Here is a 142,407-nt window from a genome sequence, read left to right as displayed (position 1 = left end):
AACTGGAAGGAGCAATAAATACCATTATCATTTACAATTGCAATATAAACATTATCCACCACCAGCCTGGCAGTTCAAAAGCGAGCTAAGAACTCCATCAGCAGCCTGTTTTGCTTTGAATAATTAGTTTTATAAGAGAACATTGATCAAAGGCATTGGTAGCAACTTTAGTGAAGTGTTCATCATGTACAAAGTCACTGGAAAATTACTCAGCCCTGAACTCAGCTCAGCCAAAATCAGGTAAACCATAAATAACGAGGGTTAAAGATGAACAGTCAGCTCTGAACAAAGGAATTCCAGGGACAGCAAAGCATGGCTGCAGTCTGAGCAGCAATGGGTGGTTTTTGGAGCAATGGAGGAGAGCAGCTCACCTCTGTGCAAGCTGTTCAGGCCACCAGAAATCTGTGATGACAAAAATGTAAAGATTCTTGGTGACATCTAATTAATTGCAAAGACAGAGAAACACTGGAGATACAGGGAAAAGTTCTTAATATGTGGTTGTAAACAGAGAAAATAACTCAGGCTTTCTGGAAGGAGCTCACCCAGCTGAAACCTGAGCCAAAGTCTCACCTTTTGCTCAGGGCTGCTCAGTTTTCTGCAGAAACTGGGGTTTAGTGAATGGTTGTCTATAATTTCCTGCACATTTTCAGCTAGTTAATAGCTGAAACACTTCCCTAGTGTGAGGGAAAACATTTTTCCCCAGTATGGAAGTAAATTCAAAATTTCAAGCAATTCAGTGTGCACCTGCTGAACCCACAAGTAAGTATATTCACTCCTTATTCCTTTTTCGGGGGGTCAGGGAGGGAACCACATTAAATTTTTTCTCTACCAAATGTTCTATCCCAATTGTAGGGAGATAGTCAATGAAAGAAAATTTGAGAGGGCAAACCAGATGGTGCTTGAATTAATTTCCAGTCTTTCCAAGCAGTTAAGGCTCTTTCCAGCAATGAAGCACATGCCAGCATGAGCCCTTTTGCTCTTTTAATACCACCACCAACGTACTGGCTAGCATTTATCACTGAGAAAAAGTTACATTTTCTCATTTCTTGTTGAAGTTCACATTCAAGACAAAACTCCAAGGAACTGAATTTGACCTTGAACCGATTCCAAAAATTTAGCTTGTGCACTTCCAGTTGAAAGAAAAATCAGGGATCCTGGCTCAAGGGTGAAATGGAGGCCTTGTTTGAACTACAAAATTAGTGCAGTTTGAGAAAAATGACTGTATAGTACGGGAACATAAATTAAAGGTAAATCATGAAAACAATGAAGTTTTTTTAAAAATAAAATCACTTTCCGTTAAAAGTCAATTATTTCTCTAGAAGGTCAAACTTATTTTCAGTAATAACACTGTTCACTAGTAGACCATGAAGACCTGTACACGTCTGAAATATGCAGGACTTTTAATATGCACAACAGAAACTGGATGTTGGAACAGTGTCAAAGAGTCTCTGCAAAATTACAATGCAAGTCGGACTGCATGAAGTAATCAAAGTCTCAGTTTATTAAAATGTGTTATTTATGACTTACAGAAAATATTTCTTGTCTGTGAAAGAGAAATGAGTTAAAAATTAACCCTTTTAATATTAAGAGGTTCCTTTTTTTCATTAAACACCCAAATACTGAATTTTATTCATGAAGCAGGCAAAACAGAGATGCCAAGTCTCCCACATTATCATCTACTGGATGCAATTCTCTAGCTAATAAATCTTCTGATTCCCATTTTCTCCTGCAGAGTGCTGATACCTTCCCTGCTGGCTGCGCTGCTGCTGGGTGTCTGTTAGGATTGCCCTGGCTGCTGGCACGGGGTGGCACAGCCCCATGAGCTCTGCTGGGCAGGCAGGGAGATGCAGAATGGGCAATGCTGCTGCACAATGGGTCATGGCTGTCTCAGAGCACTGGGTGCCAAGATATGCTGTCAAAAGAGATTAAATAGGTTGGGTGTCCTCCTGGACCAAGCTCATCAGCATGAGCGCTTTTTTTGCTTGTAAAGTAAAAGCTTTTTTCTTTTCTTTGGGGGGGTTGTTCGTTTGTTTGTTTTGGGGTTTTTTTTTTGCTCATCCTTAACCCTTGTCTCTGTATTCACCTTTATGCTTTAGACAAAAAAGCTGAAGGACCAGCACAACATTCTCCACCAGTGCTGTTCCCTGTATTTGGTCAGATGCAAAACCAGCTGTTATGAACTTGGAAAGTGTGGGTTCAGCTCATCTGACTTGAAATGTGTGCCCAAAAGGTGCCCAGGCAGTACCAGGAGGGATGGCAGCCTGTGACCATTCCAGCCTGGAGCCAAACCTGGGCTTCTCTCATCCACCTTTTGGTCCTGCAGGGCTGCAGGATCAGCACAGCCAGGAGAAATTGGGCAGGAAGTCATCCAAGGCTGGATGGGGGTCTGCTGACAGGGCCTCCAGTCCCAGGGAGAGCTCCAGGCCCAGCCCTGCTGCAGGGCAATAACCCTGACTCAGGGAAGATGCTCACACCCCTAACACATGGACACACTCCCCCCTTCTCTATTGAGTCTGGATGTATAACATTTTCAGGTAGAATGTTAATATTTTACGTGTACGAATTTTTTGCTCATTTCAGGAAATTTCATGTTTTGCCTCTTATTCCAAATTTTCAGCTGACGTTGAAAAATACATTTTTACGTATAAAGAAAAGTAAAAATTAATGTTTTGACAAACATAGTTCATACTGCAATTCACCACAGGTGATGATTTCCTAGAGTTCCCTAATTAGGGTTCCTTGGCTCAGTGTCTCCTGACTAACTCAGATGACAACAGCTGACAATTGCATTAATAGGAACAGCAAGTCCTAAATCAGTCCAGAACAAAAGTGGAAGATGCAGGAGATACATGATGCTCTCTGCAGCTCTGTGCTAAATAATAAACTGATAATAACCCTAAATATCAACATCTTGAAGTATTAACTTGTTATCAGAGGATCCTGGAATGCTTTGAGACGGGAGGGACATTAAAACTCAACCCATTCCACCCCCTGCCAAGGGCAGGCACACCTCCCACTGTCCTAGGCTGCTCCAAGCCCTGTCCAGCCTGGCCTTGGACACTGCCAGGGATGGGGAATACATCCAGTAGGATGGAAAAGTTAAACACTTTTCCTGCTTTTGCCCAGGAAAAGGAATGGCTGGGAAAAAGCAAGGCAGAGACAAACAGCACAGCAGTGCCAAATGTGGCAGCCCTGGTGCTGTGGCAAACAAAGCTTTCAGCACCTGACCACAGCTGCACATAATTTCAAATAGTGCACAAAATCCAAGTCCTTATTCAGCTGCCGTGGATATATGAAAGGTTTACATAAAACACACAACAGTCATGCTCTGCTCCTGGTTTTGTTAGAATTCAGGAAAATGCCTTTAACACACAACAGTTCCTTGCACTGCATCTGTTCTGTGAGGATCTGCTGTGCTTTTTAAGTCACAATATTGAAATGATAGTGGGTTTCACACTTTCTAAAAGCTTTCAAGTCTAAATAGTTCAGACCTGAAGTAAGTCTTCCCTTAGGGATTTAATGTATTTAATTATCTCTGAAGTTTTATCCATCATAATAGCTAAGTGAAATCATTGCTCTTGTTTAGAACAAAGAGAAGCCAAACATATAAATCAATATTTGATTTTTTAAAGTTATTTACTGGAGTAACACATGACAGACATTGAAACAGTAAAAGAATTCCCAATAATTGGTTTTTTTACAAAATAAAAACTTAACAAAAGGGTATTTTAAAACAACAAAATTCAAGACTAATTAGCTGAGAGAGATGGAAATGTCAGCAGCATGGTGGGAGAAGCAGAATGATGAACAGCAGAGACTTGTAATTACTTCTGCATTACTTTTGTGGGGTTAGTTAAGACTTGACTGGTCAGTGCTTATATAAAAGTGATCTTGAACTTGCCTCAAGACGCAAAAGACCTTCACAAAAGCCCAGGGTAGTGAAACCATTTTGTGAGTGTTGTTCCACTGGGAACTTCATACTAGTTTCCTTTGTAGTCACATCCTTGTGCAATCTCTGGAGTTCAGAAAGGGCTTGGGGACATCAATTGTTTTCCAATTCTATCTTTCAGCCAATTATAGCATTCCTCCCCCAAGATGCACAAAACTATGGCTCCAATGCAGTCATGTGAATTGTGAAGTGTAAATCCAGGTGGTATTTAGGGGATTGCATCAAAGTTGCAGAACACGTCGATTTACTTATTATTATATCCCCAAAGTTTGTTTTACATTGCATGTATTTCCTATCACCCTATTAAACACACAATCTACAAGGGATACGATTTGAATCACTTCCCTACCAGGCATAAAAAAAAAATGGATTCATTCTCAAGCCCATTAATCAATGCTTTGTTTCTTGGCATGGATCCCTCGTTCCCCCCTTGGAGTGGTGGTGCTTGAAGTTGCTGCCACTGCAGCTGGAGCTGGGAAAGGCTCTGCCAGGCTGGCAGCGCTCACAGTCCTTTAGGGGAGTCACACTGGCACAGGAGCGAGGGAACAAACCAGAGGATTCCTGCCCACCTCTCCCGCAGTACCTGCGATTCGTGTGTCCTCCCTCTGGGCTCTGAGACACTCCGACATCAGCAGGGCCCCACCCTGCTCAGACAGACAAAGGCAATGCCACTCCTCTGATAAGGAAATTCGAAGCATTTCCTTGGATTTATCAGCTCCCAGTGTTTCCTGGCCCAAGGAGTTTTTGCCGATGTAGGGTGAAATCTGACTCTCATCTCCTGTGCTATTGCAAAGGATACAAGGACAAAGCATTAACCCACAAATACAACGTGAAGACGTTTGATAGACATTAGCAATCAGCATTTTATTCTGCTGGACGTGACTGTTGCTGACAACAGTGGAATAATAGCTTTGAGGAGATTCATGTGGAATCCCAATTTACAAACACTAAAGTTAAAGCATAGAGAGGAAAACCACTTGCACATCTTCCTAAGGGGAACCAGGACTCCTTGGGGAACAGAATCCAAGAGGCCACAGCACAAAATCCCTGTTAGAGATCATTAATTTAGTAAACATCATGGTAAGTAACAAATAGTAACCAGAATCTCTTCCAGTTGTGCTTTGGGTATCAGGTACAGCCAGGTGTGACTCCATACTGGCATTTTCCTGTTTACTGTGGAGAGGATGCAGTGAAGGACCGTAGAACTGAGCCACATATTGCAGAACTAATTCCAGATGAAAACTGGAAGAAAAACCACAAGCACAAACTGATCAAGGAACAGGATGTTCTATACATTTACCAACACCTGGAGAGCTGTTCAATCGAAGGAAAATAAATTATCCCAACCAGACTGTTAGAAAGTGAGTCCCTGGCCATTTTGGTGTTCTGTTTAAATGTAACCTTGCAGTTAGATACCAATCACATCACCACCACAGATATTAAAAAGAACTTACAGGAAAGGAGCTGCAGTCCAACACATCCACCCAAGTTTCTTTAATCCTTTTTCCTTTCAGGCAAATTCCAGACTATTCCCACCTGCCTGCTGTACCCTTGCTGATCAATTATCTTGTTGAACTGGAAGTGAACCTGCTGTGAAGGGTTAAGGTGGCTGCACTGAGCCAACTGCATTGACACAAGATGTATAAACGTCTCCCCAGAGGAGAGAAGAGTAGCAATGGCACTGATGTCCAGCTTAGGAGCTGTCTGATGGGAACTTTGTGTGTTCTTTCATTCAATAAAAGCTGTTGCTTTCAGAGACTACTCCTTTTACCAAGCCCTAAAATGATCAAGAAGGATGTCGTGGGCACAACACCTGTCTGAGGCATCAATCATCATTTATGGATTTAGGTCATTTACTGCAAAACAATGCAGTCTCACAAAAATGATGCTCATTCTTTGGTTTAATGAGAGCCTTCAAATGTGAAACTCTTTGGCTTATACTCTCAGAGGGTACCAGGGATACCAGAAGAGGTAAGGTTTACAAAGAGCAACACTCCTTGGGCACCATTCTCTATTAGGCTGCTTTGCTAAGAGTATCAGTAGAAAAACCATTCAGTGACACAGTAATGGTTAAATTGGTATACCTGTGCTCTACAAAAAGCATCTAGAATGACCTGCCTTAGAGAAGTCACTAAACTTCCTTTAAAAATTGATTGTCACTACCAATCTGGAGTAATTTTGGATGGCTGTCTGCTTTTAGAGATGCCCCATTTGTCTGCCTGGATGTGCAGATTAGGAGGTTGCATAACTGACATTGCTCAAAATTTTGCATGTTGTACTTTGCAGGCAGATTCTCTCCTCTGATTTAAACTTCCAGAAAATGATTAAGTTAACATTTTGCCCCAGCACTCAGTTTTCAAGAATTCTTTCCCTGGAATTTGTGAGGATTATCTTGATCTGGAAAAGATTCCCCCTTCCCTCATTCCAGCCTTGGGCACGTCCTGACAAGCCGTGGCATTCTGTGAATGTCAGAGAGCAAAGGCAGCACAGGGCACTAATGTGGGGACTGTTCCCTCTAGGCCAGGACCAGCTCCAGCTCACCAGCTCATCTGGGATTCCACCATTTCTTTAATTTTCTTTACAAAGTTAGGATGACCAGTTTGTTCCTGTGAAGAATTTGCTTGGTGTGGAGCCTGTGAAGGCTCTTCTAATGAATAGGCACCTGATCATCTTCCCTATTCAATTAGTAAGTTAAGAGCATCCCCAAGCCTCAGAGAATGATTTGGGATTCATCATCATAATTTGTTCAAGAACATTCTACCCTCACCAAAGCAGCAATCAGACTGGGAACTTCCTAGAGCCAGACACTCTAAAGAGGTGGAATATTTCCTCATTTTTGTCTACAACCAAGTATAGTACTGGAATGATTTTCTAAAGAGATGTGCTGGTTTTTAAAAAGTTTTCCATTAAACATATCAATAACCAAAAGAGCAAATGTAATCTTAAATCTCAATATAAATAGCCCCAAGGTCAAGGGAAGCCTTTGCTGATATAATCCCATCCCAAGAGCTGTTGGAGCACTCAGAGTGGGCATGCACTGGTTCTGAATTGCTGATACACACAGACCTGTCACCTCATGCACTTGATTCAAATTGAGTTTTTTCTCCGAAAAAAGACATTATAATTTTTCACTTGGCCATTGCATCATGCATCAGAGACACTTTTATTTGCAGGTATCAGGGACTACATCTCTAACCTGTGAAGTGGACAAAATTACTGTTCCTTCAATGCTGAAAGTGGGACCTTGAGGTCAGTGGTAGTCTGGCAGACCTGAGCCATCCTCTAAGCCCTGCAGAACTGGAGCTTGGCATCTTCATTTCACAGAACTTTAGAGCCCTTCCCAGTGGGACTGAGCTCCCAGAGACCAAACAGGCAAGTAAGTTGCATTGTATGGAATTAGTGGCTTTGGACACACCTTTTACTCCTGTTAAAGTGCAATAAATTGAGTCTCTGTCTCACTAGTTTAAAAGTGCTAGTTCTGTACAGGTGGCAGTTCTGATCACAGGATTTGTACTTTGCTCATGACCTAACCCTGAATGTATCAGTTTGAACAAACCACCCAATAACTGGGGATGTTTAAGGTATTGAGAGCTTATCTCTGCCTGATTTGATGCAGTCTCCCTTTCCAATGAGCACTGGGGGCACTCAGCATCCTCTCCAGATTCATCTGGTGTCTTACAAGCCCACGAGGATGTTCTGATTCCTCAGAGCAGGCAGCTGCTACTGTCCTGTAACAGGTGAAAGGCAGCAAAGTCATCCAGGTGCTGTTTTTAGGTTTGCTTTTCCTTTCCTTGTGTGTCCTTACCACGTTTCATTTTCCTTGGAGCCCAAGAGCTTTCATTTGCATGGGACACACAGGGATTTCCTGCACCAGTGTGCACAAGAGAGGTGCTGGCAGCAGAACCTGCAGCTCCCACACCAGGACTGCATTTGTCTGAAACAAGGACAGGCAGAGCTCAGAGGCACACTGTGATAACAGAACGTTATCAATGTGCAATGCAGCTTCCCAGTATTTGGAAATGCTCTCCTACAGCTTCTGACACTGTGTCAGAAACCACAGTTTTGTGAACTCATGGCAGTGGTTCCCCAAGTCACACTCTGCAGTGTCATGCACACCTGAATAAAGGGGGACAAAGAAAATTAAACAAGCGACTCAGAAAAATCATTATTACTAACAGGGAGCAGCACAGAGAGACTCAAAGAGAAACAGGATGGGACTCTGCAGCTTAGATATACCAGAGAAAGGACCTTCCATAAAGAGACAAGACAGCAGTTAGGCACATGAGTATTCCTCCAGACCATTAATTCCAGATGCATGATTTCCCTTTTTTATTACAAAAACTAATGAAATAAAGTCACAAAGCTGCCATCATTCTCTAATGACTTCTGTTCATCACTGTGTAGTGAACAGAAACAAGCCTAGGATAATGGGCTCTGTGACTGCAAAGAGCTGGTTATTGTTTTACTTTGTCTTTGGTCAGAATAGAATGATGTTACAGATTTGCTGTTGCACTTTGGTGTTCCATGGATTTGTCTATTAAGAAGAAACACAAGAGATGAATATTTTGCTCTGACTTACCAGAAGAGATGAAATGACCAATGCCACCAGCAGCAGAGCTGCTGCAGTTTGACTGGCCTCGATTGCTGGTTCATGGTTGGTGTCTCTAAGGTCTCAAAATACACAATTTTCCTGCAGCTGGGGCACTCAGAACATTTCTCACCTGTTTCTATAATAAGAATTCATCCTCTGCTACTGCCGTTTTTTCATTGCTAAGGAGGTCCCTTACCTTTGACCAGGTATTTTTGTGAACTCTGATGGAACTTAGAAAGCATTGCCCCTTGCCCCAGTCCAGCTGGAAATAAGCTCTGTATCAGAGACTGGTGGGAGAATCCCACCAGTTCCTTAGACAAGAAGATAAAAAGATAGAGGTTGAAGAAATTAGGAAAATGACAACAAAAAGTCTTTCTCAGCTATGAAACTTAACAGTCTACATGCAGTTTAATTGCCTACTCTGTTTTCAGTTTTGAGCATATGCTGTTGTAATCATCAAGTAAAAACAGGGTTTAGGTATGCAAGATAAGTTTGTGGATAATGTGAAGGCAAAAATGTTGAGGCATACTCTATCTTGACTATTTACATTCCTGTTTTTATAATTATCTTAATTAAAGAATAATTATTGCACTTACAGATAGGCTTATCTCTAACATGAAACTACCTGTCTACCATAATAAAAATTGGAAAACATCAAAATTGCATTTTTTACTGTCTTTAATAGCTGTTCTGTACTTAAAATGCTGTCTTCACCACAAAGAAAACACATTGTTATATTCCCTTGGTATTCTTAATTTATCAAAAGCACACAGGTTGCTAAGAATGGAAGCAGGATTTCCAGAAGCACAGAATTAGCTGGCTAAGGAAAATATGCTTTCATTGTACGTGAAATGAAAGACAAAAATATAAGCTGCTAACACAGGGCTAGGTAAGAGCAGCAGGAAAATGAGACAGAAATCTGTGCAGGTCCGTGTGCTCCCTGTCTGTGCCTGGGGACAGCTCCCAGGGCCCTGGGACAGGCAGAGTGAGCCAGGAGCAGCTGGGGTGTCCCTGCAGCTGATGTGGTTATCAAACATTTTATCAGCTTCTCTTTTTGGCTGCCTCAGGAGTGCCCTGCCAGGCAGAGGCAGAGCTCCTCAGCCCCTCTCTCAGAACTGTCCTGGACATAAAGGAGCGCTGCTGTTTGGAGATAAACACCAGCAGGCAGGAACTCACAGGGATCTGTTTTCATTGGGACTGACCTCTCTTGCAGCCACTTGACACCTCACCTGCACTAAGCCTAGATCAAAGTGGGACCAAAGAGTGCAAGGTCTCAGGGAAGACACTGGGTTACTGAGCTGCACAGAGACCTGGCAGTGAAGAAGGTGGGACTTCAAAACAGTTCACAACCCTTAACCAGCATGTATTAAACATGGCCAAGAAATAAATTAGGCAAGGTCTTATAAAGCTGCCAGAAGTCAGAATGGGCCTTGCTCTCCCTGAGACCAAGGGAAGCACTCAGAAAAGGGACCAACTCTGTCCCTGGTGTACGTGCTGGTTAAATAGAGGTTACTGCACTCAGCACCTGAGGCACCTTCTAACCCCATTTATCTTCCCAATCTAGACATTTTTTCCCTTTTATTTAAAATTTTATAGAGGAAAATGATGCACTCATTACCCAAAGCCTTAGTGCTCAGCTGAGCCTGAGCTTCCTTCTACATCACTCGAAACAAGCCCCCCATCACCACCACCAAACAAAAAATAGACCAGGAAACCAACCAAAACCCCCCCAAAAACCTGCCCCCCCAACAATTCCACTATAGCACCTTAGTCTTTTAACTGATAAATAACTGGAGCAAGACAAAGAAACCACCAACTACATTGAGACCAGAGAGTTCCTGGAATGATTGCAAAGAAGGTTTATATTTATGGCAATATACAAATTTTATTTGTGCAACTAGAGAAATTATTAATCTGTTTAGTTTATGTGGTTTCAAAAAAAAAGGTGACTTTCCAAAATGCACGCCCCAAAGGCTGTCTGTGATGCCAGCATTCAGCTGAAGCCTGTGCTTACACTGCTGTCCAAGGGATGCATCTGGGTTTTAAACATGGGGGTGTTTCCTCTGCTGCATGGTTTGCAAAATACCTGAGCTGCATCCCTGCCCAGGCTGGAGGGCTGGAGTGAAATCATCTTTAAGGTCCCTTCCAACCCAAACTGTTTCAGGACTCTGTGATATATCCTGCGACCTGAGTGCTCAAGGAGGCTTATTAATCAGACTTTAAAAAAAATTTGCTAAATAAAAACTTTTTACTCTTATTCAGAACAAATGGACTTCCCCTCTAATTTTCTGTGCCAAGATTTCACTGTAATAATGAGTAGAAGTGGGGCTGCAGAACACAGAAGATAAATGTCCTGCATACACAAATCTGTGAACCAGGTGCAGTCCCGTTTTGGAAAGAGCTTTCCTTTGTTTCCATCCTGCCCTCCAGTGGTTTAACTGCGGGTTAACTGGAAGACAGGTCAAGACAGAGCTAAAGAAAACCACCAACCCAAACATTTTAGCCCATTTTTGTGACTGGCTACAGTACAAAACCAAGACAGGTTACAGGCTAAAATTACTCTATTTGCAAAAATCAAACAAGATATTTTCTTTTTTTATCTGATGAAGTATTTCACCTGCTGAGATCAGGCTTAAAAAACCTGCATAATTCTCTCATCCACACTACATACATGAATAGTTTTCTAGTTGTACAGGACCTTCGTTTCACTCTGACAAAGCCTAAGAGAATACTGATTTTATTCTGCAGAATAATGGGAATGGAAAGGAGATTCTTTCATAGGGAGCTAATGAGATTATTGTTCACAGCACCCAGAGCTGTGAACAAAAATCTGCTAGCGCAGCATTCAGCCCACACCAACACTCAGGATGTGTATGGGAACTGTTCCTCAGTGTTTGACACCCTCCACACCCAAATGTTCTGTCCTAGCACCCAAACCAGACCCAGTCAATGCCCAAACCAAATAGATCCAATGCTCAAACCAAACCCATTCAGTGCCCAAACTGAACTGGTTCCTTGTGAAGAGTCCACATCCAGGTGTAAAGACATAAGCATAAGACAGAGAGACAGGACTGTGCTCCTCGCCAAATAAGCATCAAGTTACTCCAAGTTCTGCTAAGCACTAGTGAATATTGTTTTTACAGCAGCCTTTTATAGTAGTAGGGTTTTTGCACAGCCAGTGCATACTTGATATGAGACTGATTTCAGAATCAAATACCAAAATGGAAGCACACACATGAGGCATGGCAAGAGATGTCCCAAAAAGAGTCAGACTGCTCTTACAGTCCAGAGTAGAACTGTTCAAAGGTGGAGGCCCCTCCAACACCACAGCAATGGTCAGTATTAAAATATATGAAAAAAATACTATAAGAGGTCAAAATCTACTCGTTTCACCTCCTATTTCTGAATATTTCACCTTCTATCAACTGAATTATTCAGTATTTCCCATAAGAGCACACTGGACTGGTACAGGTGAAGCCTTGGCTGGGCACAAATTCTAATCCATGAGCTCAGTTTTCCTCTCAGTGTCACCAGAATGGCCAAAACACTAAAGGGAGTTTCTGTGACCCCACACAGCTCCCTGTAAAGGGAGGGCAGCATTTGACTCTTGCTGGGAACATTAAAACCTTTGATTGATCCTTGCGAGCCATTAGGAAATGCCACCAGAACCTGCACACCAACACAACTGTGGTTTTGTATAAACTTCTGTTGTGCCCAGAAGCAGGATTGTATAAAGTAGAATAAGAAATGGAGGGCTTCCATTCCTGTCCCATCACATGACACAGTTTTTTCCAAAGGGAATGTTTAAACATCCTCTATTTAATGTTTAATCGCAGGGATGCAGAGAAGGGGAAGGAAAAAAGAGAATTAATAATCATATTAATAAAATTAGTTATTACCACCCCTAAAATTATTCCCTTCATTTACCATAAGTGGACATGGAAAGGGAGATTAGAGGCATCTTGAATAAGTTTTAATAATTGATAATAATAATAATCTTCATTATTGTTTTTATTATGGCAAACTTCCAAAAAGCTGTGTTGATCTTTAACACTAGTTCCTCCAGACAATTAGAACACTGAATTTTTAAATATAATGTTAAAAAACCTAGAATCAATGCATTTTTCACAAACCATAAGCATTCTGTGGGTGCCAGTTCCTGCACTGATTATTGTCTCCTAGTTCATTAGTGAATCTCCTCACCCATTCAATCAGAATGTCTCTGGTCCATTTCCCATCACTTGGGATTACGAAAAACAGCTTGGCACTCAGTCAAACTGGGACAGCTTTACTGATAAAGCCAGCGGGGGAAGCAAATAATTTGTCAACTCTCACAACTGCTAACCATGAGGAGCCCTGGAAATCAATCCCCGGAAGGGCTCTGGGTCTGATTCTGCCGGAGGGAGAAAAGGGCAGCAATGAGCTCAGTCACAGCTGGCTGAGGAGACCCCTCCCCAGCAGATCTGCTGCTCACAGAGAGGAAACCTGGGAGATACGGGCTCACACTGGGGCGGGTCAAGAGGAGAAGTGAGAAGAGATTCCTTGAACTGCACCTTCATTAGGTGAACAATGCCCCATCCCTTCTTTGTGCCCACAGATCTGCCTGCCTGTCATCCGACGGTGAAGGAGAATTCAACAGGTTTTCATCAGTGAATCTCAGTTTTCAAGTCAAAGCGCTTATGAAGAGCCTAGGAAGTAGCCAGCGTGCCACCTTAGGCTGCATTGATCTGTTCCATGTTACCATTAGACATGACTGTTGGTTGTGCCATCTGTAATTTTGAAAACAAAAATTCCAACCCTGCATGCAATCTATTTGCCAAATTAGTGTTAAAATTTCCACGTTTTTGCTGATGGCACTGATCAAAAAGTTTATTTCATTTTTGTGGAAAAATATTTGTACGTGTTAAGTAAAAAGCCAGACCCACCTGAACTTGCCCAATGCATGTGCTGACAGTGCTGCCCACAATGTCTGCCCACATCCCCACGCCAAGGCAGTCAATTCAAACATGCCCAAAGCCTGTGCCTGAGCCCTCATCTTTCTGCAAAGACACTGGGGGAGCCGAGTTGGTGGCAGCACAGTCAGTATTGTCACAACTTGCTTATTGGCAAGGCAGGAGTTATCCCCAAGAGCTCAGTTTATGTTTCCCCAGAATACTCATTGCAATGTTCTGATCTTTGTAGCTACATTTCTTTTCATCTAGAACTATGCAGTGAAGAAAGGTGAACAAGAATTTCATGGGCTTTTGCTTCCCCTCAGGGTCTCAGGGCTGACTATCAGAAAGGAAGGTAAATTCTTTTGTGTGATGATGGCCTACAGAGAAAAACAGCCTTGTTTTGCTCAACCCCTTGGTATCTCTAACATGGATTTCATGCTTCCCAGGTCAGTGCAGATCCTGTGCTCAGGGCAGGACCTCTGTCTGGCTAAAGATTTAAGATGCTCCTGTCTCCTCTTTTGACCAGTTAATCTTTATCCCACAGGCTTGTTTCTCAGCTGCTCCAGATACTTTGCCTCCTTACCCTCGAGCTACTCAGTTGTCCCTCCTGTTTCTTTTCATGTGGGGCTGGCTCCTGAGTCTGAGGAAGCAGCAGCCAGCCCCTCAGGGTGGCCCTGGGCTGGCAGAGGGCATCCCTTCATTCCCAGCAGAGCACAGGGGCTCATATCCCCAGAGTGAAGGACAGAGCTGGGCTTGGGTGTGTTCCTGTTCCCCTGGCATTGCTCCCCAGGCTGCAGCCGGGTCTGTAACTGCACATGGGCATCCTGCCCAAACCAGACACTGCTTACCTACCAAAGGCAGGACCCACACAGCCTTTCAGCACTGAGAGCCAGCCAAATTAACTTCATCCTTTAACCTGGTGTTGTGGGCTCTCCTGGACGCCACAGCTTCAGCAATGACAGCGCTATCCCAGATTGTTCAGTACATTGGAAACACTCACACTAGCCAGGAGAGCAGTGCCTGCACAAAGCCATTCACTGCTTCACATGTTACAATCACTGTACAAGGCACAGCTCCTTTGCCCCAAATCTTTTGTTGCAGCCTGTGCAATATTTCAGAACTTATCGCCTTCGACATGACAAAGAATCTCCTCTGCCAGCATTCTCAGCTTACAGGCAGCCAATTAATTCCCATTCCTCCACCAGGGCAAGCACTCCAGAGTTATAACACACTAAGGAACATCTTCTTAGGAAAATAGTTCCTTTCTGGGATGTTTAATCAGGTATTCTGAGAGGGGAGAAAACCTGAACCCGTTTTTCTCTAGAAGAAAGCACATGAAATAATTAGAATAATCACAGACATACAGTTTTGTTCCTTTAAATTGAACACTGGGGATGTGAATTACAGCAATTCTTTAGCAATCTTGCTTCTTTGGAGCTGGCTGAATGTGAGCTTCTGTCTGGAAGGTATTTAAGTGTATTAGCATGGCATGATGACTGAGTAGACCCAAGACAGCTAATCCTCAGTGTGTTTGGAGAGCAGAAAAAGAGCTCGCTGCAGTTTCTTATACATATTGGGAAAATTAAATGCCCAATCAGGTGTGAAATTGTTTTTTACTAGCTCCTATGAGTACAAGAGACTGCAGAGGAGCCTCTCTGAGGAATAACTCAGCTGGATGTAGAGCAGCACCTGTGCTTTATTTCAGAGCAGACGAGCCCACAGCACCACGAGGGATGCAAGATCCCAGAAGGATGCAGAAAGTTAGACCCTGCAGTGAAAACTAAAACCTTAAACTCGGGTCATGGATTCCCTGTGTGGTACAGGACCTTAATAACTCCCTGTCCAAACTCAGCCAGCAGCTGATTTAAACAACATTTAACAGCAGAGTACAATATGGCATCAAGACACCATACTTGAAAAAACGTCTCTTTTTGAAGAGATAGATTATAATATAGGATCAGATTATATAATTATCAGATCATAATACAGGATCCCAAGCAGAGACTCTGTAAAGAAAAATTATGGCCATTTACCTCATGTCAGTAGAATTATTACCCATTTATATTTAGCTAACAACAAAAACGTTACAGGGCGTGAGCAGACTTTTGCAGGAACATCCTCTGGCAGCTGAATCACGGAGAGACATTGACTGTGGCCTTGGGAGGAGAAGGCTGAGGGGAGATTAGCATTTTCCTGTGGGTGGGAGGCACCCCAGAGCCTGCCTGGCTGCTACAGCGACGTGTCCAGAGGCTAGGGGTATTAATAAATGCCAGGAGGTATCACCCAGATGAGGACTGGGACAGAGTCATGGATGGCTCATCAGAACCATAGATCACCTCTTTCCTGCCCATCTGCCCTCCTCTGCCCTTGCTCACGTTCAGGAAGCACCAACACACTCAGTGCCCCCGTGCCCAGGGTGGGAAGGGCACACAGAAAATCAATTGCTCCTTCCCCTGGAAGGGGCAGTGCAGGCTCAGCCAGCCCTCAGTGGGATAGCCATCCTTGTCTGTGGTGCACATGCACAGCCAGGCTGACCTGTACTGTGCTGAAGAGAGGGGGTATGTGAGATAGAAACAAATGTCAATAGGTTCAGCAGTCCTAATTACACAACTGAAAGATGCAATTCTTTCATATTCAGTTGCAATCAAGGAGAAGCCATTCTTAGGGGTGGGATGGAACTAGTTCTGGCCTTCTCCTTCTCACTTTTTTTTTTTTTAATAAGGAATTTTAAAGTGTTTCTTATGCTTTCAAATATTTGGTTATTCCTGGCTGAGCATCACACCAATAACTGCATTCCTGTCTCACAGAGTGAGATGATGTATCTGCATCTCCAGCCACTGTGTCCCTTCCTGGAGCCTTGGTGTGAACTGAGAGGTCTCAGGACACAGCAGAACTCCCGAGAGACACCAGGTGACCCCGGGTGTGCATTCAGGACAGGGCACAGCCCAGCGTGCCGAGCTCAGGGCTGTGCACAGGCTGATTGTGGCTCTCAGGAGCTCTGCAGCACAACCCTGCTCAGCTCCTGCCACAGAAGAGAAGCAACCACTCAAACTCCCTCCTTAGAGCAGCGTTCCTACTGTGTGTGACTGGAGTAACACCAGTGGGGATGTACACACACACTCCGAGGGAGGGGAACAGAGCTGCTGCTAAAACAAAGAAAAGCAGCCTGTGTCAGAGTCCCACATGTGCAAGAAAACTCCCTTCCTGTCCTCTGCAATCAGCTGAGAGAGCTGGTGCTGCTATTCCAGCTCGTGAAGCCGCTCACAGCAGCACACCAGCCCGGGTCCTTTCTACAGGAATGTTTTCTCAGCAACAGAAGGAAATGTGTACCTTGGTCTTCAGCAAAAGGAGAAACTGCTCTCAGCTGAGATTGGCCCTGCACACGGAGGGGATCCGCCTTGGCTGCCAGATGGAATGGTGCACTGTAGAGCCCTCTAAGGAACCGGCTCCTCCAGGCAGGGCTCTGGAGCCTGGAAATGGCTCAGGGTTAAGTGAAGGCTTGGGCAAGATCCCAGTGACAACACCCAGCTTCCCCAGGAGCAACTGGCTCCCATTGTTTCCTAGTGGCATTTTCCACTTGCTTCCCAAGTGTTTATATGTCTTGTAGCCTCGGGCTCTTCAGGATGGCCCAGCCATAGAGAAGGCTCCCCAGGAAGCCCCAGAGCCTGGAGGGAGACAGACACAATGGCTCTGGAGCCAAGATACGCAGGGCCCGACCAGCTCACAGTCTGCCTGCAATTAAGATAATTCCTAAGCAAATAAATACATCCAGTCTGGCCGTGCCTGCCTGAGAAGAGCTGTCAGGACGGGGAACCTCAAAGAAAGATTTGGGGAACCTCAAATAAAGATCTGGGGTGCAGCTGGTGCAGATGGACAGATGGAAAAGGCTCCTTTGGCTCCCTGGATTCATGAACACCCTTTTCTCTGGCAGAAATTTACATCCCAGGGCCATGGGCAGAGACACCTTCCACTGTCCCAGGCTGCTCCAAGCCCCAGTGTCCAACCTGGCCTTGGACACTGCCAGGGATCCAGGGGCAGCCACAGCTGCTCTGGGCACCCTGTGCCAGGACCTCCCACAGGGAACAATTTCTTCCTAATATCCAACCTAAACCTACCTTCTGTCAGTTTGAAGCTGTTCCACCTTGTCCTGTCGCTCCAGGCCCCTAGGAAAAGTCTCTGTCCCTCTTTCTTACAGGCTCCCTTCAGGTACCAGAAGTTCACAATTAGATCACCCCGAAGATTTCTCCTCTCCAGGCATCCACACACCCAGAGGCAGCTTCCAGGAACTCCTGACTCCTCATAACCAGCTCTAACTGTGGAGCACACACATTATCACAGCTGGGCGCATGATTTGTGGAGGTGAGGCTAAATTATCATCACCTGAAAGGTTCTGAAGCACTTTAACACTGCTATAGGAACCAAACTCCACTGTCCGTGCTGCTCTGGGTTACTCAAAGTCGTTTTAAGCTGCATGATTGGCTACTCTGTTTTCATCTCTCAGCCTCATACAAAGGCTTTAAAAACTCTGACAGTCTGTTTTCATTTTACCTCTTGGATACTGAATCTTTCACCTGCGTGAAGAGTTGTGTTTGCTGCTCTTAATGCATGATGGATTTTGTGAACTACTTAAAGCCTTCTTGAGCTTTTCTGAATGAGAGCTCACCCCCTGGGAGAAGGTTGATTCCCCCCCAAAATGAGTGGCTTTAATTTTCTAACTCAGCATCACCTTGGGAAACATGACAAAAGCAAATTGTCCTGGATGGTGTACATTCCTCACCTTCCCTTTTTCATAGACAGCTGGAAGGACCCACTCACTTTGTTCTCCAGGCTCCAAGCTCTGCCTTTCTCCTGCAAACACAAATTAAATTATGGTACTATATACCACAGGATGCGTATGGTATCTGTATGATAGGGTATCTGTGGTTTCTATGTATCATATACATACTTGGTTTCATATTTCTCTAGAATTTTGTTCATTGTGTACTCAGCTTGCATTTATCCATTGAGATAACCATTTCCCTTATGTAATAGGTCCTGGAACTCTCACTGTGGTCAAAGGCAAGAAGACAATAATATTTTCACAAACTGAGGTTTTCCAACTGTAAGAGCTTCTGCTGGGAACAGGTGAGCCAGAGCTTCCCTCTGGTTTCTCACCCACATTGCAAGGCACTTGTGACCAGTCCAGCCTGAAACAGCCCAGGACTGACCCACCTGAGTTATTGCTTTTCATTTTGTGCCTTCTAGCCAGAGCTGCTGAACCCTCTGATTACAGAAAGGGCAAGAAATGGGTGTTCTTTGGGTGGACCCCACAATGCTGGAAGTGGTTCTTTGTCTTGGCCCACACAACTGAAATTGTTGCGCTGCTGTGCATAGTGGGAATAAGAAGGTTTGAAGCAGGTCCAGTTCTGCTTCCCCCAAAAATCCAGAGCAAAAAGACCTGAAGAGCCTTTGAGCTGTCATCATTCACCCATTCCAGCCAGGCTGGACAGTGGCACTGTGTGAGATCAGGTCTGGGACGGCAGGGAGGCCCTGGTAGGGTGGGTTTGTGCAGGGGGGCACTGGCAGAACAGAGTCCAGACTCTCTCCCAGGTCAGTTTGCTGCTCCCAAGCCTGAGACAGCATTAACGACCCAACCAGCAGCAGCAAGGATCTGTTGTGTTGTTACTGCCAAGCACTCTGCACTGGCAGCCTGGAATAGCTTTGAACTTGTATCACTTTAAACACACACGTTTTTTACTTGGCATGGAGCTGGGCTAGTTGCACAAATGCTAAAGCCTAGGGTACCTCCAGGGCTTAGCTTGGCTCTGAGTGACTCCTGAGGCCTCTAGCGTGCCCAGATGTAATCTGCCTTGTCCTGGAGGTGCCTGCTCACAGGTCACATCTCGTGCGTAACACGAGGTGACAGCTTGAAGGAAGCAGGACATATCACTTATCCCGAATCAGCAGATTTAGTTTTTAAAGTTTATAGTGAAAGTTTCCTTTAGAAATACCTCCTTTTTCCCCTCACTATTTTCATTTGTTATTGAAAAAAATTTATGTGCTAGGGTCAACAGTGTACTTGGCACATGTCTGTCCCAAGGAAAAGGATGAAGCAATCACACACGTGGCCTCTCAGCCTGGAAAATACCAGATTACAGCCCAATTCTGACAAGACCTTTGTGTCATGTGGCCACGTTCCTTTGAGTATTCCATCTCTGTGGAATACTCGCTTATCCTAAATGCACACTGCCTGGAGTCAGCACTAAAGCACTGAAACATGGCTGAGGTTGAGGGGCACTCCAGGGGCACCAAAGGCCTCAGTCTAAGGCAGGGCGTTGTGCAAGCCCTGGGGACACCCCACACTGAGGGAATGCGCCCCTTCCACTGAGGGGACCCAGCACACCATGCTGAGGAGGGGCAGCACTGCCCTGGACTGAGGGGACACCCCACACTGCGGAGGGGACACTCTCCACACTGAGGGGGACACAGGGCCCTGCACTGTGGGGACACTCCATGCTGAGGAGGGGACACCCCATGCTGAGAAGGGGACACTCTTCATGCCACACTGAGGGGGACACAGGCCCCTGCACTGTGGGGACACTCCATGCCACACAGGGTACAGCCCTGATGCCAAACTGGGGGCACACAGTGCCCTGCGCTGCGGGACGCTCCATGCGGAGGAGGGGACCCATCACCGCCCGCTCCACACCCGACAAACACCCGATATTCTCGATGCCTTCTCCTTAAAAACCCGCAGAGGGTGGCAGTGGCGGCGGCAGAAGGGTCTCGCGCCCAATCCCGGGCGGGAATTCCCGGGAATTCCCAGGAATTCGGGAATTTGCGGGAGATGCGGGGCAGCAGCTCCCTCGGCATGCATTAACCCGAGCAGCCACGAGGTGCCGCTGTTGATGCAAAAAAAAGATCCGAATTCGCCTTTTCCCGGGAATTTCCTGCCCGCGGGTCCAAGTTTTTTGCTTTTTCCCGGGAATTTCCTGCTCGCGAGTCCGATTTCTTTGCCGTATCCCGGGAATTTCCTGCCCGGGTTGGAATTCCAGGCTCCCAAGAGCAGGCTGTCTCCTTCAGCTAGCCTGTGCCACCTCCTGCTGTACACAGAAACCATTTATTCCATTTGTTTAAATGGGGTTAAGCAGATTTTCCCCCACGGATATACTTTACATCAGGGATGCTGATGAAATTCTTTTTGATTTCTTCTTTTCTAGAGTATTTCTGAGGAAGGTGACACATGCAGAAACAGGCTCACAAAAAGATGCCAAGAATAAATAGCACATGTATGCCCTGAAGAGCAAAGGAGAATCAAAGGGAAAAGAAGGTGGCAAAGAGTTTCAGGGAAAAAATAAAGATAGATACTACTAAGCAGAGGAGACAGGAGAAGGAGTGAAAGCAAGGTAATATATACTGACAAATCCTGGGATGTTTTGAGGTTGGAAACAAGGATAAGTGGCACTTGATATACCTTATGGCAGTAAATGACCCAAGTCCTAAAGGCATCATGTGGAAGAGATTTTGTGAGTGGTTACAGCAATGTTCAACTAATAAGAACTAAAAGCAGAATATTCCTAATAATTGGAGAAAATACATTAAAATTCATGCTGCGGAAAGGGAGCAAAGGCCTTTTCTATATTTGTTTGCACCAATAATTTACATAAGTAGAACTATGCTGAAATAAAACTTTTAAAGAAGAACTGGCCTTGTATTTGGCAGCTTTTTTAAAGTTAGATTTTTATGGCTTGGCTAATTGTTCTCCTTCCTATAGTCCCTGAAGAATCCTGATTGGCTGCAAGTTAATTTGCTGAAAGCCAGAAATCTAGTAAAAATGTAATTTTACCCTTGCTAACAGCTGGAGAACCAAAATCAATTTCAGCAGCTTGCTGAGTAATGAAATTAGAGGGCTCGTAAGTGACAGGAGCCTCCTCATACAGAGTTGAAGGGCAGTGGCATCACTCTGGTTTAACCCCTGCTGCAGACACCCCTCAGACAGCGCTCAGCAGGCAGCACCAGGCTGATCTCCCTGAGCTCAGAGGATGCTTCTAGTAAAGGTAGATCTCAGAAAGCCTGGTTGAAATCAAACTCTGAGCCAAAGCACAAGGCAAGGTGCTCAATGAGCTCTAATCCCTGTCCCTGTACATCAGCCCTCTGCACAGCTCACACTTCTCCAGGAGCTGGGAATGGGAAAGATCCATGGGAGAGTTTGTTGTGCTCACCAGTGCTCCCCTGGGAAGCTGCCAGAGCTGAGTTAGCTGTTTTAAGGCTAATTTCTGCATTTCATTTTCACCCAAATTACTGTAGAAGGTGTTGGACAAGCTGCACCATTGTTACTCAGAGTTCAGTTCTGTTCTTCCCAGAGGAGATCTGAAAGGATGCTGTAAGAGAGCTGGCTCGAGTGAAACAACCCTCACAGTCCCCTTCCAGCTGTTCCTGAGCGTCCCCAGGCTGCTGACTGACCACCCTCCACAGAGCTCATGAGAAAAAGAGGTTGAACTCGTGACCAGCAGCCTGCACAGGCTGAAGTTGTGGGTTTGTCTGCAGCAACCTGAGGTTTTGAATCGGCAGAGGGTGAAAATAACCCACTGAGCACAGACAGAGCTGTCTCCATCACTGCTTAGGGGGTCATTTCTCTAAAACAGACCTAGATTCCTGATATTCTTGCTACCAGGTACACACATAACTCCTCTGACAATGGGGAAGGTAGATATTTAAAACTCAAATCTCCATTTTGCAAAACTGTAAGCTGAGCCAAGGGCTGGAGAGTTAACAAATGCCCTTGGACTGTTATTGCTGCTGTTGTACCACTTGTCTGGCACCCCCACCTTAATCCAGAGGATCCTAAAGCCTTCAGAAGGATGAGCTGAATGAACTCTCAGCTGCTTGTGGTGGGCAGATGGGTGACAGACCTGGAGAGACCTGCAGGGCTGCAGAGGAGCCTGCAGTGCCTCCAGGGCACAGGGAAACAGCTCTGCTACATGCTCCTCCTTTGCTGGGTGGTTCAGTCATTGGGAAAGACAGGAGAATGCAAATTCATTATGTGACCATAATGAAACCCCCAGACTTTCTCTCCTGCTACCCAGCTCCTCCTGCTCTCTTGGCACAGGCTGCAGGACTCCTGTTTCTCAGGGCACATAGTGTCAGAACAAGAGGGAATGGTTTTAAAATAAAACACGACAAATTTAGATTAAATAGTAGGAAGGAATTCTTCCCTGGGAGGAGGTGAGGCCCTGGCACAGGGTGCCCAGAGCAGCTGTGGCTGCCCCTGGATCCCTGGCAGTGTCCAAGGCCAGGCTGGACACTGGGGCTTAGAGCACGTGAGACAGTGGAAGGTGTCCTTGACATGGCAGGGGTGGCATGCACGGGCTGTAAGGTCCCTCCAACCCAAACCAGTCTGGGACTCTGTGATTCCCCTTCACAACCGCCACAGCTCAGGCAGATGACAAAACACATCGCTCTGCCATCAGTAGGGGCTGGGTTTATTTTATTCCCCTGAACATAATCTATCACAAACTTGGTAGTATTGTTTTTACAGATGATTTATTTTGCACTTATGAAAACTGACTGCAGACTCCTGAGAAATAAGGAGGAAGAAACTGATGCTTTGCAAAAAAATTTAAAATGAAGTGATTTAAAGGCAGAAAGGAAGACTGGAAGATGATTACTTCATGCAATCACAGGAAGAATAAAATCAATTAGAGTGAAAGGTTTAAGGACTGGTTTAGGAATTAGAAAATCTGATATTGGAAAGTGGTTGATGAACTTATTTATTCTTTTGCAAGCAGGTTCTCAGTTTGAGCCAGCCTACTTTATATGGCATATGATCTATTTACCACCAACATACAGGAACCTGCTTTCACATCACCAATTACTGATGTTGGCAAAGTGAGTACTAGAGAATGATCCTTGCAGGATAAGGAGATTTGTGGATTGGAATCTCCTCTGAACCGATGGGCAGCAGCAGCAATGTTGCTTCCAGACAGCTGATTTATGTGGGCATGGAACTCCTCGTTAAAATCCATAATGTTTATTTGCAATATGCAGCTGGCAGGGGTTCTCTGAGACCCAGTTCTGCCAGCAGGTGAAACTGCTGGGTAAGAACTGTCAGCAGCAGAATAAAACTGGTGGTTTTCCATGCAGCTGAAAGACAGGTGAGCAGTGTCATTACAGGGAGAAAACAAAACCTTAAAATCATTTATGTAGCTGTAAAGACCACAGCACCTTTTCTTCACCCTTTTCCTCAGTATTTAATCAAAACCAGAGCTGGGTTAGAAACAAACTCCTGACTGGGTGTGCAAACTTCAATTTAACGTGAGCTGGAAGCCTTCATAGCATTCATTGCATTTCCAGGGTGAGCACCCAAAGGCATTTCTAGCAAAAAAGAAACCTAATTCTTTTTACATGCTGGCCACACCAGTTCCATCCTGCTTTTACTCCTCAGACATAAGAAATAGAGACAAAGGTAACACCCAGACAGAGAGAAATTACCTTAATTTCATCTCTATATTTCAATTCCATTCGGGTCTTTCCTCAACTGTGCATTATCTTCCTCCCTCTTTTATTATTTAAACTAATTTTTTTTCCTGAAGAAAAAATAGGAGTGAAACATAATAAACCACAAAATAAACCACAAAACCCCCACAACAACAGAAGAAATAAAAAAAAAATCCACTCACAAAAAAAACCAAACCCCAAAACAAGCACATAAAACCAAACATATCACACACACATTAAAAAAACCCAAAACAAAACAAAGAAAACTCAACCCAATAATACAAAATACACCCCCAAAATAAAACCAACCCAGAAAACTATTACAGCAGGCAGTGGGATTAATTGCACAGATGAGCCTCTTGAGGCTAAGGATAAAACTGAGTGGAAGGGGGCAGAAGCAACCAATCAAATCAGGAGAAACTTGGAGGTGTTTGTTATTTCTAAAGGGCACAAGGCACTCACATATCTCTGTAAGACAAACAACCATGCCCTTTATTTACATAACATTTTTCATTTTTTGCAGGCAAGAACATTCTGAGAAAATGGGGGACATTTTCCCAGGCTAATCCGAGCCACCTCAGCATTTATGTTCTGGGTTTTTTCAGCATTGATGCAGGTGTATTGATTTATTTTTAACACTAAAAAAATAATTAAGGTAGAAGCTTGACATCCTGGCTTACAGCACAGAGGTCTTAAAAAAGTTGAGAAACAAGAACCCTTTGAGACTGTGGCCTATAAGAATGGACAAATAAGAAGTTTACAAACAAAAATTAAAATCTAAGACGCCATTCTTCAGAAATTTTTCTTCCCTTTTTTTTTTTTCTCTTGGGCAGGGTCGCCATCCTGTGACATCCTGTGTCATTCTCCTGGAGAATTCCTTTTAGCAAAACATCCTGCAGAGAAGTATGAAGTAGCTTCTGGCATACAACAAATTCTCCTCCTTTTGATTTACTGTGGAGGTGGGACTCTGTAGGATTTACATGCCTTGTAAACTCTGGATTTACAGGGAACACGGGTTGTAAATGGGCACTGTGTTTTGCTGAACATTTACTTTTTATATTCATTGTGATTCAAGCATGATTTAATATGCATATTTGCAAAGCTTCCAAGAGGAAGTTGGATTAATTTTGCTCCATTTATGATTCTCTGCATCACTCACTCCAGCAGCCTAGCATTTGCCAAATTTTAATCTGCCTGGGATTTTTAGAAATAAGTGTTGAATAAATAAGTAACTCACTAATCAGATGGGTTGGCCAACATCCCAAGGAACAATTAACCTGCCTCAACCAGAGCTGAGAGTGCTGAGCTGTGCTCTGCACTGCTCAGGATGAAGGAAACCAAACTCCCCCCAGTAGCATCTTCCAGCAATGAGATTATTTAGGTGGCTCCAGTTTATTATAAATTCCTTCTGATCTATGCAGAAAAATAAGTGTGCCTCATGTCTCAGGAGAGCATGGATCTAAGCCCAGCCTTGCTCTTTACAACGTTTGTTCAGTTTGACTTTTCTTTTGTTCAGGGAATCGTGTCTGTAGTTAACCCACTCCCAGTCCAAACCTCTGTGGGGTGACTGACCCCTCTGGAGGTCCCCACTCCACCTGGAGCACAGCATCCAGCTCTGAGCCCCAGCACAAGAGAGTCATGAATCCAGGGGAGTTCACTAAGTTTATGCCAGGGCTGGAGCCTCTCTGCTCAGGAGCCAGACTGGGAGAGCTGTGGGTGCTCACCTGGAGAGGAGAAGGCTCCAGGGAGAGCTCAGAGCCCCTGGCAGGGCCTAAAGGGGCTCCAGGAGAGCTGGAGAGGGACTGGGGACAAGGGATGGAGGGATAGGACACAGAGAATGGATTCCCACTACCAGAGGGCAGGGATGGATGGGATATTGGGAAGGAATCCTTGTGGGAGGGTGGGGATGGAATTCCCACGGTGGGAATTTTGGAAAGCCCCACAGCAGAGTGCCCACCTGAGCGAGGCTGTGTACACCCAGAGCACACCTTGGTGCCTGCAGCAGGAGAGCAGAGCTGTGCACTAGGTGGTGGTCATGAACCACCTCCGAGCAGCAGCCTCAGCCTGGGCACTGCTGAGCTCCAGAGCACAGAAATGAAAAGCGTTTAAAGCAACAGCATCTGGCTGGTCTGTGCAGAGCTGGATTTCAGCCTTCAGTGGGCACACTGAGGAGTTCACCCTGCCCAGGGCTGTGCAGGCAGCACACTCCCACCTCTCCTGTGCAGGAGGGAGCCCCTGGGGCTGCTCAGTCAGGAGGGTCTCCAGGAGGGACCGAGGCACAGCCCGTAGTCACTGCCTGCAGGAAAGGCAGGAATCTGCTCAGAACATCTTCAACCCCTCTCTGACCATCGCAGCAACGCTGAGGGTGGGGCCTGAAGGGAAGAAGGCAGGCCCTCCCTACTGCCTCGTGTGTCTGTGTCTGCTGGACGTGATGGGGGAAGAGGTGCTGGGACACAAACAAGGTTATTCAGAGTGAAACCCTCCATCTCCCAGCCAACCTCACAAAAACTGCAGGCGAACCTTTGCCTAGAGACTGGTTTAGCAGGCAGCAGACTGAGATTTTCACAGCATCCCTCAGGGTTTTGTTCAGAGTAGAGAACTAGGCTTCTTTGTCAGGTAGAAAATGATTTTTCCACCATTTATTTTTTCTCACTGCAACTGTGTTTTTTTAAAGACTTACATGTCATTCTTCAGAGGAAAAAAATCTAGACCACACATAAGAGCAAGCCCTTGAAAGAGCCCTGTATTTTTTTCCTGTTCCTAGAAGCAGCGTGTCTTTAAAACAATGCTTCTCCCTAACTCCTTTGGGCAATCAGTCCCAGATGAGGAAGGTGAGGGTAGGGATGGCAGCAAGGCAGTGAGGCTGCAGCATGGTGTTAAATGACAAAAGCAATCTGTTTGGCTTCATTTAAACTTCAGTCCTCACATTAGAGACTGCAATAAAGCTGAAGGTCATGAGCTGCTCAGCCCTGCTGAAGGACAGCCCGAGCCCTGTCCGTGACACTTCAGCAGGGTTCCAGCAGCAGAGTGCCACCCATCCCCATCCTGGCCTTCTTGGGTAATTCCAGCAATAGACAGCAGCAGCAGACTGAGAGAGTCACCCACAATGCTGTATTTCAGACTAGTCAATTTTCTTTTCTTCCCTTCCCTTCGTGTAATTAATATGTTGTCTTTCAGCCCCATTGGCTGTACCCCTGCTGCAGAAGCTTTCCCATTCCAGCCACATGCGCACTGGAGCCAGCTGAGAATCTGGATGTCTCAAAGCCCAGCAAGTCTTTGCAGCAAAGTGTGTTTTCACCCGTTCCGAGCCATCTCCTGATGGAAGTTTTGCAGCAGAGCCCGTTCAGCAGCAGGAACAGTAATGAGAGTAATAGGGTAGTGCAGAGCTAACTGTGGTGCTTAGGGACTGTGACAGTGGCTGACACTGATTGATTAAGAGGTTGAAACTCTGACTGTGGCACTTGGCTGTTAAGAATAAAAGGAACTTTCACTTCTCACTCATACACATCCATCATGAGCAGACAGGCGTTGGCTTCTCCTGTAATGACTGCGGTTCCTTCTGCGAGAGGGAGGCATGAGATGGAAATTCAGTTCCTTCTGTGATCTGAAAAGCATTTTAATTCATCAGCTTTTCTGAAAGGATCTTCAAAGAAGAAATAACACTTTTTGGTAACACAGCTGGGTTTCAGCATGTTCAGCATCTCAGCTATCAAAGACTTCCTCGTTGGGCTGAGAACTTGGCTGGGGATTTTGAAGAGAATGGCTGGGTGTTGTTCCCATGAACAGCAAGGACAGGACAGCCACCAGCACCTACCAAAATGCAGCATCTGGAACGTGTGTGCCAAGTAAAGAATATTCCAAAGCCCGGCCTTGAACAGACAGTGAGTATGGATGCTATGAAGGGCATCACTATGGGATTGGCTTGTGCATTACAGGGTGCTCTCATGTTTCTCTACTGTCCTGTGTGTCCACACATACTTGGGTATTTTGGTTTCAGGACTGACCTTGATGGTAGTTGTGTGATCTCACTAATGCAAGTGAGAAAGGCCCATGATCACAGAATCCCAGACTGGTTTGGGCTGGAAGAGTCTTTAAAGCTCATCCAGTGCCACCCATGGCAGGGACACCTTCCACTAGCCCAGGTAGCTCCAAGCCCTGTCGGATCTCACCTTGGACACTTCCAGGGATCCAGGGGCATCTTAAAAAAGGTACGAGTGGGCTCCCCCTGCTTTTGTCTTCTGCCTTTAGCCTTAGAGCACCCTTATGCCCTCCTGGGACACTCCTGTGGCCATGGGCTGTTGTGGGAAGTTGCCTGATGTCCTGAGTTACAATGTAAAGATGTGCCCAAGGTATGTATTCTATCACCATCTGTTGAAACCAGGTGGGGCAGTGATCCTTATCTCTGTGGGAGATATCCTTTGCTAATGGGCCATCCCTTAAGAACCAAGTGAGGCAGTGTTCTTTATCTTTTCCAAGACCCATCCTTCCTCCAGGAGATATCTCCTGTTAATGGGCCATTGAGTCGCTCTGCATGACTAATAAAATTTGTCATTCCATTGTGAGATGTTCCACCCAGGGAGAGGAGCCAAACATTTCCTACCTAGATAAAAACTGAGATTTAGAACACCAAAGCAGCCCTTACCCACTGGTTTCCAGAGGACAAGAGATACCAGACCTTTCTGCAAGATGACTGCTTCAACAAGACCACTTCATCTGGACCGCTACCACCACCCTAACTAGTAGGGTGTCAGGTTTTATTCTGACTCTGTCAGTGGTTTTCTTTTGTCCTATTGCATGTATTTTATCTTTTCTCTTTTTTCCTATAAAATTGTATTTCTGACTTAGACTCTCATTGGTTTTGCTTTCAAACTAACACACTTGAAAACTTCATCAAGTCACAACCCTGAATCAACAGGAACAGGCCTGTCCAATCTGCTAGAAAATAAGGATTATCTTTTGGAATAATGACAATACCACGAATCTCTGAAGAGGTAATTGTCCTTAGGAAGACAATATTACAAAGTAATTTCAAACTGCAATTTGAAAGTGTCACCAAATAGAGATAGTAAGTATGAATCCACAAAGGCCAACTCAGCTCCACATTTAAAGCAGCAGATTATCAGATGAACCATTTACTGCCTGGACTGGCTCATATGCAAGTGATTTGCTGAACCATTTCGCTTGGTGCTCTTGGCTTTGCCATGTAGGAACTGGGTTAGTTTCCAGCACTGATCTCTCTTGGGCAGATCATAAAGTGACTTGGGGTTTTGTAAATTAGTTTCACATTTCTCTCAGCTGCATTTAGCTCCATTTTACTTTGATCTCTCTTTCTCAATCCCAACTTTGGCCTACCTTCAAAAATAGAAGAGTAATTTGCATTTACTTCTAGGGGTGGGGTCTCCCCCATTGCCCTGGCAACCTGGTCCTGTAGGAGTATGCTGGGCTTTGCACCACTAATTAGTGGTTTGTCATCAATATCATCTGTTTCTGTTCGGAGCCAAGATTATTAGAAAGGCGATAGAGATGGTTTCTCGTGTTCAGACTTGGATGTTTATTATATCTTATTAAAAATTACAGAAAATACAACAGTACCTATACCTGCTAGCTCGAATTAGGAAAAATGGCTCCAGCTGAGATTGTTGAAGGCCTTTTAAAGCTAAACACACCAATAAAACACCTATATTATTTATACTTTTGGCCCAATAATAGATTCCCATGACGCTTAGAGTGACTTTCAACTGACCAATCCAAAGGTAACTACCTAAGTTCTGTGAAGAAGGAAGAGAAGAAGATGAACAAGAAGAAAAGACACCACCCAAAATTCTCAATCTTGTCCCTTAAAGACCACTATACTGTAAAAACCTCAAATTTAAAACCCATCACCCAGTGAAAATGTAAACATCTAATCCACATCACATTTGTGATTTCTGACTTATTATTCATATTTACAAGTCTTCTCCAAGGTTTCAGGTCCAGTGCAGTGTTTTCAAGGGAGTCTGTGCAGGAAGCACAGAAAGCTCAAAAACTACAGATTCTCGAGATCCAACAGGTCCTATGCTAGACCATGTTCTCCATGAAGAAATTTTGATAAGCACATCCATGTAAAGAATTTGCACAAGTCTTAGTGCTCTGAGTAAGTGTACTGGAATAAGAGGGGGTCTGCTGGCTTCCCTGCTGCTGTGGAAGGGAAAGGATGTTCTCCAGCTTTCAATGCCATCCCAGTTTCGTTTTTCTAAAATTCAATTTTCTTCAATACCATTCCATATCCTTATTCAGAAAAAATGAATAAAAATCCTAAAAATAACCCACGCTCTACTCCTCCTTTCCCAAACCAAAAAACACTCCCTCAGCACAAACTCCTGTGCAGGACGTGATGCTCAGATACCTGCCTACGTACATGTTTGATGCAAGTGGAACACAACAAGCACATATTTCACAAATAACCACTCTGGAGGATGTTAAAAAAATAATAATTCCTCATATTGGCTGTTTATTCCTTTTACAGTAAGTTGAATATTTATAGTAGCTGAAATACGTTCATCACAATTGCCATTACTCAGTCCAGCATGTTCCCTTTCTCTCCTAACTCTTGTTGTACTGCACAGTTCTCAGAGATGCTAAAAAATACCTTTCTGGTGGAAGAAATCTCATTCTGAATTTCGTTGGACTTTGATTAGGTCACTGTCCTGGTTTTGGGCAAATTTGGGGGAAAACCTCCAGAAGGAGCCCCCAGACAGCAAACCCCACGACTCCTCCCCCCCCACTCCCGGGTTCGGGAAGAATTTCCTCAGAGAAGAGCGGGAGAAAAAACCTGTTTATTTAACAAGCAAGACACTCCCCAGCACAGGGGAAAAAACCAACACCAGCTGACAAAAAACCTCTTTCACCGTTCTGAAGGGATGACAAACTCAGTCTCTCCGGCGAGTGGTCGCCCAGTTATCAGTCTCCGGCGCTGGGGAATGACTGCTGCAGGTGACAGAGTGTAGACTCCCGGTGTTTCTTGGGGTTTCCCAGGTCCCCGTCCAGAACAGGTTCAGATGGTATCCAGGAGAGGAAGGGGACGGGGTGGGAAAAAAAAAACAGTCCAGGGAAAAAGTTGGACTGCCTAGCTGAACTAACTAATAAGCAAAAAGCAAGGGCAAAGCGAAGGAAAGAAAAAGAGGCAGAAGCGAGCAAGCAGGCAAGCAAGCAGGCAAGCAAGCCGAGCTAAAACCTCTCCTAAACATAGACCATGGAGGAGGTGAGCCGGCTGATAACAAGACAAAACAAAGCTTCACTTTCAGAGTCAGTCCTGAAAGCACAGGACATAATACCAAACATAATCAGAATACAGGATAGGAGATACAAACACTGTAACATCACCCTAGGACAGTCACTCACACAAATAAATGAGTTTTAGAGCAGCAGTTTGGATGGAAGGCTTCCAGCAAACTGGTTTCTTGTTTGGATCACGCGTCTCAAGGGGGCACTGAGTCTGACACAGGAGAGACCACCCTGTAACCCTGCTGCTCCCAAAGGGGTGTATGGCTCAGCCCCAGTCTGACAGCCTCTGGAGTAGCTGTGCTGTGTCTGGAAAGCAAGATCACAACAGAAATGAATCCCTGGCTGGAAAATTGCTGGAAGTTTGCTTAGCTCAAAAGAACCATGAAGCTGTGAGGTCTGATTCTGTCTGTACCTTTTTCCTGTGTGAGATAGTGGTACCCAGCATCTTTCTGATTCTTTGTGCTGATGAATCAGCCTAGTGCTGTGAATTTTACCTGGGTCTAGATCAGATGATGCTCCTCTTCAAAAAGAGACCTTGATCCTCTGAAGCTGAGGAACACTTCTTGCAAGGATTCATCAGGAATGACAAAGGCTTTAACGATGCTGCTGTCATTCTGGCCTATCTGTAACTCTTAGATGTTGTTTCCCCTCAGCACAATGTTATCTGAGAAGTGCGGGATGGATTGGCTGCAGACTGAACCTCACAGCCCCTCTGCTCCCTGCCTGCTCCTGTCTCTTAGCCTGACGTGGGCACAGGGAAGGGACGCAGGTCCAGAGGGAAGAACCGTAGGAATGAAGGGAACATATGGAACTGAGAGGCTACCAGTAACTCCAGAGTTAAATAAATCACAGAATCCCAGAGTGGTTTACTTGGATGCCCATCCCAGTCCCATCTCCATGGGCAAGGACACCTTCCACTGTCCCAGCTCGCTCCAAGCTCCAAGTGTCCAACCTGGTCTTGGACACTTCCAGGGATCCAGGGGCAGCCACAGCTGCTCTGGGCACACTGTCCTGAGACCCATTCCCCTCCTCTGCCTCAGTCAGAGCCCTCCAGATTCCCACTGCAGGGAGCAGAAATTCATTTCCCTTCACACATCTGTGTGGTAGAGAGCACACGTATCACTGCCCCTGGGGAACGTAAAATAAATTGAGGGGCACTGGCGTGCTCAAAGCCTTGGAACAGCTGCATCAGTTTTATATAACAGGTTGCGGTTGTCTATGACAGCTTGACCTTGACTATCAAGGCAAAGTCATCTTTTCCCTGGAGGCTCCTTTCCCTTCCCTGCTCCTTCTTTCCCCCTCATCCTGCTCCGTCTCCCTCCCAGTTTATTTCTTCCCAGTTACCAAGTCCAGCCTTGTCCTGGACAAGACTGGGAACACACTGCTGCACCATCACCCCTCCAAGAGCTCACACAAAGCAGAGAAAGTGGATCCTTCCCAAGTCAGCTCTTCTTTCCCTGTGCTGCTGCAGAAGCACAGGCAATGTTCTTATGGGCTGTTATTCCTTCCATTTCAGACAGGGAGGGAGGAAATTGGAGCAGTGATGGTGCTCTGGGGTCCTGGTGATCCAGGGAAGTTCATCCAAGCTGCACAGCACCACAGGATGGAGATGACACAGGATCAACTCAAAGTGCTGAAACCAGGAAACATGGAAATCTTTTGCCACTTTACTGCGGACAGAAAGGAGAACTGGGAGGCCTTTTGGCCAGCTATGACACAGCATACAGCTGGACTGCATGTGTCATAAAAGGATGAGGGGATTGGCTACAGGGAGGCAATTTCTGGTGAGAACGGAAGCAGGCAGCTCTCGTGATTTCCCTGGGTGGTGGACAACGGTCAGCACAATGTCAGAGGCCAAGCCTGTTCCCTCTCCCTCTGTCTCTGTTCCTGCTCCCTCTCTCTTTGTTCCTGGCGCCAAGGCCACTGCCATGAAGCCAAAGGAGGTGGCGAGTGGCTCCAAAGCCCGCAAGCCTGTGGGGCCCAGAGTCACCAAGCTGATCATCCAGGCCGTGTCCACCTCCCAGGGGCACAAGGGGCTCTCCTTCACTGCACTCAAGAAGGTGCTGGCCGCGGGCCACTACGATGTCAAGAAGAACATCAGGCGTATCAAACTGGGGCTGAAGAACCTCACCAGCAAGGGCATCCTGGTGCGGATCAAGGGCACCGGCGCCTCCAGCTCTTTCCAGTTGAAGAAGAAGCTGGGTAAGAGAAAAGAAAAGCTAACCAAGAAAAAGCCAGCTGCCAAGCCCAAGAAGCTGGCGGCCAACAATCCCACCAGCGCTGCCAAGAAGCCCAAGAAAGTGGTGGCAGTGAAGAGCCCCAAAAAGGTGAAGAAGCCAGCGGCTGCAGCAGCTAAGAAAGTGACCAAGAGTCCCAAGAAAGCTGAGAAGGCAGGCCACCCCAAAAAGGGTGGCCACCCCAAAAAGGCAGGCTGCCCCAAGAAGGCAGCCAAGAGCCCTAAAAAGTTGAAGAAGCCGGTGGCTGCAGCAGCTAAGAAAGTGGCCAAGAGTCCCAAGAAAGCTGAAAAGGCAGGTCACCCTAAAAAGGCAGCCAAGAGACTGGCTATGGCAAAAGTGGTGAAGCCCAAAGCAGGAAAGCCTAAGGCAGCCAAACCCGAAGCAGCCAAGGGAAAGAAGGTGGCACCAAAAAAGAAGTAAGATGACTAAGAGAAGTTGAGAGTCTACTCATTTAAATAAATCCTGTCATCTTAAGTAATTTTTTGTCATTACATTCTTCTAGTGGCATCCAGGTACCTAAAACTAAGGTTCCCTCTGCAGCTCTCAGCAGAAAGCCTTTTTGGAGTAGTCGATCAGCATAGGCAGCTCCAATGCTTTCCTCTTCAAAGCTTGCCAGCCTTTCATGTAGGCTGGCTTTGTGCACAAGGAAAATATTTTTAGCAATGCACTGAATGGTTTGACATTGAGAGAACTGAGGGACGTTGTCTTGCTGTGAAAATTTGGATTGGTAATTCTTGCACCGAGAACTTTCTGAACCCAGAGAACAGCCTGGAAGCATTCATAGACACTGTAATTATTCTAATTTCTACATCATTCATTCAAAAGAAACTGTTGTACTCTCATATCATTGTCCAGTCTTCCCAGAGATTGCTGAAATATTTCTGTGTGGACATCTCTCCTCTTATTTCAGACTCAGGATTTAGGTAGACACAAGGTCAAGGACATTGGACAGATGTTAAGGAGTCTTCCCTGGGACCAGTGCTTTGGTAAATACAAAATACAAATAGAAGCAAATTTATTTGCAAATGTAACACTCTTTCCCAGGGAATACAGAGCCAGGGCAGCAGCTGCATCTTTATGGCACTTACAGTCTCAGGAAAGTAAAGTTTCATGATTAAAGGGTGTTTGCACAGAAAATCTCTCTCTTGGTCATTCCTGTTGCAGGAAACAAACCTTTGGTGCCATAGCATCAAAGTGGGCAAGAATTTAATTAATTAAATTTAATTTGGGCAAGAAGCTGCCTGAGATGTGGAACACAGAAAGGTGTGGGTGGATGGTGTCACTGTCCCTGCTGAGCAAAACTTCCCTGTGCCACAGGCTCTTCAGCAGGGAAAAGGACCAAGCAAGTACCCCAGATAAAGCTGCAAACTGATGTTAGTACAGACTAGGAAGGAGAGACCAGGTAGATATGAACACCTACAACCATAAAACTGTATTTTCACATGTACTACTAAAGTTTTTAGTCGTCACATGGACATTCTTCTCTTGCAAGTGCTGAATCCTGTGCTTAGTTAATTATGAGACAAGAATTATCTATATCATATAAAATAGATCTGTGCCATTGCTTGCTATTGCATGATGAAAACCTGCAGTTCTTAAACTATTCAAAGCACAACATTCTTTATGTCTAACTGAAAAGTAGGATAATTAGTCAATATGCACAGCCTTTCATCAACCAGAAGTCTTAAATTATGACTGGTATTAATTGCACATAATTGAAATGATAAATTCCCCAAGATAAATCATATCTCACTTGTAAATCCTACAAATATTTTTTCCCGACAATTATAATAAGTTCTCATTCATAAGCATTTACAGATTAATGCAGAGCTATGGATATAATTTCTTTGCAAATGAAGCTATGTCAATGTCACTGCTATTCATAAATCTCTAGGCTCCATATTTTTTTAATGAAGTGTAACAAGTTATGAATCAAGGCAAATTTTTTCTTGTTTGGTGTATAAGCCTTAAGAATCAGAAACAGGTTCTGTAATCTAATTTCCCCAAAGATTATGTAGCAAAAGTGATAAACTTACAGTTAGTACAGCAATGGTCTTGACAGCTATGACTTTTTCCCCAGAAGAAAGTAATTTGAATTTAGATTAAGACACATCACTGTATCTTTCCTTATAAACTGTTGGATTAAGTTTCCTGATTGCTCTGTGTGCACATTTGACTGAGTGAACCAAAATGTGGAAATTAAAAATGTAGGAAGGGAGCAGCTTCTGCATTCCATTGACCTTTATATTAGTTAAGCATTTGAATTTTAATATACAGATGATACATACTTTAATTAAAGTGTAAATCAGAACGCTGATTTCCTCAGATTTATGAGCCGTGTATCACCAAAGCTCCATTCAAACTTTTCAACAGCAGCTCCTTCATGGCAACACCACTGCTGCTGTATGACACACCAGAGCTGATAGCAGAAGCATCTGCAGGTTAAAGGTGAGAACTTATGGCCAGTTATCTTTGGCTTTAATTAAAATTTGAATATGAAGGCAAACAGAGGAAAATACTAGAGAGAGAAAAAAAATCAAGCTGGCTGTGCAAATTAATACAGACAGGGAAGTAAAAGTCTCTTTTTACTTGTACCTGAAAATTTTATAGGACAGACTGTGTCATCCCCCAGCCAAACACAGAATCACAGAATCATCAAGGTCAGAAAGGACTTTTAAGATCATTAAATCCAATCATCAGCCCAGCACCAGCACCCTGTTCATCACTGAACTGTGTTGCCAAGTGCAACAGCAGCATGTGTTTTGGGACACTTCTAGGGGTGGGGACTGCCCCACTGCAATGGCAGCCTGGTTCTATGCTAGACCATGTTCTCCATGAAGAAATTTTGATAAGCACATCCATGTAAAGAATTTGCACAAGTCTTAGTGCTCTGAGTAAGTGTACTGGAATAAGAGGGGGTCTGCTGGCTTCCCTGCTGCTGTGGAAGGGAAAGGATGTTCTCCAGCTTTCAATGCCATCCCAGTTTCGTTTTTCTAAAATTCAATTTTCTTCAATACCATTCCATATCCTTATTCAGAAAAAATGAATAAAAATCCTAAAAATAACCCACGCTCTATCAAGCTCTAGCTTGATCCAGGGGCAGCCACAGCTGCTCTGGGCACCCTGTGCCAGGGCCTGCCCACCCTCAGGGAAGTTCTTCCTACAGGGAAAAACGTCTTCCTAAAATCTAATCTAAATCTACTCTCCTTCAGGTTGAAGCCATTCCCTGCGTCCTATCCCTCCATCCTTTGTCCCCAGTCCCTCTCCAGCTCTCCTGGAGCTCCTTTAGGCCCTGGCAGGGGCTCTGAGCTCTCCCTGGAGCCTTCTCCTCTCCAGGTGAGCACCCACAGCCCTCCCAGTCTGGCTCCAGAGCAGAGGAGCTCGACCTGGTGGCTCTAGGGAAATCTGGTGACCTGCACTGCCCACTGTGCGTGAAAGGTGTTTGATCCCCCTTGTGCATCCTGCAATTTTTGCCTGCCTGTTTCACAAAATAGCATGGGCTCAGCACGCCCCTGCAGCACGGTGCTCACCTCAGCAGTCCTCACAGCTTCTTTTGCAGACAGGCTCCATCAGTTATATCAATTCGATACTGAAGGCAGCGCCCATCAGCCTCTCTTCTATTTTGACTTGTAAAACTCAAAACATCTGCCCAGCCAGAGAGAACACTAAAAGCAGGCAGGGAATGGGCGCTGTGATGTCCTCCTTGTCCCACTGCACAGCATGAGAGCACCCTATGAGCACCCCCAGCTTGCAAACCCAGCCTGTCCCCAGGGCCAGAGCAGCCCCAGCAGCTTTGCAGAGGCTGATTGAGCAGCAGGTTCTGCAGTGAGATCATGAAGCAAGGTCATTGTGGGGAGAACTCTGCAAAGGCAGTGCATTACAGCAGGCAGGACTTGGGCTCAGGGCAAGTGGTGCTGGCACCCTCCTAGCCTGGCTGAGAAAATGGCTGGGGCTACAGCCAGGAAAGGTGAAGGGGTGCAGGTGTGGGATGCAGCTCCTATGAAAGTGCTGTGGTAAGAGAACTGCTAATTAATTCAATACCAAAATACTTGCTTAGGTAGAAGGCTGCTTCTGAAACTCATGAAGATTGAAACAGCCAAACTGCAGCTTCCAAACTGCTCTGAGGATTGCAGTCCTCTCCTGAGAGCCTCCAAAGATGTGAATCATAGCAAGGGAGTGAGAGAACTGCAAACCAGTTCCCTCTCAACCATATGTGGTGCAATCCCCATTCAGCCCATGCAGCAGAGATCCCAGCCCTGTCCTCACAGTAAACTCACCTCTAACACTGTCCTGAGACCCATTCCCCTCCTCTGCCTCAGTCAGAGCCCTCCAGATTCCCACTGCAGGGAGCAGAAATTCATTTCCCTTCACACATCTGCGTGGTAGAGAGCACACGTATCACTGCCCCTGGGGAACGTAAAATAAATTGAGGGGCACTGGTGTGCTCAAAGCCTTGGAACAGCTGCATCAGTTTTATATAACAGGTTGCGGTTGTCTATGACAGCTTGACCTTGACTATCAAGGCAAAGTCATCTTTTCCCTGGAGGCTCCTTTCCCTTCCCTGCTCCTTCTTTCCCCCTCATCCTGCTCCGTCTCCCTCCCAGTTTATTTCTTCCCAGTTACCAAGTCCAGCCTTGTCCTGGACAAGACTGGGAACACACTGCTGCACCATCACCCCTCCAAGAGCTCACACAAAGCAGAGAAAGTGGATCCTTCCCAAGTCAGCTCTTCTTTCCCTGTGCTGCTGCAGAAGCACAGGCAATGTTCTTATGGGCTGTTATTCCTTCCATTTCAGACAGGGAGGGAGGAAATTGGAGCAGTGATGGTGCTCTGGGGTCCTGGTGATCCAGGGAAGTTCATCCAAGCTGCACAGCACCACAGGATGGAGATGACACAGGATCAACTCAAAGTGCTGAAACCAGGAAACATGGAAATCTTTTGCCACTTTACTGCGGACAGAAAGGAGAACTGGGAGGCCTTTTGGCCAGCTATGACACAGCATACAGCTGGACTGCATGTGTCATAAAAGGATGAGGGGATTGGCTACAGGGAGGCAATTTCTGGTAAGAATGCAAGGTAGGGGCACATATTGAGAAAGTAAGAAAATTATAGCCTGAAAAATATTCCAGGCTGGAGCTTTTCAGCTCTGTTCCCAGCTGATAAGCTGGTGCAGCTCAAGGCTAGGGAGAATTTCTCCCAGGGTGATAATTTGGCCAAAATAAAAAGGAATTAATAATAAAGATAGAACACCTGTTGTGGTGTATGACCAGCCCCTGGGAATGGGGTGTCTTCTCTCTGAACCAATCACCTTTTCTCTACTCTTGGAATTGCGAGTCATGCTATAAAACCAAGTGTGTTTCTGAATAAACTTGTCTATTTCTTTCTATCATGAAAGATGACCGTGTAGCTGTGCATCTTATTTCCGCTGCACTTAAAGGGTTAAAACCCCTTTCCACGGCTTAACGCAAGCAGGCAGCTCTTGTGGTTTCCCTGGGTCGTTGACGACGGTCAGCACACTGTCAGAGGCCGAGCCTGTTCCCTCTCCCTCTGTTCCCTCTCCCTCTGTCTCTGTTCCTGCTCCCTCTGTCTCTGTTCCCTCTCCTTCTGTCTCTGTTCCTGCTCCCTCTCTCTCTGTTCCTGGCGCCAAGGCCACCGCCATGAAGCCAAAGGAGGTGGCGAGTGGCTCCAAAGCCCGCAAGCCTGTGGGGCCCAGAGTCACCAAGCTGATCATCCAGGCCGTGTCCACCTCCCAGGGGCACAAGGGGCTCTCCTTCACTGCACTCAAGAAGGTGCTGGCCGCGGGCCACTACGATGTCAAGAAGAACATCAGGCGTATCAAACTGGGGCTGAAGAACCTCACCAGCAAGGGCATCCTGGTGTCCCCTTTTCCCTGTGCACTCAAAGCCACATGTCAGCCACGTTGGTGCATGCAGCACCAGCACAATCCACCCACTCTGCTGGCTCCTTCCCTCAGCATTATGCCAGGCTATCCTACACCACCAGAGCCAGCTTGCTTCCTCATCAGAGCCCTGCACTCAGAAACTCAAAAATATCCCTCCCTTCTGTTTCCACCAGCCTCCAGCCACGTGGTGTTCTGCTTGGCTCTGTTTGCAAGCCACTCTCATGCCACACTGCCACGACTTCATGTCAGTCCACAGACTCCTCTCACTGGTCTCAACTCTCTGGGCTCTCATCTCTAGAGCCCAGACCTGAGCTGCATCCCCTGGTCCACAGCACTTATGGACAGCAGGACGTGATTCCTGGCAGGCAGCTCCTAAAATTGTGCCTTTCATCCCTTCCTGGGCAGGCTCCAAAGCCGGGTCTGTCGTGGTGTCCGCACTGGGCTGCTCGTGCGTGGGGGATGGCTCAGCCTGCTGGGCATGTGCCCTGCTCCTTAAGGTGCCTGCAGAACATGGGCATGGCATGAGGAGTGGGAATGCCTGGAGCTGTGCTACTTCCCTGACAGGCACGAATTGAAAGCACGAATTGAAACCAATTGAAAGTACAATGAACCATTCTGTTTATTGGTGTAGAGTCCTTAAAATTTTGTACCGCTAAGGCCAGTTTAAACGTTTATTAGGCCTGCCAGCATTAGCTGACAGCAGGGCTGGGATCACTGCAGCTTGTTCAATTGTCGCTTTTACCAACTCTAATTAAAAGAAATCCTTAATTTTTCCATCTGTGACCCTCCCCTCCATTTTCCCCTTCTCCCCACTTTGTTTCCATTTTTATGTGGTTCCTACATTATGGTGGTTGTCTCTGGCAAACTAATAATAATTAGGTGAACAATCTCAGGGAGCAATTTTTCTTCCTCTGCCATCCTTCCACACACCAAGGAAAGCCAAGATTATCTAACCTGTTCCCATGTGTTTCTGCTTTTCACCTTTCTAAAGTAGAAATTCTGCATTACTTTCAACCATTGTTATGAGATTATTGGTGTCAGAAGTAACATCAGATGTGATTTTGCCCTGTGCTTTCCCAGGATATCCATATGGAATATTGTTCATATACACAAAAGCATGTCACAGGCATACTAAACCCAACTGAAACTGAGTCAGGTCTTCAAAACAAACTTCCTCCATGCTCAAAGTAAAATATTGAGCTATCTTGAATCATTAAGGCTATTTAATGCCACCTTCTCTTCCAATAAATACATACTAACAATTTCAGACACTTTTCCTCTTTTGTTCCAAGTCAAGGATTTTTTTCTTGTTTCCAAGATCGGCATTCAGGACAAGAATGCAGGACAGTAGTAATTTCCCCGGGAAGCTCATAAAAATCCTTGTTCAGTATAGTCCATAAAATTATTCCAAGAAATAAAAAGCAAATTAGAGCACCCACCTCCCATATTTCTCCAAGTATTTACATGTATTATGGATCTTAAGATGACTAAATGCCACTGAGTAAGCAAGGAGACTTTTATTTTGCTTAAAATAATAAGTTATCTTTAACCTCAACATCCAGTTATAAAGTGAGGATTACCAAAGACACCAGTGTTTCTGTGAAGATGGTGTTTATGACACGACACACAGCCTATCCAACCCCTTCCCTCCTGTGACACAGCTCATGCCAGTCCATTTTCCCTGGGAATTCCAGCCCTCCGAGCAATTGCAGTGAGCTCCTGGCCCTTTGCCTCTCAGCTTGGGATATTCTTGGCAGCAATGATAAGGGCACTTGTTCCAAATAAGGAGAAATCTAGAAACTAGTTTGTCTCGGCACTTTTGGAGCCAAGCAAATCCGCCAAAGCTCATGGGGCCGGACACAGGCGGGGGGAAAAAACACCCACAAAAAACCCAAAAGAAGCAAAAGTGAACTTCTGACTGTCTGTCTCGCCAGCACCAGCCAAATCTCATTAAAGAGCCACGATGATGAAATACATTGACAGTAAGTGCAACAGACTTGATGAAAAACCTTAAAATGTTTGTGCTAATCCAAAGTTTCAGTTTCATGTTCCATACAAGCTTTCCAAACAAGAACAGTGCCAGAAAGCATGGAAGAATGATCTTAATTTTTACCTTTCTAAAAAAATTCCGAACAAAATATCAAGCAAAAAACCCAAGCACCAAACCCTCAGGTTTCCATTTTTTCCCTCACCACCTGCATATTTTGCTGGACAGGTAAAAAACAAACAAAAAACCAACTTTCCTCAGTTTGCTCAGTTTGCCTGTGAGACAAATCTGTGTTGGAGCTGTGAGCTGCTTCAGAGTCTGGAGGAACAACATGGAGCAGCTGGTGCCCGATTTACACCATGGAGGAACCACCTCAGTAACTTCACAGTTACTCCACACCGACCAGGGAGGCACCCCTGTGCAGAGACTGAATAACTCAGCACTCTGAAAACAAAAGAAACCCCCCAAGAAAGCTCCAGTCCCAGTTCCACTCCAAGTGTATTATTTAGTCTGACTGCCCCCACTCTATTTCCTCCACTTTGATCAACTAATGACCAAGAAAAGCAATTACCAGCATAAGGAAAAGATATTCTTGGTGTCTTTGAACTGCTGTGACACGTGTAAATGCATTCCTTTCATGAGAACAGAGGAAATATTTCTTCAGTGGCTAAGATGAGAAATGACGAGGAAACAAGTAGGAGGAGGTAGGGGAGAGACTATTATTTTATTAACTAATTAGATCAGCATCAAAAGAAAATGAGCTTGCAAATCTCTGCATTGTTGATTGTGAAGAGATTGGCTGCAATGTACAACAGAGATGAAACACTGAGATGTGCATTTGGAAATGGCTTGTCCTGCCTGGACAGGCGAGTACGACAACCTAAAAAATCACAGGAGCTACTGTCGTAGGAGGGGGGATAAACAGAGCACTGATATGTTGCAGCAGGCCCTGGGGCAGTGGTGGAGTGCCATGACTTTCTAAAGAAGCGTTTTGGGGAAAGATGTCCTCGAGGCACAGGCACATCCTCCTAGCTCGCTCCTGGGCAGAGAGCGACTTCAGCTCCTTTAGGAGCTCCCAAGGCAAAGCTTTACTCGTCCTTCCTTGAAGGGGCCCAGGAACAAACTGGCTCAAGAGGGCTGAGGGAGCAGGGCTGATATAGGAAAGCCAGGGGGCGGGGTAGAGCATCTAACCAATCATCTGAGGGCACAGGGGCGGTAAGAGGGGGAAGGGCCAATGGGGTACAACTGATTTACATAGAACAGGAGGCATGTAGGGAGCAAGTTGTCAGCAGCCACTAAGAGAGGGAGTGCCTAAGAGCATTCCCTCCAGGAGAGAGAGGCAGACTCCTCTGCTGAGAGGCTTTCAGCCTCCACACTGACAGGTTTGGGAAAATGGTGTGTGCAGGTAACTGTATCGGCCAGTGCCTGGGGTCTATCAGGTAATAATTGGTCTTGTACTCTTCTTCAAAGCCTTCCAGTGCTAGCACATGAGAGAAGAAATCCCTCAGCCACCTCTCAGTTTTTTGTGTATTCCCACGAACATCTCCACTACCAATGTTCCAGTCAGCTACAGCACCACCAACCATGCCAGAATAAACCCAAGTAGCTCTGCAGTAACAATGGGATCACAACTGACTGAAGCACTTCAGCCGCACCTGTGAGTTGGGCCAGACACCCCAGAGCAGTGCCCCCTCCCTTGCCCACACTGTTCCCTAGGGTGGAGATGATGCTGAAAGACACAAACTGAAAATCCCAATACCATCTCAAAAACGAGCATGAGAGAAAATATTTGACATTAAACTACATTTCTACAAAAACATTCTAAGAAAGAACTAAACATAATGTCTTAAAAAAATAAAAACAAAGAATGGAATTTGAGGAAATATAAATTATCCTTTATTAGTGATTTCCCAGGGCACTGATTCAACAACACACTCTGATGTCCTGAAGGTACAGAGCAGCTGCTTTCCAAACCTGCAATGCTGCAGTTTAAAGCCATGGTGGAGTTTAGAATAATATTATTGCTCAGGATATGGCCTGGCAGCTCAGAGACTCAGTAGGGCAGTGAGCTCCTCACGCTGGTGCATGCTCTCAGGCATCAAGAAAAAAAGATGGATGTTTCTCTTTCTGACTGTGCCCTTTTAAAAGGGAGAGAAGTGATGGAACAAAGATCTCCTGGCAGTGAGGTAAAAGGAAGAGAACTCACACAAGGCAGCTGCAGAAATGACAGGCTGCAAGTGGAATTCCTGAGAGAAAAAAAAGGAATTGTTGGGAATTAAAGGTACCAAAGTTACCAAATAAACTGTTAACTCCTGGATTTCCAGGATTTCCAGGCTGGGAAGTGAGGTTGGCAAGAGCTTTCAGTCCTGGGAAGGCCACACTTCATGTGGAAAACCAACTCTGGCAAGGGGCTTGGACTGAGGTGAGGTGCAGATTACCTGCTCAACACACCCATGGCAGAGCTGTGAGCACCCACTGCCTCCCTCTCTGCATACTCACAAGTCCAAACCAGTAAAAACACAAGGAAAACCTCCTTTTTCTTTTTTTTGGTCCAACCACTAATACCCAAACTACTCCAACATCCTTTAGATGCAGGGTGCAAGGCTGACTGAAGGCTGGGGAGTCTCACATTGCATTCTGGCAGCTCTAACTGTGCCTGTTGGCTTTGGTGGCCTCCCAGACTGGAGGCCTGGCTTCACCCTCCTCTGAGCACTTCATTTACTAGTCCAAACATATGTTTTTGAAAGAAAATACAGGAGTAATGATTACATGGAGTAATCATGTTTTTAAATGGCCTTCATCATTATTTATGTCAGCATCTTCCAGATGTGATTCGGGCAATGATAGGAGCACATGTCATTTGTGTCTCTGTTCCTCTCCCCAGGGGAAAATTAAGTTATGATTAAAGTTGTGCCTTCACCCAGCCCATCCACTTCAATAGAGCTCTGCATCAACAGCTGTTGGGAACCTGCGGAAAGCTCTCAAGAATATTAAGTCTTTTCCTCAGCAAGCATTACTTTCAAAGTCATTGAGGTTGAGGTTTTTGTTGTTTATTTATTTGCTTTTAGAGCTCCCTGAGTCAGCAGGAGGTGCTGGTGGCACCCAGCACAGCCCAGCACAGCTGCAGGTTTGTGGCACCTGAGAACAAACTCAGCCTCAGCCCTCAGCCACCAGCAACACCTCTGGTTCTGCTGTGGGAAATCCTTCGGAGACGGGAACCAACACCGTGGGATTTACTCAGCCTCCACGTTCCATGGTTTACTCAGACTCCAGGAATGGCAGTGCTCCACCTCAAGTGTCCTTCATCAAAGATTATCAGCTTTTTTCCCATGCTGAAAGCATTCCACATACATTTTCCTGCTGGCTATCAGTGCTGGGGAGGATCTATCACCTTCTGTGGCTGCAACTAGTAACTCTGCAATCAGAGTGAGCCAAAATCCCTCCCTGGAGTGGAGCCCAGGGGAGTCTGTGCTGCCATCAGGAGCCCTCACTGACAGAGAGAAAGACATCTCCTCCTTCCCATTTCCTCAAGGCATTTATGTCCCTTTTCTGCATGTATTTTCCTTACATTAGATCAACTGGTGTTACTAATATGTTTCACAACTCCTTTATAGTAATGAGGAGAGTTTAGTGTTCTGCACACTGGAGTATTATTCCTGAATAAAATTAGATTTTACATCTTCCCCCTCCACCCTGCCCCAGAAAGGACAGCATTCCAAACTTGTTCTATTGGGGAAAGCTCAGACTCCTTCAGATGGGCCTTTCCATAATCAGTGTTTCTCTTCAGAAACTCGGTATTTCCTCGGGAGATTGAATACAGGCTATTAGCAATGAACCAACGCTTATGAACTGAGGAGAACAATAAGCCCTCAGCACAGGAACTCCCTGTGCTCCTGTGGAGGAGCGAGGCCTGAAGGCCAAAAGGATCAAAAACACTCCCAAGTGAGTCCCCTTACAGCTGGTGGTGAGGAGAAAGCTGCCATGATGCTGTTTCTTCATGTCAATAACCTGTACCCTATTGCTCTCTTTCCCTTGTTTTGCCCTGTTGCTCTACCCCACCCCTGCCTTCCTCGTATAAATTCCAGTTTCTCCCCAGTTTGGGGCAGCTCTCACTCCTGGCACCCTTTCACTTTTGCTCTCTGTGGAACGCTAATATGAGACTCCTGTCCTTTATCCCTGTATCGCCCAGGATTGTCTTCACAGGAGAGCTAGAAATCACCAGGGCTGAAACCACCAGAGCTGAAATCACCAGGGCTGAAATCACCAGAACTGATATCACTAAAGCTGAAGTCACTAGAGCTGAAGCCACTAGAACTGCAGTCACTAGAGCCTGAAGTCTCTTACTGCTAAGGGATGTGCCTGTGACCCCTGGGACATCCCTGCTGTACACCTCTCCAGGAAGGTCGTGGCACCCTGGGAAGAAGACCACTGGACCCCTGGACAGCAGCAATGAACCCTGCACAGAACCAATTTCATTTCCCTTCTCACACATTCTGGGCTCACTAACCTGACCCAGGGTCACTTGTAAGCACAAGGCATCTCACCTGAGACCAATTCTTCACCCAGAGTGAGCCCAGGATTTATGTCCCTTGGGACTGGCCTCAGACTGAGATCAGAGACTGCTGACTGCAGGCCAGCCCCAGCAGCAGTAGTTCAGCCCCTCCATGCCATCACCATGGCACCTCCCACGTTCCAAGGATCTCAAACATCCTGCTGTGCATTTATGCACTGAACACAATTCTTGGCTGCCACACAGGAACTTTATTTTATGTACAAAGGCTTTGCTCCCACCCCCCCCCCCCCCCCCCCCCCGTGTAGGGCAGGCACCACAATGGCATCCTCTTCCTCTCCAATCCCTGCTAAAAAGGGAAAATTCACTGCAGATGTTGTCATTTTTAACCCCAAACAGGAGCCCCAGCTTATGGGAAGAGAACGTGTATGAGAAAGAACTGTGCTTTAGAAGACAAAAGGCTCGAGTTTGTGACTTCAGCTTCACATCACTGAAACCAGATATAATTAAATCCTGCTTTTCAGTAGCCACTTCAAAATGAACGTCTCTGTAATGCAGAGAACACTGGAAGTGTGAAGACACTTTGTATTTTACCTCAAAATCTATTTTTACTCCAGAATCCTAATTCTCCACAGCTGGAACTTTCTCTTCCCCTGGCATGGGTGGGAGCAAAGGAAAGACAAAGTCAAAAAAAGGCAAGTGAATGGGAAAACCATCTCCCTAGGTGTGAGACAGGTCTGCAGAAGGACACAGAGGGACACAGAAGGACAATGTGTGTGTGGCACACCATGGCCAGGGTGTGCCAAAGCTATCTGTGTGCCAGGAGCTGCCTAAGGGAACAGGGCTGGAGGGGGCTCAGCCCTTCCCTTGCTCTCCAAGAGGCCATCAGCTGACAGAGGCACTGGGACCTTTGCACAAGAGGCTCTCATGCTCTGAAGAGATACTGCAGAATGGCCCTTATTACAGCTTCTTACCATAAAATCTGTCTGAAATTTACTTCTGTCCTACATCTGATATAATTGATATAACTGACTAACTGTTACAGAGAAATAACAGAGAATGAAAGTCTGTTTGGGATATCTTGGAAGAAATGTAAAAATTGGAGCCCATTAACAGCTCCCTCCCCTGTTCTGGTCCCCCAGTGTGAGGGAAAGAGCAAGGCCCAGGCTGAGCCATCCAAAGCCTTTCCCTACATCAGGCTCACACAGGAATGCTGGCATGGGCTGGCCAGTGCCTGCAGTGACCCACAGACTTACATTTACACACAAAGAGATTGTCAATCACCTCCTCCCTGCTCCAGAAAGAGAACAATTTAAAATACAAGCTAAAAACATCCATCTCACCCCTGTCCTGCTATTTCAACTCTGTTATGTACATTCCAGTCCAAAGAAAACCTGATGCTTCTTTCTGGAATAGACCCACTCAGTTTTCCAGCAAACACACAGAGGAACATTTCTTCTTCTTTCCAACGGCTCATTTGGTCTTGCTGTCTCTGGGATCACCGCGTGTCCCAAGGAATACAAAGCAGAGTGCAGACAGGTCAGATTTTATTGAGGCAGGAGCAAGTAGAGCTGAGCAGAGTAGGCCTTGCTCAGGCAGGTCACACCAAGGCCATTTCCATCCTGGGGAACACACGAATAATCTGAGTTTTTACACTTATAGAACAGATGCCCCAAGTCAGCTGTAATTCTTTATGAAGTTTGCAGCTGTTGTCTTCCTCCTGAGTTTATCAGCTTGCACAGCTCTTGTGTAGCTGTTCCTAATTCATCTCAACCAGGCAAGGGGTGAGGTGGCCACAAAGGAGCAAAGGGAGTAAATGAAACCTACTCAGAAGAAAAGAAAAAGGAATACAGCCCAGGCCTGAATTCTTTCCATGGAGACCTCCTGTGCACGTGGACACACACACACACACACACACACACACACACACACACACACACACAGGTTATCCGGCCAAATAAAGTGCAAGGAACATTCCTGGAGATGGGGACTGGGCCTTCGGGAGCTGGACCAGTTGAAGGAGACCAGAATTCCCATTCCAGGCCACTGACACCACATGCAAGCACATCCTGCTTGTGAGTGAGTTCAGCCATGGGCGCTGCCCCAAGACAGAGCAAAGGTGCAGTGCTGACTGCTCCTGCTCCCCCTTGAACTGTCAGGGACAGCTCTCTGGGTTGGAAAAATGTAAAACCCTCCTCTGGTTAATCTGGAAGCAGAAGAATGTGAAATTACCTCCTGAAATCCTTCCCCTTGCTTTGACTGGTTGCACCGAGCAACCCTTTCCAACCTTTCCCAACCACAGATGAAGACAGCCTTCTTCTAGCAGAGCATTTTCCTCCTAATAGTATGCAAAGCCTTCACTAAAACTTTCATCAATTACCTGTCTAGAAAATGAAGAGCCGGTGCTAAAAACTGCCAGATCCTTAATATGATTGACTGTGGCTGGTTTCAGTCAGCAAAAGGTCTCCCAGTAACAAATGACTTGTCCATTTGCTCTCTGACAAGAAGCACGGTCGAGGCCTGGGTATTACTTGTGCTCAATCAAATCCTAATGCTGATGGAAAACTTCATCAAACTGGGTTTTGGTGACTCCTGACGTGCTCCAGTGGGGCTTGGTGAAATGTGTCACCCCTGAACGTGTGCAGGATAGATCTGGAAGGCCTGGAGCTGTAAGATAGGAATTAACTAGAATGACAAATTGCACAAACATGTGTTTCTCAGTTGGCATGTCCCTGTTACATGCTTACAAAACTGTTACCTATGGAAAACAAAAGACAGATGGAAGAAGATCTTTTACTAAATGGTTTTTATAGGAAAAAAACCAAAAAGTTTGATGTATACAAGCTCACAGATAGTCCTTGTTTGCTGGAGAACATAAATAATTTTTCCCTGCTAATGAGATTTTATGAACTGAGATACAGAAATATTTGCCCTTTATTTTAAGGATGTCCAAATTAAAGGAGTGACTTGAAGTGGTAGAGACTGGCCTGGGATATAGTGAATACAGAACATTAACTCTCACCATATAGGTGATGTTTACAAGATTTTGAAATGCAATTTTTACAACATAATAAAGCTGCTGAATATGGCATAAAAACGTGTTAAATTTAATTTCTCCATTTCTTTTTGTGTACACACCGATCAAAGTAAGACTGACTGCAGAAGAGAACAGGTTATTGTTTTGCCAAGAAAGGTTGCATCAGATGATCCTTGAGGTCCCACCCAACCTGGGATTCTAAGATTATTAAACTACAGAGAAATAGAACATCCATATCTTGTAGCTATGTTTTTCCTTTAGAACATTTTGCAGAATAATTACAGCTGAAACAAAGGAAGCTCAGAAAACTGCGACACTGGAGCTTTTTAGGGAAGGAAAAAAAAGAAAGAAAACAGCCACAAAGAAGTTCTGATATTCATTTCTACATTCTAATAAATACTTCGATTATATTACGCTTTGCCAGGTCTGGCCTCCTACGCTGGACTTCATCCAGTTTCCTGAAGAATCAGAGGAAATCGAGCTCAAAACTTCGCTTGTGCTCTCTTCTAAATGGAAAAATACAACCCACCAATTTCACTGGCATTTTTCTCTGAATCATTTGGCAACACCACTGGAGGCATTTTGCTGAAGTAGAGAAGCAACTCCCCTTTTCATCTATTTGAAATTGCAAGTTATTGCTCAGGGACATGACCAAGCTTTAAAATAAGGAGCAATAATTATTATTTCATTATTTCCACTTGGAAATTCCTTTGAGAATTACAAAGCTTTAGCTCTGCACTTGCGTGTTATAGAGTGAGGAACAGAGAACACCAACACCTTTAAAGACAACTACTAAAAATGGCAATGTGAGCTTTTAACTCAGAGTGTTAACATTCTGGTAAGGCCTTGGTCTTGCAAATATTCAGCACATGAGCACTCCTACTAAAGCAAGACTCGTCCATAGACTTTTTCACTGGTGGAGTTTTCTTTTATTTTTATATATATTAAGGCAATATATTATGAAAGTTGGAAGGAGGAAAATAACCCGGGAGCAGGAGGTGGGGTCACCATCAATGTCCATGGATGGCCTTGGACTCAGCACCTCAGCAGAGACATCCCAGTGAGGCCAAACCAGAACTTTGTGTCAGAAAGAGAAATCATTCCAGGTTTTTTCCCAGTACTCCCATGTGAACACCTGCCCTCTCTAGTGCAACACCCTGCAGAAGTGACTACACCTAAAAATCATTGCTAAGAAAAGGTCCCAGCATTTATCACAAGGTCTGCACTGCCTTTCTTACCCTTCGTTCATTGGCAGATGACGATGTACAGAATTGCATAAGAAAACAGAACATAAAAAGATAAAAATTAACTTAATTTACACAACCAATAAGAAAGTTTAAAGCAACGATAGAAAAATAATATAAAGGCTAGATACATGAAACGCCAGTTCAACGGTATTAAGCTTTGGTAGAACAGCTAAAGAGCATAGCACCAATAAAATCCAACGTCAGCACAGGCTTCAGTAGGCATGAGCTGTGATGAAAATGTAGATTTTGGCAAGGAAAGTGGTGTAGGTTCCCTGCCGCCAGAGTTTCATTTCCACGTCCAACAGGAAGTCTTTGGGCTCCTTGACCTGGCGCTGCAGGTAGACGATGCCCGTGTAGGAGTTGAGCCTGCGGGTGCTGAAGAAGCCCTCCTCGTTGCCCTTGGTGATGGTGAGGACGATGCTGTCCCCGGCGTAGGCGGGCGAGGGCCCGATGCGGAAGATGTGGGCGGGCACCACGATGTTGGTCTGGAAGTTGAGCTGGTAGTAGGTGATGCGCACCGGGGTGTTCTGGCACTCCAGGTAGTTGAAGCAGCTGATGCGTTCACACCTCCTGGGAAAGAGGAGTGAGGCACCTTCAGTGGCCAGGGAGAAGCAGGGAAAAACACAAAAATCTCGGGGCATTGCAGAGGATGAGACAGATGCCTTAGGGTTTTAGCTTTTCTGTGTTTCATTTATCTGTAATTCTGCAGTTCTTTAGTGTACTCCATATACAGTGCTGGCTGGTGCTTTCCCATTTTGGTCAGACAAAAATTCCTCTCTAGGCCTGGGGATCAAGGACATCTCACTTCCTCAGGCCCCAAGAGATGGAAACAAAAGTGAGCTGGGGGGAGCAAACTTGGGGTAAATTACTTCATTACCTGGAGCTGTAATTGGAGGATTAACCCCCAATATGCAAATGGACTAAACTTGTAAAAGTGTGAAAACCCATAACCCGTCATCCATTTTGGGTGTAGCCCCTGGGGGGCTTTGTCTGCCCTAAATGTACCTGAAGGGCCCTTCAATAAATAGAACTGCTTTTATTCCCTTAATTCTGTCTGGCCTCTGTTTGTAGGTAGTCCCAAAAGGCATCAGGACAAACGGCAGTCCCAAAGCTCAGTGTGTGATCAGCTTGTTCTGTCCTCCCCGTGCCTACAAACATTTCTGAGTGTGTAACTCACAGAGCAGGGAAGCCTGAGGAGAGAACATTTCTGGGTGTGTAACAGAGCACAGGCGTGGGGAGCTGCATGGGGAAGCTCCACCAGGAAGAGCCAGAGCCAGGCTGAAAGGGCATCAAGCCAGGAAGGGGAGCCAGGGTTCATCACTGACAGGGCTGGGGCACTGCTCCAAGGAAATAAGAATGAGACCCCTTGAAAAGGTACCTAAAACATGGGAGTGGGAAACAAACTCCTCGACTGGCAAAGCTGCTCAGTTCTGTAAGGCAGGAAAATTATATTTTAAGCCATAAGCAACTAAATATGAGTTCCCAAAGCACTGGCAGCTACCGAGGCAGGAAATGGGTAGGGAGATTCTGGGGCTCCTGAACCCCAGTTGTTGAGGAGCTGGGGATATGCCATTACCAGAACCCTGTGGCCTGGCAAGCTCAGTATCCTGCTCCCCTTCAACACTCCCTGAGGAACTGCAATCTGAATATTAAACAGGGAGCCCCAAACCCACTGTAAAAGTGGAGCACTGAGCAGCCTGGCTGCTCCTGCTCTGATACAAACAGCACAGAAGATCTTACTTTAAAACTTAATTATAAACAGAGCCATTTTAGAGCTGCAAGGAGAGCTGAAGGCTCTGACCTCTGCTGCTCCCACAGCAGCTAGAGGGCAAACGCGGGCTCTAGGGCTCGGGAGAACGAAGGACACAAACTGTGCATGGGGAAGGTCTATGAACTCCAGGTGCCAAAGCAGCTTCTCAGAGCTCTGAGCACCCACACACACCCACAGACTAAGCACCACATAACACCAGAGGCACTGGGCTGGCTCTGGTGCTGCCCCAAGGACATACTCACATGTCAGACACCTTCCTGTAGTTAGAAGGGCACTCGAAGGACAGGCAGCGGAAGCTACCCTGGATGTTGTAGCAAGTCTCTGCAGCTGAGCAGTTGTGGGTTCCTATTGCACACTCATCAATATCTAAGAAGAAACACAAGAAAAAGATGTTCTAAGTTCAAAAGTAAGAATTAATTCCTATTATTTTTCAGGAATAAACAAACCTGCACTAAAAGCCAACAGAACCTTCTCATTGACTTTTTTAGACTGGAGAAAGCTGGGCTGTGCCAAAAGAATGCATCTGTGCATGAAGGTAACTCTGGATTAAAGCAGAGCAACTAAAATAAATCTGGAGTTAAAGCAAGCAAATGCAAAGTGGTTGCTGCTGTCCTACAGGATCCAGGAGATGTGAGACATGGGAACTTGAAACAACACTTCAGAACATGGCACAGAGTTTTGAAAACCTAAATACAAATATCTCCCCATAATAATGAGATGTAATTACAGAAGACATAATATAAAGAGCACTTAAAGCTCAAAGACACTTTATGGCTCAGAGTATAAACGTGGTTACCTAAATAGCCTACCCACAAGCCCAAGCCATGGGCCTGACAATGCTGAAAACCAGATGCAGTGACAAGGACCCAGCCTGAGCAGAAAGCACTGGCAGAGCCTTCACAGTCACATTGTGTACTCCCAAACGTCTAGACAATGCATGGAGGCTTTAAAATGAAATAAACTCTAACAGACGAGGCATGTGGACTGTGTAGGGCCCTGCAGCTCTGCCAATTGTCACAGAGTAGAGATTCTTTGAGAGAAACCATAGCCTTCCACTCCCTTCATTCCCCTGGGATGAGAGCTGATCTCACACACCGAACCGGGTGGTTTAAAAGTCTTGCAAAGAAAAGTATACAATAAGAAATAGGAGAGAATCAAAGTCAAGTAAATCCCTTGCTGATTCTCAGCAGTGCCCGTAGGTGAAAAGAAAATTTCTTCCATATTGCAATCATTGTCATGAAAGCACTCCCTGCACCACTTTGGCTGAGCTGCAAAATACCACAGGCAGTTTCTGTAAAAAAGATCCATATGTTGAGACACTTCTCCATGAGACACAACTCATCTTTTGAAAAAAGGGTACAAGGAACATTCCACCAGTAACTCTTCAGAACTGGTCAGATGATGAGCAACTGGAGCAAGACCTTTAGCTGGGGGAAACCAAGATCATCTCCCTGCACTCAAGAGAGTCAACACAAACCCAGCCTTCCTCTGACCACATTTTCAGAGACACCTCAGTATCTGCCCAGACTTGTAACTACAGACCTGCAGAGCTCCAAACAAGGGGATGTAACCAGAGGAGTAACAGCTCCAGTTTTCTAAAGGTGAATTTTACCTAAGAATTTAAGTGCATGTGGATATTACTGCAATCATACTTAAAAACACATTTTAAAATATTTTAAAATGTTTTTAAAGGATTTTAATTGTCATTTAATCTGCTTCACTGCTCCACAATAAGGATTAAGTATGCTCATGCTGCTCATGATTTACACAGAGCAAATTCACTGCCATTAGCATTCAGAATTCAAGCACAGGAGATACATAACCAAAGTTCCATGAAGGGTTCCTGAAAGAGCAGGAAAGGGCAGGAAATGCCTGGCAGTTGTGTAAGGACTGCAGGAATGTGCAGAGTACTAAAGGTAATCAGATCCTCCATCAGGTTACATAGGCAGTGCATCCGTTGGAAAGGGGGGTTCAGCTCAGAACCACACAGCTGCACACCACATGAAAACCACCAGACTCCCATAAGAATCTCCACGATTGTGAAGAAAAGGGGTGTGTGAGGGGAGGGTACTTGTCATTTCACTAACATTTATTAATGCCAGCAGGATTAAGCTTAGGTGACACTGCTGGATGGCCAAATTCCAATTACAGCTCCAACATTTAATCTCTCAGTTTTCTGGAGGAGAAAACTGTAACTCATAAAAGCAGCCACAGATTTCTACATCTGGCACCTCTAAAATCCCCGACCCTGAGTGCTGTGCCAACGTGCACACACAGCTCATGTGAGTAATCAAGTGCCTCAGTTTGAAGGATGAACTGGGCTCCCTGGGAATTCATTTAAGCAATTAGCTCACACTAACAGCTGAGCTGCCATAGCACTTTCTTCTAGCACAGGAAAACCGACTTTGCAGATACTTTGGCAACTTTGTCGAAGCCTGACTTTTGAACAGTGACTGACACAAAACACGGAGACTCGACTGAGCAGCTGCAATGGCTGAGCTCGTTCCAAGGGTACTGATGCCCCAGCCCCCAGGTGCTGTCACCTCTGCAGGTCCTGCCGTTGGCTGCCATGGTGTAGCCCTGCTCAGGACAGGCACACTGGTAGCTGCCAGGGATGTTGAGGCAGCGGAAGGTGCAGAGGATACCAGCGCTCTGTGTGCACTCATCAATATCTGCGGAAAGAACAGAGTCAAACAAACCAAACCAAAACAGAACAAAACAAAACACAGATCTGCAAAGGGAGGCTGCAGCACACCAGGAGACTCTCACCTGATACATCTATAATACATTGCTAAACGTGACGGCAACCATGGAGGTCTGGCATTGCTCTGGAGCTTTCTGAAATGCTGAACATAAGCCTGCTCCCAGAAATACTGGCTGCAAGTAATACACACTCATGGGAAGGAATAATGAGGGTGGGGAACATCTGAGTTTGAAACACTCTCTCTCTGGTGCCTCTGTAATTTCACAGAATCATAGAATCACAGACTGGTGTAGGCGGGAATAGAGCTGAAAGCTCATTCCACCCCCTGCCATGGGCAGGGACACCTTCCACGAGACCAGGCTGACCTGGCTTTGAACACTCCAGGGATGTGGAATCTCGCTGGGCAAACTGTGCCAGGTCCTCACTACCCTTTCAGCAATGAAGTTTTCTAGGATTTCCTGCCAGGCTTCCCTGTGCTAGGAAGGGTGTTGGCTTCTTCACCATTCCTTAAACAGAGACTCTCCAGTGTGTCAGTGCTGGTAACTTCAGCTAAAAAGGTAAAACCCTTCCTTTCTCCATTCTGATCACTCTGCTCCTCATTCACCACAGACAGCTGGCAGAGCAAACCTTCACTCAGCAGTACAGGTGTTCACTGATGCAATACAGGAATATCTTCCCACCAGATTTCTTCAGCCATAAGCTCTGTTCCCACAAAACCATTACAGAACAAGCTCCCTGGCTGTGCAGTCCCACAGGTGTGCCCCACCCACTGAACTGCACTGTCAGTAGCTGGAGAGACCTTTGGCAGCCTCTATGGCAGCTGGAACTCACAACCATCCTCAGGCATCACCTGCAGGGGCTGCTGAGGGTCAGAGAGCTCTTCTGCAGAGGATAAACACACACACCCTGACCTGGTGAGGCAGCACCTTACCTTTACAAGAATGCCCATCTTCTCCCAGCTGGAAGCCTTGCCTGCAGTAACACTGGTAGGAACCATAAACGTTGGCACACTCCTGGCTGCAGGGACTGTTATCACATTCATTCACATCTGCATCCAAAAACAAACCCACAGTGATGGTCACAGTGCTTCAGAACAGTTTCTTCCACCTTTCCCTGTCCCTGAAAACCTTTACCTTCCAGTCAGAGTGAGAAAGGACTAATTTGTCCCTATTTTTTCTGCTCTCTAGGCAGAATGCCAAGAAGCCTGAGCATGTCTGTAGCACCTGAATTTCATTTCTCCACATGCCAATGGAAACACACATGCAGACATTTGTTTCAGACTTCATAGTTTCAGTTCACTAAAATATGTAATAGTTGCACTAAAAAAAATCATGGCGATCTCAAAAATTTTCCATTCAATTCAAAATCCTTTTTTGTAAATTTGGCCACTACCAAGTTTCACCTTTATCAAAATTTGAATGGTTTCCTGTTTTAACTTTGTTCTGTTCTCCTTTTCTGTCATCTGAAAGGAAAGCAAAAAGTACATGGGGAAAGGAAGAAAGAGGAGAAACTTGGTGACATTCATCTGACAATTCCAGTGTCAGCAAATTTGAGCACACAAAGGTTACTATCTTTATATTTTGCCTCAACAACGCCTTCTCTGAAGTCCCCTAATTCTCCCAGCAATTCCTTGTCCGTGCTGAAGGAGGCTGGTACCTTCGCAGTGCTTGCCGTCATAGGAGAGGCGGAAGCCGGAGGAGCAGGAGCAGTGGTAGGAGCCGGGGGTGTTCTCACAGGTGTGCTGGCACAGGCGCCCGGGGTAGTTCCAGCACTCGTTGATGTCTGCCAGCACAACAAGCAAACAATCACCCGAGGGACATGAGCTAACGACGTGCAGGGGGTATTTCTGCAAGTGTTAGAGACTGATTTGCAGAGTGTGAAGTGCTGCAGCCCGGGGTTTGAGGCTGTCTGACTCCCAGCTCTAATCGGTGCACGGGAGGGACGAAAGACAAAGCGCTGTGCCATGGCTCTTGGGAGGAGAGTGGTGGAGCCTTCAGACAGACAAATGCTCACGGCAGCAGAAGCAAAACCCACAGGGGTTTCCATCCCTGCAGATGGCTTCAGGTGAAGCCAGCAGCTGAACCAACCCCAGCTGGGAGTGCCAGAGTTCTGGATGTGCTGCCCAGCCCAGCTCCGGAGGTGATGCCATCCTCTCCTGAGGCCCTGCACTGCAGAACTCGGACTGCAATGGTGCTGAGCACTGCCTCGGGGCCCAGGGATCAGGCAGGGGAGCCCCCAGCCCCTCCCGTGTCCCACCTACCGATGCAGCTGCGGCTGAAGGAGTCGTACTGATAGCCCATCTTGCAGTCACAGCGATAGCCCCCGGGCAGGTTGTGGCACAGCTGCCCCTCTCCACACCGGTGCACCCCAGTCTGGCACTCGTCCACATCTGCAGAGACACACAGGAAAAGCTGCTTCAGTACAGTTTGCTTAAAAACAGTGTTTATAAAGAGACACAAAAAGGTCCATTGAATAGCAGGATTAGAAACTGGACAGCAGAAATATCACCAGCTTCTCCCTCCATGCTCTTCTCAGAGCAGTTGAGTCAAACTTGGGAAAAGTAGAGCATTACCTCCAAAGTGAAAATGGTAACTGGACTTGCAGTGGGGCTGTCTCAGTATATTGTGCGTTTTGGTATAAATACACTTTGATTCTGATCAAACCATGACATTTAAACCCCCCCAGTCTGATGTTCTGCCATTCTATGAGTCACACCAAGCCGTTTAAAGCAAAACAAGAACCAGCCAGAAATTCTGCTCATCCCTTCAATTAGAGCAACTGCTATTTTCATCTCCATTTGCCCTCTCAGTCTGCTCCTGCTGTCTACCTTTTGCTGTCTCCTAATGTTGATCTTTTGTCTTTTCTCAATCAGCTCCCATTTTGATATTCCCCATGGCCTCTCATCCAAAATCCAATACCAACAAATTAGTTGCTTCTCACTAACACACATCATTTCCAATCTCATTTAAACATCCCCAGAGGAAGATGAGAGTTTTCAATACAGGCTGATTTACAAGACTTGCAACATGACTAAATAGCTCATCAGCATCTAACAAATCCCTTTTACCATCTGTGATAAGAAGCATCAAAAAGTCTGATTAACTCTCACAATTGTGTATTACTTCAAGTATCCCAAGCTCTGCCGCTTCCTAAGCCAACAGATCCTGCTTTTTTCCTATTGTTCACATCTTCAACTACTTTTACAACCCAAATCCCCGTTCATGTAATAATCATTAGGATGGATCTCTAAGGCTGGAAATTCGCCATACTGCCCTATTTGAAGTCATAAATTTGAGCACTAAATAATTTCAGAGGGTTCCTGGGCAGTTCTCTATCAAACAATAGCCTTGGAGAGGCTGTACCCACACAGCCCCTGTTGGCATCAGGGTCAGGGATGGCAGGGAATGCCCTTTACCATGCAGGAATTACTGACAAGAACTGAGATTTCTGCCAGAACACTGAGTCCTCGCTTTCTTTTAATCAGAGGTAGCACCAAGAGCAAGGAAGTCTCTAAGGCAGGTAACAATTTGTAAAGTAGCAGCTTTATTTGTAATGAATTCATGCGTGCAACCATTTCATTAGTTTGTCCAAAGTTCTGTATTCCATTGCATTCAGACTAGTTCTAGGGCATTACACCATCAGAACTGTGCCATATTTCACACTTACAGTAATTTTCAGCTAAATCTAAGAGGCAGTTTTTAATAACTCATTTGCTAAATCAGAAAATCTGAGCATTTTAAAGACAGATGTATTCTCCAAATAGAGGAGATGACCCTACAAGTGTCATTCTGCTGAAGAAACATGTGCAGATGATGTTTTTACTACTGTGAATAAATCTGATTCAGGAATCTAATTAGCTATTGTAATGCCTCATAGATACTAGTTTTTATCACAGAGAGAGGAAATTAGGACCATATGCTTTTTTCTTTCTTCTCTCTACTCTCTGCCTACTTAAAAAAAGCCATTCAAAAAAATACCAAACAACACAGACCAGCATCAAGGACAGAGTGCACACAGCAAAGACAGAGAAATCACCAATTAACATCAATTATATTTTCCAAAAAACAAGCTAGAGAAGCTTCCTTATGCCTGCTCCTGAACAGCCTCGTCAGTGGTGTAAAGCAGAGACAGAGGACCATCAGGAATCACAGTGCATTGTGTTACCTCACTATGCTCTACAGCAGAGATGCCAGAGGATTAATGGCAATTTCCTCCTCTCTCATGGATTTACAGTCACATTTTTCTAGAAACAACTAGGAAGAAAAGCTGGATTCTTTCTGTGCCATCAATCTGAAATTAAGGAACATAACTTGCCCCAGCCATCAACCCAATCACAGAATCATTAAGGCTGGAAAAGGCCTCCAAGATCACCAGTCCAGCTGTTGGTCCAGCACCATCACATTCACCAGTAAGCCACGTTCCCAATTGCCACACCTGCACGATTTTGACCAGGTCCAGAGGTGGGGACTACACCCATGACCTCATTTGCAGGGCATGCAGAGCAAAGCTGCTGGCACTGCTGCTCAGGGCTGACTGCTGCCTAGTGGGGAAAAGCCATTCAGGGAGACTCTGGCATGGTGGTCACCCTAAAAACAACCTCAGGGTCACCAAACTCCAGCTGGTGCAACCATAGCCAGCCCAGGTGACCTGACTGAGAAAGGACTGATCAAAAGCAGCTGCAGAACTGCACAGAACTGAGAGAGACAGGACTTTGGGGGCTTTTTTTGGTAAGAACTGAAATACCCTAGACTAACAGGACAGCAAAGAACTACAGCACTACTTTGCCCTGAACTTACAAAACACAGTATTTGGAAGCTTTCTCAATTTCCTCAGTTGCACACATGAACTGTTCCTTCCAAATCTGCTACTTCCAAATCTTTTCCACCTTTCCACTGGCCACACATGGTCTGGATAGTCTGGGGGGTAAACCCATGATGGGGGGTAGAGGATAATGCAGAGCAAGAAGATGAATGCAGAAATATCAGTGGAAATGGGGTCTAGCTGTACCACTGGTGTGCACTACAAGTTGCTAACCATGAGCAATATAATGGCTCTTAACACGGTTCCCACCTCCCTGCAGCTCTACAGAACACATTTTGTTAATGTCATCCTTCCTTTATTCCAGGGGAAGGTAGGTAAAAATCACTGGGGTATCACCACTAAGCAAACTGCTGCTGTGTCATTTCTTGTTTTGTTTACCCGCTGTCATTTCAGGATTTCCTATCTCGTGTAACTCGGAACAACTGGAGAACATCCAGCCAGCCTTGCCTTGGGCACCAGGGACTAAGCCTCCCAGCCCTCGGTGCCTTCTGTGCTCATTTACAAACAAATGCTAACAAGTGCTGAAATCTGCCATTCTGAGTCAGTAACACCCTCAACACACCGGGACAAATACAAATCAGGATCAAGCTGCATGCCAGCCTAGAGGAATATTTCACATGCTCATTCTCCTCAGAATTCTTTTCACACAATGAGAATTTATCCTAAACACCCTCACAAGTGGATGTAATGGGGAACACCTTGCACAGAACATCCCTACACAAAACATCCACTTGGTGATACTCTTGTGAGCTCCCAAATCCAGCATTCCTCGTTTGCTGCAGATCACTCTAGTACCAGGGAGGTACTACAAAAAACACCAAGGCACTGTGGTCCTGCCTGACAGGATGAGTTTAATAAGTAACTAAAACACATTCTGTCCAGAGTGGAAGCCAGTGAATCTCATCTGCTGCCAAAACCAGTTGCTGAGCACACCAAGAGAAACTCCACAGAGCAATGAGAGACATCAGGATCCTGCAGCACAAACAAATCCCAGAGCTGCAGGGACAGAAAATTCCCATTCCTCAAACACATTTAGGAATCTGGAGGTAACCCCAAACATCTCTTTAGAAGTGAAGTAAGATTTTCGCCCTCCCCTCACCGACACAGCGTGTGCCCTCCTCGTTGGAGTGGTAGCCTCTGCTGCAGCTCAGCATGTTCCTCTGGCATGTGTAGGACCCCACCGTGTTAATGCAGTTGAATCCTGGCTTGCAGGGCTCAGGGAGGGACGTACATTCATTGATATCTGGTGAAGAAAATGAATAGAGCAGTGAGAGATGCTATTTAACCATTCTGGTCTGCTTTCTTCCAATTGTCCCTTCTTTTTCTTCAATTTCTTATGCTACAAAGGTAAGGCTGATGAAGGTCTGCTGTGGCTCCAAATTCAAAATGCAAGTAGTCACATCTTTAAATGGGCAGAAGTGTCGACATTAAGTTCGCAGCAGGGTTTGAGGAAAACTCCACACCTAAGGGGTCAATGCCCAGCTCCTGAGAGGCCCAGGAGCCGCAGCACAGGGCACAGACTGTGCTGCTCACACTTACCCACACAGTTCCCCTCAGGGTCTTGCAGGAACCCATCCATGCAGCGCTGCTTGGACTCGCAGTAGAAGGACCCCTCTGTGTTCTGACAAACAAAGTTCACTTTGCAGCTGTGAGTTCCTCTCTCACACTCGTCGATATCTGTTCATCACACCAAAACACCACACTGGGGTGAGTTCAGCTCTACTTTTCAGTAGCCTTCATGGCCAGCCATCCTCCAGAAAGGAAATTAGCAGGCATTATTTCAACAGATGCGTGCTACCAATGGGAAATCTGAGGGTTAAATGTGTGTGCTCTTAGACATCACTTCAGGATTTGTCAGGTCCTGCAGCAAATTTGATTCAGGTCCCTACTGCCTCGCTCACAGCATCTCTTGCAACCCACAAATACCAAAATATCTGCCGTTTTTTACAGGCTACTGTAAAACAATTTGTAAGTATTATAATCCTCTAGATAATCTAATTTCAAGACTAGAAAGTAAATTAGATCAGTAATAAATGCTAGAAATGCTCTAGAGTCAGACAACAGAACAAGACATTGATACAACAGCCTCTTCAAGTAAACCAAGCTTTATTTATGATAGCTGTTTATAAAGGGAGATTTCTGAAAATTTCTATTTTACAACTTTATGTTCTATGTCAAAAGATAAGCTCTTTCCTTAGGCATCTCTTACTGCAGCTGTCAGGAAACCGTAAAACTTGTAGGTGTAAATAACAGTGAGTTTTGCCCTGAAGGCAGGGCCCGTGTGTCCCTTGCACACCTCTGTGCTGCTGTGAGCACTGATGTTCCCTTCTTTGTTACATATCTCCAGAGACCAGGACGGGGGGATGAAGAATAACTTCTTAACCTCGTGACCATTCCAAACGGTTAAATGTAAATGTAAAATGTAAATAAATGCTGACAGAGTTTCTAACACAGGAAGGATGGAGCTGTCAGCTCCATGATCCATTCAGGCTGGGAATTTTTGCTGGAATCACCAGCAAACAGCATAAGCTGAGGCAGGCAGAGGAGCTAAGGGAGATTCTTCCATCAGAGAGATGGCAAACCCTAGTTCAGAAGGTTTCATCCATGTTCTGGGTAATTTATAGTTATGCCTGGAAACCATTTCAAAGGAGCGAATGTGCAGGAGGAGCCTGCAAAGCCCAACACTTCCATGGTGAGCAGCCTTTTTTAGCTGCAGCACTGGTATCACAGGGCAGCAATACCAAAATGCTTTGCAATCCCTTCCCTTCTCTCTGTGTAGGAGCTCAAGAACACTTTCCTTACCCACACACTCCCCGTCCTTCAGCTCGTGGCCGGGCTGGCAGCTCAGCTCCTGCAGGCAGCGGAAGGAGCCCATGGTGTTGACACAGTGCTCTCTCCTCTGGCAGGTGTGTCTCTCTGTCACACATTCGTTGATGTCTGTGAGGAAGAGGGAACAGATCAGTGCCACAGGATGCCAAGGCATCGCCCTCTTCCTGCTCTTTTGGAAGGAGCAGAAAGCTCAAATGAAAGACAGTCAATACAGGCTTTGTTACAGTGCTCTGATGGAACATGTTTTTAGCCCGGGGTCTCTAGTTAACCCAGAGTGACTGAAGAGACACAAATCAAAGAGAGATTTTCTCCTCCTCCCCTCTTCCCAAACACCATGGGGATGGTGCAGGCACTGGGGCCAGAGATGGACAGAAGTGAGGAAAGGCAGGCTGGGCACAGGACTGACAGCTGGTTGGTGGCGAAGGGATGGGAACTCCTGGGCAAGGGAATGAGAAGGGGATTAATGCCCATTGCTCCTCCCCAGACCTCCACAGCTCAGGCCACTGCCCAGCCCTGCTGCCTCAGGCCAGGCTGACTGGGGCTGCTGGGGTGGCACTGCTCCAGGGATGGCAGCTGAGGCTGCCCTGCTGAGCTGATCGTGCTGGTACCTATCCCTAAGGAATGCATCACTGGAACTGGATATGCTGGAACTCACGGAGAGGAACTCTGATGGCTCAATCAAGTTTGTAAATTTATATTTAGAGATTTAAAGAGATTTGATTTCAGCAGGTGAAGTAGTGGAAAAGTTCTTTTTAAAAAATCACTTGAACACAAGATTGAAGAGCATGGGACAATTAGGGAAGGAATATGAAACACCTTTAAAATGACATGTTTTGATAGGCTTGGATGAAATCGTCTCAAATTCAGGTTTATGTTAATAATGAAAGCTAGAACAGCATGATGAGCAAATACTTAGAAGCAACAAAAAGGGGCAGAGACTGGGAAATTTTCTAGCCAACCTCCACAAAACCTCACACATTCCCAGTTCTATATAAAGCCAAGAATTGCTAGAGCTAACAAAAGCCAAATGTGACCAGAACCATTACTAGTCCTCTGGCTTCTTTGTGCATGAAGCTGTTTTCATACTGCACAATAAAGCAAGTATTGTTACATCAGATTTTCATTTTGGCTGTAGAACCTCATTCTCAGATAAGTACATCAGATATATGACTTCCCCTGTGGAGCACAAAAACAGGAAAAGCCATTTGAAAAAATTCTTGTCTTTAAAAATGTGTCAGCTGGTTTTCTAGCAAAGAAATGAGGAGGAGCACCAAAAACCTTCAATTCCTGGTACACTCCAATAACTGGTGCTGTGCACTGCGTTTTGCAAGACGTGCATTAGCTTGGTTACATTTCACTTCTCGCTTATTCCTATTTTACTTTTTTTTTTTTTTTCTTTCTCTATTTGCCATGGCTACTCTTCACGTGCTGTGGACTTGCTTTGCAAAGCAGTTGGTTAATCCACAGCAAGGTCCTGGCCATCCCCTGGATCTCTTTCTACCTGACCCACACAAAGTTTGAGCTCCTCCACGGAGGGGCAGGTCCTTGCCTGCCCCAAAGTTCCTATTGGGGTTATGTCCCCCTAATGCCTGTGCACTTTCCCAGTTTCTATTCATTAGAGTGAGGAGTATTTTCACAAGTGATCCTGTGGGGGTAGCAAAACCCCCTCTCATGCTGGGAGATGAATACAAAGTGCTGTAGTCCACCTACTTTGGTCTTAGTTCTTTAAAATTTTTGATTTTTAAAAAATTTTGTTTTAGAGAAAACCATCAATGCCACTTAGCAGCACCCAAAGCAGTGCAAGACTTTCTGCTGGCTGTACCACAGATCTGAGATTATCTGTTCTTGCAAACCACAAAAAGGCCTCTCACATAAACAAACTGACAGCAGCACACTGCAGCTCATGAGCTTGAGTCAGTCCAGCACCACGTCAAAAGAGAAAATATGTTTGTCTGAAATATGAACCACAGAGGGTAGGAGGCATTCCACATGATCAGCAGGTGGAATATTAAGTAATAGGCATAAAAAAAGTAATTTGTGATTTCACAGAGGAAAAAAAATCCAGTATGATTTCATGTTTGGTCTATATTTTTGATTCAATTTTTGAAACTCTGAGTACTTGAAAAACTATGCAGAACTGGCTGGAACACATTTGAGGAAATTCAGATGATGGAAATTGGCAGATTACAATGCAGAATTCTTGTTTTCAATAGAAGTTTTGTGCATGTGAGACACTGACAAGCTTTAGAGCCTGACTCTGAGGTGGGCTGAGCTGCAAGACTTAAACCCTGAGCCATGGCCCTACAAAGCTCTGCTCTACCTGCCCAGTCAGTCAGAACCTCTGACTGTACCATCAGGCCAGCTGCCAGCCCACCACAGTCTCCATGTCATTTATCATGCAAACATGCCCAGTTTCATTATTTTTCTAAACAAATCCCTACGTTTTCTGTAGAATCCAGAGTGCCCAGGACCTGTCTCCCTCCTGTCCTGGAAGCCAACTCCATAAGGCAGTAAGATGCCTGACAGAGAACAGGGAATAACACGAGTTATGTTTTCAGTCTCAAACATTGTTTATTCCAACACTGGACCAGCTGTGGGATTCATCCAACCCAATTAAGGCTGTGAGGGAGGGTAAAATGATATTTACTTTCAAAGACGGGAAAAAGAGGAAAAACAACTCAGTGCTATACTGAAAACAAGTCACACAGTTAATTTCTGAGGTATCTACTCAGTCTGTGTGCGTGGCAGCAACATTCCTCACTTTATGTCAGCAAAACCCAGAATGAATTGCAATCATATAACTCTTTATCCCTCCCAGATCTGCTGCTGCAAACAGCTGCTGCAAACACACCATCCCTGAGCACATCTGTTGCATCCAAGAGCTGGCATTTTTTCAGAGGAGTATCAACATTTACCTAGTGCTATTTATTTCAATATGCACTTTGACATCAAAAACTCATTTTGTTACACCTTCTATTAGAAAAGTGAAATGCACTTCTCTTGTCCTGCATCTAGAGTTTCTTTTCACTTTTTTCTCTTCAAATCGCCTCAGCTCTGTTTTATGGGACATATCTGTGCAATGCAGGCACTTTGTTATTTTGCCACCACCCACCCTGTGGGTCCAGGAATAAAGAGACCGTGTCCTGCTCCCTGTCAGGAGGGAAACTGAGGTGAGAACAGCAAGGACAGGAGCAGAGCAGTCAGTGAGCAGTGGGAATGACTTTGCCTGGAAGTCACAGGAAAAGCATCACCCAGCCTGGCTCTTATCTTAGGAGAACATGTAGCTTCCAGCCCAAAGACATTTCAGTCTCTGCTCCCAAAGACACACAGAGGTGCCGTGTGAGAGCTGTTTAAACAGCTGGTGACTCCTCTCTTCTGCATGGCTGGCTTTTGGGAATCCTGGGTGTCTGCTCCTGAAAGCACCTGTAATTAGAATCCCCTGCCCCTGACTAAAGGAAATTCCACAGATCAAAGATTATCAGCTGCTTTGTGGCTGTGCAAAGATTGCTTCTCCTGTCCCTAAAATATGCAAAGAGTAACATCGTTAAACCAACAAGAATTTGCAAACTAATTACCAAAGGTTTTCTCCTGGTGTTTGGGATAGCTCAAGGTGGAGAACAAAAGCTGTTAGGCTGGAAAAGAATACCTCAGGAGAAGGAGGCAGCGAGTAAAACACAAACCACAGTATGCCTGTGGCTTTCCCCTTGGACTACTAAAGTAGGAAAAAATGTTAAACATGGCAAATGTTCTGCTGGCACCACACACGGAGCAGAGCTGGGAGATGGGAGTGGAGAGCATACCAAAAAAAAGAAGAGAATTTCCAAAGTTTTTCAGGTTATTTAAAAGGATACCTGTAAAAACTGCCCTGCCTTAGAGGAACACAGAGGTTTGGTGTTTAGTGAGGAAGAAGGGCTTCACAAATGAGAGCTGTCTTTGCTTTCATGAGTAGTGCCTGAGGTTTATCTGGTATCAGTCATAATGAAACTGTTCTAATGTCATGGGGCAGAGGGAGAACGTGAACCAATGGAAGCACCTGGCACCTGCCACAGCAGCTCCTGCCAAATCTGCAGACACACAGGCACTGGTTCAGTGTCAGAACACTCCTGGGAGAGGTGAAAAAGGACAGACCCATCCTTCCTGCACAGTCCAGGGAAAACATCGGGGGTTCAGTGGCAAGAGTCAGGAGCAGAGCTCGAGGAGGGACGTTCCTGGAGCTGCCAGGCTCCCGTGCAGGAGGGTGGTGCCTGCAGCAGGCTCTGGGCACACCCTGGGGACCTCCAGCACCAGCCTCAGCTCAGTCTGAGCTGTCTCATAAAGGCCTCCTTCCTTCCAGTGCTGTTCTCTCAGCCATCTCTTTGAAACCAAATCCTTTCATTCGTTTTCCATTCTTACCAGTACCTCTGATTTCAAAATAAATAATAATAACTAAAAAATAAAAACCCAATGTCAAGAATTTAAGGAACACCCAAAAGGTGGTAAATCACAGTTTTCCTCTGGATTCTGACACTGTAGAAGTTTTCCTGCTCGTGCCCAAATGCCACATGGTGCTTGTTAATGAGATCACAGAGCTTTAAAGACAAAAAAAACCCCAAAGCTGTGATGGTCAGAAAAACAGTGTTATAAATGTAGGGAGGAGGACAGGGGTGGAAGAGGGCACTGCATTCACACAGGCACTACAGTCATGGGCACTGATGCTTTCATGGATGACTGGAGGTCTCCAGGTGCCCCATTTATCCAGGCAAGGCTGCTGCTGCCTCCTAACCCAGCCTCTAGGAAAGTACCCAAAAGAGAAACTATTTCACATAGCTGGCTGCTGGAAGCAAATTAAATCCTCATAAATACACTTTGTAAAAATGGATTGGTTTCTTACATGAAGTCAAACAGCAGGGATGATCCAGCAGAATTATGATGCATCCTTGACTTTGACACAAAGAAATTTATGCCAGAATTAACAAAGGACTCATGTGAATTTTAAAATGCCCTCCCTTTGGAATGGATCTTTTCCAGTGCCCACACTCACGCAGATTCTCGAACTGCATTTCTGAAGTTTTGTTGTTTGGTGGTGTCTGGAACTTGGCAGTACTGAACTGTGCACAGAGATCAGCTGCTCTGATCCCTCAGCTCAGTTTGCAGCCATCAGAGCTACTGGGTCACCACACCTGCGGCTCGGGGCTTCTGCACAACATGATCTGCACCCCGAGAAGGCATGGCTGGGGAAAAAGCCAAAGAGCACACAACTCATGAGGTGAAGGGCTGAGCAAATGGTGCACGTGTTTGTACTGCCTGGCTCTGAGATGTCGATGGAGGGATGGCCAGAGAGCCTGGAGCACAATGGTGTGGAGGCGTTGCAGAGCATGGAGAGCTGTGATGCTGTGGTGAACGGCGTGTGCCTCTCGTCTTACCAACACATTTCCTATGCCTGTTGAGAATAAAGCCCTCTGCACACATCCCACTGGGGCTGACACAGGAGAATGATCCCAGTGTGTTCTCACACAATTGTCCGCTGGAACAAGCTTGAGCACCTGAGAGGCACTCATCCAAATCTACAGCAGCACGGGGCAGCCAGAAGGGAAAAACAGAACTCCATTAGAACAGCTCCTGAAATGAAACAACATTTCTTTCACGCCGAGGATGCTGAGATGAAGTGTGCTGGAGCTCCCACATCAGCACCAGGCTGTAATACATGCAGTGTTACACTGGAAAGAGGGCTGGAATAAACCCTCAGAGATCATTCAGTCCTTGCTCACACTCGTGTACTTTTGCTGTGCCAGAAAGAAATATCCTTAAAAACAGGCAGGCATTCACACAGACACAGTGCACATTCCTTGAAAGAAACCTGCTCCGGTGCACCACCACCCTCACCATCAGATCCTGACTTCAAAAGAGATTGTAAATGTCCCTTGCCAACGTTTAAACTCACTGCTTCCACTGACAAATGCAAATTTTTTTCATTTCCTGTAGGAAAACGATTGCCTTGAAATGCCCCTTTTGATTCTGACATTAATTAATCAAATTAGCTTCCACCACACTTGAGTAAGCAGTGCATTGTGAATATTTTATCTGGTGATATTAAAATCTCATTTTCTTCACAGACTGTCTGGAATTTCATGAAAATGATTTGTTATTCAATAAGGTCTAAGATTAAGAGTGATGTGGATCATTTGTGAGCAATTCTAAGCACTGGGAGCTCCTGCTTGCATTTCATTGTTACTGCTCCCTTACTCAGAGATTCATAATTAAGGTATGTCACAGGGTATTGCTTCTGACCCCCAAACCCTTCCTGGGCAAACATATCTCTTGTCACTACTCAAGAACGTCCATTCAAAATTTCTGTAATGTGGATGGTGATGATGCAGCTTTGGAATTCACTGCTCATCACTGGGCAGGCCAGAGCTGCAGCAAAGTGCACACCTGGAGCTGGCCCAGCTCCCATGGCACGTCCTGCCTCAGGTGAAGCCTCCCTGAGCTCAGGTTTCCAAGGCAAGAGGAGCTTTGCAAGCAGAGCAGATGGCAGGGCAGAGCTGTGCTCTGAGGGTACCCCAGCACAGCAAAGGTGCCTGTGTCCTGCTGGCTGCTCCTGCTCCCAGCAGGAATGCTGCCTGTCCACAGCTGAGCACACAGAGCCTGTGGAAGAACCTCAGGGGAAGAGAAACCGGAAGGGCTGAAAAAAGCCTGCAATGTCAGAGGAAAAAAGCACCAGCCCAGGCTTGCCTTCACTTCGCCAGGTAACAGCTGCACTGTGCTTCAGGAGGTACCTGTGAGGCAGAACTGGGGTTCCTTCTGCCAAATGGTCTCTCTGATGGCACTGCAATTCCCAGTTCTGAAAACGAGGAACACCCAGGGGTGTGAGGTACACGAATATTAACCATGGCTCTGTGGGGAGCCCAAAGCACTCACCTTCACAGGAAACCCCATCAGCCATGAGCGTGTACCCAGCCATGCAGGAGCACACAGCATCTCCTTCCACAATGTTGCACAGGTGCTTGCAGGGGCCGTTATCTGCACAACACAAAATTGCAAAATACATCAGGACCCCCAGCACAGATCAGCTGCAGCTCCACACTGCCAGGCCAGCCAGGCACGATCCCAGCTCAGGCAAGGGGAATCAGCCTGTAACCAACCTGTCCAGGCAGCCCTGAGCACTGCTTCCAACCCTCGCACCTGGCCACTCCTACCTGCACTGCTCATACCACCCTGCACAGCTGCACTGCCCACCCCAGCCTGAGGAGCAGCTGGGGAATAACCCTGAGGGCAGAGAGCAGCCTCAGATTCCTCCCTCAGGTTTCCCCTGACAATTCCTCAGCCTTCTGCCAGCGGTAACAGATAAAAGCTGTGCAATGAAATCAGATTGGAGAAAGGGTGAGAGGAATTTTATTCTGTCCCTAAACACCCCTCTGCAGCTGACACTTCCAACATACCTTTGCACTTGTCCTGCTCTTCCTGCAAGGACACCACAAGGATGGGCTGGGAGGGAGAAGCTACTGTAGGGATGGTGGCTTCAGCTTCCAGCCTGGTCACCTGTCCTCTGTCAGGGTCTGCAAGGCAAGGGAGGATGAGGGACAGCACCATCCCTACCAGACACCCCACGGCAAGGGGTGATCCCATTCATCCCACTCCATCATGGTTTGGAGGAAGAAACAAACATCATGAATACAGATCAGAGAGCCTGGCTGACAATAACTTCTGTAAAGCACTATAATATTCAAATAAACTAGAAAGTACTAATTTCACTTTTGAAACATTTGCTGTATTTTAAATACAGTGGCTGTCTTTCATTTGATATTTGATAGAAAAAAAAACTCCAAACTCAAAACAAGCCTTTGACCTTATCCTGTACATCCTATTTCAACACAAACAACAAACATCTTTACAAGCATAGGGTACTTTGGAATGACTTTTGTACAGCCAAATGGAAAACGTGACTATTGCTGTCTGCCACTAATATTTTCAACAGACAGTAATGTTAAAGGTATTAGAAAAAAAGAGCTCTGTTACATCAGTAAGAGTAACCCAGGTTATCAGTATCATCAAAGCAGAAGCCTAAGCCCATAGGCCTAAATTCTCCCTTAAGAGGGATGTGTTCTGTCCCCACTGAGTTCAAGTGTCACACGTGTCACATGGAGCAAAGTGTGAGCCACAAAACAGCGACAACCTTAAATGACTAAGGGTGACTGCAGTGCAGGTTTAGGGTATGGGAAGAGTGATTTTCTGAAACAAATGAAGGCAGCATAGGCATATAACAGGCTGTGGAGCAGAGACAAACCAAAGTCACCTGCTTGGGGCAAAGCCTGAGTGATTTCCCCAGGAATGCCCAAGATATGCACAGCCACAGAGGAACAGGGAGAGCTGAAAGGCCACTGTGCCACGTATGGTTCAGCCAAAAAAAGGCACTGGGGTTCCCAATCACCTCCCTGACCCTCCCTCAGCCTGGCACAGCAATGGCAGCACCAGCCCCTGTCCCCTGCCGTGCACCTCTGAGGCCTCACAGTGTCCCCTGCCCCTGTCACAATTCCCCAGCTGAGCTCTGCAAAGCCCTCTGCACCCCTGGGCACAGCCCTGAGCACCAGAGTCCTGCACATCTGCAGGAACATGACTTCCCACAGCACAGGATGTTTCACCCAGAGCTTCAGCCGAGGCAGTGCTGGGAGAAGAACAGGAAAGTAAAACCACTAATATGCCCCAGGTGAGCAACCAGGCCAAATTTTGCAGTGCTAAAGTAAGAACTTTTCTTTGCTTCTTTTGGATTAGGTTCCTTTCCCAGAATTTTAATATAAGCAGAGCAGACAGCTGCCACAGGAACAGTCAAATGCAGTCTTGAGGTAAATGCTGTAACACCACATTGAGAAGGATGACATAGAGAATGCTCATTGCTCGGCTTGGACAGAGGATTAGAAGCCTAATTCTGTTATTGGATGGAAATATTGCCTTTGCTTGTTAAATAACACAAAGCACTTGTAACTAATAAGAGGTTTCAACTTTCTGGGTTATCTGACTTGAAATCATGCCATTGGAGAACTCCACACATCAAAACAATTGCAACACAATAGACTTTCTTTTCCAGACTTCCACCACACTAGATAAATTTAGAGTTTGTTATCGCTGAAGGATGTTAATGATTTTAGATAAAAATCAAAGCTCAGGAAGCAATGCTGTCTGTCTGAACTGAGTTAAATTTATCTAAACTTATCTAAAGAAAACCGAACTGTGAAATATAAAATTACTCTGAGAAGAACAGGTATTTCTTTAAAAATCTTCACAAATCCTCTTCTGAAAAGTGCAAACACTCTTGATTAGAACACGTGAAACACCACTCTTATCCCATACCATCAAACACAAAAATAAGCCATAATTGAGTTTCCTAAATTATAATTTTTTACATTTTACAATTTCTACAGAACATGTCCATGCACCAACACCCACTAAAAAAACTTCAGAGAAGCTGCAGAGAAACTACAGAAAAGCTTAGTTGATGAGTGCAGGTATATGCCCTTCATGTCCCTTTTCTCACCTGGAGAGCAGCTGGTGCCATCTTCCTGCAGGGTGAACTCTGGGAAACACGAGCACTTGTAGGAGCCCACAGTGTTGATGCACAGGTGCTGGCAGAGCTCCCCCCCGTAGAGCAGACACTCATCCAGGTCATCTCCAGGCAGGCTGTTGGACAGCTCAGCCTCACTGCTGATGGACAGCGCCTCGTGGTGATCCTCCCTCTCTGAAACTACAGCAGAACATCTCTGGAACTACAGCAGAACATCTGTGACAGCTGTTCAGGCCTTAGGACTGCACAGATCAGGGTGTGTGGGCACACAATAAAAGTCAGATCTACCCAACACACTCACTGCAAGGATAAGAACAAAGGAACCCATCCTGGAGGTAACACCTTTGTGCTGGAGGGACACCTCCTCCTTCCCTAAGGCTGCAGGGACAGGTGTTTTACAGAGCCACTGGGAAACAGCCACAAGGGAGGTGAAAAGCTCACCTTTCACATGACTGCCAACCCTACTCTCAGTGACATCTGGATTAAGGTACTGTGCTGAGCCTCATCTGAAACTGGCCCCACACTGAATTTCAAATTTCAGGAGAAGAAGTTATCCACGTGGTTTGGAAACTTTCCAACATCACAATTTGTTAGCTTCTCCTGTATTAGCATTAGCATCAGCCTGGGAGCCACTGAGCAGTGACATGGCTGTCCTTCCTTCTGCCTTTAAACACCAGCCAAAGCTGGAGTACCACCTGCTTCCATTCCTGACCAAGTCTGACAAGGCTTTCTGTGACATTAAAATTAATCCCGAATTGAGTTTCTTAGTTTTAAAGGTGCAAAGCTTATTTCTGGGCTACACAGATGAAGGGGGATACAATTCAGCATCATAAAAATCACCCCAGGACATTTTCTCAGTCAGCTTTTCTTGAGCACACACAGCCAAAGCTCCTTGCTCAGTGAGGTCTCAGGTATATTTAATGATGACAAACGTTCTTTGCTTTTCCCAGCCTGCTTTAGGAACAAGGAAATCTGTGCTTGCTCTGAGAGGAAAGCAGCCGTGCTCCTGCTGCACTCCTCCGTCCAGCAGCTCCCTGGAGGTGTGTGTGAGGCAGAGCCGTGTGTGCAGTGTCTCAGTCACAGATGGACACTCACCCTTCTCGGGGGTCACCGTCGGCAAAGGCTCAGGATGCCGTTTGATCTCGGGATGCACAAAGTGATCCCCCCCTTCACAGCAGGACAGCAGCACATGGCTGCAGGGGTAGCCCAGGTTGATGTTGGACTCGCAGGTTTTCCCCTCGCTCCTCAGGCGCAGGCCCAGGCTGCAGCAATCACAGCATTGCTGCAAGACAAGGGCAGCATCAGCAATCGGCACATGGAAACACTGAAAGAACTGCCAGGGCAGCAGTGGGTCCCATCTCTGGAAGTGTTCAAAAAATGTGTGGATGTGACACTTAAGAACATGGTTTAGTGGTGAGCAGGGTGGTGATGCTGGGTTTATAGTTGCATTTGATGATCTTAGGGGTCTTTTCCCACCTTAACAATTCTATTCTGTGATCTCAAACAGCTTCAGGCATGAGCCCACACACACCTGGAACTGATCTGCACTTTCCTAAGCAGTGGAGCATCTGGAAAAGCATTTGGAGTGCGGACAGTTGGAAATATCAAAGCTTTACTTGTGCTTGTTTTTGCCATTCTGCACCAACGATCAACTGCAGCCACAACAAACACAAAATCTGGCTGTGCCAGTGATTTCAGCAACTCCACATGCCAGGAAGGAGTGGTGCTGCAGATCAGCTCCTCCCAGCTTATGCTCACAGGCCTTGCTTGTGAGTAGTATCAACAAAAATCATAAACAAAATAACACAGATCTGCACCTCTTTGCATTAGAGCTCAAAACACCATCAGTTTGAAGCAATGTGACAGGAACTGGAAATAACTTGCACAGACAAGAGGGTCAGCAGCATCCCAACCCTGTCAGGTGTCAGTAAAGACTCTCCTCTCTGCACTGCTGCACTGCAAACCTGCTCTGACCTTTAATTACCTGGCTGTGCTGGACAGCATCCTGCTGAGACTGGCTGGAGGGAGACCAGGCTGTATTTGATGAGTTACTTGCCTCTTCTTTCCTTCCTCACAGTATCTGAGCAGCAGCTTTGCTGACACGTTCATCTCCCACCTCTTGCAGTTTGCTCTGCTGCAGGTGGCAGACAAAAACTGTGTACTGCTTTACTCAGTCCTAGACAAATCCACTGCACAGTCAGGCCACAGAAAGGCATCAGATAAATAATACCAAACTGAGAAAGTCCAGGCTGTGGGTGCACAGTGCATACCTAACCAAGCAGGCAAGCGAAGGAGCTGCGAGTCTCTGCTGCAGAGACAACTGGGGTCACACCTCACCTGGAGAGGCCTTTGTGCACTTCAATTTAAGTGTTCTCTCACCCCTAATTTATTTATTTGTTCATGTATTTTAGCTATAAATAACATCTGTTTCATTGACAGAAAAGCACAGAGTCTCTCCCACTGCAACTCCTTTGATAGTCATCCACTCACTGTGAGTTTACAGTGATACTGGAACTGTCTGTAGTCCAGCCTGCTCAAACATTCACCCTGTGCAAAGGTGTCACACACAGGATATGAGGGGCAGGATTCAAACTGGCAGCAGGAGCTCTGTCAACAGAAACTCCACGGACAGAGCAGTTCTCAGGAGGGAAATCCCTGACCTGCTGAGGGCAGATAAGAAAGGCAGTGTTGTGAGGAGTAAGGAAACGGGGAGGGATTGCTTTTCATCATCAGAAATCCTAGGTGGGCATTCCCATTAATCCAGAGCCTGTCTCCAGCAGGGAAACGCATCCCCTGCCAGCTCAATGCTCAGAAACTCTTCTGCTGAGTGCCTTTTTTCAGGACAGCACTGGGGTTTTGTGAGCATTTCACACTCAGTGCACAGCCTGGCATGTTCAGCCAGCACTGATGGCTGCAGCTCACATTTTATGGCTCTGCTTCCTAATCTGAGAAATCCCCAAACATCATAAACAGCAGACATTACTCACGTCTGCAAATATGCACAGCCATAATAAGCTGCCTTCACATGCCCAAATACATTTGTGAAAAATTTACAGTATGGGCCTTGAAGAGGATGAAATTTTTTGGACACTAAATAGGCTAAATAATCTTTTCAAGAGAATATTAAAAAAGCAAAAGAAACCCAAAACCAAATTAGCAATAATTAACTGTGGCCATGCTAGAAAAGGGAAAATTCTTCTTTCCATCCTTCCCAAATCCAGAACCCTCAAATTCAAAATTTTATGAAAAAAAATTCTGTTTTCTGCATTTTTTTTGTTTTAGCTAAGTTTTGTCACCTTCAATCCACAAAGTAGAAGCAGTTCAGGATAATGCATGTTTTTACTGAAGTACTGTAAAATATGCAATATTTGCCTTGAAGACCCTGGCGTCTTTCAGTCATACTTTGATTCACAATTTATCCCATGTGCATGCATGACAGAGAGTATTAAATCAGTCATACATCTTTGAGCTCACATATTTTCCAGGTGAACAAAACTGTCTCATTTTCCAGTGGAAAAACTTGTTCCTTCTAAAATACAAAAATTGGAATGCCTTGACCTTCTGTTAGCTGCTTTCTGAACTTCCCAGGAATTCTACAACTGATTTAATAGCAAATATGACTATTTTTACCTTATAATTGAGAAACTCGCCTTGAGAACCATTCTTTGGCTCACAGCTTTCTTCATTCCCCTCAAAACTTTATTTGCTGGAATCCTACATAATTGGATTTACCATGGTGGAGTCTCCATTCACTAGGAAAAATCCCTAAGCCTGTGCTATTTGTGTTAAAGTAAATAACAGTTAAAGCACCATAAGATTAGGTTTGTTTAGCACAGGCTGAACTCCTGGATCTGTAAAACCAGCACTGCCACATTCACCTTGAAGCAAGAAGTGAAAACATCTAAAATGCCTGAAGACCTACAAATGTTTGTAACCTGGAGGCAAAACCCTGGCTTTTGGCAAGACAGTGTAAATATCTTGCTGGCTTTGGGGGCAATTAATGAATCTTTTCTTTTCCAGAGAAACTTTTTTGATTTATGCCACGGCATTTACTAAGAGCAGACAGATCAGGGGAAACATCACTATGGACTGTCAGCATCTTCTGCCAGATCCCCTCTGAAACAATGTTTAACAACAATAAAATTAGAAAACTTTTCTTGTAACGCAAAGCATTACAAAGTGCAAAGTGGGATTATTTTACATTACAGCAGTATATACTGTAATGCTAAAGTCTCAACAGTCTCAATATTTATTGATCTTTTTTCAAGCAGTAGCTGCAATGACTCAAGACCTAAATGAGCTAAATAGGTGAGCAAAGCTGTTCAGTAATTTTACTGTCTCAGATGGTTTATCTTAAAGGAAAAATCCCATTGGACTTGGCATGAGGAACCATTCCACGGGAGTATTTTGTCACTGGTTTCAGCTCAGCCAGGAATGATGGAGCTCTCCCTCCCCACCTCTGCCTGAGGAATGGCATGTGTAATCAGGCTGACTCCACAGCCTGGCTCTGCCTGGCATGCAAACGACCCCTGGTGAAAACCTCAGAATAACAATTCTGTCACATTTCAGACATATTAATGTCTCCTTCCCAATGCACAAATTCTCCTTTTACTCTAATGACAGACTTCAGACCCAAATTAACAGTGGTTCTGAAGATGATACATCAGCACAGCTAATTAAACCTTAAACTCTGTGGTAGATGTCCACGTTCTCTGCTTTTCCAGTGAACAATTACCTGCAAGAATCTGCGATGCACAAGAACAGACAGAGCTAATCAGGTTCCTGCTGAGCCAACCAAGCTGCACTTAAGCTGAGCTATAGCTATGTAAATTATGATCAGAGGGAAATGAATTCTGAAAGGCACTGTTCTGGTGAAAATAGGACAAGCCAGCTGCTGAATCTTCAAACTGGTTTAAATTGGTTTGGCTCCACTGGTTCTCACAAAGCAAATCTCATTTATCTAAGTGGAGGCTGTGGCTCAGGATTTGTGATTTGTGCTGTCCATTAATGGTTTGCCTCTATTTATGAACAAAAGCTTCCATCATCATCTAAATGCTTGTTCCTCTAGTCCAGCATTGTGTAGAACTGGGAAAGGGGGCCACAATTCAACACTGGAGCCAAGCAAACTTCCCAGTAATGGGTTTCACATTACATCTTCAATTAAGTTTTGCCCCATCATTTTCTAAATCCTTCTACACTATAGATATAAAAACTAAAATGGACTTTTCAGCTACTTCCAAAGCGAGGAAGCAGAAGCAATACAGTCAGTTAGGTCTACGAAATGGAGATGGAAATCAATTCAAAACAACATTACCGTTTTAAAAGTTTTAAAAGAGGCTGCAAACTCAAATGCAAACAGCACCGTTTCACTGCCACGTTCCTGCAACTTCATCTTTCCCGTGCCCCACCGTAATGCAGGAAGGGATGCCTGCTGGAGGCAGGACAGCAGGCGAGGACAGCTGCCACACCTGCAGAAGCAGCAGAGGAGCTCACCTTGTAGGAGGAGCCGGCGCAGGGGTCGCTGTCCTCGGGGCCACACGTGTCCCCATCCTTGGCGGCGAGCATCCCGGCCAGGCAGCTGTTCTCCCTCACCGTGGACACGCAGCACTGCTTCTGGGCAATCCTGCAAGGCCAGGCCACCACACTGTCACACTGTCACACAGCCCAGGGGCATCTCCGACACGCCCTGGAAACATCCCAGCACCACCTGAACTACCCCTCTTGGAACACCCGAACATGCGCAGGAAACTATCCTGGCTGAACAGGAACTTTCTTTTAAATCAGTATCTACTTTCTATATGTATCCCCTGGATCCCTGGCAGTGTCCAAGGCCAGGTTGGACACTGGGGCTTGAAGCAGCCTGGGACAGTGGAAGGTGTCCCTGCCCACGGCAGGGGGTGGAATGGGATGATCTTTAAAGTCCTTCCAATCCAAACCATTGTGGGATTTTGTGGTTCTTCTTCTTAAAATCTTTAGGTAGTGAGTTGAGCTGGAGCAGACTCTTGGGAGCTGCAGGAATTGCAGGGCTCCAGCACAGAGAGTGCCCTGGGGCTGGAGAGGGGCAGGGTCACCAGCTCTGCCCACTGGCACAGTTCCCAGTGGCAGCAGCAGGTTTTGTCCTTGCTTTCCAGGCTCTGAGGCCATAGACTTGAATACTTTTTCACATAAAATGTTCTCTTTAGACATAATTTTTGTAGGCGGGCTTAAATCTTTAAAACAGGATCACAAATAAAATTTTACAAGTCAGACAATTGAACCCTGATCTCTTACTCATTTAAATCCCAGTAGGTTCACAGGGACTGAAACATCTAGGATCTGACGTTTTAATCTAAAACCAGCCTCAGATGTGCAGGTGCAACTCATTAATGTACTGAATTTGCACCTACTTAGGCCGAGGCTGGAATTGTTAATCTGCCTTTACTTCACAGACAGTTGATATGTGTCAGTTGTGTCATGCCAGATCCCAGGGGGGAGGATTTCAATCTCTCAGTAACTTCAGAAAGGTGTGATACTAAATTCGATAAAAGGGATTATGCCAAAGTTTTGCAATGCTCTAAATGACGGGATCATTTGAGAATGTGAGTCTGGAGTGAGTTTGTCTTCATCCCTCCCCAGAGCTGCTCCAGACTCGTGGGCAGGGAATGGGATGAACTGCAGATCGTGGGGTGCTGGGTCCAGGTTACCCTGCAGCCATCCCTGTCCTCCTCCAGTGCAGAGCACACCTGGCTCCCTCGCAGAGCAGGTGCTGCTGACACCAGCAGCAGCGTCAGGCGTGTGGTCCCCCCTCCAGCAGAACCAGGGGCCTCTCACGGAGGACCATAAACACATCCCTTAATGACACTGCCATTTAGCACTTGCCCAGGGGAAGCCAAGCTCTGCCCTCCCATTCAACTGCAACTCCACAGATGGGCAGAAAATGGAAAAAAAAAATCTGTGTCCTGATCGTGGGAGAGACAAAAAGAAACCTTAAAAAGCTTTCATTTAGATTCGATTTTGGGCAAATGGAGGGGGAAATTCTGGCTTCTAATTAGCCATGAGTATTGCATGAGTCTGCAAATGATTCAGACAATCAATGACACAGTTCCCAGTCTCCTGGACATCCCACGAAGTACATTGGATTTCTTCTCAAGGGCTACTCTTTATGCTAACCAAAAATGTTCAGTTTTACCTTACGTACCTGCAAATATCACCATCCATTCCACTTACAGGGATTTCTGTGCACTCCCCGTTGTCTATAGCCCACTGCTGACCAGCTCCACAGCAGCTCTCAATCAACTCCTTCGTGGAACCTGAACAAAACATATACAGTGATTTTTTTAGATTATTTTGTATGGAATGGATCTGCTTCTTAACATCTTGACATAATCGATCATGTAGTCATGTCTTTCAGGGGGGAAGAGCAGAAGGAATTTAAGAGTTTTAAATGCTACAAATGACATAAATGGTTTGAAGAAAATTCCATATTTGACAACTCTGAACAAAATCTCTGAAAAATCATGCTTGGCCACTTGATGCAAGTTGATTTAGTCATTATGCTGCTCTAACAGTGCCCTCACTACACAGGCTGGGTTACCACAGAGTGCCCCAGCCTTGGATGGTTCATCTGGATTAAAAATACAATGAAAAGGGTTTGGGAGATGTAACTGTGACACTAAGATGTAGTAAGAGAGATGGACGTGAAGAAAGCTGCTCTAGTTGCCACATCTTTCTTTGTGGATTTCCACCGAAGATGTAAATTTGCAGGTTGCAGTGAGACAGGATTTTGCTGGATCCTCTATGATCCTCTATACCTACTGCATAGACTTAGGGCACTTAGCTCTCTTCGAGCCTTCAGGGAAGAACAGCCCAAACCCGACCTGGGGCCACGGCAGGTGCAGGGGGCTAATGAAAAAAGCCATTTATGTCCCCCCCAACCCTGCCCAGCTCCTGCTCACACATGGGGCACTGGCACCACAACAATCTGCAAGTAGCCCTCAGGCTATGCAATGCTTTCATTTTATGCAGCACATTAACAATCTTAAAATATCCTTGAGTCCTGAGAGCTGCATTAGGTGTAAGAGTTGCTCTGTGACATTGGAGGGTTGATCTGTGCAGTTAAACTGGCAGGAAATACATCCAGTACCAGATAATTACAACACACTGCTATAAAACAGGGAAATTTTAACGTACTTTTAATTCACTCCCTCGGTGGAAACTCCATTCATTTTACCAAGTGCTGAAATACATTTGTTGCTCTTGCTGGAACATGAGAACAGAGCAGAATTTAACTATCTATATTGCAGTAATCTACATGATTTATTATTGAAATAAAAGCGAGTTACTCATTCCTCACTGAAGATTCAATATCAGATTGCTTTACTGAAGTGCCATACTATTAACCAGTCATATTTGCAAAATATATTGCCTTTTGTTGTGATTTTATGAATAATTAAACCCAGAATGAAGTTATCATAAAATAAACAAACTACTGCATTTTGTCTTCATCAGGAATTTTAAAAGACCTGGAATAACTCATATTAGGACTCACAGACATTACAATGGATTTATAATATTTTAATTCTCCATTAGGAAGAACAAATATATACAACTAAATACATACACAGGACTGAGAATCACAGAGCTTCTATTCTGGATAGAGATTTTCAGCTCTATGTCTAACAGACTTGAAAATACTAAAACATTCAAACAGAGCTTTGTTTATTTGAGGCTTCCATAAAATTAGCAGATTTAGAAGCAGATTTGCATCTGTTCATGGAAAACAAAGTAATTTTGTTTGAGAACTCTGTAATCCCGAGTTTTTTAATATACTGTGTGACTCTTGGACACTTCCTAAAGTCATTTCACAACCCATCTGCTAATAGATAATTTGCTATTTATAGATTTCTTCACTAAGGAAAAAAAGGTAATTTACATCAGGCTGCACTACAAAACAGCAGCAGTTTCCTCACTTGTCTGCAATTCAGAAACTCACCTCCTGCAGTTATCACTCTGCATCATTCTGAAGACATGAACTACAGGACGCTTTGGCCTAATCTCAAAAATTTGTGTATTGTCTTTTAAAGACACTTAGAAATTGATTCAAATATTTTGAAAAACATTTTTCTCTCAGAGAACGTTAACTCTTCCCTGCCTGTGCTTTAAAGTTGTCTCAGTGCCTGACCCAGCCCTGAGCAGCAGTGGGATGGCCTCAAGCTGACCCAGGGGCACATCCAAGTTTTCCATGGCCACACGATATCCACACAGCTTTTACATGCTAAGAATTTCAGCTTTCAGCTACAGAAATTTGCTGTGGGTGGGTGTATTTCAAAAAGTTTAGTTGAAGCCCAAACTGAGGAAAACACACAATTAAAGGCTACTACATAATTTCCTCTCACTATCACAGTGAACTGTAAGTTTGTTAGAGCAGCAAAGGAGACAAAGTGGATTTTCATGAACTTCCCTTCCCTTTTTACCTCCCAGTGTTCATAAATTATGTTTCCAGAGTGATAAATCATCAGCCAGCTCTAGAAGGTCAAGAAGGGACAGAATATCTCAGTTTCTTGCCAGAGCTTTTTTGACACTGAAGTTTCTCTGATTTCAGCTTCACCTGGATTTCCACTCAGACCATTTCACACCTTTAACACCTCCAATTTCGTTGCTTCCTCCCATTCTCACTTCGGCTCTGCAGAGCATTTGCATCGACTGAACAACTCCTGTTATGCAAATGCCCATTCTGGAGCCAGAGCTCCTGACTGAGCTGTCAGCAGCTTTATCCATCATTCCCTTCCAAGTGGTTCTTTTGTCTAAGCAGAAAGACAGACAAGCCCGAAAAACCCTGTAGGCTGTGGCTGACCCGGGATCCCTGGCAGTGTCCAAGGCCAGGTTGGACACTGGGTCTTGGAGCATCCTGGGACAGTGAAAGGTGTCCCTGCCATGGCCCATGGATGGGCTTTAAATCCTTTGGCACACGAACCACTCTGTGAGTCTGTGATTCCTCACACAATGGGAGCAGCAAGGACCAACCCATCACACCAACCAACCCACCCAGGCCTCCCACCCACGAGTGCACAGTTATTTCCCTTTCTACTGAAATTTCTCCTGGAGCCATGACATTAAGGAGTCTCAGATAGTAACTTTAACTACAAGTAAGGCAGACACAGTGCAGGGGCCTGGATAGAATCACTTAACTACAGGCAGAGGTGAAGTTCAAGACTGGTATTAACCCCAAAACCAACTATCTATAAGCCAGGGAAAGCCAAAGCACTGCATGAATCACCAGGAGGATCAGGGTGTCAGGGCAGGGCACTGCCAGCCCCAGGCACCCACAACTCTCCACTGCTGGCTTTAATTCAAGCTGTTAATTGCTGGATCAGCAGTCACATGTGAGACAGGCAAAGGTCATACTCCCAAAACTGAGCTGAACTCTTGCTGTTATGATAGAACTTCCTATTCCATTCCTACATCTGAGGAAAGTAGTTTATCACACTTGCACCAGCACATACACTTAACCAGAACTGTTTGCTCACACTGGAGAAAAATAAGTTGCATTTCCTCATCAAATACCTGCCTGACAACATAAAACCATGTATAATGAAAAATAATGACAAAAACATCACAGAACAACTTGGTGAAGTTCTTAAAATACTGAAAAATAACTGTTTCCAGTGGGTCTTTTTTCTGCTCCAATCTCTTCACCATTTAAAGCTCTAATAAATAAATAACAAAGTACTGTAGCTTTACCTCTTAACAGGTTGTCATTTCCTATCTTATCAGCAGCCTGAGAGGCTTTATTAAATTCCATCACTGAATTTCACCATTTAGGTATGCACTGCAAAGTGTTCTCGATTTATCTGGGATGGCTGGGAAGACGTTTTAATGAGTAAGGTAAAGAGGAGAAGAACATTTATCTTGGCAAAGCCAGGGGAGGGGAGAATGACAGCACAGCCCCAGAGCCAGCTGCTTTCACTCCAAACAGAGCTATCACTTACGTCACTGGGGCTGGCTAAGCTCTCCCCAGAACCTGTTCCCAGATAAATGAGCAGAGGGTTTTACTCTGTGCAGGTTCCTGCAGGCTCCTCCAAGCGCCCCAGTGCTCAGGACGTGTCTGACTCTAAATCTCCCTGAAATGAGGGCAGTGCTCGAGGGTTTCCATGACCAAAGCACAGTGAGCTCACTGCTCGGGATGGGGCTCTAACCCAGCGCTCTCCTCAGTCTTTGAGGCTTCTGTCCTTGGAAATGATGGAAAAGCAGATTGCAGGAGAAATACAGGCTGAGCTGAGCATTCAGCACACACCTCACGGATTCAGTTCAGTGCCTAATCCTTTTCCACCGCCCTCTTCAATTCCTGCCTGCCATGCCATCACCACAGCAGTGGAAGGGAGGTCCATCACACTTGGAGCAGCCTGCCTTCATTTTAAACCTCGTGCAGCAAAGTGTTTTTCTATGCTCTCCTTCATCCTCTGAAGGCACCCGCGTCTCTTTGGGAATCCATCCCACCACTCATCCAGGACAAGTTCCTGTTATATTGCCTTCACTCCTTGGGAAGCATCTGCTTTCTATTTCAACCTGAAAACATTCTGTTTCCTAAATTATTCTTTTTTCATAAATTCCTTATGCTGGCTTGCTTGGCAAAACATAGAGAGCTGTGTCTGCCCCAAGGCACAATGAAAAACTGGATAACCCAAGCTGAACGTTCATTTTACTGTGCATCATACAGTGGAGACATACATCAACACAGCTTCAGCCAGGCTTGTTTGGCAGATTTAGTTCAAAAGTGTGAATGAACAGCAACCTTATACTCCCTCTGGCTTTAGTTCTGGATAATCCTTGTAAGTCAAAACATGTATTACCTGTGGCAGAGGCCAGATAATTTAGACGAGGTTTGGTCTTTAACGTTTCCATGACAGCATCCTTTATTAGATCCAGGTTAAAAGGAGGAGAGGGGAGAACAACAAAATAAATTCTTTAACCCTTTTCACTAGCTACAAACCCAACCAACTCCTCTCCCTGCTGTTTCAAAATGTGTCTCATTTTGCTGTATCCTTCTGCCACAAAGTTTGAAGCAGGTGAGTTCATGCACAATCATCCTTCTATCAGTTACAATAATAACTCAGAGCAGGCAGAATGTTTCTTGCCCGTCAGCACAGCCTTGGCTGTATTTTCCCCCTCAACCCTCCTTCCCCAGATATTGCACAGAGCATATTTATGCTGGCTATTAACTTTCAAAAGAGCTGAGGCTTTGGAAAGCCTGGTTCCGATTATCCTTGTAATTCCTGTCTGAAGAATTTTATCTTAGGCAGAGCAAGCTCTTTGCATGATCTGTTTTGTGGCTAGGTAGGCTCCTTTCTTCAAAGCATTTCCACCAGCCCTGTTTAATTTTAAAGTTAAAATTTAGAGGAACAATGTTTATCAGGGAATATAGTCAGGGACTGCCTGTCAGAGCACTTGGGAAAATTAGGCAGGATCACTGAATCTGCTGCAACTAAAACAGTGAGCAAACCAAGCACTTCCAGAATGTTCTTAACCAATTACAAACTGAGCTGAGGTTGGAATGGTAACTAAAATACAAAAACAGTATTCCTTCTTCTTAAAAAATATAAAGAGAAACAAACACAAAGAAGCAAATAGATGTGTGTGTAAGACTTTCATGTAGCTTATATGCTCTCCTTACGTCTGAGTGTTTATCTACAGAAAAAATCCATTCATTTCACCATTACCCATTCACACCCACACACTGCAGTCTGAGGGACAGCCATCCATTAAGACATGTTTCTGCTCTAAGTTTTTAAAGTTTAGCAGGGAAAAAGGTCTTTGTTTTGGACTGGGAACATTGATCAAGGACAAACCAAGCGACTGTGCCATTTTAGAGCCCAAATGCCTAAAACCACTACACACATTTTAATCGTGCAATGCATATAAATAGATATATTCATTCTCACATCAATCACACGGAAATTGTATTTTTGTTTAAAGCCTGAAGGAGGATTGTACTTTTGTATGTGAACTACATCTGATTTGCTGGGATGCAGACTGCACTCTGCACCCCTGGCAGGGCTAACATGGGATAGGGAGCTGCTCATGGATGCTCTCTGAAGCCAATCCCAAAGGTCAAACATCCCCCCGGTTGCTGTTGTGAGCCTTTACAGTATTGAGTTTTGTAACTCTGGCAACTGAAAAGAAAATCCCTAGCACCTGCCCAGTGCTTGGTTTGCTTCCACCAGTTCAGCACATACAGCACAGGATAAAAATACATAGCCTCAGCTGCCCCCCAGGAGAACCCACTCAGAAATTGCTCACAGAAAAAGTCTCAAATAAATTCGGAGAGGAAAAAACCCCAAGATTTTAATTTTCCTCATGACCAATTCATCTGAAGTAGAAAAACTGTAAAATTCATCAGAGGAGTGAACTGAGGGTTCATCTCTTTTCAGAACATCAGTGAAAACACTGGGCAGATTCACCCCCTGACTCAGCCTCAGCTGCTGATGTCAGCTTGTTTGCTCTGCCACACTGCTCAGCACAGCACGAGCCATGCACACCTGGAGAAGGTAAGGACAGACAGAAAGTTGCACAATAGGAGCCATGCACACCTGGAGAGGATAAGGACAGACAGAAAATGACACAACAGCATCCAGCATACCTTGAGAAGGTAAGAATAGAGGAAATGACATGACAGCAGCAGTCAGTGGCCTGAACAGCCCCAGGAGTGCTCCTGACCGAGTATGTGCCCTCCAGCTCTGTTTGCCTGAGCACTGTTGACAAAAAGATTCTGAACAGCAGAGGTAGGAAACCTCTGAGTTTCACTGAGTTTCTAGTTAGTGAGCAGGGATGCCTGACTGAACAGAAGAGCTGTTGTAGAGCTCCATCTCCTTACCTGGGAACCCTCCAGGATTCCTTGCTAGTCCTTGTCAGGTTTATAATAGTAAATCACATTGTTCCTTTTTTTTATGATGATGTTGTGAAGAGATGTTTCATTTCCTCAGGCTTTCCTTTATGCAGTTTTGTAATCAGGGTTTGGGCAAGAATTTCAGCAGTACTGACTGTGGCCCAGGGCATTTCCTGGATTAATGACAGGCTGCAGGAGCTGATGGCCCCCAGTTCTGCCTTGATCCAGTAACCCCAAGGAGCTTTAAACTTTTCAGGATGCACCCAGTGCCAGAGCAGTTACTGTGAAGGAATTTCAGTGGGACACTTAAGTCAACAGCAACGAAACAAACCTCCTTTTATCCCTTACAAAAGTAGGAGGAAGTACTAATTTGAATGGGGTGATAATTATGTTTAGATTGTTCCAGGGGAATTTAGCAGCCCTAGCAGGAAGCACAGCAGGAAATCTCTCCTTTGCCATGCAGCATGCCTCAGAACCACAGATGTTTGGAAGCAAGGGGGTTCAGTTCCCTAAGAAAGTAATGTTTTGGGGTAGAAATGAGGAAAATGAAGTTTTTGACTTCTAAACGAAGCACCTTTTGTTTGATGCTGTTACTGTGGTCTCTCATAGCAGGGATTGGGTGACTCGTTCTGCTTATTCCCACTTCAGGCTTGGCCTCCAGCTCAGACTGTCCAGGGTGCAGCTGAGTGTAACCCCACAACACACTAAGAGAAACACATTCACATGAACTATTTAATCCCCTAAGTCCTTCCTCCCAAAATCAAAAATCGACAGGACTCAGATCACACACAAAATTCCTATGATTTGTTTCAATTCTATGCTCCTAATTAAACGTAGTGAGAGACTCAGGTATGTGCTCATCAGGATAAATGACAGTCCTGAAATACTTGCCAGCACTCCTACTGAAGTTATCTTCAAACAAGGCAACCCTTGAAAATAATTGTGAACTATGGCAGAAGTGGCTGTTCTCACCTAAAGCTGGGCTTTGACCCCCTGCCCATGGAAGCCTAGAGGCACTGCCTATTCCTTTACCAAAAATTCAAGCACAAAGCCCTTGAATGCAGAATCACAGAACCCTTAAGACCTTTGTGGAAAAGACCTGAGATCAAGTCCAACCATCAAGCCAGCACCACCACCACTAAACCACGTCCCACGTGCTGCATCGACACCTGTTTTGGAACATTTCCAGGGATGGGGACTCCACCACTGCCCTGGGCAGCCTTTCCCAATGCTTGACAACCCTCTCTATCACAAAATTTTTCCCTAATATCCAATCCCAACCTCTCTGGCACAGCTTGAGGCCATTTCCCCTTGTCCTGTCCCTTGTTTCCTGGGAGCAGAGCCCAACCCCTCCTGTCGGGGAGTTGTGGAAAACTAGAAGGTTCTCCCTGAGCCTCCTTTTCTCCAGGCTGAGCAACTCCAGTTCAGCCCAGTGTTGTTTATACATAGAATAAATTAAAAAATATTAATATTTAGGCCAGTCCTCAGTGCACTGATGCACCGATGGAGCTCAGACGTGCTGAAGGCCACTGCTGACCCCATTCCTGTCCAAGGCACAGCAACAACAGGTGGGACAGGGATTCCTGCAGGGAGCAGCCAACAAGCAACAGCTGCATGTACAAAGTATGAAACAATCAGCAGGATGCTGTGGACAGAGCAGCATTTCAGCCTGTGTCTGTCTCTACAGAAACTCTTTCCTCAGCAACCTCAGCACTCCGTGGTTTTCGGGAGCTCCCTCTCTGTGTATGCGCCACTGCCGCGAGCACAACAAGGACAGAGCCAGGATCAGGCTCAGCTCAGATTCCTCCTGCTGGTCCTGAGCAGCCAGAGACAGACAAATGTGCTCTGGGGCAGGTTCCACACCCCACAAGCACAACCTGAAACAGGCACAAGCTAAGCCCCAGCTGGAGCTCCATCTCCTGCAGTGCACTCTAGCTCACACTTCCTACTTGGACAAGACAGGCTGCAGCCACTTGTAAAGGAATTTACATTCACATTTCTGTTTGGAATCGGAGATGAAGAGGGAGAAAAGGGACTGACTTGTGAAAAGCTACAACTATTTGATTTAAATGTGTTTTGGAGTGTTTGGGATAAAGCAGCAAATTCTAATGGAGGCTGGAGGAGTCTCTTCATCTCTCTCATGAAGACTAATTACTGTGACTTTCTGTAGGAAACACCTAAAACAGAGTAATGGAAAACACTAACAGAGGTAGAACTTCGCATACCACTTCATCAACACTTTTCAAAAAAAACCTTAGTCTTTGTTACTTGTGTGTAAATAAGTAGAGTGCACTTCTCAGTTTCTCTCTTTTCAACCACACACCGGGAAAGCAACGTCCATTCCCACACAGCTCTTGGGCAAATTATAACTGAATGATCGAAACATCAGGATGGTTGAATTGTGAAGTTTTTTACCTACGTTTCTACTTCAAGGTGCTAACAGCTAGTGATGAGAGTAAAGCCTTAGTGCTGCCCAGAGGCTGTTGAAAATAAGATCCATATGAGGCTCTTTGTGGTGATGCAGCAACAACAAAGGAACAAAGTGTCTGGATACTTAAAGGCAGACAAGTCTGGACATTGCTGGAAAAAGACAATAACTTGCTGAGTCATCAGCCAGGAGAAAGGACAGAAGTGGTTGGAACACTGGGCTCTGGGTGGGTTTGGAGCACCACCAAGTTGTGCACACCCACACACATAACACTTAGGAAGGCCACAATACTTAACATTTTTCTCAGAATTTAATTCAATAACACAAAGTAAGTCTTTCAGAAACTACTCCAAAGAAACAGGTCTTTTATAAATTACTCCACAGAAGTAGGACCTTGCATACTATTTGCTCTCTCCAGCAATTTTACAATTTTGACTTCTTGCTGCCAAGATTTGTTTTGTTTTTATCTGGGTTCAGCAGTCACACCTTTCTCTGCTGCGTCTGCAACCACAAATGGATGTGAAAGGGATCTTGAAAAGCAAGACACAACACTAGGGAGCACTGACAAGCAAACCCATAGATCTCAGTAAAGTGCTGGTGGCATCCCCTCATTTTCCTCATCAGCTGCAATTTCTTCCTATTAACGTCCCCAAAGTCCTCTTGTCCTGCGAACAGGCTCTGACAAACCAAGCAGCACATCCTGCACATCCCACACGGGACCCTGGAGGCAGGAAAGGCCGCGAGTTCCTGTGGGAAGCACCCTCCTTACCTCGGCCAGGCTCCAGGTCACATTCAAACACACTGACCCTCATCTCAATACCCACCCCTGCGAGGGGAAATCCTCTCTTACAGCAGAAAAACTCAAATTCTTCGAGACTTCAGGGATGAAACCTGCTGCGATGCAGACATGGGATCTGGCCCCACGGGCTGCCCCACGTCACCCCCGAGCTGCCACACTGCTCCCCACCCTCCCTGTCAGCCCTGGGCTGGCCAGAGCTCAGTGGGAAGGACTGGGAGCAGCGTGTGGGGTGCCACGGAACAGCACAGCACGTTCTGGGCAGGGGCTGGGCACCAGCCAGATCCCTTTAAGGAATGCATCTTTCCTGATCAGGACAGAGGGTCAGCTTTGAGCTCGCTACTTCTCCCAGCCTGCAAGCACTTGTGGTGAACTGTCAGCTGTTTCCCAAGCACTGCAAGACATCAGCTCTCACATGGAACAGGGCCACACAGTGGGGAGAGGTGAGGGACTGCTCCCCTTCACTACAGGGCTGGAAACGCAGGTCACAATCTGAATCCTTTGCTACTCCCTGTAAATCTGCAATGAGAAAGAAGAGGGGTGAAGGGAAGGTGAGGTATATATGGTGATAACACCGTATCAACACATACCCCTCAGTGTCCCCAAACCAGAACAAAAGCCTGAAACCCTTCTCACATCAGACAGGTGAATCCTTATAATGATTAGAAGTAAAATCTCAGCAGTTCCAACACATTAATGTTCTGGAAGGCCACTGATCCAACCAGCACAAGTTGCAGGTATCTAAGGTGCATTTTGATTTGGAAGATTTTCCACTCCTTCCCATAGACAAGATAAAACTTTCTGAAGTCTAACTGTGCCTGTGGCTCTGATGTTCAGCACAAGGTCATGGGAGAAGGTTTTTCTGTAACAGCAGCACAGTTAAAGACTGAAGTTGCCAGGCCAGGGGCAGCTCCAAAGCTGTGGGACAAGAGCTCCGAGCTGAGCTCCCTTCAGCAAGGGTTAGGACCACCAACAGAGTGTATTGGCAAGGCTGCTTTTAGGGAGGAGTTGTTTGTTTATAAATTCAAGTAAAATGCGCTGCAACCACATTATAATGAAAGACTGGCTATCTGGCAAAAGCCAGTACAAACCCTCTTGGGATCACAAGCTTTCTAGGCAATTTGTTAGAAAAGCTCTCATAAAAAATATGAATATTCCATTTTCAAGAACAGAAAAGTGCCATCCACATATTCCAGGTTAGGACCCCTCTCTTTAATCTTCTCGTGTGAGGCAGATTGCAGGGGCAGAGGCAGGGCTGTCACGTAGGGATGGCCCCACAGTGACAAAAGCAGCAGTGACCCAGCTGCTGGGACAGACAGGAGTGACTACAGCAGCCTTACAGCACCAACAGTGTCATCTGTGTCCAGCTGGACTCCTGCAGCTGTCACCCTTGAAGGATTCCCTGTTTCACTACTGCTTTTCCTCTCTAAAGTCCCTTAATCTTCTCTCTTTCCTTCCTGTACACATTACCCCTATTTTTCTTGACCTTTTCCTTATCTCCCCCTCAAATGCTATCTCTTTTCTTGCAGCTCTTCGGAAAATCTCTAATAAGAACAAAAAAACAAACAAAACACCAAAAAAAAGCCCAAACCAATCCATTTCCCTCCCAGTTATGACACAAAATAACCATCCAGCAAAGCTACCACTACTGATGCAACATTTCTCACTCAGTCTGCCTTTTTCAGCCCCAAACCTCTGTGCACATCCCCCTGCTGACTCGGCAGAGGTTCTGCTTTCAGTCAGGACCAGTGCTCAGAGTGCTCCCCAGGTGCCAGGACCCTCAGCCAGTGCTCCACAGGTGGTGGGGAAGAGCAGATCCCTTATCCTGTCTGAGAGCAGATCCCTTATCCTGCTGGAGAGCAGATCCCTTACCGTGCACAGCAGCAGCACATGCTGTGTCTGTGCTGCACACCCCACGGCACAATTCCTGTGCAGCTCCCAGAGCCAAGGATGAAATCAGAATCATGGCACTTGCACTGAATCCATGCAACTGGAACAGATCTCATTCCTGTGCAGCGCCTCATTGACTTCTCAATGACTTCTAATCCCCATTGTCAGCACACGGACTGACTAGCATCACAACCCAGTAATTAACATTTCAGGAACCTGAGAGAACATGGAAATCTGAGCTTCAAGAATTCCCAACAATGTTAAGATGACTTACATTTACAGTGCATGCAGTGTAAAGCACCACTGCCTGGTGTAGTGTAACCATTTCTGATTGAAGGCTAATTACTTTTCCTCACCATCATCTGTTAAAGTCATGATTAGCACAACTCCATGCACTTGATTTGTGGAGGAAAGTGACTTCATTAGGAAGTAATATTCAATACTGAACAGAGTGAAAGCAAGACTCCTAAATACAATTCTGCTTTCCACGTCCTCTTATCTCCATGAATGTTCCCATGTTATAGTTGCCTAATTACCTGTAAGTGGGAAAACTGCTCAGCCACTTCCAGCTTTCCAAGGCTTTATGTCAATTTACAATGACACAAACAGGTTTAATGACATTAACATGTGACTGGTGATTAAAAAAGGGGTTTTTTTTGCAAACCTCTGTACAGTAGAGTTGGTACATAAAAACGAACTACAAATGAGGAAAATACCCCAGCATTTAAACACAGAGGGTTACATTAGTTCCCAAGAGTCACCAACTGCTTTCAAACAAAATCACCCCAAAAGCCCACACTGCCCAGTTATCTGCCAGCACCATGTAGATCCAACTCAAACAGAAACACCATGGACAGGTAAAACTTCCAAAATGCTATTTCCATGGAACAGCTCCAAAACGCTTCATATGTTGAAAAAGTCAATTAAATTCGAAATGTTTGACATCCAGTAATATTTGTTAAAAAGAAAGACTCAACCTTTTTAACTCTTGATGTAATATTTTCCCAATCCTGTATGGTGTACAGAAACAAGTTACAAACTGGATTTAGGAACTGTGTACCCAGCACCATCCAGCAGCTGCCCTGCTGGAAGAATGCATGGGATGTGACATTTTACTGAGCTATAATCAATGATTATTTTTTAACTTGATGATTGCAGATATAACTCCAGCCACACCTCCACAAATACCCAGCCTGTCCTGATTCTTCCACACTAAAATGCACCCACTTTATTAGCAACTATTTGATGACTTTAAATTCTGAGGACAGACTGACCTGACATTAATTATAACGGTTTCAAGGTGAGAATGCTTTCCCTTCAACATGGCCATAATTTAAATCCCAGAAGTCTAACTCACAATAATCTCTCTTTATGCATATCTTAAAAATCTCCTCAGTGCCTTAAGAAGTGTTTTGGCTGCTAGCAAGAAGTACCATTCCCATCTCTAAAGATATGTACAGCACAGCTCAGCTCAGGTCATTTCCACATCAGCCAGATCTCACATGACTTTTTCCTTCCTTTTTCACCTCAGATAAACAAATGGGGCCTACATGCAGTTTTGATATATTTTTTACTGGTTTATCTCTTAATAGTGGTAATTTTCAGTTACCAGAGCTGGTGCAATACAAATTCCCCCTTCCAATCCTTCTTCCCCCATATAAGACAAGGGTGATTTTTCCTGTTTGTAGAATCACAGAATCATTTCAGTTGGAAGAGACCTTTAAGACCATCAAGTCCAACTACTACCCCAAAAACCACATTGATTTTCTCTTTGTAGCTGGCAGGATTTGAGGAATGTAGGGTGCAGGGATGATGGCAAAAGACAAAAATGTGGCAGAGCCGATGTTCCCTGGGCTCTGACAGCAGCAGGGAGGGCCAGGCTCCTGCAGCCAGCAAGGCCAGGCATCCCAGGAGAGTTTCTGCTCCATGTCACTCTCCAGAGTGATGCCTGCCAGCCCTCGTGCCAAAAGCCTCATGCCAAAAGCCTGGCCGGTGCCAAGCCACAGGGAGGGGAGGTGCAGCCATGGCTCTGCACAGCACTGCCAAAATTCCCGGGAGCTGCATGGCTGGACACGCCCAGGTCCTGGGATGACCCTCCAGCATGGAATGCTTCCCTTGGGCCAGCAGCCCAGTGCTGGTCCCAGGACCCCAGTGCTGGGGAGTTCAGCCCCAGCCAGGGCTGGGGACACTGCAGGGCTCCAGAGCAGCCCACACTCCTGCAGCTGGGAGGGGGCCAGCACATCAACCCCTCCCTGCTGGAGCTCTCCTCCAGCCATCCCAGCTGAGGAGAGGCTGCTGCAGACTGCATGCATCCTTTGCCTGATTTATCAAAGTCCAGCAGCATTCCCACCTCCCCGAGACCTGGCTCAGCCAGCTGCAGCTCACAGGTATGAACACCCTTAGTGAGGATTTACCTGCACACACCTATGGGTTTATTTCAGCAGAGGAGGAAAAAACAAACGAAGGAAGAGGCCAGCCATGTTTGATCCACATTCTACAGCTTAACCTGACAGTGTGAAAAATGAAAATCTTCCTTGTCTCATAGCACATGGCTTTTGAATGACATTCCCGAGGAATCAATTTGTAAATAAATTATAACTGGAGTAAACTGAAGGACAAAAAAGGTTAAAAAGAAGAGCAATGCCCTGGCAAGAAACCAACAGTCAGAACTACATGTACTACATGCTCCTTAAAATTGGATATTGACCCAAAATCCCCCACACTTTACATACTATTCTGTTTCTTTCATGTTTGCACTGTGAAATATGCCTGTGTTTGTAAAACAGAGAGGAACCTGCAATTATCTCCTTAACCCACTACTCATTTTCCTTTCCTATTTCCCGTAAGATCTCACATGCTGCAAATGACAGAAGTGGGTTTTTTACCTGTAGGGATTGATGCTGTTCATCATAACCCAGGACCCAGAGGTAAGTCATTTTGTGTACATTAATTGTTGGTACGAAGAGCAGCCTTAAAAGTGAATGACAGCTGAATTAGGGGTGCTGGGTACACCTTCCATCACCCCAGTCTCTGTTCCATAAGCCTCATGGCAGCTCTATGCCCTGATGATGAAATGCTGGTGGCTTTCCCAGACTGGAAGAAGAGAGAATCAGCTTTTCCTTTTCCTCCTGGCTGAAGAGCCTGGGTGAATGACCTTTCATTGGAGCATGCTGAAGTGCAAGCAATTCACACAGCTCTGTTCAGACCTCCCTGCTACTCACTGCCTCCTCAACCCTCGTGTCATCTACAGGCTTTGCACCAGGGACTTTTCATTTTAAATTTCTAATTAGACAAAGGAAAAAAAACCAAACAAACCTAAACTAAAAGCTGTTGGGGGACTCCACTGGATCCACACACAGATTTTCCTCTGCTCTTCTGCCTTTTTCCCTTCCATACCTCATGCAACAGAGAAATGCCCCACAGAGCTGCAGGTCTCTAAAACAACCTCCAGTTTCATACACTGTGTTCAATTCAGAGCTTAGAGGAGGAACACCAGCTTTGCCTGCCTTTGAAATCCCATCCCACAGAGAAGCTTCCAGGCTCTGGCAAAATGAATCAGGGAATTAGGATTGCAAAAGTCCAGCTATCAGCCCAGCACCACCCCGTCCCCAAGTGCCACATCCACACGTGTTTTGGAACACACCCTGAGCAACCTGTTCCCATGCCTGACAACTCCTTCCATGAAGTAATTTTTCCTAATACCAAACCTAAACCTCCCCTGGTGCAACTTGAGGCTGTTTTCCCTGGAATGGAGGTGATACTCTCTGATCTGCTGTGGAACCTGCAATACCCAGCACTGAGGGACTGAGAGCCCAGGTGCTGAATTCACCTCCTGCAATTCTGCTCAGTACTTTCTTTTCATACAACTTGAGATGCACTTATGCAGTGTTTCAGCAGCACTAAGTTAAATCCCAACTAGTTCATCAGTTAATAAACCACTTTTATTTCCCACACAGAAACACCATGTTGTTCACCCTCTGTTTCAGTCACATAAATCCTTGTCACAGAAAAATACCTCTGTTTGCCTTGGCTCTTCCAAAACCAGGTGTCATAAGGCATCCCCTAACAGAGAACAATTTCTTCCTAATATTGAATCTAAACCTGCTCTCTTTCAGTATAAAACCATTCCCCCTTGTCCTATCACGATCTACCCAAGTAAAAAGTCACTATTCATAGAACTCAAAATCATTTAGGGGCTCATTCTGGCTACATAAATTCCATCAAGCACCACATACACAGTAAAAGAAATATCTCTAAAGAGAAAGGTTCTTATCCTTCTTTTAGCTGGGGTATTTAAACTCAAACTCCATTAAAACCAGTGGAAACTACTACAGCAGGCTGATACCTTTCCAGGAGATAACAACTTCCATTTGTAAAAACAAAGCCCTGAAGTGACAGCCCACAGTTTTAGAGTGATAGAGAAACCTGCTTATGTGCTCATTAAAAGACAATTCAGAAATAAATTCCTCATTCTGATTAACCAAATTACTAGCAAATAGAGAGCTATTAAATGTTCCTAAATAAATCTCTGCAAGCCTCAGACTCTTATTTTCTTGATTGCATATGTAATAAATACCAAGAGCTCGAGGTAATACAATATGCAAGAGGACTGAATCATTTTTTGGCCATAGGAAAGGAGATAATTTAAAAATGTTATGTAATCCTAACAGACTGACAGCTGAGGTAACCACCTCATGACAATCTATCTAAAGAACTATATGAAACATGGCACTGTTCCAAAACTCCCCTTTCTCTCATCATTCATTCAGTGAAAACTCTCATCTATGTGCAACTTTTAGTACTAGAAACTGCTTTCAGTATGGAAAGGAAAACTTTACCCAAATATGACCTAAGAAGCTTAAATAACTGCCAGAAATAAGTGGAGAAGTCAACTAAAAGTAGAGGCTGTGCTGCAGTGAGTCCCAGGTACATCTTGTAGTGCAGGTGACAGGAGGGCAGCTCCATGGCAGTCCCAAATCCATGGGTTTAACCTGAGTAATGAAAGCCTAGACAAGCATAACTAATTATATATTCACTGCAGTGTGCCCTTGATTGAACACCAGGCTCCATTTTGCTCACAGGAGAGTGAGGTTGACTTCAAAAAGGAAAAGAAAACTCCCCTGCACAGCTCAACTCTACCCAGAAGCTGGAGAATGAACCTGCAGCCCAAACCTCACCTAGAGCAGCAAGATAAGTAGCAGAGGAAAGTCTTAAAATCTATTTTTGGCCAGGTTATACCTGAGTTACACCTCGTAACATCTCCAAGCTCCTCTTCTTCAGCCCAAATGGCAAAGAGTCAGAAAGGCTCTGTTGTACTCCAGAGCTGACAGGCATCTCCCCTGGCACCACCCATGTCACGCACACAGCTCTACCCCATCTCTGGGGGCTCTGAATTCACACGTGGAACATTCTGCATGGACCTTATGGCACCTCAGAGCACTGCAACCCTCCAAGCTCCAGCAAAAAGTTATTTGAATCCTGTGGTCTTGTTGCTTAGTTCACCATCCACCCAGCAGCCTCCTTAACCTATAAACCTCAGTAGCAGCAGCTCAGCCCTTGTTACACAGGTGACAGCTGAGGCACAGTCTCCATTTAGACCCTTGCACCCCATCACTTTTAACCCCTTGAAGTTTAATTAAAGTTGTAGAAGGCATACATCACATTGGGAATGTTTTACACAGGCAACCACGCAATGAAAACCTCAAAGGAAGAAAGACTGGTTCCTCTCACAGACACACACAAGGACAGACACACACATTTCTGCAATCTGGGCTTCTCAGTTCCAGATTCAAGACTTGAGACAACCTGAAAATTTGATATGTGAATTTTTAACCGAGAACTTGTTAAAAATTAGAGTTAAATTTAAAAGTGCAGCCAGGAGCAGCAGTCATTTTTAGGCTGGAGGGAGGCTGAAGGGCTCTGCAGGCAAACATTCCCAGAGCTCCACAGCAATGGGAGGAGATGCTGATGCACAGGAGCTGAGTCAGATGGGGAATACACAGCTTGAGAGCATCTGCAGAGCAGAATAGATGAGAGCTCTGCTGTGATGAGTCACCAGAGAGACGCAGGAAATGAGGATTACTCAAAACAGGAACCATTATCAGAGCAACATTATGTTTTATAATGGGAAATTAATGTTTTATTCAAGTGAAATTTGCTAGATATAATTTCTTGTATCCAAGTGAGTCTAGAACTCCAGCTCCACCTTGGATCTGATTTTCTGCCTGGTTCTGAACTCCCCTGTTGCACAAGCCTCTTGATTGGGCCTTTTCACATGGTGGGAAGCTGAATGGCATGAATGGGATTTATCATACGTGATGGGATGCAGACGTGGATGAACAGGGTTTTGGGGTTTTTAATAGATAAAAGCTCTTTGGGAAGAAACACTTATCTCAGTACATGGTATGAAAGATAAACAGGCACTATAAAATCTCCCATAGATTTTGAGAAGGACTGAACCTCAAAGAATATCCAACTCCAGCCTTATCCAGAAATGTAAACAGTTTAAGGGGGGGGGGGGGGGGTGGTGGTTGTTGTCCACAGCCTGCAAGTAATTAAGCACTAATTCTCTACCACCTACCGAGCGATAAATTGGAGAGGAAGAATGGCACATTGCTATGTGTGCACTTTTCAGTCAGATTCCTGCATCTCCATCATCCTCACCGAGCACTGCAGACCTGCCCTCCCCATCCCAAACCCAGAGATGACCCCAGAGGTCCCCAAAGGCAGAGGGACAGATTATGATCTCAAAATGAGGCATTTCCAGAGTCAGTTGCAATTGTCCCAAAACATGGATCCAACAGGAGGACAGGGAAAAACATTCCCAATTCCTTCAAATGGGGCTCTCATCTGTGATAACAAAATCCTTGAAAAGACCTTCATTCATTTAACCAAAACATTTTCCACATTATTTGCAGTTTTTTTCACTGGAAGAAGATGAAAGGCTTAGTTGCCTTATCTGTAATTAGACACGCATTTGCCACACATTCCTGGGACAAATAAACCAAATTTACCTTAACAGGGTCTTTTTATCCAGTTGAACTATTTTAAATTTGCTGCTGCTTTGTAGCACAGTAACATTTCACAAATAAAAACCAAACCCAGTGCCAGGAAGGCAGCATTCCATGGCAGTTTTTTTCCAGCCCGACAGACCCCCCTGACAAAAAAAGGAGGAAAGTGTTTGAAGCATGAAGGATTTTTCCCTTCCCAGTCTCCAGGCCCAAGCAAAACCTTCCTGGAGCTGCCTGGTCACGTCAAACACATCCAGACATCCCCATCCTGGGCTGAATCCCTGCAGCACCACATTTTGTGGGGCTCCTCCAGCCCACTCCAAGGCTGGCTTTGGAGGACACACTCAAAGCTTCGGACAGACCTCTATTTGCAATTAAGACAAGTATCTATGGCAACTCTGGGGCTATTTTTAAACTATTCCTATTTAGCCACCTCCAAGCTGAATGTTAAATAGACAAAAAAACCCAGCCTGCCCCATCAGGTGCTCCTCTAACAGCTCAGGGGTGACAGAGCAGGACACTCCTGTCTGCTCCTCTCCCTTCTCCTGCACAACATTCCAGCAAGGCTTCCCTTGCTCTCTCCAGTGACTTCTGTGGGTCTCAGCAAGAGACATGCCTTGGTTTGGCTCTCATCCTCTCAAGCTGTCTGGTTCCTCTTCGGTTCTTCCTTGTTGCAGAGACCTCATGTGCTGCAGGTGCACCCAAGGAGAACTGCTGGGAGAGAGGTGTTCCCAGACCCTGCTGGGAGAGGTTCTGTTGGATCCCAGAAACATGGGGTTTTTTGAGCTTTCTGTGCTTTCTGGCACTGATGCCCTGGAGAACACTGCTTTTGATCTGAGGCCTTGGAGAAGGCTTCCAAATTTGAGTGATGGAGTTAAAATCACGGGTGTGTAGTTAAATAGAAGTGTGTGATTTCACATGGTGAAGGTTTTAAATTTGAAGGTTTTATAATATAGTAATAGGTAGGGGACAAATGGAGGATTTTGGGTGCTCTTTCCTTTTTGTCTTCTTCCTTCTTCATGATTTCATCTAGTAGTTTCTGGTTGGATAGTTAGTGCTGCACTGTGGGTACCAGGCTTTGGTTATTGGATCGAAAGTATAAATAATACAGGTGTTAATACTCTATTGGACTGTTTAGCTTTAAAAGACCTTGTAACTAGCTAGACTCACTTCCATTTTGCTGGCTTTTAGCTGGTAGCTAAAAGTGTTGCAGAACTCTCTATACTTTAGATAAGATTTAATAAACAACCAACTCAAACATGAGAAATTCATCTCCTTCGTGTTTTTAATCCCGACTCTGAGTGAAGACAGAAGAAACTGCAGACAAGCCACTAATTAAGTGGTGCAAATACCACCTTTACAAGATTCCTGCTGGCAGAGGTGTTGCCAGACCCTGCTGGGAGACCTCCTGCTGGGAAAGGGTTTCCCAGGCTCCTGGCCACCCCACCCCAGCCCTGCCACCATCCCACCCTGCCTGAGGGTTTTGGTGGCTGGAGAAGGACTGCAACAGCAGTGGAGCAGAAATATGAACCACGGAATCCCAGAACGGTTTGGGTTGGAAGGGATCTCTTAAAAGCCCATCCAGTGCCACCCCTGCCATGTCAAGGACACCTTCCACTGTCCCAGGCTGCTCCAAGCCCCAATGTCCAGCCTGGCCTTGGACACTGCCAGGAATCCAGGGGCAGCCACAGCTGCACCCTGTGCCAGGGCCACCCCACCCTCACAGGAAGGAATTCCTTCCCAACATCTCATCTAAGCAGTAAAGTTGTGGACACACACATTTAGAGAGCTAGGAAATTGCAGTTTGGCAATTCCTCACAGGCCTGGATTTCTCCTGTCTCTCAGGTCCATTCCCAGGCTGACAAGCTGACTGCAGCTTCAGTTAAGGGAGGCAGTCTCCCAGAGTGATAACTTGGTGAAAAACAGAAGGGAATTCATAATAAAGATTAACACCTGGTGTTTTTCCCATGGGACATCCGGATATGCTGTCCCAGGGGATGTTTATCCCAATTGTCCAATGAACTACTGTCCTGTCCTAGCTGCACGTAACACACTTTAAATACGGGATGTCCGTACAATAAATTGGCCTTTTTTCCCCAAAAGAAGTCCGTGTGTGTTGCTGTCCTTTCTCTCTCTTTGCAGCGCAGTAACCACATAAAGTCTAATGAACAGGTTTTAAATTGCTCTCTCCTTACAGGGTGGGTGGGTTTTGTTTGGTTTTAAACATTTGAAATTTAGTTTTTCTCTCTGAGGAAAACTCTGAGTGTCCTACTTTTCCAAAAAACATATTTTAAATGAAAGGTGATGCCTTTGGGCAGCCACAGGACTCCGGGGAATGGAATCTTACAAATAGCCTCAGATTATTTGAAACATGTTGTAGAATTTGGCACTCCTTTAATTCTGTAGGTGATGTCCAAGGCATATATTTCCATGTTGGGAAGAGTTTATTCATCTTCTTTACAAGCACAACACCTGACAAGCAGCTTTAACCTCCTGCTAGATTAACGCTCTTCCTTGTTCTGAACATGACTTGCTGTAAAAGGCAGAAATCCGTCAAATTAATCAATTTGCATAACTGGCAGTTATGGAAGAAGAATCCAGGTGAGTGCTGCAGCTAAGCAGGAAGCCAGGTGCAGTGTGTTCACACATCCTTGTTATCAAGCTACAGTCACAAATGCATTTGCTGTGCAGTGTTTGCTTTGCAAACCAGGCCCTACTTTGCATCACTTTGGGGATTTTCTGAGCCCTAGGGCTCAGCTGAGCTCTCCAAGCAAAGGCTCCCTGTTTCACTGGGGACTCCCATGGTGTGACCTCCAGTGACCAAAGCCCTGGGGCTCTGCAGCACCACACCTCTATGGGAAATGCAGAAATTTCCATCTGTCTACATGCCAAGTGTTTACACTGAGGCAGCCAGCATTCCCACACACCTGTAGAACAATTCTGCCACTTCTAAACTCCTGCTTACAAAGATTTTCTTTTCAATTTCAATAAATTGTGGCAACAGCCATCACTGCTGCAGAACTGAACTCTCCCCTGCTCGACAGACTAGTTCAGGGAACACATTAGGCGCTATTTTAGCTATTTTTTTACCTGATGAAGGAGGATTTTTAGTCCACACAAGTAGTTAAAAGTTGCTCAGCAGTTTGAAAGTCAACAATCAATTCTTAGTACCAGGGAATAAGAAAAGAGGGCAAACAAGATAAAGACATTTTCCAGCTTCAGCACGCAGCTCCCCAGCACACAGCCAGAAGTTCCTCTGCACCTTTTTTAAGGCATTTGATACCCAACAGAGTCACACACACACACACACACACACACACACACAGTGTGACTGTGCCCATCGGTGCTGGCTGTATTTACACACTCAGCCTGCATACTGTGGGTGATGTCTGTGCTGAAAACCTGCTTTAAGTGCTGTTCTAGAGCCCAGCTTGCATATCCACACATGACAGTACAGCTTTGTCCTGACTCTCCCACAGCTGCATGCACAGCCAGGCCCCTGAGCTGGGTTCCTCTTAATTAGACGAATAATAATAATAAGCCTTCTCTTAATTAGACCAACACACTGAATTAATAAAGGTTAAACTTTACCTTCTCTGCCCCACGAGAGGTAAGGCCAAACAAACCTACACTGTACACTAGAACTGATGGAGCAGCAGAGAGAGGACAGGTTATGAGAGCAGATAATTTGCTTTTCATCCTTGGGGCAATGCACAGATAAGGCAACACATACCCCATACTGAGAGTGCTGTGGGCCATTCAACCAAAAACATCCTCAGCACCCACTGCCAACCTGCCTTCCCCTCACACTGAATCAACACTCATTCCCTCTAACTTGCCTTGGCAGCTTTCAGATTCTGAATATGGAGCAGATACAAGCAGCAAAAGGAAAATCTCGGCAAGGTGGCAGCAAACAGCCAGTCAAAACAAAGGAGAGGGGGTCAGGAAACCTCCCTGGTTCATCTCAGGGAACAGACTCATGCCAGCAGCGTGGTCCCCTGGGCCTCCAGGAAATGGACTCTGTCCTGAACCTTGCAGGAGAGCGAGCGAGAGAGAAAGCTTGGACGTGATCACCTCTGAGGTCTTTTCTAACCTTATTGATTCTTTGATTCTATTATTTATACATACATATGTTTCTTGCCCTTGAAATAGAAAATAAGAAATTGCTATCAAGATTTCTTCACTAGTACCAGGACTAACCAAACTAAGCCAAGATTTGCTCCAAGACAAGCAGCATTCTGACCTAGTATGAATGCAGCACACAAGGACAATTCTCATGCTAAACAGTTGGAAAACTCTGCAATTCCTCTGGGTTTAAAACTGGCCATATGGCACAAAACTGACCATAGTCCAGATATTTATGCTCAAATGCACGATTAACTTTCTGTGGGAGTCTGAAACTGTCTGTGCCACATTTGAAACACCGCAGTGAGAATCTCAGTTCTGTGACCCTGGCAAGAGTGGAGGAAGCATATTAATCAATCAACACCAGCTCTTCTTTCCCAGAGGAATGTGTTTGGTGATGCTGGATGAGCAGGCTTCAAGTCCTTTCCTGCCTGCCATGGGAAGAGGAGCTCATTTGTGACCCTCAGCACCGTGTGGTGCCAGGGGCTCAGCGCTATCAGCTGCACGGCCATAAACGCCCATTACCCAGACATTCACTCTGGGGAATTTACAAACAAAAGGGACAAATGGCTATAATAATGTATTTACATAGTGATCATATGGTTTATGAGGTATTCGTTTACTATAGATTAACTGTAAATTCTGGGAGAGGAATTTGAGTCTGACCAAAAAATATAACAAACAAGTAAGTGCTTTGTTACTGCAAAGGAAGCCTTGTGAAGTGAGAGCAACTGATGCATGCCCATGTGAGATGTAAGGAGCTCTTTCTTAAAGACAGCATTTAATTTTTAAAATTTCTAATGCTTAACAGTTGCCCTTCACCATTTTAAAGTAATGTCAGAGGAGCAATACAGCTAAAAATGACTGTATACCTCACTGAAACTAATGGGGTTAACATGGCATTGACAAGACAGGGTCTGACCTTCAAAGTCTTTTTTCAAGGAACATTATTGACTCCATTTAAAAGCTGAATAACAAGCCAGCACTCTTTCTGAAATAGCTGGGTCAGATTTCAAAGCTGTGTAAATCTGCTCACCACACCAAGAGGAGACTTCAGTATTAGCCAATAAAGGTCAGATCCCATGGCTGAAGGGGTGCAGACAAGCAGCAGTGCTGATGATGCACTGGCTCTCTGCATGGTCCAGACTGAGAATGGGGACTTGGGGCTGAAGGCTAAAGGAGGCTCAGCCTCAGCCCTGCAGTGTTAAACCCGTTCACCCTCCCCACAGGAGTGCACCAGCGCTCAGCCTGAAGTGCCCTCTCTGCCACAATTTCTCTGCATACCAAATTATTCACACTGAAGAGCAAATGTAACTGGCTGACTCCAAAAGCTCCTGTTCATTTTAACTGGCTGGTTAAGAAAACCAGCAGTACAGTTCTTTTTCCATCTCAGCTGGTTATCTTCATGTGATACCACAGCAGTGAGAGTCCCTGCCTGTCTCACAACTTGCTCTTGGCCATGCCACAGCACAAACCCGCTCCTCTTGTCCCTGAGGACCAAAGATGAAGGAGAAAGAGCACAGACACCATCAGGAAAACCTTCCCAGGGCATAGGCTGAGCAAGGCAAAAGTCTACTTCAAGAACACATGCAAAGCACATTCATCACTTTAGAGCATCGTCCAAAACTTCTGATACCACAGCACAAGATTTTGGAAAAGTCTCCATATTTATCTTCCACCAGCAAAACCACCATAGTCAATCCAAACTGACTGAAATTCAACATTTATGGAACCTTCTAATATAAAGCCAGCCATCACTGATGGTCACTATGCTTTTCTTTTTATTTCAATGCCATGAGTTCAGACAATGCTTATCAAATTTGATCCAGAACTAGGGAAAGTACAAATTTTATCATTATTACATGAGACATTACTTAAGTGTATGTTATCTTCAATGAAAACAGTTCCTCAGAGTGAATCTCTTACAAAATCATTTGGCTAGAACACTGTAGGTTTGAATCTGGAAATGAAAACTACTAGCAATTCCAACACCAGGAAAATTAATGAACATTGCAGAGGAAGGATTCTTGGATAACAAAGAGAACTATATTAATCTTCAGCTGCTTATGGGCCATAAACAAGACGTTTTATAGCCATAGCTGCAGAATTACAGTCGGGTGTAAGGAAGCTTTAAAGCCATCGGCTGGAAGCTTGGTAGCCAAACCCTGACAGCACTTGGCAGGGATGTGGAATGGGTGTACAGCTCTCTGTGCCACCAGGCACGCAGTGCATTCCCTTCACTCTCTTATCCAAAAGTCTTCCTCCCAGTTATTTCTCACAATCGTTATTAAAAGTAAAAGAAAGGGGAAAAAAAAGACTCTTAAACACCATTCAACTCACTCAGAGCTTCTTGTTCTGCTTGTTCAACGCAAAAGAACTCTTTAACCTTATGGAAAGAACCATAAGAAACCACCATTATATAAGCTCCATTTTAATCACAAAGATACATTTTCATGGATTTCATTTTGTGGCCATGAAGTTCACTTTTGGAATGACAGACTAGACAAGTTCGGGCACGAGTCCCCTGCAGACAAGGCTCTGCTCTCCCAGTTCAGTGGGCTGGAGCACAGGATGTGCTTTTTGTTCAGTGTTTGCTTTCCAGGGAATTCTCCTCCCCACCAAAGTAAGGTTTGTGTGCCTGCAATGTCTTTTCCCTGTGCCATCAGCATGCAGGAGGTTTGCTATCGAGTATAACAATGCTGTGCTACAAACCAGTAACAAAATGTAATTGGTTCCTAACTCCCTGCAGGATATCTCCATCAGGACACAAATACAAGAAGCACTTTAGCTGATTCACTTCATACAAGATGTATAACTCTCTAATATTATTCACTTTAACTTGTGCTCAGAAAATGATTCCAGCAAGTAGCACATACAATGTCTTTGAAGACTCAGACTGAAATGAACATAAAATAGTGAGAGGTGAGAAGAGAAGAAAACTGAGGTACAGCCAGATGTCCTTGTTGCAAGAGCTCATTCATCTTCTCAATTCTTTTTCCCTGCCTGGAAGCCAGCTTCAGTCAAACCCCAGCTGCCCTGCTCCAAGCACAGCTGATGCTGCTGCTCACAGAGAATGTAAGTGAGTGCTATTACAGCTCAGTGCCAGACTGGAGCCCTCACATGGTGCTAGGGGGATTATTACACAAAGAGCATCTCAGTGCCATCTCGAGAGCAGAATATATTGCATCAAATTGGCTGAAAATTTTCTGGACCATGTAAGAAATGCATGGAAAATTCTCCTTTCCCCATCCAGTACTCTGCCTCTTTTCAACAGCGCTCACTGATGAGCCTGTACTGAGCACACACTTGCTTTTCCAGTTAATTTGGATTTTGGTTGCCTGTTGACTTCCCTTACGCCACTGGAGGCATGTCTGCCTGCATTTCTTTCCTGCAGCTCTCCCAGAAGAGTTCCTGTACTGGTCACCAGTGTCTGGTGGCCAACACCAGGCTGCAGGGTCCCCACACCGAGTCCCCATACTGGGCAGCAGCCGCCCCCCTCCGCCCCCTCCAAGCTTCTAGAAATAACATTTCTACAGAGTCGCCTCATACAAAATAAAGCTAAGCATTCACCTTCCTTAGCCCTGAGCCACCCTCAGGTGCCCAATTCAGATAACCTTGGTGGAAGGGTGTTCAGGACTAGCACACACTATTCCTTGGGCAGTACAGGTCACTGCAACTGCAAGCAGTCACTTGCCCTGTGCATGGCAACAGTAAAGCTATGAGATCTCATCTGATGATTTCCACTGCTTTTAAGATGTAGAGTTTACACACAGGAACAGCTCACAAGAGCACCAACTTTTACTACACATTTTAAAAGTTACTGATGAACATCCTCCCCTTTCTGGCAACTCTTTATACTGTTAAAAGGTTTTAAACCCAGAGCTTTTCAAGCCATAAATGTTTATTTTAGTACTTGGTAATTCAAAACTATGGTCAAGCAACTCTGAGCACAACCCTTCTGAACACAATAGCCTCCCTGTGGTTCACAACAGCACCACAAAAGCAAGCAGCACTCAGACACCAAGGGGAAGGAATTACTGCTCTGGGGGTTTGTGTGAATGGCTCCATTTCTGATGTAGGAAGGCCTGGAGAAGCTGCAGCCACAAGTGCAGCAGCGTGGCCAGGCTGGAGAGGGCAAGTAGGGCTGAAGAAGGGCAGGGCTGGAGAGGAGCAGGCAGGGCAGCCCCAGCATCAGCCCCCTGCCCACCCTGGCTGCCCAGCCTCCCCTTCCCACCCCACTGCACTCACCCGAGCCACTGTCACCATCTCACAGTCACTCCACGACCAGAGCACCCCAGGATGGAGGGAAAGCAGCAATTCCAGCAGGAAGTGCCCGGCTGCAGACACAGTGACTCTGGCATGCTGCTGCTTACACACAGGCTGTGGTGGAGCAAGGCAGGTGGCTCCTGGGGGCTCTGCAGCTCCCTGGCCCCTGGCAAAGACAGGGAAGGGGAAAATGTGCAGAGGAGGTTTGCTGGCCCTAAAGACAGAACAAATAACTTCTTTCTCCTACTCCTCTCCCAGCATTTGGCTGAGCATAAACACCCCCGGTGCTTTGGGATGGTGATTTAGGACTTTCTGGTGGCTTTGGAAAGGAATTGGTCATCTCAGGCACATCACACATAGATTGGGAACAGTCAAGAAAACATAAAACCTGCTCACACATAAGGGAATCTTTATAAAATTCCAATTACTTGCTGGCGTGTTACCTAAGAATCCCTGAGAGGTAAGAGACATTGCTCGCTGTGAGGCCCGGGGTAATGAAATTACAAATCCTTTCATGAGTAAGCATAGGCTAGAAAGCTACGTTTATTTGGCCTACATATTTGAAACTGTTCAAAAGGTTATTGTCTCACAAAATCTGGATCAGGAATTACTACTTATACTTTCCTTTCTCTAACAAGGAGCTATATTCAGAGCCGGTTTTAATTCCTTGGTGATCGATTAGAATCACAGACACATTACTGCAAAGAAGTCTCATTTAAATTCTGTTTTCTGAAGGAGTATCAATCATGCATACCAAAAAAATATACTCTCGGATACTTACTATAAATTACCAGCAAATGGAGTCCCCTCAAGAAACCTGGTGAGCCCAACAGCCTCGTGTGTTCAAGTGGGTAATTAGTTTATACAAGAAAACTTCCATCTTATTTTTATACTTTGTCTGCAGCACGTTTGAATTTCAGAACTGAGATTCAATTCAATTCAGAACTGAGTTCTTGTTGCAAACCATGGATGGAAGTGACTTTGCACAAATAATGATTTTACCTCTACATAAGAGGTACATGAAATGGCTTTTCAAAGGTATTTTGATGCCATCTGAGGTTGGGACACAACTCCAGTTATATTATGGCAACAATTTGAGATTTAAACTGTCTTAGTAACTAAAGCCCCTGAAGCCAAGGATATCTGAACCCTCCCCCTCCACGTTCAGAATCCCTGTGGAATGCCTGTCCCATGCAGGCACTGCCCCTGGGTTTGTGCTGCAGGGAGGAAAGAGGCAATAGAGAGCTCTTCCCTGCACACCCCAGCCAGGTGTGAACGCTCCATCCTGCTCCACCTCCAGTCATCCCCTGCACACTCCCTTGGTGCCAGCACTGAACACAATGGGGTTCCTCATGCAGAACACTCCCAGCCAGCTGTGTGAGCAACTCCCTGTGCTGCAGCACCAACAGCCCGTGGTATAATGCCAGTGGTCAGCAGAGGGAAGTCTGACTCCACCTCACCATCACACCAGGGCTGTGTGGGACAAGAACTGTGCTCTCTTCAGAGGGTATTTAATGGAGGCAAGGCTGGCAGGAGCTGCAGAGCACACGTCTGTCTCACCTTGTCGACTGTACCTGCCTGTTGTGGTCCCCAGTAATTCACACTGAAGGCAGCAGCTGCTACCTTAATTTTATGAGTAACACAGGGAGATTGAGAGCCCCCTTCTTACACATCGCTGTTTATGAGATTGGCAGTTTGGGGTTTGAAAAGAAAAGAACTCAAGATCTGAGCATTTCTTAAATTATTTAGGCTCTTAAAAGTCGGCAGACATCTGACTATGATGGGCTACACAGCTTTTAGCAAAGCACGGCACCCAGTCTTGGCATTCTGCATACCAGGCTTGTGCCACTGCACAGATCTTTGCAGCTTTAAAAAGAATCATCTAAGCTATATGTCTAACAAAAGACAACTAGTTCAATATACAGCTATGGCTTAAAATACTCTTTAAGATAAGTGGCAAAACAGCTCCATAAAAGCCTGACACAAGAATATTGGTAGCCAGGAGCTCATGACCTGTGGTTAACATCTCAGTTTTAGAAGGAAGATGCACATGAGGAATGGGAAAAGGATGGTGGTGACGAGGCTTTGGGCTCTACGGGGGAATTCTTGCAAAGAATAACATTCCCAATGCAGAGCCTGCAGCTCTGAGAGGCGCCCTGAAGCCCAGCCAGCTGGAAAAGCAGCAGCAGGATGTGACCCAGAGCAGCTCCCAAAACACAGCCAGGCAAGCAGCAGCCATGCAGCAACATGTCCAGAGCCATCAGCCAGACACAAACCCCAAAGCCCCAGCACTGACCCCAAAAGCACAGCCCTGGCTGGACAGGTCTGGACACTGGGAATGCCGGCGTGCCTGCTCCTATTCCTCACGTGGGGCTGCTCCAAGCACTGCATACTGACGGGATGCTGCCTGCACTGAAAGCAGGAGCTGAGGAAGCAGAGAGCCAGGTCCCATCTGGCCATCTGTGCCTGCAGATTGGATACTCTGGCTACTGTTTATTTCAGAGTCTGCAAACAATTAGTCTGAGACCACTCCTCTGTGTCATTTGGGCAGGTTTGGGTCTTCCCTGCACCCTCTGCTCACAAATCCATGCCTGAGGTGACAAGGGAAGGGGTGCAGAGAAGGCTGTACACTAGCAGCCATGAGGGAATCACCCCCCACATATCATACATGGGATGTTTTCATTAATAGAAATAGTTGAATTATTTCCTTTTTTTCCTCCTAAACTAGCATCTGGCCGCCTAATAATGTACAAAGGCCATTTTTGGCAGAACAGATAGACACTTTTTCATTTTATAGTATTTTAGTCTTCCTCTTTCAGCCTGCCTTATTCCCATTCATACTACCTCAGAACTTCAACTACCAAACAAACTCCTGAACACTGTTACCCAGGGCTGTAATTCATGCTGATTCACACTTGCTGGCCCAGAGGCTTTTTATCCTACACCAGTCTCCTGAGGTTTATTTTTATTCCTCAGATATCCTATTTTGAGGGCTCAAAGCTGATTTCTTTCTGTTACGGAAAGGACTGGAATAAAGTAGAGAACACAGGATTAAGCCTGAGGTAATCCAAGTAAAAATGAGACAACACTTCACCTGATAGCAATAAAAACCAAAGTAATTGCAGAGCTTGTTTCTGAAGGACCAGACAAGAATCCTCCCACCTCCAGTTCTTTTTATGGTGTCAGTAAGAGGGACAAAGGGTGGGTGTGCTCAGGGAATGCTTCCAAACCCTCACTGCAGGTCTGCTTTCACAGAATCACAGAATGTCCAGGTTGGAAGAGTCTAAAAGGATCATCAAGTCCAACTCCTGGACCTGCACATGGATCGTTTGTCCTTCATTTCAGAAATTCAAGGTCATCTTTCTCCAAGAGTTTCAGAACCAGCAAACATGCAGCAGATGGGTGGGTTGAAATCTCAGCTACATCCTCAGAAGTTTCACAGGAGCTCCCCAGTAGCTCCTGCCTGGTCAGGATCCAGTGCAGTAAGTGCCACTCTCACATCCACTGATCTCAGCTCCCCAGTTGGTGCAATTCACTCCAGCTTGAGAACAATTATCTTTATCTCTGAAAGCCACCACGATAAAAAAAAATCACCAGTCGTGGAGCAGTTTAAGTGGAAAAACACCTCCACTATGAGACATGACAGGTTGCCCAAACCAGAACACAAATCATAAAACATTCACAGTGAGGCTGTTAGCTACCTGAGTTACATTTATCCAAGGAACAGCACTCTACTGTCAGAGCATGGAGAAATGGAAGAAAGTGGGAAAATCATAACAGAATTTGACGCTAAGTTCTTGAAATATGTTTCAGTCAGCTCTGCCCTGATCAGGGCATTTTTAGGATGAGGAAATAGGCAACACAGAAATTAAAATTCCCCCCATTTGCTGCTCTTGCAGTAAGTGACAGGGTAAGATCAATGTTTGGAGAGAGACTGTATAAAGAGAACAGTCTCCATTAATCTCATCCCTTCCCATGGTGAAAGCACTTAATTTACACTTTCTCAGATCAGTAATTACCTCTGCTATACTCTTACAGCTCCTCTAGGAACACAGTAGGTGAACACAGGGCAATACAACAGATGAAGAACAATGCTAAAAAGAAGAAAGAAAACCAAACCACAAAATTAACCTTTTCTGAGCACCAAAGTGTTCCACGTTGTTTCCACCATTAGATTATGTATGAACCAGCAGAGATTTGGCAGATGAAAACTCAGCTACATATAGAACCAAAGCGAGATATGTAAAATACAATTAATAAAGCCAAGTTTTTAACCAAAGGCACCAGGATCCAACCACAGCAGACTTCTGGAGCCAGGATACAGCTCGACAGGCTGAAAGCCTCTCTGAAAGCTCCCATAGTTCTCTAAACTTTTCTAAACTCTGGGCAAAAAGAAACACTAAACAAAACATAAAAATGAATCTAGAATGGCCATAGAGTCACAAAAATGGACCTCAGAGCACTCTGCTGAGAATGGGTTGAACAAAACCCCGCACAATGCCAGAGTGGCTGCAGCCTCATTAGAGAACAGCACTAGAGCCCCACAGGCTCTGAAAATCAGGGGTTTGATGTAGTTTACATCATTCTGACGATTGCTGAAGGGGGAAAATAAGTTATTTGGCAATTCTGGTAGACTTTGTCATTTTATAGTTGGAAATACATGCAAAAAAATTATGTTTTCATTCTGTATCTGTAGGCGAGATTAATTTTTCTTTCAAGTCTGACAAATATCTTCACTCCCCCTCCACCACTGGCTCAGGAGTCACCAAAGAGACAAGATGTATGTGTTTTATTACTCGAAACACATGGAGCTGCTCCCATGAATCACAAGCATGTAAATTAAAAGAGCAGAACGAGTGGAAACACTGCTATCCCTAGGCACAAGCACTGGTCATGGCAAGAGAGCCCCCATTTCTGGAGGGGCTCTGTAGTTCCACACAGATCTTCCACCACTATTCCTGATGGGAATGGAGGGGCAGACCAGGGGCTGCCATCCAGGTCCCACCTGTCAGTGACTGTGGGTGATGGACATGGTGTGGTGGCACCAGTGCTGCCTCTCAAAACCTGCAGCAGCTCCCTGGGGCAGGGAAGCAGCAGCCTCAGAGCTGCAGCATCTACAGCCAGTCAGGGAGTTCTGTGCTCCCACGGGACATTTCTTTTAAATTTCTGCCTCTGCAATATTTAAAGGAAATTGTAGGTATCTCAGCTAAGGGGAAAATGGGCTCAGTGATTCCCAAGCCTGCTTCGGTCAGCTGGACAATTCATGCCTGGCATGCCATCCATCACATCTTGCTCCAGGAACCCCAACCTAATCCAGCCGTCAACAAGACCTGTCTCAGCCAAGCAGTTCCTGGGAATCACAGACTGCAAATCATCCAAGTAGACTCTAAAATCCAGTTTTTGGCTCTGCTGCTGAACACTTTCATGCCAACTTTCTTAAACCCTCTCACTGAAAATTTCAGGGTGCTCCACCCCTTCTTCCTTTTTTTTGAAAGAAAAAGAAAAGGTAATTTAATTTTTTAAAACATATCTTCTTTAAAGTTACATCAGGAAACAGGTTATTGTGCGTCAGTCCTAACTCAGGCCCACACATCATACACAGCCTTGATGCACAGCCCAGATTTTGAGGTAGGCTGGACCAAATAAAAAGGAAGTCAAAAGAAAAGGAAAAAGCTTCTATCTCCATCCATGGACCTGGCACGCTTTCTGTTGAAATAGCCATGAGGTGCTGCTGGTGTTGGGACTTAAGAGTCCGAGCTCCAAATCTGCTCTCCTCCTCCCATCTGCCTTAAACCTCTCCAGGAGATGGACTGGACAGCTCAAGATTTAAGGGCTACCTACACAGCCCAGGAGAAATGCCACTGCCTAGGGACTCATCAGTATTCTCTGCAAGCAACCCCCAGCTGAGTCTCGTGAGAACATTTTGTGCCACATCTTGAAAGAGGAGGTACTGCTCTTGATTTGATGAAAAATGAATTGGAAATATGAGCTGTATATGTGCTAATTTACAGCGATGAAGTTTGCATTCATTATAGTAATGAGCATTGCATAGAGCGTATAATCAACATTCCCTGCAGATGTCAAGAGGAATCCAGAGGCAGAAGGAAATACGTGTACTTGCCACAGCTGATCATAAACATCATAAACTGCCAGCCCCCAAAAAAACATAAAGCAAGAGAGAGCCCTTTTTCTCCCTACTAGTCCTCAGGGGTATTTGAGTGTTTCTCTCAAGTTCTTGAAGTAATGAGGTCAGACAGGCTTTCAACCATGAGATAAATATTACAAGTACTCTAAATATTTTTATTTAGAAAGTGAAAGCACAACTGTTTCACTTCCTTCCCAGAAGAAGACAAAAGCCACAAATGTGATTACACTGAGTTGGTAACTTTAGATAACTAATTAAATCCTTCTGTGTAGAGGAAGATGTTTCTTTAATATCACAACAGAAGTTAAAAGCAAGTAATTGAAGAAAAATGCCAGAGTTAAATAAATCATCACCTGAAATAAAGTTAAAATACCAGAAAACCCCATCCACTGTGTGTGAAATCAAAGCAAGGTGGGCAGCAGTGAAATGGTACCTGTTCTGTGAACAAACACAAACCACCTCCTGAAGGGCTGGAAGAAGATTGGTGGTGGTTTGATTGATTTCAAGGCCACGTGCAGCATCAGAACAACACAGCAGAGGATGAGCACCAGTGTTACCATGAGTAAGAGCTCTCTAGGCACCCACACTGGAGTCATTCTTACCTTCTGGCAGCCTAGGGTTAGCGTGGATGGAGTTGGGGTCTCCATCCTCCTCAGGATGGTAACGATACAGAGTCTGTGACTGCTTTGGGGAGGACTGGCTACGGTCTTCCTTTAGAGCCACAGGAGGAGAGGTTGTTGCACTGAACTTCACCTTGGGGAAATCATTCCCCTCGAGGCTCTCATGGGATGGCCTTGCTGAGCTGGGCTCTGTGAAGTTCACCTCTTTCAAGCCCTGATACATGCTGTTCTCTGGCTCTTCCTTCCTGGCATGCTTTTTCATTTTAGAGTGAGGGGCTCTTTCTTGCTCGTGCCTCTCTTTGTTCCCCTTTGGCCTCCTCTCCAGCTCTTCCAGGCGCTGGGGTGTCTCGGTGGTGGCCGTGGTGTGCTGTGGAGGAGCCCCGGTGGTGGCTGCCGTCTCCTTGTGTGTCACCTGCTGGAGGGAGGGTGCCGTGGTGCGGGGCAGCCTCCGGCCGCGCTCTGTGGCCCCGCGGGACTCGGCGTGGCCCCTGGGCGCCTGGGTGGGGCCGGGCGCCACCGTGGCCTGGGTGTGAGGGTCGGTCGTGGCCAGCGCCGGGGGAGCCACGCTGGCCGCTAGGTAGTCATAGTCCTCACCCTGCTCCTGGCTGAGGCTCTCGTGCTCCAGGTGGGACGAGTAACTCCTGTACTTCTTTGGAGACTCCACCTGGGTGTTGTCTCCCTCCGAGGCCTCCTGGTCGTAGCTGTAGGGATCGTCGTAGTGCCTCTCGGGCTCGCCGTCCTCGGCGTCCCCCGGGCTGGCCGTGTTCAGGGAGAACGTGTCACAGTCCGGCAGCTGGTAGCACATCAGCTCCCCGCCGGCGTTGGGGCAGTGGCACACCTTGCAAGGGGGCATGTGGAAGGTGTGCCCCGCCACGTACTTCTGTCCCTCGTGCAGGCAGCCGATGCGGCCGCACTGGGGACACCCATCTGCCGGCACCACCGCGTCGATGCAGTTCGGGGGCAGCTCCGGGCACAGCATGAACTGGCAGCTGATCTTGCCCCCTCCCTTGGGGCACGAGCACTCGGTGCTGCCGAAGTCCACGAAGTAGGACTGTCCCTCGGGCACTTTGCCGTTGACGAAGCCCACGTTGACGCAGTCGTAGTACTGGTAGCCCTCGCAGGTGCAGCCGTGCTGCAGGCACGTGGCGCAGCACTCACCGGGCTCCAGCACGTCCTCGATGCAGTTCTCCAGGGGCTGGCACTCGGCACCCGTGCAGTCCCTCTGAGCCTGGCAGCTGCCCGTGCACAGCAGCACCAGGAGCAGGGCATCCCAAGGGCTCTGCTGCCAGCTCCGGGCCCTGGCCATCGTCGTCCCGAGGGAACGCGGCTCCGGTCCAACCTCGCACGTTCAGCCTTGGCTGCTCTCCTGCAGGGCTGGGGCTTCAGCTCCGAATCTGCGGCGGTTTCCTGAGTTACCTTTTCTCATAGATCCTGGAGTTATGAAAGAAAACTCTGTTAAAGACTACACTCAGCACATATCCTGTTAAACATTAGAGGTCTTTAAAAGTTGGGACAAAATCCAACATCTGGAAACCTAAGGACAAAAATTAATCATAATGCCTTCCAAGCATTAGAGGCACTAAGTTTGGACTTGGATGCTTCCCCCACCCCTATTTTAAAAAAGAAAGAAAGAAAAAAATGGTTGTAACTGTTCTGTTTTGGATCTGTTGACAAAACATACATATTTCAATAAAAAGAAGGCCCTTCTTTATACTTCAATGCTTTTTTGTTAATCTTTCCAGCTAAAAAGATTTTTTGGCAGAGAATAAGTAAATACACAGTTCTTCCTCTGCAGATATGAGCTTAAGATAATTATCCTTTATGTTTTAATTAAAAAGACTCAAATCTTAAGGAATTTTTATAGACAAAACTTAGCCTTGGGACGTGAGAATTTGTCTGTACACATGTTAACTCAAAATCTGGATTTCTTTCTGACTCCTTCCCCCACTGTGCAATCTCTTGCACTTCAGTCTTCAGCATTAACAGTTATTTCTTTGCTCCAGCGGGGCTAAAATAGAACTTCTTTGTGTGTTGCGGTTAGTTTGTGGTTACACATCGTATTAATTATCCTGTAATACATATTAAGGGCCGGATCCTCTGCTCACAGAGGTTGGCACAGCTCCACAGCAGGACTGTGGTGCACAGAGGGATCAACTCCAACTTCACTGGAGGACATTTACAACAGCTGAGGATGTGCCACCACTGGCAACCACTTCTTTTAGTTTTGACACCACCAGCAGTACGTTTTAGTGAATTACTATACTATGAACACCCAATATACATCTGTACATACATGAACTGGCATAATAACACTTTGTTAAAATGCCTTGAAGAAGAGAAAATGGCTTGCTTTTTAATTACTACACCTTTTGAGCATCAAAAAGTTCCAGGATTAGTCAGCTGTTGTCCTTTATATCAAAATTATGCTTATAAAGCCACACAATTAACACGGAAAACCACTTACAACAGAAAAACAATTTGCCTATAGAATTTTATAGAACCAGCCATCTGATTATTTTCCCAGGACCTCTCCCATCATCAAAAAAACAACAACCCTAAAATGTTTATCTAGGGGGTAAAATACAGCCACATCACCCAGAACAATGAACCACACACGCAAGAGGAGTTGTGCCAGAAAATCCATTCAGGAAGATTACTTCTCCCATTCAAAGGGGGCTTCCAACAAGTCTGCTCAGTCCCTCTGGCAAGAGGCCAGGCTGTGGGGAAAGCGTGCCTGTTCTGATAAGATATGGACAAACCGTGCTAAGAATTTCCACAGTTCTGCCCTGGAATCCCAATTACTTCAGTACCTTATACAGAGACAGAATTCTTACAAATGCAGGTTTCCTACAACTAATTTGACTATATTAGCTGAGTGTGCTAAAGAAGAGTGATTGAAGGAAAAATAAAATTGTCAGAAAATACAATAATGGCTCCGAAGAATCTCACTTTTTCAGAATCACACTGCTCTCAAAAACCAGGCTATTTCTCATGAAGGAGAATTTTCAATATGTGGTGCTGAAATTAATTCTTCAGAGCGCAGCCTGGGAATTAATAATTTATCCTGCTTTCAGCAGCTTTTTCAGGTAATCCAAATTTGTAATTGTTACATTGCTTTACTGGGAAATAATGAACGGGAGAACAACTATAGGTAACTTCTGTAAGGCGCTGACAGAGGGATTTTGTCACATCCCCTCCCATGGTACCTCCTGGTGCCTTAGTGCAGATGTGTCCCCTGGGCAAACCCCATGGGGAGGCACATGAGCTCAGCTCTGCCCTGGCCATATCCTCTCTTCCACATCAGGTTTCCCAGAGGGCCCCAGCACCCAGCATGGGCCATTTGGGTGTCAGGGGCACAGGTCTGACAGCCTGTGTGTGCACCAGGGCAGGGCCAGGCATCACCTGTACCAGGGACAGGTAAGGCATGAGCTGGTGTGACACCCCCAGCCCAGCCAGCTGTGCTGCCCTGCTGGGGCACAGCTCCAGGTAAAGGCTCCCCAAAGCTCCTGAGGACACTCTCAGACTCCCAGCACGAACCCCACTGATCCTGTGCTAAGAGCAGAAAGCAGTCGTCACCCACAGGGAGGGTGTCCAGGACAGCTGAGCGTTTATCACAGGCCAGTCCTGCTTTGGTGACAGGAGCTGCCCCTGTGCTGTCAGCTCCTGGCCCCCTCACCACGGTTTGGTCCAAGGGTTTGTCTGCTTGTCTGGGTCACCACCATTCCTTCCTCTGCTCCCATCCTTACTCCCTTGCCTCTTGCCCACGGAGAGTCCAGAGAGCTCATGGCCAGCCCTGTCCCTGCTCCTGCCTCTCTCACTTTCTGCTCTGTGCCCTACTCTGTCCCCTCGTGCCTTCTGCTCCCCACCCTTTCTACAATCCTCAGCATTTGGGTTCTCAAGCTTAACTGATAAGGCTGAAATCCTTATAGCCCTTCCTCCATCAATGACACCTCAACTTTCCCTTTCCCCAGGCTCACTTTCCTTCCTCAGAGGCTCCTTGTTCCTGGTGCAATGACTCCAACAAAAAGTATCTTTTTATTCATTTAAACTGCTGCGTTTCCCTGTGCTTTCTCCATATCTTTCCCACACCCATCACTCCCCCCAACCGATAAAGTCACATATCAGAGAAACAGCCTCTGCTTCACGCACAGAGAAAACCATCTTTGAGGGAAGCACAGCCATGGCTGCTGAGCCCCATCCCTGCACACACAGTTGTGCTCCTGCCAGCCCTGCAGCTGATGTGCTCCACCTCTGGATCCCTGCCCTTCCCCAGCACTGCAACGATGCTCTGGAGACAGCAGCTCATTACTGAGGAACGCCATCAAAAGCTGGAGCTGTAAATAAAGGTGTCTGAACCAAGAGGGTAAAAAAAAAATGCACTATCTCTGTAGGATAAGGGGAGTTTAATACTACCAGATGTTATTGCAATAATTTGTTTCCATTAACTATTTTAATGCTTTCCTTAATGTCCTTTTACACAACTGGGGCAATATGCAAGGGCTTTACTAGAATGAGAATTGGTTCTTTGTACTCTCACCAATGGCCTTCACCCACTCTTACCAAGGTCATTGATTTTGCTGTTCCATTGAAGGACAAATTAAGCCCTGCACACCTAAAATAAAAGTCTTTCAAAGGCTCTGTTGAAAGCTTTGCAGAGCTCTAGAGCAAGGAACCATGTGCCACTCATGCCAGCCCTCATGCACTGCTTCATGGCTCAGGAGAATTCCATTCATGTCCATTATGGCATTTCCTAACCCGTCTATCCTGCTCTGCTTTGGCTCACGGTTCAAGCCTGTTGGCTTTTCTGGGTTTTACTGGGCCATTATTAAAGAAGTTGTTGCCATTCCTGAGCCTCCTGAGCAAGCAGGAGTGCCCATGCAAGAGAAGGGCAGTGCTCTGGACTGAGTCCCTCAAATTCTCCCCATGGAAACATGTGAGGTAAAGCAGCAGTAAATAGCAGATGGTCACACTGCTGCAGTTCCTTATGCCTCAATTCCTGCTTCAAAAAGCATTCCTAGGATAGGCAGAGTAAAGACCTTATGGAAAACCAGCTTTAAAAGGAGTCCAAATAAGCATTTACTGCAGGCACATATTTTCATGGAAAAGGAAAGCAGATGAAACCAGTATCTGTGTTATGGGACATCCAAGGCTAACAGCAGCAGTCATCAAGATTATAACTAGTCCTGGCTGAAAAACATCATATTCCTGTCTCCTTGCAGGGGAATAAAACAAGATTTCAAGATGCTTATTTCAATTCGGTTTGGGGCCAAAAAGTTATAAATTTTGACATTTTTTGCAAAACAATATACTCCAAGTGATTTACTTCAATCAAAGCCATAACATAAAACCAAAAGGAAGAATGTTGACTTGATTAAAATTGTTCAATCGCATTACTCAAAAATGTTGATGAAACCAGTGTGTTCCCACAGAAGATCTAGACATTTTAAATGCGCAAATTCTTTAAATTAAGAGGAGCATTTTATTGGGAGATTCCTTTTCCAGATGGTTTCATTTCAGTGCTGAACCAGAAAGCTTATTCTAGGTAAGCAGAGGTGACAGGAGGCACTCTCCTGCAAGGATTTCACACAAATACAGCCTTTCTGTGTGAAGGGTGCCCCAGAGACATGCAGAAGGTTGGCACATGTGGAAGAGATACCACAGGAGCAACAGCATTCTGTCAAATGCTCCCTGAACAAGAAGGAGGCAGCCATTTATAAACAAAAAGCAGTAAAGAGAATAAATCCAGTGCACTGCAGGAGAACCCACTGACTTCAATCTTTAAGATGTACCTGCAATTTCACCAGTTGCAGATCCCTGTGAAGAGGTTTAGAAAGAACAATTCTTTTCTCTGTCCCACCTCTGAGGCCCTCACTAAAATGCCACTTTCGATGATGACAGTAACAGAAATGCTGCTCTGATCTGTATCTTCTGCTTCTGAAAGTGTGCAGGGCCAGGTGCCAGGCTGATGTAAAGCATAGGGTGGCAGCCATCTGTGCAATCCCTCCTGTGCTGGGTACTAGGAGCACAAGCTGGCTGCAACTGGGGGCAGCCCCTGAGCCTGCCCTGAATCCACACCTAAGGTTCAGACACACAAAGAAAAAACCTGTGGGAAAGCCAGTGCAGGGCTGGCACAAAGCAAGTTCATCAGCGCACAGAGCTGCCACGAACAATTCTCCTGGTTTCCCAGTGCCACCCAGCTGAAATTGGCTCTGCAGGTTCAAGCTGTGCATGAGCAGGGACCAAACACAGCCCTGCTCTGTGCTGGTGAACCTTTTGGTGATGCTGAATCTCTTCTCACAGCGGTGACAGCTCTGCAGAAAGCAGGGCAGCAGGCAGAAGCACATGCGCACACCCATCCCGAGGAGCAAGGGGAATGTATTTCCCCAGTCTGAGCATTTTCACACCTCTCCCAGCCAGAGCTCTGGGCTGCTGCAGCTGCCAGCAGCTCCTCACTGCCTGCGGTCACAGCTTAGACTGAGGGAGGAAGCAGGGAGGGGACGGAAGGAAATAACAATTTAAAAACAATCCCTTTTAAATGCAAGAGAAAATGGAAATTTGTGAGAGTGTTTGAATCCTGTATGAAAACCAGAAAAAAACCCTAAACCCAGTAACTCCTGACTGGGCTGTGCCAGCCCATGGATTAGATCTTCCTTTCACACCCTCCCAATCCGGAAACTTGTGATCTCACCAGGCACTGGAAGGGATGGCTGCTGGAAGGGATTGGATTGCTTCTGGAAAGGATTGCTGCTGGAAGGGATTGGATTGCTGCTCTCCTCACAGAGGGAATGTAGGGCTATTCACCAGGAGGATGAATGAAAAGGGAGAAGTGTTTCCACCACTGCTCTTATGCAACACTCAGGCCCAGGGCCCATCATGTCTGCTTGTAAATTATTGGAATCTGAGCTGAGCCCCTGTGTTGGGCAGAAGGACCAGAGGGGTAGGAAAAACCTCAGGGTAAATCCCAATCCAACGAGCTGCTTTTTGTTATTGAAAGTAAAGCACTCTGGAGTTGTCAACGCTCTGGTTCTTGGCTAAACAAGGCTGTGTTCAGGAGTCATAGCTTTTGCAGGCAGTTTTCCTCAGCTTTGCTTTCAGTAAGAAATCAGTTATCATTAACCCCCTTTTCATGGAAAAGCTTTTAAAAATGGACATTTGGGAGTCTGGAGGATTTTTACTTAATTCAACAGCAAACTCAAGAGGAGACAAACAAGAAGAAAGCAGGATGGGATCAAAACTCACACAGCTTCCCAAAACAACTCCGATAAGAAGTCCCTTCCCAGCAGAAGCAGGCAGGGATGCTGCAGAAGCTCCAGGATGTTCCCCATTCTCAAATCCAAAGAGGAACCTGACACACTGCAGTAAGGGAAAAGCATCACCCGAGGTATTTCAGCTGAAGTAGCCAAGCATTAACAGAAGTGACCAGGCTCTGGGACGTATTCTTCCAGAATGTGCAGCGTTTGAAGGCTTTTTGAAGTCCTGAAGAGCGAAGGCAGCCTTTTTCCAAGGGAATGACAGAGCCAGGGAAGGGACAATCATGTCTTGGGGCTATTGTGTCAGTGCTTCCCTTCAGCCCAGGCCAGCCCAAAACAACAGGGCAGGTACTTGGATTCCAGAGGAGTGAAATTCTCTGTCATTGGGAGTCACTGTGCAGCAGATCCAGAGTGCCTCAGTGGGAGCAGGGCAGCTGCTGAGAAGCTGGAGAGGAAGGGATCACATGGGACACAGGGAGCTCACATAGGGCTGGGCAAGGACCAGAGCAGCAGGGACAGGCCCAGGACTCTGCCACGGGGATTCCAGGTAAACTGACCACGGGGATCCCAGGAAAACCAACCATGGGATCCCAGGAAAACCGACCACAGGGATCCCTGACAAACCGACCACGGGGATCCCTGACAAACCGACCACGAGAATCCCTGACAAACTGACCACGGCCAGGTTTTCCTCTGGACAATGCACAGGAGGCTCAGCAAGTCCTGGCAGCTGGGCCAGGATCACAGCTCTGCTGAAGAAGGAGCCAAACTCTTACACTGAGTGAAAATAAACGTGTTTGCTATTGATACATGTTTTTTCTTTTTACATCACCAAGTTTCAGGTGACTATATATACTCCTCAAAAACACAATTAAATAATCCAGCTATTTCCACACTGGCCAAAGAAATCTGGGAAAAGATTAAAGCAAACTCAGCAACAGCCACTCAAAAATGTTTCCCAAGGCACAGCCAACAAAAACTTGTCAAAGCTCATAAGTTATGAACTAATTTGCACAGGGAGAGCTCTTTTGGCAGCAGGCAGGTCCCTGAGCTCCACAGCACCTCGAGCAGCCGCACACATGTGGAGACAGCCTGGAGACAGGGCAGCACCAGCTCCGGGCTCTGGTGAGCACTGTCAATGCTGGAGCCTGCTCTGATAAGTGAAAGAAAGAATTCTTTCTCATTTATTTAAAGAGCTGCACTCCTCTCTTCCCTCTCAGGAAGGAACAAATCCCTGGTTTCCAAGATGTTCCCCATTATTTAGATATTTACCATTTCCCACCAAAAGTAACTCAAGCACAACCCCTGCACAATCTCATAACCGTGCCCCTCAAACACATCCTTCCAAGATCCTGGATTAGATTTCTCTCTCGCTGTTTCCTTTCTCCAATCTCCCTCCAGGATGCTCCAGCCTCCTGCCCCTTCCCACAGTTTTCAGAGCTCCCCTCTGCAGGGCTGCAGTGCCTCTCACCAAGGAACGAGCCTGCTGCAGGGACACCGGCATGCAAAACTTGAGATGTCATTCCCACCCCCACTGCAATCCCCTCTCCCCCTTTCTCCTTTCCTCCATGAAAGAACTCTGACACTATTTAGAACTCTCTGTAAGCAGCAGATTTAAGTTTTGGGTTGTTTCTTTTTAGTAATCCAGTCTTCTGCGATGCACTTTGAACCCTAAGCAGTGACAGTAATACAGATCTTTTGTTGGGAAATGTGCTGGTTGGAGCATCTGAGAATTCCCTACCTATTTCAGGCAGCTCTTTCCGAACAGTTTAAACTGGAAATTCTCTCACCTCCATCTAAAATCCGTATTAGGCCAAAGAAAGCCTACTATTTCACTGACAGCTTAGCAAGTGGCCTTTCCTGCCCTGCGTGCTGCCATGGGGCAATTTGGAAGTAATTAACAACGATTTCCGTACAGGGAAAGCTGAAGGGCACTGCCAGGCAGTTTGGCACAGTTTTTGTACCTGTGAGGCAGAGCTGCTCACAGCCAGAGGAGTGCTGCCTCCATCGTCTGAACTTCAGCCTCAGAAATGAGGATTCGCATTTGAGACTCCAGAGGAACTCAGGGGTTTGCTTCAGTCTGCCAATTAATTCCAAATCAGTGTCAAAACAAAATGCCCATACAGCAAGTTTGTAGCAAATAGTTTTTCTGTGCACCCTTTGTCACTATCATGATTAATGGTGAAAGTCTAGCTGTTGGACATTGAAAAATGCCCAGTTATTGAATATGGTTGAGCATCTGCCCACGTATTCTTTGGTCTGAAGAAAAGGAACTCAGAACTGTTTCAGCATTCGTGCACATGCCTTCTCAACCTCCCTGGACTGCAGACAAGAGCATATCTGGAGAATGGACTGGATGTACCACAAGGCATATTGCCAATTATAAATTAATAAAATCCAGAAAAAGCAGCAGTGAAACTGTTCCCTGGGAACAGTTTCCTCTCATATGGTGACAAAAGAAAGCCCATATCAGGGTTATTATATTTAGCAATTAAATTCTTCAGCTAAAGCAAAATATTATTATTTTAATGGAAGAAAAACTAGAACACTTGGTTAAAATGTTCTCATAGAAATGTTAATTGCCACAAGCATTAAACAAATGGAAATCAAAGCCTACCATTTGTTGAGCACTTTAGAAAAGTTTTAACACAAAGAAGTGCCGGAAAGAAACCTTCAATTTTTCCTCATGAATGAAAGTAAATCCCTGTAAATGAAGCTGCATCTATCATGCTGCTAATCAGTCAGCAGCCACAGATGTATTCCATCAATCCAAAGTGTTTCTGCACAAACTTTCCATAAAAGCTAATGGAATTAATTTGGTTTGGTGGGTACCAAACTGAAAAGGAAAGAAGCATGCTCTGCTATTCCATCTTGGAGCCCGTCATGCAGAGACAACAATAATTCCAGGTGGAGCTAACAGAAGTACCTGTGCACCACCTCCATCTTCCACCTTGGGTTTATCCTCCACTTTTGCCTGCAACAGATGTGGAATCCTGTATCTTGACTCCCTTCCTTTGAAAGGGAACAGATCCCAGCTGTCCAGGGGGTAACCTTAACTTGCAGAATAATTTCCTGGGGATAGGAGCAGGGGTTTTTCCTGTTTCTGCAGAGAACCCCAAGCTGGTGTACTCAGTGACAGTTTGCTGAGTGGCCAAATGCACTGAGACAGCTTCTGCCCTCAGATGCACGTGTTCAGAACAATTTGCGGTTCTGCACCACATTCAATCTACAAACCAGAAAGAGATTAGAAAAGCAACTCTTGTTTATTTTGTAAATTACACATTACAAGTTAGTATGATCTGCTGGATAAGCATGCAACCCAGACTCTTGAATATTTTGAGTTACTGATCATCATCCAATACAAGTAAACCCATTATCACTTGCAACTACAGGTGGAACATTCAAAATAGAAATCCCTGCAAACCAGATGATACTGCATTATCAAAAAATGCTGATTGAATAATTGTATATGTTACCTAATGGACACACACATAATTTAAACAAGAATTTTTTTTTCCTTTAACATCATCTTTGTTGAACATCATGGTTTTGTTGAATACACTAACCAAACAGTAAATTCAATATGATTTTCATCACATCAAACAATACTCCACCTAAAGTGGTATTGACTAGTATGAACAATGGTCTTGGCACATTAAAATATGTATTTATGTTTTGGTCAATGATCTTCTGGAAGGGAAGGAAACTATTTTATTTTCCAGCTGAGGAAATCCTATAACTGTAAAGATAATTAATACCAGAGGAAGTAAATAATTAGTTCAAGGGGGAATAAATAATTACTACGACAGAAAAACAATGAGGTTGTAGTCCCTCCTTCCTTATTAGTTATGCACAGTCCAGCATATGACTGAGAAGGAAAATTAAGATGGAAAAGTTACTAACACAAGAGACGAAATAAAGTCTCCCAAGGGTACAGAATATTCGGTTTTCAAAACAACAGAAGAAGGATAAAAACCCCAACAAGGAGAGCAGAGGAGGTGAAATGGGAGGTATTTCAGCTTTGCAGACTGCCCTGTCAGTGTTCTACCAGGCTGGGCTGAGGGACCTGCAGGGAGCTTTCCTGTGGCACGACCCTGCCTCACCCCGCCGTGATGGAAACGCTCTGGCAGCCCAGTCAGACGTGCACACCCAGCTGACTGAGCTGCAGCCTGGCTCTGGATTTTAGTAATAAACCTTACTTTCATTTCATAGGCTCAATTCTGAAAGCAAGGGGCCGATACCACAATCCTGGGTACCCAAAGCAAAAGAACAAAAACAGAACAAAGAGCTCCGGGAGTTTAAATTCTCAGAATGTCACTGGTGCAGTTGAACATCAGTTTTCTATAAGCCACCTTGCTGATGAGGTTCTCTACAATCAGTGGAAGGGTGAGTAAGACTTCAGAGAGCAATTAATACCCCTGATAAACTGTTTGGGATGGATGGATGGATGGATGGATGGATGGATGGATGGATGGATGGATGGTCCCTCTGCTATGAGCTCTACCACAGAAACCCAGGCTGGAAAGGACCTTAAAGATAACCCAGTTCCACCTTCCACTACCCCAGATTGCTCACCCTGGCATTGGACACTTCCAGGGATGGGAACTCCACAACCGTGCACCATATAGAGACTTTACATGATTAATTACCTTATTTTGGGGTAGAGAAAGCTGCAGAGCCTGTGATTTTTTGCTTTGCAAAAGAGAACTCAATGGGCAATATGAATAAAACTTACAGAGTAGTAAGGCACCCAAACTGAATGGGATATTCCTTCACCAGATGTGGACCACAACAGTGCACAGGCCAGGGAGGAGAAAGCAGTCATTCCCTTGGAGGTCAACTGGGAGAATCCCAGCAGATCCCTGAAAAAAATTATCAATTCCATCATTCCAGCAATTCCTGGTCGTCCAGAGGAATGGAGAGGAAAGTGGTGCAACATCTCACAATTCTGCCAATCCTCTGCTTCACTTACAAGACAAATTTCTACGAAGGGTGCAAGGTGTGCATCCCAACAGAGATGCTCCTCAGTCATGTGGGGGTGGCCACATTACACATGGGCACGATAAGGATTGTCAAGATCTGAATTTTCATAGTTTCCATGGTCTTCTCAGAGAGCCAAAGTTCTATAAATCAATCATTATATAAAAATAACGTGCTCTTGTTACACACAGGCTTCTGTCAGTATACACTGACCACGTCACACCCTGACCACTGCCTCCCAAGGCCTGATAAAGGATATTTCCCATTTGGGATGTTTCCCAAAGGTAAGTGTTTGCCTTTAAAATAATACTAAGCAGTACCTTTCCACATTACCTTCCAATCTGTACTACCACCTCAGTCCACAGGCACGGTTTTCACTTCAGTAGGAGATTTTGAGCTGTTTGCCTTTATCTTGTTTACTTTACACAAATGCTATCTATTCCTTTCTTACAGATGGATATGATCTGCTGAAGACCTGGAACATTTTATCCCATAGCAAAACTCATTCAAAAGTACCATCTGTTCTTCCTGCAGGGGCACAGTAATGCCAGAAACTGTTTAACATTCCATAAATTAAGACCATATAATGGATAGCTCATTGTTAAAGTGAAGCAAGGCATCGCTTGGAACCTGATGACAGACATTTTGCTGAGGTTTTGCCTTAAAAATAGTATCCAATGTATTATTTTTCGTTTGTTTTTAAGACTTCCCATTTGACATTAAATAGCAAAGGTGGGTCACAATGTGACCTTAACGTCTGGTTTAATCCCCACTTCTAGCAGAATCCTGTTTAATAACTTCAGGGAGAGAAAGACTCAGAGTGGGCCACTGGGTTATAACAAATTCACTGCAACACCAAATCCTGTTCTCCTTTCCCCCAGTGTGTGTCTGTTGTATCTGCAGGATACGCTTCCTAAGAGAACAGAATTCAATCTTCAAGTTTAAGAGCCATTAAAACATGTCTTATTTTATAGATATTGCACTTACTGCACTCACACACAGCTCCACATTCTGCCTTTCATTCACGAGTAAGAAAACCCAGCCAGAAATTAACTGCCATTTGCCATTCCTTTCTACACCCCAACGCTACAACATTTAATCAACAAAAAGGCTGGACATAAGGTCCTGCTATGAGTATGTATCATCTGGGTCAACACTAAAACAGCCTTTATTTGCCATTCATACAAGAAAACCACAGAATAAGCGGGGGGGGGGGGGGGGGGGGGGAGGGAAGAGAATTACAGCAAAAATCCCAAAACACACACAGAAGAAATCAATGGTATTTAACTGGAAGAAAATGGCTCTGTAGAATGCTGCCCCAGAGTGGGACACAGTGGCCCCATGCCCAGTTCCTGGGGTTTCCTGTCCCCTGTCACCCACAGCTGTGGGAGCTGGGCTCCAGCAGATCCGTGAAACTCCCACCCCAGGGAGCAGGAACCCTGCCCGGACCGTCACAAGGACACCGCTCCCAGGGAACCATCACCTCAAAACTCAATTATTTCAGCCAAGAAAGTCATCACTAAGGACCCTGTATGGAAGTGTATATAATCATTACCATCTCCTTGGGAAGCTCTCACACCGCAATAATAAAAGCTGAAGAAGCAAAGCACTTTTAGCCCAGTCATTCCTAATCCCAGAGACAATGCCTATATTTTTCCATCACATCAGATCCTGGACGGTGGGGGAAGGGCAGGAGTGTAAGGAGAGGGGGAAATGCAACTTGAGAAGTGGTAAGTGTGTCAAAATCTAAATTACTTGGAGATATTTTGCAGCACAGTCCTCCTTTATGCCGGTGCAGCTCGGTTCATATGGCTCACATTCAGCCTGTCACAGTGAATCATTGCTACTCCTTGACTTGCATCAACAAAAACAAACCTAACTTTCGCTCCAGCCTGTGAGGTAAAATTTTGAATTCCCACTCAAAAGGCCAGAAGTGGCATTGAAAATAATTGTTTTTGTAAGAAGCTCACTTTGGGGAGAAAACAACAAAAAAGAAAAAGTCCATGAAGATCTGACTAATAGCACAAACACATGTGCTGCTTATGAAGCATTTTGCAAAAAAGCAAAAAGCTTTGTCCACGAGCAGCCAAGACGGAGCTTTAGCAGCCTTAACTAACAAAGCAAACCCGCCCCTCTCTACTTAAGTCTTTAACTGCATCAAACTGGAGATATTTAACAACAGCTTTAGAGCCTAAAGAACAGTTAACAAGTAAATCTGGAAAACAAAGTACAAAAGTCAAAGTGAAACCCAGCCAGATACAAGCTCTGCAAATAGCAGAACACAAGGCACAAAGCAAAGCCAGCACTCAAAGTTATTTTACACTCCTTCCAGCAAATTTGCAGCAAATGTCCAGTTATGAAAGATTTCTGCTGACCTGTGTATGAGCAGCAATGCAGATGTGGCGAGTTCTCCTGTCACCTTTTGTTCCCAGCCATGTCAGCTGTGCTCTGCTCCAAGTGCTGCTCACACTCCCAAATCCCCTTCTCTAGTTCTATCTTAGGAACTGCCCAGATTTTGTAGTGTAATCTGAGCAGGGAAGTACCATGTGCCTATGATATGGTTAATTCACTTTTTACCCCCTGCAAAGCTTAAGGAAGCTGCTTCACATTTCAAAGCTGAGCCTAGGGCTGCCTGACCCAGGTACAGCCAGGGCAGTGCTGGGGCTGCCCCCTCCACCCCACCCTGGAACAGCTCCTTTCCCCTCCCAGAGCCCGGAGGCATCCAGGGGCTGCTGAGGCTCTTGTCTGCCTTCCCCTGGGTGCCTGGTGCAGCAGGGACCCCAGTCCCAACACAGAGGGGGCCAGCCCTCCCTGCTGAGGGCCACCACCACAGTGCTGGGGCCACCACCCTCCCCATGGCCAAAGCCACGGCTCTTCACTGAGGTAGCTCTGGTGAGGCCCCCTCAAGACTCAGCAAAGCCCTGGGCATCTGGTCTGGGATCTTTGGCAGTGAAGATGTTAAACAAGTTGGGCTGGAAGAGTCCCATCTGTTCTCTCCAGTGTTGCCATCAGCTTAGTGATTAACACTATCCAAAAACCAAGCCTCGAAACTTCGTCAATTAACTCATCTGTTAATATTTTTCTCTTGTTATTGATCTGTTTCTGGTTTGAATTTGCAATTATCATCACGTTTGACAAGAAAACTACACTGAGAGAAGAAGGAAATGCCTCTTCTTCCCAAATTCTGAACAGGGGAGTTGCACCCCTTGTGAAGCTGCCCAGCAGAAAGGCACCAGAGAAGGTGCAGAGAAGAGAGAGAATAGTCCTCAAATCCTGTAACTCCAGCTCATCCAGCCCCAAACGCTGAGCACCAGCTCCAGGGATAACAACCAGCACCAGCCTGGTACAGGCATTTCCTGAGCGTTTGGGCTTGAGAAGGTGAGGTACAAACTGACCAGGGCTGTGCTATTCCCCAGCTTGTGTCAAGCAAATTCCCTGTAATCCCAGTGTCAACATCATCAGTGACCCAGCCACTGCTTAATCAAGTCAGGGAGGCCAAGGGAGCCCCACCTGGCAAGGGAAGAGAGGTCTCTGGTCCTCTTTCCACCAGCCCTGGGCACATGGGGGAGCAGATAGAGCTCCTCTTCAACAGCCAAGAGAGGGCCCCTAAAAGAGATTAAAGGGAAGAAACAGTCAGGGATCTTGGAAGAGAAAAGATGTAGGACAAAAATGGCAGAAAACAGAAAAGCTTTGGGGGAACTTTAACTCTTGGCCAGAAGGCAGCAAAGCAATTTCGTGTAAGGAACCTGCTTTTTAAATACTTGCCCTGGTACTTAACATCTACAAATACCTTGTGTGGGATTTCTAACAACTGCATTCTGCATGTTTGAGCTTTCCTGTCTTCAAACTCTTGACCTTTATTCTAAAACAAAGGTGAGAGCTCGATCTTCCCTGTTGCATAATTTACTAAACCCAGTTACGTTTGAAATTAGCATGTGAGTAAGGTAAAACTTGGAATAATGTAATGGACTATTTCAGAGAAAAATATATATTCTTCAAGGATGAATTCAACATAGCTCAGAAATTTGATCTCGATCAGTTATAGTTACAATTACTTACCAAAAAAAAAGCAACAGCAAGGAAGTGAAGTGACCTCAAAGGTTAGGAATGGAGGCCAACAGTTGTCTCTGTTGATGGCTGTGTTTAAATCACAGAATCATGGAATGGTTAGAGTTGGAAGGGACCTCAAAGCCCATCCAGTTCCACCCCTGCCAGGGCAGGGACACCTTCCACTGTCCCAGGCTGCTCCAAGCCCCAGTGTCCAACCTGGCCTTGGGCACTTCCAGGGATCCAGCTGCTCTGGGCACCCTGTGCCAGGGTCTCACTGTAAGGAATCCACATCCCCAGGCAGCCCCTGCACTGCCCCCCAGAGCACCCAGTGGTGCTCACCTCACACCCCTGGCAGCCCAGGTCCCTAACCCCAACTCGTGTTGGTGACCCCTGACTTCTGTGCCCCCCGAGCCCTCCAGGTGAGGCCAGCAGGGCTGCACAGCCAGGGCAGGGCACAGCTTGCTGCAGGAAGCCAGCTCTTCACTGCCTGGTTTCATTAGTCTGCAGAACAGGCTATAATTTGCTGAAGTGATGATTAATCAAATCTTATTTTTCTCTAAGGCAGCTAATGAACAGCCAATTAAGTGTCTCAGTAATTCTCAAATAACAAAGGAATACTCATGGAGTGACAACTACCAGCTATTTAACAGCACAGGCATGGCAGTGCAAGCCAGCTTGGCTGGAAGGGCAGGAGGTGTGTGACCACCACATCACCCCAAAGCCACCTTTTTTTCCCCACTTCAGATCACCACCACCGCTTGTCCCAGACCTTTGTGCTCACTAGTATGGAGGGACAGGGAGCCCTCATGGTGCCACAGAGCCAGGGGACAGGAGATGGAGTGCCCAAGGGACTGGAGGGGACAGGAGATTGGGGATGGGGGGAGACAGGGGACTGGGGTGACCAGGGGATTGGGCATTGGGGTGGCCAGGGGACAGGGGATGGAGTGCCCAAGGGATTTGGGATAGGGTGGCCAGGGGTGCCCAGGGGACTGTTGACAGGGGATTGGCTGCCCAGGGGATTGGGGACTGGGGTGGCCAGGGGACCCCACAGCACTCCCACATCCAGCTGGAGTTGCTGGGCACCCAGGGCCTGCCAGTTCTGCCTGTCTTGTGGTTCAGTTCACAACATTTCCAGCCTCCAAACAAATCTATGAATGCTTTGTTATGATCATATAAATCAGAGTAAGATTAAGATACATAAACACAACTTAGCGCAGTTACCCAAAAAGCAAGGAACGACATTTTTAAAAGAACCCATAATCTCTGTTTTTTGAAGTATTTCTTCAGTGGGAATTGTGTTGGAGTAAAGAATGCAAAACCTAGAAGCTTCCAAGAGGGGGTCATGTGAAATTACTCTATTTCAAGATTTTTCCAAATCACTAACATTTTGACTCTGAATGTATTTGTAAGTATCTGCCAAAAAACATCAAACCAGTCAATTTTTTTCAGTTTGTAACTGTCACCTTTTCTTTCATGTCTTAAAAAATGTTTTTGTAGAGACCTTATGTCATTTCTGTAGAAATTTCTGCAATCCACAATGACATTGCGTATTTTTTTCAAGTAAAAAGCAAGCCTCCCAATAAAGAACAAAGAACATCCTTTGTTTCAGACGAAGAATTTCAGGAGAAACCACAAAATGTTCAAGCAAAACATTAAACATTTGATTTTCCATCCATTTTGCCAACAGTCTAAGTTTTCCCATACTCCTAGTATCAGTGTCAATAAGAAGGGGAGGGGATGGGAGGCAGGTCAGATGCATGAAAGTCACTCTGCAACTTAAAAACCATTAATTAAATAAAGATGAAAACAGGATGTTTTGCAGAAAGCATTTCTCTTCTTTAAATTAGCTTTTCTTTTTAATGGGGAAACAAGACCTGCTTGATTTACCCATCAGGATAAAACTGGAAGTTGTTACTCGTGTATTTGAGAAATCCTGGGCTCTGCTCCTGAGAGCACCCAGCTCTGCAGCCACCTTAGTCACCACCATGAGAGTCCTGTCCTTTGTTAAGGCCCAAATATTACTGATGGCAGAAGTTATTTAGGCTCTTTAAACGAGTTTTAGAAAAGCAGGCTTAAAACCAAATGGAAACATTTCATTTTGAACCCAGTGGAGATTATCTGAAACACACACATGCTTGCCTGACACACTTCGCTGCCTGCTTTCACAGAATGGTTTGGGTTGGAAGGGACCTAAAGATCATCTAGATCCAACACAATTATCAAGTTCCAATTCTCAGTTAGTGAGGTTTTTCCCAGTGCAAAGACATCCCCCAGCTGTGGCAGCAACATGGAACTTCATGCAGCTGCATGTTAGAGTGCCACAGTGCCCAGCACTGCACAAACACACAGCAAACACACCTCTATTTCCATCCTCAGAGAAAGCAACCCCAAACCACAGAAACGTAAGCAAGAATTAAACACATGAGCTGTCCGGTCTAGACATATGCTTCATCTTCATGGCAAACATCATAAAGTGCTGATTTGTTTTTTAAATCATTACAGAAAGAGAGATTTTAGTAAATTTACGTAAACTCCAGTGAGTTTCCTTCACTTCAGTCTATTTAAATGCAGGAATAGAAGTGATGCACTCAAGTTAACCTGTTTGCCCAGACTGGAGAGATATTATTAAATGTTCTTGTTCTTTTACACATCCTAAATATTCACAGACTGGAGAGATATTATTAAATGTTCTTGTTCTTTTACACATCCTAAATATTCAGACACTTGCAGCACCCCAGGGCATAGTGTGCTATGTCAACACCTTGAGAAGAATGCAAACATCTTAATACAAGTGAGGAGAGATTGCTTATCATGCACTCTGCTGTTAACATCTGCATTTTACAAAAGCTCACAAATTATTACACACACTTTCCACAGGACATATCCTCCTGGATATGCAGGCAGCCATGCCAGGAACCAAACAGCATGTCAGAAAGCAGACGGCATTTTTGGTTTTGCTCTAAAGGCAAATGAATGTTTCGGAGCATTCTGCAGTTCCCCTGAGCAGAGGCATTTACTCTATTTAATCAGCTCAGAACTGAGGGGTAAATGCCTCAAATCAATCTGCTTTGTATCACATTATATCCTTTCCAAATGGCCATCCAAGTTTTATACATTAATCATACCCAAGATCCTACACCCAGGACCATCAGACTGGATGTTGTAGTGACTGTATGACAGAGCTCCATGCATGAGGCAGATGAGATTAGAACAGAACATGGCATGCAATCCGATGTGAGTGTTGTGTTTATGAAAACTGAATAAATAACAAGTGAGCCTCCACAGAGCTGGCAGAGCCGCTGGGCAGGCTCAGCAGCTCAGCTCCTTCAGGTGGATGGAGGAGCAGCCTCTCAGTCCTCGCTGATTCGCTCCAGGAGAGAAAGAGACAAACCCAAAAGGCAGCAGGATTATCTTCAACAGTCTCATTAGCGGCCTGATGTAAAGCACTTGGTTTTGTCTAAAGCAAATTAGGAAGTGCTTGTGGGAGCTGTGCAGAGGCAGTGGCCAGCAGAGCCCAGAGCAGGGGAGGGTGGCAGTGGTCAGTGGGGTCAGGGACCTTGACCCCGGGCTCAGGGGGTTTCAGGAGGTGCACGCCAGTCCAGTAACTCTGCCCAGAAGAGCTGCTACCATCTTCTCTGCCAACTCCATTTAGAGCCGGTAATACACTCAGCAAAGCAAAAACTAGATTAAAAATAAAACAAAATTGGGTTTTGCTATCAAAACTAAAATCTGGCACCCTGTTCCCATGCAAAAATCCTTCACAAGTGATACATTTGTGGAGGACAGCTGGAATAAATCCATGACATTTAATGACATATTAAAAGCAAACCTTGAACAAACAACTTTAAATCATTTGAAATACTACTGTGAATAGATGAAACTCTGCAGCGCTCACATGTTACAATAATTAGTCATTTCTAAACAGTGGAATTTAATTATTTTTTTTAAAATCATTTGCAGAAGTGGGTTTTTTCCCTCATTCCAGACATATATTTAAAGTAACATTCCCCTGTGAAAAAGTTTCACTTCAGAGTTTTAAATATATTCTCTCATTCTGATCTGATTCATGACACCGGCAAAAGAGTTTTTCCAGCTTTCACCTTGATTTTTTTAAATAAGTAACCTCACCTCCAAAGCCCAAAGCAGAGCACAGAAAAGCAGCAGTCCTAGAAGTCTTTCCTATAAAACACTTCAAATGTGATTGCCACAGAAACTCAGACAATAAATTGCCTTATAACTTAAAGGAATTCAGATCACATAGGCAACCCCTAAACCTCTGTCCATGCATACTAAAGATCATCCTAAGAGGTTCACAAATGCTCAGGTAGAAGAACAGGTCTGTCATTCCCTGTCCAGTGGGAACCACAGAGATGCCCTGAAGGATTTCAGCTGGCCCCACCCTGAGCACTAGGGACCTGTGGAACTTCCCAGGAGGGACAGCTACGAGCTGTGGGACAGGTACCAACCTGAGAGGACTTAGGACAGTACAGAGTGTAAGGGGTACACCTTGAGCTGCTGCTGGCCAAACAGCCCAGCTTTCATTGAGTGCAGCCTGGGGACACACAGACAGTGTCTCCTGGCCCTGGCTGAGGACCAGCAGCTGGCTGGTAGTCACCCACCACATGTCTGGCAGGAGGGACAGAGGGAACATTCACTGTGCTAGTGCAGACTCAGCTAATTCAAGTCAAAAACAAAGGTGGTTTGAGCTAACCAGGCTGGATTTGCAGTGAGGTGCATTAAGAACACCCATAAGACCCCTTCTGCCAGCCCTGGTGGGGATATAATCTTTGCTGATTGTGTTTTCTATTTCCAAAACATCATGTATGCCTGCCCCAGGAATTGCTTTCTCTCTCTCTCTCTCTCCATCACCAGTCTAGACAAAACTGCATTAAGATCCTTTCTTGACTTTCATGTACAAATGTAAGGGGTTAGCAGTTACTAAAAGGTTTTCTGGATACAGGAAAAAATGAGCCTCTTGTCTCCAAGGTATTCTCAGTGAACAGAGTCAGGAGAAAAACTAGAACTAAACTAAAAGAGGTTTCCTGCTGAGGAAGGAAGGAGGAAAGGAAGGAGGAAAGGAAGGAGGAAAGGAAGGAGGAAAGGAAGGAGGAAAGGAGGAAATTCCTACCAAAACAGGCAGAAAGTCTGCGAGGTGTGGAGGGGCACTTCCTCAGCCTTTGTGTCCCAGAAAGCAGCGTGTGAGGCACTGCTGGTGGCAGTTCCTGGGGGGTGCCCAAGCCCAGCCCACAGCAGCTGGCTGTCCGTCTGTCCCTGCAGCTGTGCCACGCTCCTGTCCCTCCTACACCGCGGTCCTGGCACCAGGCTGGGCTGGGCACTCCCTGCCTGCCTTCATTCATAAAAACCAGAGCACACTGAGGAAAGCTCCACTGCACCCAGCAGTGAATACCAGTGACATCTCTGCTCCAGCACTGCCTGCCCCATGCAGGAGCAGGTCACATCTGCACGGTGAAGTCAGTGGAACAGGGCTTCAACTTCTCCCTGCTCTGGATCCCATCCACAGAGCTTGCCCAGCAAATAGGACAGACAGGAATATACCTCTGCCTTAATGCAAACCAAAGGATGTCATTAATGCAGACTAATTTTAATGAATAATAGGTTAGGTTTGTAACACTCAAGAATGAAAACAGCTCACAGGGTCTGGTCATGCTCTGGTTATGTTCAGCAGGAGGACGCAAGTGAGCTTCATTTCTTCATACCTAAGTTTGTTTTGACTGCTTGATTTCCAACAGAAAGACCACAATAACATAAGCAGGAGAAAACAAACCACCTTTTGGAAAGCCCTTTTCCAAAGCTCTTTTGTTTAAGTGCTGATCTGTATGAACACGGAATTGGAAAGGACTTCTCGGGATATTAAATACAGGTCCCTGTTATTAAAGGCAACATGTCACTTCCAGCAGAAAGAAAGGTTAATGTTATGCCAGTGAGCTGGAAGGAAATCCAAATTCCTAATGCAAGAGAATGGGGGGAAAAGCTAAACAAAAGTGAATGCATAAGCCCATATCATGAGATCAGAACCTTATTCTAAACATATGGGCTGGTGGCACATCGAAGAGGAGATAAGAGACACAATAATTAAGAGTCATGGCTCTTTCTGTCACTAGGGATCTGCATACAACTAAGAAAAATACCTCAGCACACTCAGCCCTGGGACAGAGGAGGAAGGGGAGCTCCCAGGGCACTCTGTGAGAGATCACAGTGGCCCCAAGGCCAAAGGCTGATGGAAGAGGCAGGCAGGCCCCAGCCAGCAGCACTCTGGTTTCTTCTGCTGAACAGCCAGCAGGCAGCTGGAGGAAAGCATGTGCTCACTGCAAGTCCTTCAGCGGCCACCACCATCTCTGCAGAATGGAAGAGACACTTCTGGTTTTGGCAGAAGCAGCTAAATCCCAGCTTGTACCCACAAACTATGGGAAGAAACTTCCAGGCATGGACACGCTTCCAAGCAACAGTTTGAGAGAGAAGACCAGCCCTGTAAAGATTTCTCATCTCCCTGGATTAAGGAAAGAAGGCAGCAGAGAGAGGCATGGTTGGCAGGAGGCTTGGCTTGGTTTACATGGAGTGCAAAATCTGGGGCACAGGGATGAAGGGGAGGGACAGCCAAGGTCCCTTCCATCCCCAACAGTCTCCACGCAGCCTGTGAGACCCGAGTCACCAGACACGACAGCAGCGAGAGCAACAGGAGCCCTCAGAGCTTCCAGCACACACAGAAAAGGCACGAAATCACGGAGTGCAAGCAGCCTGGAGAAGGGCTGTAACCACTCTGCTCCTGCCAATCCAGAGGAATGGATGTCCTTCAGCAGTGCAGGAGGGGTTCTGGCAGCATGGGAGCCCCAGCAGTGTCCCCTCCTGGAACTGAGGACCTGTCCAGCAAACCGGTTTCCAGGTAGTGCAACACCAAGACTCCATCCCAGCCAGAGACAGATGAGCAGATGCAGACGATGCCAGCTCCTCACTGTGCTGCTGCTCCATTGCCATCCACCAGCTGAGCCCCAAAACCCAGCCTGGGGAGCCTGGTGGGCTGCACCTCACACACGTGCAGCAGTGGAGCTACTCTCAGGAGCACTCTGGGAGCTCACCAGCCTCTTCCAGGGAGATCCAGCTGATCCTCAGCCACACTCGCCCCCTAGCCCCCAGAGATGAGGGTGATTGTTGCCCTCCCACAAGCTCCTGCCTGAGCAGGACAGACAGAGCTTTGTTTGGAATGTCATCTTTAATGCCACCAAGCACTGTGGGGGACTCTCTGCCCATCATCACCTCTCAAAGGCCACCTACACTCAGAGCACAAAATTGCAGAACACCATTTGCTCCAGCTTTGAGTAGACCAGAGAAATTTAGAAGTGTACACATGATAACATGATTATCACATGATAATCTAATGCAACTGGAAAAGTATTAAAATGGTTGGATGGACAGATGGATGGAAAGAAAAGAGAGATCTCTTCAGTCACAAAAACTGATTTAAACTAAAAGAAAACAATTTTTCCTAGTATTTAGATACACTGCAAGGCTACTGTTTACTTATTATTTATTCCAGTATCACTTGCAGAGTAGCCTGATGCAGTGTACTCAGAGCAGGAGTCCCACAGAAGTGAGGCCCCTGAGGAGCTCCCAGAGATGAAGAGCTCCATAGCTTTGCCATCAGTTTCTTGTCTTTAGTGGAGGAGTTAAAGCTCCAGGCCCTACACTAAACTCAATAAACCCTGCTCAGAGCACTGCCTTCATGACAGAATATATTGATGCAATTAAAATAACATGGCTCTTGAAGAGTAAGGCAGCTCTGGGAAAACTTTGCCAGCAAAGCAATGCCAATTAAGAGTGTGATTTTTGGATTATATTTTTAGGCCAACATAGCCCTATTAATGCTGGTATAACTGTCTTTAAAGTGATTTTGACAGTCCAGCTGACGCCACTTGGGAGAAGAGCTAGTTAAAAGACTAGGGTTTGGCATCTATAGGCTCCATTCTGTCATTAGGGGAAAATCTTTAATAATAAAACTAATTTAATCCATTCCACTAATAAGGGGGGTTTATGTCCAAAATCTTCTCAATTTTATGCCCATTAACTGTATACCATGAGCTGTAGTTTTTGTTGTTAAAAGACGTATGTTACAAGTAAAGCCATATTCATGGGATGTGCCCATAGCTTCCGTTTGCATCTGAAAGGACCGGGATGCCTACAGCTCAGATGTGTCATGAGTAGGAGCAGGAAAGGAGAGAGCTCAGGTGCTGATGGTCTGTGAGAAAGCCACACCAACTCCAAACACCGCCCCTCTGCCCATCGCCTGTGGATGCAAAGAAACCAAACTCGACGCTAATACAACTTGGCAATACCGGCAACTTTCCTTTCCAAAGAAAACCAAAGGTTGAGAGAGAAAATTCGATACCAGTGGGGCACACACTATCTCCAGGGCCCTTCCTGCAGGTGTTGCAGACCGTGTGCCCAAACCTTCCTGCTGTGACCTCCCCCCCGGGCGGCTCTGAGCGACAGGGGCAGGATAAGGCGAGGGCACGGGGGAGAACCGGCTGGCTGCGGCTCAGCCCGGCACACGCTCCGGGAGCCTGCGGCCGCCAGCTCCATTCCTGCACGGATCCTTGGAGCCTGGTCCCCAAACTTCCCCAGCACATCCCTCCCCTGTCCCCCCGACCATCCCCGGTGCATTTAAACGCCGCTCGCTCAAAAAATGCAAGCATACCAGCAAAGGAGGGCAGAGAGCGCTTTTCTCAGCTCTGCCATTTACTTTCTCCTCTTCCCTTCGAACTTCCCATTGGTTTTTGCGCGGCTCACGGCAGGCTCACAGCCTGCACTACTCGGGGAACGCGTTCGAGGAGCGCTCTGGCCAGAGCTCCCCCAGAGCCAAGTGACATTTGCTTTGCAAACACTCCCACCGCCCCGCGGGCTGCTCTCGCCTCCACCCAGCGAGTTGTTTTCAATAAACCAACAGCTCCTCCTAAAACATCCACAAAGCAACTTTTTTTCCTTCGACAATTTCAAACCAACAGGAACAAAAAAAAAAAAAAAAAAAAAGAAAAAAAAAAAAAAAAAAAAAAAGAGGGAGAAAGAAGATGAACAGCGCAAGGAAATAAAATATCCGCGTATTTGTCCCGGAGGCTTTGGACTCGCTGCCGCCGCACTTACCGCCCGCCGCTGCTGCTGCTCCGCTCGGCTCCGGGGGAAGGGGCCGCGGACCCCGGGCCGGAGGGAGGGGCCGGAAAGCTGCGGCGGGGCTTGTCCAACCTGACACCGGCCGGGCGGGACGGCAGCCCCGGCACAGCGGGCGAACACGCCGGGACAATGGGATGGGATGGGACGGGATGGGCTGTGCGGGGAGGCTCACGGGGACGGGAGCAGCCCCCGGACGGGCTCCTGGGACCGCAGCTGCCGAGGAAAAAGAAACAGCCGGGGGTGAGCGGTGAGCGCCGCGCTTGCCCCGGGGCCCAGGGGCCTCACCTGACTGCCCAGCTTAACCTCGCTCTGTCCACTAAAGGTGGCTTCGAGATTGTACTGTAAGAAGAGCTTTCCAATTCCTTTTTGTCCCACAGCTGCTTTCTGAGATCTGGGTAGCCCCACTCACCTGGCCGTAAGCCCTCAGGGAAGCGTTTGGTAATCGGACGCCGATCTGTCCGTCCAGAGTCCCGTTGTCGTGTGGCAATAGCGGTTGTTTATAGAAACCCATCCTGGGATGAATTAGAGACAAGTCCCTGGGACGAACACTATGTCATCGGGAAAGCATCCCTGCTCGGAGGGTCTCAGGAATAACCCCGTGGTGCTCCCTGCCAGACTGGCTGTGCTGTGAGCGCAGGGGCTCAGCCACAGGGAGCCGCTTGTCCTGGATCCAGAGCTCTGGCACCTCTTTGGGCACGGGGTTCAGCTTCCCCCCGTCCCTTCTGTCCCTTCAGTCCCAGCTGTTCCTAGCCGGGCTGCCAGGCCAGCCCTGAAGCTCTGTCCCTGGGGCAGGCAGCACTGAGACACACACCTGGGTGTTTTTACACTGCAGGGCCCCTCTGCCTTCTCAGGCATTTGGTTATGGGAAGGAGAGACCCTGTTTGGTGCCCCCAGAGCTGTTGGCAAGACAGCTCTGCCTGAGCCTGCAGGGAAGAGCAGCAGGAGCATGGCACTGTCCCACCAAGGCCACCCATCCAGCCTGCAGCCCAACAGCTCTGCAGCACCAGCTGGGCCCTGTGGACAGCTGCAAACAGCTGGTGGAGGCACCAGAGCATCCATGGCCTGGCTGCCAGTGTTGTGCCTCCCAACAGCCAAGGGCCCACTGCTACAATCAGAGGTGGTAGCTCCCTTCGTCACCTTCCTCTTCCTCCTCCTCATAGCAAAGTCAGCCTGGCCCAATCTGTGACATTAGAAATGCAACATTTTGAGGAAACTTCGGAGCAGGCCTTGGCTCTCAACTCCCATTCACAGGCAAGACTGAAGTCTGCACAGACAAAATGTGCATACAATTAGGGAAAAGTAGCAGGGTAAGAGTTTCCATTTCTGAAATGTGGTATCCTGTCTCCAACACAGCCAGTGCCTGGGAAAGTGGGACTGTGTTATTGTGTGATGCTACAGTGTATGTGGGAAGGGTCCTGCCGATTGCTGCTGGACACCCTGAGGGATGGACCAGCTACACAAAATCATTGTGTAACTTTAGCCAGAGAGACAAATGCTATTTACTTTGTAAGCAAACAATCAACCCTCCCAAAATGCTCCTACACAGTCTTGGATTTCATCTGGAGGAAAAATGAAAGCATAGAAAGAACAGAGGACTCTGATTTCTCTTTCCCTCTGTGGAGATGCAGTGTAAGCAGGGTTACAGTCCCTTAAAATTGTCTGGTGACAGCCCATGAGTGCCCCTTGCTGGCCCCCAGTGCTGCAGGAGCAGAGGGCAGCAGCAGAGCTGGGGCAATGCTTTATCTGGGCTTTGCACTGAGACTGTGCTGAGCTGAGAGCGAGCCCATGCCTGTCAGCTCAGCACTCTGAGCTGTGTGCTTGAGGAAGACCAGGAGAGACCAGAGGAGTCAGGACTGTGATAAAACTAAACCAGGAATTACAGGAGACTCCCAAAAATCACTCCAGCAGTGATTTTTCTTGTTAAAGCCATGATGCCCCAAGCAAGGTGAAGTCTATAGGTAGGTTTAAATTCTCTCATCAGACTAATTGATGCACATGGGGAATACTTCAGCAGCTTTCAGTCACCCAAATCCTTCCTCAGATCAAAGAAGGGGTGCAAGCTGCACCTCACCAGAGCACCACACACCTGGATAAATTCAGGAAGTCCTAAGCCTAACCCAAAAATTGGAGCCCTATGCTGGTGGCCTGTCCTCAGGCAGTGCTTTCACTCAATTTATCTAAGTAAAAAAATTACTCTGTTTCTGAGCCATATCTTTAACAACACAAGATCACTTAAAATATTTTGCTTTGACTTCAAGTGACACTGAAGAACTAATACATCCAGGACTTAATGAAGTGAGGCCAAATGGAAATATCCATCATTTCTGACTGAAAGAAAACTGACAACATTATCTGGGGACTGAAAGGTCATGTGAATGCACACAAAGACACGGCAGGCATCCTCATGGGTGGGAGAAGCACATACCCACTCAGGGACTAGCTTTGGAAAGCAAAACTAACTCTTTGGAAGTCTGATTTCAGGAGAAAAGTTTGGATTTGAATCCAGCTGGTTTTTTGCATCTCCAGCTCTCCTGAAGCTCGGAGCTCTGCACTGTGCACTAAAGGTGAGAGGGTAGCACTGCTCCCTTCCAAGGGACAGGCAGGGAACCAGAGCACAGAGAAACCTCTGTACATGTGGTGGTCAAACTTTGACCCACCTAGAAACAACTTATTTTCCAAATAAAAGCCCCACAGAAGAGGAACCAAACCAGAAGAGAGAAGATGTGCCATTTTAAAATTCCAGAGCTAAGATACAAGAAAAAAAAGAAAAAGTCTCTAGTGATTCCTAAAAAAGAATTTCCTAACTGCAGACCAGTGGAATAACACCACCAGTGTTCTCTGCCCCTTTCTTCTGCCCCTGTAAATTGTAGGAACTGTTTTGCTACATCTCTTCTGTGACCCTCCCTTCCACATGGCTCTGGCATTCCCACTTTCAAGTGGTGCTACTCTGGTTGAATAACCATGGAGCAAAGCAGACTCAGACTGAAATATTTGTCTGCGTGTCCTCATCCAACCACAGTTTTTCAGAATTTGGGAAGTTGTCACAAAGCAACAGAAAACAATGCCCCCTTGGCCAAAGTCAGACCACTCCATAACATGCCTTTCATTGTAGTGTATGGTTGGGAAACATAAGAAATGCACAGCTCACACAGGAAAAGCTTTCAGCAGATATTGCTGCTTTAAAATACCAGAGAGTCACTATTCTAGCGCATTTCATCCAAGAGAAATCAAATAGCTCAATCCAAACAGATCAATTACAGCCTATGCATACTCTGAGCCCATGCAGAAAAGCTCACACTATTCTGGGGATTTTTGATCACCAGGACTTGTAAAGGTTTGCTGGGACCTGCACAGTTGAATTTGTGACAGGGAAAAGGTAAAGAAGCAGCTTACATGAGAAGATTCCTCCCGTGTGAAAATGACCCACTCCAGCAGTTTAGGAGGGAAACAGCATATCCCTTTCCTTATCATTAGCCAATTTTTCTGCTGGTGTTTGGTCACATTCACTCTCTGCTACACCCATTCAGTGCCCTGAGAGGAGATCAGGTCATTCATGTGAAACAGAGTAAAGCCTAATTCTTCAAGCCAGGAGCAAGTGTGCTTGACAGTGACTTGCCATTAATTTAATGTACTGGCAAGGCAAGGGCACTTATAAGCAGCATTTGATAAAGTATTCTTTCAGATTCTGACATTTTACTGCCAGTGTCTGAGAAATGTACCCAAATCTAACATCAAAAGGCTCTTCAAAGGAAATAGCAGGAAAATTATCTTTATCTTAGAACCTGATTTGAAACTGCTCCTGGTTCTCCAACTGTTTCACCACTAGCAATTGATGGAAATCAGCACTCTGACGCCAGCAAATGTCACCTCAGTGAGGAGTCCTCAGATGGCAAAGGCTGCAAGGACAGCCAAGGTGAGCCCTCCCACTCTCCCATAGCTGCAGGAACAGCCCCTCTGCCAGAGCTGGTTACCTTCACTTCTGTCACATGTGAAGCTCCCAAGAAACCCAAATC

At 45.8% G+C, this 142,407-nt stretch overlaps 2 protein-coding genes across 8 annotated transcripts; one reads left to right on the top strand and one right to left on the bottom strand.

Annotated features, from left to right (window-relative positions):
• Window positions 1-33,057: 33,057 nt before the first annotated feature.
• LOC106863910 (histone H1.01-like) lies at window positions 33,058-33,870 on the top strand. 5 transcript variants are annotated; one of them, XM_088171198.1, is made up of 2 exons: window positions 33,058-33,522; window positions 33,658-33,870. In XM_088171198.1, the coding sequence occupies exons 1-2, from the start codon at window positions 33,058-33,060 to the stop codon at window positions 33,868-33,870; spliced, it is 678 nt and encodes a 225-aa protein (XP_088027324.1). The 5 variants fall into 5 exon arrangements, with proteins under 5 accessions (XP_088027324.1, XP_088027322.1, XP_088027326.1 ...); XM_088171196.1 differs by having other exon boundaries at window positions 33,058-33,540; window positions 33,655-33,870; XM_088171200.1 differs by having other exon boundaries at window positions 33,058-33,558; window positions 33,709-33,870.
• Window positions 33,871-48,935: 15,065 nt separating this feature from the next.
• On the bottom strand, window positions 48,936-138,085 carry FBLN2 (fibulin 2). 3 transcript variants are annotated; one of them, XM_088171726.1, is made up of 17 exons: window positions 137,925-138,085; window positions 112,917-114,365; window positions 78,971-79,082; window positions 77,287-77,416; window positions 72,889-73,075; window positions 71,767-71,973; window positions 69,677-69,793; window positions 69,156-69,257; window positions 62,232-62,366; window positions 60,969-61,106; window positions 60,529-60,672; window positions 56,869-56,997; window positions 56,265-56,390; window positions 55,540-55,656; window positions 54,448-54,576; window positions 52,147-52,270; window positions 48,936-50,703 (listed from the first exon to the last, which is right to left on the bottom strand). In XM_088171726.1, exons 2-17 carry the CDS (start codon window positions 114,238-114,240, stop codon window positions 50,346-50,348), a joined length of 3,579 nt encoding a protein of 1,192 aa, XP_088027852.1. In that variant the 5' UTR covers window positions 114,241-114,365; window positions 137,925-138,085; the 3' UTR covers window positions 48,936-50,345. The 3 variants fall into 3 exon arrangements, with proteins under 3 accessions (XP_088027852.1, XP_014748988.1, XP_088027851.1); XM_014893502.2 differs by lacking the exon at window positions 137,925-138,085 and adding an exon at window positions 127,540-127,699; XM_088171725.1 differs by lacking the exon at window positions 137,925-138,085 and adding an exon at window positions 124,920-125,037.
• Window positions 138,086-142,407: the final 4,322 nt, after the last annotated feature.

The sequence above is a fragment of the Sturnus vulgaris genome, chromosome 11, assembly GCF_052056855.1.
Source record: "Sturnus vulgaris isolate bStuVul1 chromosome 11, bStuVul1.hap1, whole genome shotgun sequence".
In the NCBI taxonomy this organism is placed as follows: Eukaryota; Metazoa; Chordata; class Aves; order Passeriformes; family Sturnidae; genus Sturnus; species Sturnus vulgaris.
Note: the sequence above shows the minus strand (reverse complement) of the source record. Positions and strands in the feature narration are given on the sequence as shown.

Excerpts from the sequence above, each read along its gene's own strand:
- LOC106863910 (XM_088171196.1), top strand. The coding sequence starts at position 33,058 with ATGTCAGAGGCCAAGCCTGTTCCCTCTCCCTCTGTCTCTGTTCCTGCT. Across the intron at positions 33,541-33,654 it reads CAGTGAAGAGCCCCAAAAAG|AAGGCAGCCAAGAGCCCTAA; the intron begins GTGAAGAAGCCA and ends GGCTGCCCCAAG.
- FBLN2 (XM_088171726.1), bottom strand. The coding sequence starts at position 114,240 with ATGGCCAGGGCCCGGAGCTGGCAGCAGAGCCCTTGGGATGCCCTGCTC. Across the intron at positions 79,083-112,916 it reads TAACCCTAGGCTGCCAGAAG|GTTCCACGAAGGAGTTGATT; the intron begins GTAAGAATGACT and ends TGTTTTGTTCAG. Across the intron at positions 69,258-69,676 it reads AGAGCAGGACAAGTGCAAAG|ATAACGGCCCCTGCAAGCAC; the intron begins GTATGTTGGAAG and ends TGTGTTGTGCAG.